The following is a 144,179-nucleotide window of genomic DNA, read 5'->3' on the forward strand; positions in this document are numbered from 1 at the left end:
TGCTGGCCGTCTTCGAGTGGCTCCGGGGCTAATGGAATATCTTGAGATCCAACCGTTAGAATGTCTCCAAACCAAGTGCATTTGAAGCCTGGTTGATTCTTCTATAAGTTGTCCAATTTTGAGGGTGATCAGACGGTGAGAAGGTCTTCGTCTCTCCATGAGAGTTCGGACGGTCTGCATTTATCCAAAAGAGTCTTTTTGTTCCAATTTGTGCCTCTTTATCCCAAATTACCTGAAAAGTATTTTAAAATCCGAAAACATAGAAATCCTTTGAAAACCTTTGGAAATTGAGTAAAAACACCTGTAAAAGATATTAAAGTGATCCATAAAAATAGTCAAAATCTGGTGTTATCACTAACTAGGCATATTCTCGAGGTCCTCCATAGACATCCCATTTGCTTAACACAACATTTTTTTGGTATTCTTCATCAAGCTCAAACCTTGTCTACAATTACTTTACAAAGAACACGTAATTACATACTAAACCTATGTCGATCATATGAACAAGTAAACAAAATATTACCTGAATGGATTTTCAGAGAACTGTTCTGAGATCATATCCAACCTTCATCCAATCGTTGATTAGGACATGAACATGTTCCGGACCAAAGGTCTTAGATAGGATGACAACTTCACTGACTCCGCACCACATGGTTCTCCCATATAAGTGAATTCTATTCGTTCCCGAAAATTTGGATCCTTGGAAATGTTCTTCATCTTTGTTAGTCCTCGATGTCTTTTTTGCCGATGTGGAACTGATCCTGTAGCTCCCGTAGAGGCAACTGTCTGATCTACACTTGGTGTTCCATTATCACCTTCTGGAGTCACTTATGGCTCATCTCGGATGTTAGTTTGTTGCTCTGGTTCTCCTTGGAGATCAGTTTGCTGCTCTGGTATGTCAGTCTGTCCTTTCTACAGCTGACCATCTTCTTCTTCACGCAAATGGTCAGCTTGCTCTTGAGGCCAAGCGGCTTCTTCTGCATTTAAGTTTTCCGGCTATATAGTACCCAAAAAATCAGGCTCATCATCTCTGTTCTTTTTTTTTTCGTGTACCCTTTCTCTTACCAACTCTCTTATCTCACCTGTAAAACTAAACAGAAGTAAGTAAAGTAGAATGATAAACACAGACATTACGAAGAACCATGGTTACTTCTCCAAAAGGAACAAGATAATATTTATAGGAAACAAAAGAAAATGGAGACATGAGTATTCTGCAAATCCTAACAAGAACACCTAATCCAGTACTAGCTCCATATCACACATATATGCCTTCACAATCACTTCACACATATATTATAACTCTTCAATATCTTTGTCAACACTTGCTGGTAATGGGCCCGCATTTGCATGTCCATCTTCCACGTCTTCTTCATTGTATCTTCTAAATTGTATCTTCTAGAAGGACCATGCATAACAATACATACCAATTGGAGGACACTTGATTGGCTTGCGATGCTAATATGTATGGATCCCTTGAAAAAGTTACTTGACTCTGTTTCAGGTTAACACATTTTTTACCTTCACCTCATTACCTCTAACTGTCCATTGACACCGGAATAGAGGAATATAAAAAACTTTGTAATCCAGCAAAATAATGTCCACCAATCTGCCGTAGTAAGATACCAAATCAACAACATGTGAGGTAGCTCATGTACTAGATCTACACATGGTTATCACCTCATAATAGACTCCACTATTTTGACTTAGTCTATCCATTGACTGTGTGTAAAAACGCAAGCAGTTCACTATATATCCAGTATATAACCTTGCACTACTATGTGGACCATACGCTAACCACTTCAGGGTATCTTCATGTTCATCGGAACAAAGAGGTATCTAAGAATGAAGAAGAAGTTAGATGGGTTATATGGTAATAACCGAGGAGATAGAAACAAAAAAAACCCACAAGTATCTTAAGTTCTAACTTGCCTTTTCTTTTAACCAAGTTGCAAAATTCTTTGTATGCATACTCCATAGCACAATCGCATCACGCCTACATCTTGCATTAGAGTCTTTTAGATATTGCATGAAAATGCCTAAACACATAATATATATGAAAATAATGAGACTCTTACCAGGAAAAAAAACTGTAGTGAATAAAAGTAAAAAATTACTCAACGTATGGATCCACCGTGGTTATATTTTTAATGACAGCAAGATGGACTATTCTATTGTCCATTTCAGAGAGATTAAATGTAGTGGCTGCAGATATTGGATGCCCCTCTAGGATGGACTTGTTTCGAACTCAGTATTTCTATCTGCTTTCAGCTAAATTTGTTGACTTCTTCAAAAACTGACAACAAAATTGCATGCATTCTTCTGCGAGATCAGACTCTACTATGCAACCCTCCGATCTTGCTGGGTTCTTACAAAAATCTTTCAAAACTTTCATGTACCTGCATACAGAAAATAAACACTAATCAAACGAAAGAATCCATTCTACTAAGCTGAAATGATTTAAAATACAAAGTTACACCTAGAATGGCTTTCCTTCCTAGGTGTACACACAAATGGACAATGATATCAAAGAAGCTGGGTGGGAAAAATCTCTCAAACATGCATAGAGTTTCCACAACTTCAGCTTCCAGCAGTAAAATCTCATCCATGTTTGTAACTTGCTGGCACAATTGGGTAAAGAATGTGCATAAGCATAATATTGCTATCTTGGGACCTTTAGGTAATAAACCACTAAATGCAAAATGAAAAAATTTATTGCATCAGCACATGATAATCATGTAATTTGAGACCCATTATCTTACATTCTTCTAATGACACTCACCTGGAAATGTTAGCGTAATAGCCATCTGGACCTCTGAAGTCAAACAGCCGCTTACAAAATGTTTTTTTTCTCAGACTTTGACAATTACCAGGGTGCGGGTGGAAGGAAGATTCTTCCCTTGAGACTTATGGTGTAAATCCTTCCTAATACCAAGAAATTGGAGATATTTGTAAGTGTTTTAAACCGTCCTTGGAGTTACCACAATATATAAAAGTAACGATGATGCTGGCAGCCACATTTCTCTCCACATGAATAACGTTTAAGTTATGCCTCTCCGACAAATCCTAAACAACAAATAGATCAATTTTTAATGTAAACATGTTTAGTAGATAAATTGTGAAAAATTAAAACACTTGAAACAATTATAACATACCTCCTAATAAGGCAACTTAAAAAAAAATAGACCTCTTCTTCCATCTTGATAACTCCTCGTCTACTTCTTCTTTTTCCTTAAATGATTCTCCCATTCATCCAAATCTCAATGCGGTAACGCTGGAGTAGCTAACCAGTGTTCGACCCTAGGTTAAATCCGAGCCACGAGAGTATTGTATCTGGGTTGCCTGAACTGGATCTTATGGACGTCACCGTCGTAGGAGACGAAAGCTACCTAGGAAGATACGTAAGCCGAGATGGATTCCAATCTGAAATGCATGATCTTGTTCTGGCATGAGAGCAAGAGTTAATTGCCATGAATGAATGATTAGATGATTAGGGTGACGAGAGTTGGCTAATCTTACAAGTTTCTATCCTAGTTTCAGAATCATAGAAAATCCTTACCTTGATTTCTTGTGTCATAGATCATGAACCCTAATAAACAGCACATTTTTCATCTTTGTTTTGATCTATTTTTATTACTTCGTGACACCAAAACCCCACAAAAAACCCCATTGGTCTTTGACTTCGATTACTAATCCAGTTTGAAGTTTATGTAGAAAAGACAACTCGCCCTGTGGATCGACACCCTAAGTACTACAACGCACGGCTGTGCACTTGCAGACACTAGGGTTTATAAATTTAAAACTTCATCTGTGACCCCTTCAACCCTAGCAGCATCAGACCTGGGACCAAAATATTCATAAAAAGAAATTCCCTTTGCATGCACATATCTGGGGAAAGGTTATAAGGAGTTATGATTACTGGCCATAAAAAATATTGTCTACCAGACATACCGAATGGACTAAAACCGTCAGTGCACCATCTGATGGATGAGTAACTACATGTCATCTCATCGATGCAGTTGTCTTTTCAGATTGATAGAGGTGCTTCAACCTATCAGTTATAGCAAGATACCACATCCGTTGGTACGGTATCTTTTTACGCCCAGAAGTTTACGGCCTGTATCTTGGTTTTTGGCAGAATCGATATTTCTGTAGCTTATCATCATCTTTCCAGAAAATCATACAATTATTAACACATACATCTATAATATCATAAGGTAGACCAAGACTAGAAATCAACTTCTGTATTTCATAGTATGTTGCCGCTGGCAAATTATCCTCCAGGAGATACTCTTTCATAAGATCAGCCCAATCATCCATGCAAACCTCAACTAAGTTATGATCTGTTTTAATTGACATCATCCTAGCTGCCAACGTAATTTAGCATCTACATTGGGTTCCTCAACAACATTACCAGTATGCGTTTCATGAAATGCATCTGTAACCATCTCATGCATCCCATCATGATCTGGACACTGATCAGATTGATACTAATTAGGCTGATAATCATATGATTTATCGAATTGACTTTGGTAATTACTACTACTACCAACATTCCCATGATCATTAATGCCATATCCTTTACCATGTTGATACCAAACATAATATTGCGGCATGAACCCTCTATTTAATAAATGCGTTCACTGTTTGGATTACAGTATATCTTGTATTCTTGCATTTCAGAAAAGGACAAAACATCTTCCTGTTTTCTTTGGTTCTCTCCATATTTTTGGTTTGATACATGAATATTTCCAATCCGTTTTTGAATTCTTTTGTCAACGCCCCTTCTGAGTCTTTTCGCATATACATCCAGCTTCTTAGCTCGTATATAGACATGTTGAATAAAATTCAAAAAAACTCTCTCTCTTTCTATATTTATTTTATTGTTATTGTGTTTGAATGATGTTGTTGTGAACAAAAGAGGAAATGAAGATGTAGTTTTAGCAAAATTTTGCCCTTTACGACACTTTTACGACGATTCTTTACATCTATTTTATATCGCATCGCAATCGACAATTTACGACGATTTTACATCGATTGTCTTTCAACAACTATAGGTAGGTGAACATGTTTTAATTGTTTTTGACCGATATTATATTTCGACGTAAAAACGTTGTAAGATTACATCGATTATCTAATCGACGTAAAAACGACGATTTTGCATCGCCAATAGATGCTCGCTTTAATCGACGTATAATCGCCGTAATACGTCGTAAATATTACGACTAATTTACGACGACTTATTTCTACGACGATTTGTTTTTTATCATAAAACCATCGTAAAATTACGACGATTACTTAACCATCGTGATGGGTCGTTGGAAATCAATTGTTCTCTTGTAGTGCAAGCTAATCCGCAATTCCAGGGATGTGTGAAGTAACTCGATTCTCTTCTCTCTCAAACCAAAATAAACTGCGGATCCAACCCAAGAAGGGATTCTCATATCATAATCATTTGTGATAAGCTTGAAATCCAAGCTCTTTAGAACCTGAGGATTGGTAAACGCCAAAGCGCTAGAAACTCATTCCAATTGACACATCTCAGAGAACATTCATGATCCCCAATCTTGAGTTTTATCACCAACTTCCATAGGGGACGCTGTAAGGTAATGATCTTTCTCATTCTATATAGATGATGAATGGTATACATATATACACGAGAGAGAGCAGTTAAGGGAAAGTATTTACAGAAAGCGAATATATGGACATTTAAAACAGAGGGTTCTGCGTATCCTTTACACTCCCCCTCAAGATGGAGAGGCTGCAGCGACTCCAATCTTGTTGCATAGTTCTGTGAATCGGGCTCGAGGCAATGGTTTGTTCAAGGCGTCGGCGAGTTGGTCTGAGGTGTGGACATGAGTGACGCGTAGGCTGCTTTGTTGTATATGTCCCCTGATGTAGTGGTATTCTAGTGCGACATGTTTCATGCGGAAGTGAAAAACAGGGTTGGCACAAAGGAAAGTGGCTCCTAAGTTATCGTAGTAGATGACTGGTTTCTCCAGTAATTTGATTCCCAGCTCGGTGAGGATGTTGCAGATCCACCTTATCTCAAAAGAAGTCTTAGCGACTGACCTGTATTCTGCCTCTGTTGGGGAAGGGGCCACACTTTTGTGTTTCTTAGATGACCAGGAGACCGGTGTTTTCCAAGATACACAATGTGTGCATTTGTGGAGATGTAGTCATCTTGATCTCTGGTCCAGTCTGCATCTGAGAATGCATGAAGGCGAAGAGGATTGTGTTTGCTGAATTGAATTTTGTGCCTCGTCTTGCCTGCGAGATACCTGAGGACACGATTTGCGGCTTGCCAGTGGGTCTCGATAGGACGATGCATAAACTGAGAAAGCAGATTGACAACAAAGGCAATGTCTGGTCTAGTAAACGATAGATACTGTAGACTTCCAACAAGGCCGCAATATGTGGATGGATCTATTGTTGCAGTGCCTGTCATGAGTGTGAGTTTGGGAGACAAAGCCATTGGTGTGAAGACAGATTTGGCGTCGCTCATGTTGTATTTGTGGAGGAGGTCCACAATATGCTTGCGCTGAGACAGATGAAGACCTGTTAGGGTGGGATGAGCTTCGATTCCGAGGAAGTAGTGAAGATCTTCAGGGTCCTTGTCAGAGAAACGATCCGCGAGGAGCATGAGAATGTTGTTGATGAGAGATGTGTTGCTGCCGGTGAGTAGGATGTCATCAACATAGACCAAGAGATAAATATTATCGTGTCCTTTCTTGAGTACGAACATCGATGTGTCAGCAAGGGAGTTTAGAAATCCGAGGTACAGTAGAAACGTATTTAGTTCCAGGTACCACGCTCATGGAGCCTGTTTAAGTCCGTATATTGCCTTTCAAAGACGACAGACGTGAGTCGGGTGATCTTGGTCCACAAATCTGGGTGGTTGCTCCATGTATACTCTATTGTTTAGAGTGCCCTGTAGAAAGGCGTTGTTGACGTCTAGTTGCTTGATTGGCCAGGTGGAGGAGACAGCAATGTCGAGGATGATGCGAATTGTGGTGGCTTTGATTACCAGACTGAATGTTGCTCTATAGTATCTTCCATATTGCTGGTTGTATCCTTTGGCGACGAGGCGAGCTTTGTACCTGCAAAGAGAGCCATCGAGTAAGTATTTTCATTTGAATAACCATCTGCAGCCAACAATATTGTGATTTAAAGGTCTTGGAACAAGATCAAAGGTGTGATTTTGAGCAAACACTGTCATTTCATCGGAAGCGGTAGATCTCCATCGTTCGTCTTTGAGAGCTTGGTTGATAGTGGTAGGTTCTGGTGGAAGAGTCGTTGAGAGAGCGACAGTGAGGTTGAGTTTGGTCATTGGTTTTCGGATGTTGGCTTTGGATCTGGTTTGCATCGGATGTTGATTTTGATTTGGAGTTGGGGATGAATTTGAGACTGAAATGTTGTTGGACTGAAATGTATTTTGAGTGGAGATTTGAGATGGATGCGGGCCTGGTTGATGTTGGGGTATTTGTTGGGCCTGGGTATCGGCTGGGTTTGTTTCTGAGCTTTGGGTTGTGGAGTTGCTGCAACTGCTGTGTCGGTTGGTGTTGGGTTTGGAGTGGGTTCAGTATCCGGTTGATTCGCCGGAACCGGTGGGTTTTCTTGTGTCGGGATTGGAGAGATAGGTGTAGAGACGGTGGGAACGATTGTGACTGGCGGTTGGAAGGATGACGTGGTGCGAATTTCTGGTGACCCCGGGAAAGAGACTGTGATGCGAAAGGGGAAGACTTGTTCATCAAATTGAATGTCTGGAGATATAGACACGACCGGAGGCAGGCTGGAGGCATATGTATGCACTCTGAGTGAGGGAGTAACCGAGGAAGACACAGAGAGTGCTGCGATTCTCCAGTTTGTGTCGTGTATAGGAACGCAATCAGGGGAAGCACGGGCATCTGAAAGTGCGAAGTTTGCCGTAGTGCGGCGTTTCTCCAAAGAGTTTGTGTAATGGTGAATCCATGGCGATGACAGGAGTGGGAAGATGATTGATGAGGTAAACAGCAGTAGCGAGAGCATATGGCCAATATGAAGCTGGTATTCCTGCGTGTGAGAAGGATAAGGCCTGTTTCAACAATGTGCTGGTGTTTGCGTTCGGAGACTCCATTGTGCTCTGCAGTGTGAGGTGGGGAAGTGAGATGAGTGATCCCTACATTTGCGAGAAGAGATTTGAGAGCAATGAACTCTCCCCCATTGTCTGTGAACAAGGTACCAGTCCTGACTCTGAGCTTGTTCTCAACAAGAGCTTTGAAAGAGATAAACGTCTCTTTGACCTGCGATTTTATTTTTAAAGGATAAAGCCATGAGTATCTAGTATAGTGATCAACAAAAACAAAATAATATTTGTAACCATCTACTGATGTAATAGGGGATGTCCAAACATCAGAGAAGACATATTCAAGAGGTCTAGAAGATGTGATCGAAGAATCAGCAAAAGGTAATTTATGACTCTTATTAGTAACACAATCTGAACAAATAATGTTTGAAGAAACTGAATTTCAATGAAGAAGCGAGAAACTAGAAATAATTGTCTTAAGAGTAGATTGATTTGGATGGCCTAGGCGATAATGCCAGTCATCTAAAGAAACTTTTGGTTTTGACGAGGTAAAAAATGAAAAGATAGTTGACGTAGAGACATGCCACTCATAGAGGTCTCCTTTAGTTCTGCCGTTGAGCAATGGGGCACCCGACTTCAGATCCTTCACCTGGAACTGAGCAGGGAAGAATTCGACAGAGACTTTGTTAGTATTAAAAAGGCATTATACAGATATCAAATTTTTATGAATATAAGGTACACATAGGACATTATTTAAAGAAAAAAATTTAGTGTTAGAGTTTAGAGAAAGGGAACCAGTGATGGGTAGTCCTAAACCATCACCAATGAGCACTGCATCGTTGCCTGGGTAAAGTTGATGAAGTGCTAAGTTGCTTAGGTCACTGGTCATATGGTGTGTTGCACTACTGTCAAGGAGCCAAGCGTTTTTTGGATGGGATGCTCCAAGAGCCAGATTTGCCCGCGGTTGCCAGGGAGAGTAGGTGTTTTGCATCGGATTTGGTGCAGACGAGTTGGTGTAAGTGGACAATTGCGAGCATCGTTTGGCACTGTGTCCATGGATCCCACATAGCTGGCATTGTCCCTGATAACCTTTTTTGTAACCACCTTGGTTGTTGCGAGCATTGCTGTTGTCGCGAGATGAGTTTTGGCCATTGTTTTGGTTTTGGTTCCAGCTCTGAGAGTAGCGTTGTGTTGAACTTGATTGATTGCAACCATGGTATTTTGATATTGCAACATTAGCAGTGACCGGAATAGAGGGTACATCAGAGGCGATGGTAAGTAGCTTCGCTTCTTTGTTGAGCAGTTTTTCATGGACCTCGGCTATTGAAGGTGATTCATCGTGACCTTCCAGTTGATCTGCAACGACTTTGAATTCTTCAGGTAATCCTCCTAGGATGTAGTCGATCTGATCTTCGTGTCCGATTGGTGCACCGAGAAGTGCTAGTTGATCGAATCTGGAGACAAAACCTTGCACATATTCATCGATTGTTTTGGTTCCCTTGGTCCACTGTCGGATCTGGAGTTTGAGTTGTTGTGTGTGGCCTCTGCTGGGTGTGGCGTATGTGTTGGCAAGGGTGCGCCAGATTTCTGCGGTGGTTTTAGCCTTTGAGACAATTGGTTGCACAGGAACAGATTGGGCAAAGTAAACCACTACAGATGAGTTTATCTTGATGTTTCCAGAGAGTGAACACAGGATTTGGGCCAACAGTGTTGTTGATCGTGACAGTGGTGATTGGTGCTTGTTTGGAACCATCAAGGTAGCCGGCGAGTTCATAGCCATCAAAAAGGGCGTTCACTTGAAGACTCCTTATCAGGTAATTTTGCGGAGTGAGTTTAGTCACATTTGTCATATTGACATTGAGGACTGTTTGAGTATTGAGATCGATTGTTTGATTGTTTCAGCGTTTGCAGTTGTCATGGTTGGAGAATGAAAAAGAAGAGAGAAGAAAGAAGGGCAGCGGCGGAGAGAAAGAAGAGAGGAGAAGAGAAAGAAAAAAAGATTAGGGTATCGCCTGTTCTGATACCATGTTCATGTAAGGTAATGATCTTTCTCATTCTATACAGATGATAAATGGTATACATATATACACCAGAGAGAGCAGTTAAGGAAAAGTATTTACAGAAGGAGAATATATAGACATTTAGAATAGAGGATTCTGTGTATCCTTTAAAGACACCACCGTCGAGACAAGATACTTGTTGCCACCACTTCTTGAAAAAAAAAAGTGAGGATAGTATCTATAAGAGCAAATCATTCGGCAACTTGCTGATCATCCCATATTCTGATTTTGGTTACTGTCAAATTCAAGAAATCAAACAAAATGTTCGATCTCCTCTTAAAAGACCTAAAATTTGGTAGAGAGATTGTTTGCTTACATGCATTAAAGGTAAACAGGCGGTTTCATTATCAAACCTTAAACTTCCACTATCTTCTTCAAATCTCTTGAGGCAGCCTAAGATTTCCAATCAACAAACAGAGACGTTCCTGTTTGCTTTTAAATTTTCTTTTGCGAGTATTTATAGGGTTTGGGTTCGGAATGTGATTCTGTAATGTATGAGTTTTCGGACACTAAATATTTCTTTTTCTAATTATTTTCTATTTATTTTTAAGGAATTTAAGTGTGATGACAAGCTGCCAAGACCAAAATTAAGAAAATAAAAACCCTACATATATTCTTCGACCCAAATTCGTCGCATTTTTTTGTTATTCTCAACATCTGTGTGTAAACGCTGTAAGGGACCGACTACATTATACTCATAGCTAGCTACTTTTTGGTACTTTTTTTTTGTCTACGTCTTTTTATAGTTTTATCATATTCTTTTTATATAGTTGAATAATTTCGTTTTTTGTCAATCCTCGCTGATTAGTATGGTTGTATAGGTGTGCTTGCGTAGTTGACTATTTTATTCAGATTACTCCAATTTCTGTTTTCCTTAAGTAGTAGTTTACTTTTGTTTCATAAATTTTCAGACTACCATGCCCATATAACTAGCTATTTCTTACATGTACCTACAGTCCCAGTTCGTATACTCAAAGCAATGTCTTAACTTAATAATGGTTCGACTACATTATACTCATAGCTAGCTTTTTTTTTGTGTTTCTTTTTTTGTCTATGTCATTTTGGTAGATTCATTCTATTATTTTATAAATTAGTTGATTACTTTTTATATTTGTCAAGTCACAAGTAAATTGCAGAGTATATGACTCTAGTTGATTAGTATGGTGATATAGTTGTGTTTGCCTAGTGGACTCTCTTCTTCAAATTATTCCAATCTCCGTTTGCCTTAATTAGTTTATTACTTTTGTTACACAATTTGTGAGACTACCATGCCCATATATAAGGAACTATCTCTTACTCAACTATCTCTTAATCAACCATGTCCATATAGTTGAGTTTGTCTAGAATAATTGATTACTGTTGGTAAATAATTTTTTTAAGTACAATGATCATATAGTCAACTATCTTATTTTCGTATTTACAAACTTTTTTCATTTAGAGTAGTTGATTACATTAGAGTTATAGTTAGGTGAGACTAATTGACTACGCAATTTTCATAGTTACATGACTACCTAAAAATGTGTTTCTGTCTAGGAATGTGGAGAATCTTCATCAATGTAATGTCAAAATGCAGCCAAAGAATGCATTTCACCAATAGGCGATGTACCTGTTGATGTCCTAGTAAGAACCGGAAGAGAATCCGCAAAGATGTACTGATGCACTCGATGATTTCTTTGTGTGCAGACTGTGTTTGTGTGCAGGATAATTACCATCTATTTTTTTTTTTTTTTGAACTGAATAATTACCATCTATTACATAATACATTTTATATTTATGTGTTCTAAAATAGATGACTATTTTTTGTTCTTGTTTACAGATAAATTCTAAATAGCTTGTAACATGACTACAAATTTTTGTGTTTCAAAATAGATAATTGTAATATTATTACCTAAACTAAAATAGTTATATATATTATAGTGTTTTACTTGTCTATGAAACATAATATAGTTGACTATTTCATTTCTGTTAATAAAGATTTTTCCAAATCTAAGAAAATATCTAATTGTATAGTTTGTAACAAATCTATGTATTACAAAATAGATAACTATATTTTGCAAATACTAAGATATGTCTATCAGCACATAGTATCTTATATATAAAAGATGTTGAACACTCTTCATCTTTTTGACACGTCATCATCTATATAATTGCCACGTGTCTTTAAAAATTTTATATTTTAGAATAGAAAGGCAAATTTCCTTTTAAATATTCTTCCACATCATTTTATTCTCTTTTCACATCATTTCTCTTTCTTAATTCACAATCAACTCCACAATAGAAAGGCAAATTAATATCTCTTTCCTCCAACTCATTTTTTTCCCTCCACATCACTAAATCATATAAAACTTATCATATCTATTTATTTTATCTTTGTTATATATTATATAAATACTATTGTTATTAATATATTTATAACCACAAAAATAATTTTTATAATATAAAAATAATTTATTTATAATATTTTTTATTAGAGTTAATTAATATATAATTTAATAATTCAAATAATATATTTATTTTTTAATAAATAAACAACATTTGTTATTATTAATAAAAAACCAAAAAGAGTGATAATGTAATAGAAGAAATGAAAATAGAGTGTTAAGACTTGAGATATTTTTGGTATCCAAATGATATAAAAAAGAGTTCTATATATAAATCTTAAAAAATTAAAAATAATTGTGTAAAAAAAAAAATTTTGATCAATTATTGTGTAGAAATAGCATTTAAGAAAGATGGGGAAAAGGAAAAAAAAAAGAAGAAAAAACGAAAAATAATAATCGAGTCATGAGGAGACACATCAGCAATTTAGTGGGGCCTTGTTAGATTTCTCTTCAAGGGAAAATTTATCTTGCATCGCTGAGCTGGCTATTTGTCTTTTTCATTTTCTTTCCTATTGCATAGAAAAACACTTAATTTGCCTACCTATTGCATTTGGTCTTAGACCATGTACAATAGTTTCTACATTGAACACCCTCCACCTCAACTTTTAACACTCCACATCATTTTCTCTTTCTTCCACCTAATCATTCAACCCCCAATTCAATTTTATCCTCTACAATAGTTTTGTTTAAATAAAATTCAACACTTTACGCCACCATTTTTATTTCATATTTATTATTTTCTTTTATAACTTTATAACTACATATTTTTAATGATTATCAATTAAAGTTAAATTAGTATTATTAAAAATTACATAATATGTTTTAAAATATATATATATATATTAATTTTTATTTTTTATTCTTAACAAATTTTTTCAAATAAAAATTATTGTGAAAACAAAATACATTATGATAAATTTCAAATATGATACAATACAAACACAAAACATAACTAATAAAACATACATAACTTAATTAGTACAATAAACTCAACTTACAAATAAGAAAACTCTTAAATCACACACAAAAACTTAAAACTTAATCACGAAACATTCCGAATTTTGTCCATATGTGTTTGACTAGATCTGCTTGCAATTCATGATGTACATTTGAATCACGTAATTTGGATCTAGCACGTACATGATTTGCAAATGCAGGTAACACCTCTTTTGAGAATGGTTGTGGTGCACTAGAACCACTTGCCTCATGATCATAATTGTTCCAATGTTGCGCATATGTATCTCGTTTATCCTCAACAATCATATTATACGATATGATACATGACCACATGATGATAGCCAAATCGGCTATGTCCCACAAGCGAGCTGGTTCGTGAATGATTTTAAATCGAGATTGTAACACTCCAAAAACACGTTTGATATCCTTCCGACATCCTTCTTGATATTGTGCAAATAACTTGTTTGGTTCACTTTGAGGAAGACGAATTGATTTGATGAAAGTTGGATAAAAAGGATATATACCATCAGCTAGATAGTATGCCATATCATACGGACGTTGGTTCACGAAGAAGTTCACTCTTGGAGTCTTTCCTTGTTCAACATCATCGAACACTGGTGAACGATCTAGAACATTGATATTGTTCAATGTGCCCGGACACCCAAAAAAGGCATGCCAGATCCAGAGATCATGGGATGCAACTGCTTCAAGAATAACAGTAGTGGTTCCCTTATCTCCCCGAGTAAATTGACCTTCCCACGCGAGATGAGTGATCCCTCTGCATGCACTCGATACTTCCAATCATCCCTGGAAACCATCGCAGCTCGCTAACATGAAAAATTCTTTGCAGGTCATCTTCAGTTGGAGCTCTGAGATACACTTGCTTATACAACTGTATGATTTCGTATCCGGAATCGCCGACGAAACATTGCATCATCATATGTAGGTTGATTGGCAAAGTAGTCATCAATGAGTCTTTGATTTGCTGCTACATGATCTCTTTTGAAGTATTTTCTCTTGTTACGGCATGGATAGTCTTCCTTTATTTTTTTCGACGCTCTTGAAACCGCTTGATGATATACCTCTCTTCAATTTCAGATCTTCTTTTGTAAGCTTCGATATCAAAGAAAAATTCTAATGGATCCATATAATTTTTTTGTTTTTGGTAAAGATGAGATTTGTGATATTGGTTCATCAATGGAAGAATGAGTCCCATTTATAAAAGACCGTCTGGTTGAAATCCAAAAGAGAAGGATAAGATAAGATTTTATTAAAATATCATGCGGTTGAAATCCAAGAGATAAAGATAAGATAAAGATTTCCTCCTAAAAGATTTTGTGATTGAAATCCAAAAGATAAGGATTACATTGTCAGAAAATAATGGAACAATGACAATGATACATTATTGAACGAAATGACAAACAACCATTATTGCACGAAATGATAAATTACAGACATACACATGTGACAAACATTAAAGCGACATATGAAAACTAAACATTAAAATAGAGAGTGAAAAAAGTAGACATTCACTTAACAACCATTAATTTCCAAATAGATTGTGGCTCAACTTCTCCAATAATTGTTTACTCCGATCATCGAGATGCTCCTTTTCACTTAGCTTCATAAACATCTTCATCTTCTTAGTTTGAGTCTTTTCTTTCATCAATTGGTTGGTCTTCTTTTGTCTCTTGGCTAATTTTTCCAATTGTTCTAATTCTTGCTCCTTCAATTGCTTGAATTCGTTCCACTCTTCGTTAACGACTTCTAAGACAGCACCTTTACCTTTTTTTTTTAGTTTTTTTTAGCTAGTTCCCTCCCCATTGGACGAACACTATATCCTACAGAGTTAGAGTCACTTGCATCACTATTGTGGGCTCTCTTAAAACCACTGCTTCCAGAGCCTGTATTTTCTCCTACCTGACTACCATAACGTGGTTGATCACGTACAGCGAACCATTCTGAAATTAAATTAAAATGCCCATTCTTATCACTTGAATATAGTTCATGCGCTTTCGCCAATACATCATTCTCCGACCACCCGCTTTGTTGCATACGCCTAGCATTATCGTAAGCGCCAATACATTTGCCTAATTTTTGGTTGACATAGTTGTAATGATTTATGCATGCAATTCAATCTTGCGGAGGATCAAATGAGCAATGCTCATTACTATACTCAGCAATTTTACCCCAACATGCTTCAGTTTTTTGGTTTCTCCCAATGATGCTGTCTGTTCCATATTTAATCCACTGACTCAGTAACACCAAATTTTGCTCAGTAGTCCATTTTGGATTTTTTCGGCGAGTAGAGGTTGAATCTCCTGCATTTGGAGTGGCTTCATCAACACCGCTCCTCCTTCCAAGAGCCATTTGTGTAAAAAATCTGGAAAAATTCAACTGCTCCAACACTCCGAACATTTTCATTACCTATTAGAGTAGAAGAATAAGAGGGTGGTTGAGATGAATATGACATCATTGAGCCATAATATGGATGATAGTTTGGAATAGATGAAGGCATAGAAAAATTTTGTGAAAGACCATAATTTGGAATATTTTGAGGTTGATTTTTAGATGGATTTTGAAACTAATAATTGTTGGGATATGGGTAAGAAAAAGGGTAATTAGCAGAATTTTGGGTGTTAAAAGGATTATTATTCGAATTTATTTTTTCTAAAAAAAGGTTTAGAAACTTAAAAGAGAGTTTAGAGGAGAAAAATTAGAAATTTATAATAAAAATTTCGATTTTTTCCGTGTCCAAATGAAATGAAACAAGTCTCTATTTATAGAGTATAAAAATTATGAATTTCTCTATATAATAATTGGTGTTGAATAGATAGGGTGGGATAAAATATCTCAAAAATCATAACCACCTTCCTCACTAGAGATGATATGTGTCTCATTAAAAAATAACACATGTCTTATCCTAAAATATTAAGGAAAAATGAAAAAAAAAAAAGATAAAGTGGTTTTTCGTGTTACGTGCGCATGGAAACCAACTTCCTCCCTAGAGATGATATGTGTCTCTTGCGAGCCCAAAAAAAAAAGTTTCAACAAGTTGAATATTTTCAACATGAATTACTCCACATAAGTTTTTTTATTTTTTTTTCAACACCCTAATTGTGGAGATTATACAGTTGAATTTAAAATTCAACACCTTCATTGTATGTGGTCTTATTGAAACGAGATGCTCCAATCTGAGTTTCAATATTTCTCTCCATTATTGCTTTCTTGGGCTAAAATTAAAAAAAAAATTACTAGGCTACTATGTGTGTGATCTGTTAGAAAAAAGAGACTTCTCTAAACTATAGTTTTTGGGCTTGTAATATTTTTTATTTCTCTTGCATTCAATATAAAAGCATTTTCTCAAAAAAAAAAAAATTGAAATAGTTGAAAAGAAAAACTCGAACGTTATGTGCGGGTATTCACCTAGTTTTACTAAAAAACACATGTGAATATTTAATATATTCAACTACATTAGATGATGACATTCACACACAAATAAATAGACAACTACTTCATATGAACAAAACCTCTTACTACAAAACAAAACACATATTCTAATACCAATATGTGTCTATCATAACATAGTACTTAACTATAAAAAACATGTTAGCACTCAAAATATATTCAATTACATTCACTATAAACACATACAAAAAATAGATGACTACCATCGCTGATGTGGTCATCAGACAAGAACTGAACCAAAGCTCCATAAAACATGCCACTTAGGGTCCGACAAAGACACATGTGCCTTTCAAGGAGCATACCAAATCAACTAAAAAGATTCAGCACCTAGGATCACTTGGAGAACATTCTTATATCACAAAGTGAAATCAGCGCGATCAGTATTCAAACAATGGAGTTATTTAACTTACAAATCGGGTGATTTTTAACTTACCCGATTTGGACATGCATGTCTTAATTATATGTTTTCCGACCAAACCAGGAGGAATTAGGCTGCAAACGAACTTGTTCTGGAAGCTTGATTTGCCAGAGAATAAGGGAAAATTAAAATCATACCAAGAACGATTTTGGTTGGGAAGATATTCAATTTCTAAACTGAAAGATTCCTAACTTGCCTTATTTGGATCCTTCTGAGTTTGGGAGACTTCAAGCATATCTCTGGCATCCAGGAGTGTTTAAAATACATCTAGAGGCTCCTAGTGATATTACCACGTGCACCAGCAAGCATTGGATCACTCGGATCCAATCTTTCTCAAAATCAGCAACCTTGTACTCTTTAGATGTCTTTGCAATCAAACTAGTCAAACCCGCTTTCTTGAAATATATTACCACATTATTCAGGAAATGGTGAATACAGATTATTTGGCTAGATTGTGGGTACACTCTCTCAAGTGCTTTAATTACATAAGTATTTCTATCTGACACAAAAGCAAAATCCACCTCATCTGCAATGACAACTTTTAGTTGCACCATTAACCACTCCCATGACAGGTCGTTCTCCGATTGACAATGATGACCCTCTGAATAGTTTTGTAAAAATCTTGTACCGATTAACCAAAAGAGGTAAATAGAAACTTGAATCATCCAGCAATGTCAGTTTCATAAAAATTATGAGTCCCTCAATTCACTTCTTTCAGCATGTGAAAATATTTAGAAATTTTTGCATAGCTTTTCCTGGAAATGCCTCTGACAACACTAATCACATACTCACAGGCTTTCCATGCATGGTCGTAAGAGATGTCACATCCATGCTCCGTACAAATAATCTGAATGATTTCTCTTGGTTTAGGACCTTCATTAGCACCCTCATACGTATTCTTAATCAGATTACCAATTGTTTTCCATGAAACTGTCCTCCCGACTATGTCTTTATTAGAAGGAGCACATGTATGTTGACCAACATACTTGTGGATTCTGAAATACAGTAACCCCTCTAGACATTGTGCACGAACACACCAATTGCATGACTTCTATTTGCAGCGTATACACCAAACTCGTTTCGTTGATTCTAGGACGTTGTAATTATAATTATGCTTCATTGCAAAATATTTCCAAAAGAGCCTTCAACTCTGTTTTGCTTCTAAAATCTTGGTCCTTCTTTACAACATCAAGCAAGTTAAGACGAACATTCTGGTCCACGTCAACTTTTTTGTCAGCCATAACGGGTTTATCAAACTCTCCCTCCACGTTTTGGCCATTGCCTCTAATATCATCATCGTCTAACTTCACAACCAGTGCGTCATCATTTTTACTACAGCTTGAATCAGAGGGCTTCTTCATCAATTTCATGTTCATTGGAGTCTCAGGATGCTCAGCGTACAAGATGAATGTCACACACAGATTTACCAAGGTTTTTTTTTCTAGAGTACCCAAGGAAACATTTGAGCTGATGATCATTGGCAATACTGACTGATGAAGAACCTAAGGTATCAATCAAATCACTCGGTAGATAATTGAACTCAGCTTTGTGATCGACTACTACATAGTCTTCTAGAACCACCGTTTCTAACTCTGCAAGAGTGGTATTTGATTTAACAGAAACTAACCTAGCTCGTTTTTCTTCATCAGCCACAAAAATCCACTCCTTATTTCTCCCTGATTTCCATGAACCATAAGTGACATAGATATGTAGCATGTTCGAAACAGAAGATAGGCCAAAAAAAGAAACAAAAAATGTTTTTATAAAAAAACTAAAAAACGTGACAAACAAAAAAAAATTAAAAATTTTCAAAAATATTGAGTTCTGGGTGTTAACCGATTTTTCTAGATTTTCTCAGATTTTGGTAGAATTCATATTTTTCATTTAGTAGAATAAAGAATGAATGTAGAAAAACTATTCTACAATAACGGATAACCTAGTCTAATAAGTAAAATTTATATTTTACGAGAATATAGAATAGAATGTATTAAGTAGAACTTATATTCTACCAACATGTAGAATATAGTGTATTCAGTAGAACTTTTATTTTAACATAATATAGAATAAAGTGTAACATATAGAATATGTTTTTCACCAGTCAGTAAAATATATAAAAATATTATGGAAAACAAATTCTACAGCTGGTAGATTAATGACGGAGAACGAGAAATCAGATTCTACGTAACATAGAACACGCATTTTTCATTACGTAAAATATATTTTAATAATATCTTTAAATATTTTTTTCTTAAATAATTTCTGAAAATATAATATTTTTCTTTTATGGTATTTTCGAAATTTTTTAAAATAGTTTCAAAATTATTTTTAATTAAAAGTGTCATAACTGATTTAAGGGTAATTAGGTTAAAAATTGACCAAAAACTATAAAACATTTAATGAACAAATTTGAATTGAATCATTATATTACATGTGAAGTCTTAATCTGATGTGTCGCGCTCACCGCGACTTTGAAAAAAAATGATGACATATCTTATTATTATTCGTCTAACTTGCTTACGTGTCGTTTTCACTTAAATCCAACCAAAAATTTTCACTTAAATCAAACCAATAATTTTCACTTAATTCAAACCAAGAATCCGATTTTGAATATACTAATATTTTTTCAAATGATTTCGAATGGTTTACTTGACCAAACAAATTTTAATTTTGTTTCGTTAATTATAACTAACCAACTGGTTTTCAATATAAGTTTTAATTATCGGTTTGATTTGAATAAAACGGTTGAATTTGGAATAAGACTTTTTCCTTGATAAAAATCCCATGTCAGTTTCACTTAAATCAAACCGAGAATTCGATTCGAAATATACCAAGATTTTTTTTAAATGATTTCGAATGGTTTACCTGACCAAACGAATTCCGATTTTGTTTCGTTAATTACAACTAATTAACTGGTTTTTAATATAAGTTTTAATTATCGGTTTGATTTGGGTAAAACGGTTAAATTCGGGATAAGACTTTTTCTTTGATAAAAATCTCATGTTGGTTTCACTTAAATAAAACCGTGAATCCGATTTCGAATATACCAAGATTTTTTAAAATGATTTCAAATGGTTTACCTGACCAAACAAATTCTGATTTTGTTTCGTTAATTTCAACTAACCAGCTGGTTTTCAATATAAGTTTAATTATCAGTTTGATTTAAGTAAACGGTCGAATTCTGGGATTAGCCATTTTCTTTGATAAAACCCCAACAAAATCAAAATATTCTGGTATGGTTTTAATGTTTCAACTAACTAATCGAAATTCTGTATTAATTTGATTACTTGAATTTTGGTATAGCATAATTCTTTCGTTATTAGATTCTGATATTTAACCTAATTCGTTATTCGAAGGATAAAATTTGTTTATTGTAAAAAGTTAGTTTAACTAAACTAAAATAAATAAAAAAAGTAAATTTACAAAAAAGTACAATCGATAATGCTATTACGCCAATATTTAGGATATAAAAGGATAATAGACACATATAAAAAATAAATAAATAAATATTTTCTTCCACGAAAGAGAAATTTTATGCATATCAAAATAGTTAGTTTGACAAACTGAATCAAATAAAAATAACATATACTAAAAACCATTCTCTAATACTTCCATCTAAATATCTTAACTGTAAGTTTAACAAAAAAAATAAGCAGATAAATATACTAAAAAGTATATACCCTAATTCTTATTATCTTTATATAAAACCACTTTTCATAACCCCTAACCCTACAATTCACACAGCTCCACATCACCAAACGCTTAAATATGTCGTCCTCCAGCTTTTTCTCCTTTTGTTTTTTTTTCCTCTCGTGGAATCATGTTTAGGAAAAGCTTGATGCATGCATTAGTTCAAGCACATAGTAATTTTCTTAACATTTATCTTCTTTTAAAACGCATTGATTTATTGCCTCATAAATGCAGCAATATACATAACAGAGTTCTAGAAAAGAGGATTACCACATGCGTATATAATTCGTTTTCTTAGTTTCTTAGTTCTTGATGAGGACATCGAACAAGTTTATTGGTGCTGAGAATCCTGATAAAGATGAAGATCCCTTTCTATACGAGATTGTTGGTGAGATCATGTTACATGGACCATGCGTCACAAACAATCAGCGCAGTCTTTGTAGGTTAGGTTGGAAAATGTTCAAAGTTCTTCCCCAAGGCCTTTAATCCAGAAACAACTATTGATGAAGCTGATAACCCGAAATATCGGATGCGGAAATATGGTAGAAAAATTAATAAGAAGGGAGATGAATGTGATAACTCTTATGTTATTACATACAATCGGGATCTATTGATTCAATTTTGAGCTCATATCAATGTCGAATGGTGCAACCAATCATGCTCTATTAAGTTCAAATACATAACCAAAGGTCTTGACTACGTTAGAGTTGGAGTTAGTGAAAGTGACAAAGAAAACGAAATAAAAGAACATTATAGTTGTAGGTTAAAATTTGATTTTCTAAGTATTATTAAGTTGTTTTTAATTACAAAGCGAACTTTAAAAAATTTAGTAAATTTTTGTTAAATGTAGTGAAAAAAAACAATTGTATAGGATATGGTAAATATGGAAACAAATAACCACAATGAAGCTATAATTCATACCTCTATGATGTTAAATTCTTCAGACTCAACAATTAACTTTTTTTGGTTTCTAAAGTCAATATAATATACAGATATGTGTCCACTTGTGAGGCAGTATGGCATATCTTGGCATTCGTTATTCCGTTTTGTACGATAGCAGTTGAGAAGCTTTCGTTTCATCATCTTCATCAACAACTTCTCGTGTATCACGAAAATTACCCGGTTGAAGATGTGTTAAATCATATGTTTATTAGTTAGTCTAAATTCTTACCATGGATGGAATGCAATAATATGTATCTAGAAGCTAAGGAGCTCCCTTATGCTGATTTTCCAACTAAGTTTGCATGGCATGTCAAGGCAAGAATTTGGAAGCCACAAAAACGACGAAAAACTATAGGCAGGATCACATATGTGCCGCCTACATATTAGGCAATGTATACTATCTATGAGTTTTACTTAACCTCGTGAAAGGACCTACGTATTGTGAAGATATTAGAACAGTAAAAAGTGTGCTCTATGTTACTTTTAAGAAGCTTGCTTTGCATTAGGATGATGACAAATAATGTATCGAAGCAATCAAAGAAGCCATTTATTAGGGATGTGGACAGTTTCTACGTAAACTATTTGTTAAAATGTTGCTATCAAATAGTATTGGGTCAATCCTAAATGCATGGATGCTATCGGATGATATTTTACACCAACAAAAGAAGATAAGGAAAACCTCAAGTAAGTTGTTTTTTTCCTGCTAACATGATTTCAAAGTTTTTTATTTGATCAAAATTTATTTAATGATAAAACATGCAGCCATGTTCGTGTTTTATCGTTTTTAAATAAGCTCGAAAGTTCCAGAGTTCATAAGCTATGGAGACGTGTTTTCAAAGTCCCTATCCTCTCATGTTAAATCGTCTTTATAAACTATGAATTTCACAAATTTGTTTGTCGTATAAATCTATAATTGCAGAATTTAGCTACTCTAGGCAAATAAAAAGGTCGCTTCCAGTTAAACTAATAAACACCTATTTTTTTATTACCAATTTGAAATGTGTTTTAGAAGTTGCCAAAATCAAAAACTTGCAAAACTTTGGTCATCAATTTTTTTATCCAGTTTTTAACAAACTCACGAATTTTTCTGTTGGAACCTTACAATTTCTATTGCCATCATCTTAACTTGCAGAACTCTACACAAATAAGTATGTTGTGCTCACTTTAAATTGTTTCCCGCTATTTTTTCCAATTCTATCCGCAGATTTAGTTATGGATGATGAAGAAATTAAAATTTTTACATTATCAGAGATTGAGAAGCTGCGAGTGGTAATTCTCTATCCAATTTTAACAAGATCTCCTGTACGGATGACATTGAGATCGACAAATACAAAAATACTCTAATATGTGACGAGAAGAGTTATAATATAAATGAAATAAGAGAAAAAAAAAATAGGGCTCGTGTCGAATATAACTGATGAACAGCTTGGGATTTATTAGATGCAGTGAACCGCGATGCTGGTGGAGTCTTTATTTTCGTCTACGGTTTTGGTGGTACCGGGAAAACTTTCTTCTGGAGTGCTCTAGGAGCTGCTTTGAGATCAAAAGGTGAAGTACGATTGCATCACTGCTATTGCAAGGTGGTAGAACGGCACATTCTAGATTGTGCATTCCTATAATGTTAATGACCATACCACATGCTCGATGAACTCGGGTTCGTAGTTGGCGGAATTAATCAAACACTACAAGAAATTTGAATTATTGTGACGAAATTTTGATACAGAAATTATTCGTCACAAATTTGTTACATTTTAGATACTATATTGTGACTAATTTCCTTTGTCACAAATAAGTAGCATTTTCGTCATAATCTTGTGACGTTTCTAAACTGTAGCCAGTTTTTGTCACAATTAGTGACAACATTGTGACAAAAATAATAATTGTAACAATGGTGACAATACTATGACTAATTTTGCTGTCACAATTTTGTTATGAATTAGTGATTGGATATATAGTCTCTATTTGTGACAATACAGTGACTAAACGTCCGTTATAATTTGGTTCGAATTAAGGACAAAAAAATCGTAGTTAATTGCAACCAAAATATGTGACAAATTTGTAGCATTTTTTAAACTATTTTATAGACTTTTTCTTAGTCACAATTAGTTATGAAATAGATATAAATACGTTGGAATCATATTTTTTTACATGTTAATCATAAACGAATTTTTACACACACATTATATATTATGTATAAATATACATAAATACTATATATTCTAGAAACAACTTAGGTATTAGGATATATTCCTATTGTAGATAAATATTCTTTTAGTAATTATCCTTTTTTCTTAGGTTTTCCTTTTCGTATTTGGAATATGTGAGATAAGAATTGTATATAAACATTAGCCAATTGGTCTAAGGAATACAAGTTATTCACGATTCATAAACGGTATCAGAGCAAGACAAAATTGCTGCTCGATTCCTTTTTGTTTAAGAATCAAGTTGATTTTTTTTCTCCTTCCCATCTCTTGTCTCGACCTGTTTCCTCTCTGTTTTCATTCACAAAATTAAAACAGAGTCGATATCTTCACTGATTATCCTTAGAAACCTTGTTCTCTTTCACGAAAACTAGGGTTTTCAATACTCTGTTTTTCATTCACCAAAACAGAGCAATCTACAGAAACTCTTCACGACCTGATTTGGGTAATAAATCCCAATAACCTTGTGGCAATTCTTGTTTTTGGATGAATTAAGGGTTTAGGTTTTAATCAAAATAAATAAAAGTGGTACTATGTAAATTACACATAAATATGATTTCTTCGTGGAGATGTATTGATAGCACACAAATTACATAACTATGTTTATAATTATATACCAAGAACTACAGTAGAATATATACTTATAATTAAGCTGTTCAAGAAAGTACTTAGCTTCGGTGTCTCTGATTTTTACAAAGGGAATCTGACTTCCACGATTTACTAATCAAATACCTATTGCAAAACCAAATTCTCGCAGGGTTTGCAGTGTGTGTAAGTAATCTGTAGATTTATAAGTATTTGACTTCCAAATTCTCGCAGGATTCGCAGGATTTACTAATCTGACTTCCACGATTTATAATTATTTCACCAACGTACAGATGAAAACAGAGCAATCTACATCATTAACACAGATGTCAACGCAAAGAGCTAGATCATTAATATTATATGCTGACAAAAAAAAATATTAATTAAGATGTCAACTTCAGGAAAATTAGATGATGTCTAAATAAATGCCATGTTATTTAGCATGCGAGAGATATTGATGTATATATGAAGGTCACTGAAGGTGTCTAAATTAATTGCTTCTTCCTTTTTTTTCCAGATATATTCCCGATTATCTTGATGTCGTCGAGTAACAACATTAAAAATTTAAGACGCTGGATGTATGAAAGAATCGATCATACAACTAATCAAGTTTCAGAAGAATTTTGTCAAGGATTGGAGAATTTTATGCTATTTGCAAAGAATCAACCACTATTTCTTGAGAGTGGAAAACTTTTTTGTCCTTGTTTGAAGTGTGAGAATAGAAAAAGATTACAAGAAGATCACGTGGCTACACATTTATATAATAGGGGTTTTATGTCCAATTATTGGGTTTGGATATCTCATGGAGAAAGATTATGATATTCTAAACAATGATCTTGAGGTTGTTGACGACTTTATGAATAATGGAGAAGATGTTTTTGGGTCTGAGTCGCATACAGAGCCAGTGAATCCATATGTGGAGAAGGTTTCAGATGCATTTGGTAATACAGAGTCAAGTTTCGGTCAAAATATGGAAGAAGAGCCTAATGCAGAAGCAAAAAATTTTATGATATTTTGGATGCTGCAAAACGTCCAGTTTATGATGGTTGTAAAGAAGGTCTTTCACAACTCTCTTTAGCAGCTCGACTGATGAGTTTGAAAACAGATCATAATCTATCTCAAAACTGTATGGACTCTATTGTGCAGCTGATACAAGATTACTTGCCACAAGGTAACAACTCAATGAATTCTTACTATGATTTAAAGAAGCTTATGCGGTCATTGGGTTTACCTTATCATAAAATAGACGTTTGTCAAGATAATTGCATGATATTTTGGAAAGATACTGCAAATGAGGAGAATTGCAAATTTTGCAAAAAAGATAGATTTCAGCCAACTCGAAAGCCTGGGCAGAAAAAAATAGCACATCGCCAAATGTTTTATTTGCCGATAGCTGATAGACTGAAAAGATTATATCAGTCTAGTAAAACTGCAAAAGATATGAGATGGCACGCAGAACACTCAAAAACAGCTGGAGAAATGTGTCATCCCTCAGACGGAGAAGCATGGAAACATTTTAACGAGGTATTCCCTAATTTTGCTACTGAGCCAAGAAACGTTTACCTTGGATTATGTACAGACGGTTTCAATCCATTTGGTATGTCTGGGCATAACTATTCATTATGGCCTGTTATTTTGACTCCGTATAATTTGCCACCAGAGATGTGCATGAAACAAGAATTCATGTTTCTAACAATTCTAGTTCCTGGTCCAAATCATCCTAAGAAAAGTCTTGATATTTTTCTTCAACCATTGATAGAAGAATTAAAGGATTTGTGGATGAACGGTTTTGATGCATATGATATTTCAACCAAGCAGAATTATCAGTTACGAGTTGCACTTATGTGGACAATAAGTGACTTTCCTGCTTATGGTATGCTTTCTGGATGGAAAACTCATGGTCGATTGGCATGTCCTTATTGTATGGATCAAACAGATGCATTTCAGCTAAAACATGGTAGAAAAACAAGTTGGTTTGATTGTCATCGGTGTTTTCTACCGACAGATCATAGCTATCGATGAAACCGGAAAAATTTCAGAAAATGAAGAGTTATTAACGATAGTCCACCTCAAATATTAACAGGCGAGGAACTTTTAAGAGAAGTCAATTTTTTGCCCAAAACAGTTGATTGTGGAGGAAACTACGGACGATTACGACAATACGGTGACACTCACAATTGGCATAAACAGAGCATTTTTTGGGAGCTACCTTATTGTAAAAATCATAAGCTTCGTCATAATCTTGATGTGATGCATATCGAAAAAAACTTTTTCGATAATATCATCAATACTTTACTGAATGTGCAAGAGAAGACGAAAGACAACGTTAGATCACGTCTTGATTTGGCAGAGTATTGTAATCGCAAAGAGCTACATTTAACAACTGATGGAAAGGCACCAGTCCCAATTTTCAGACTACAAACTGATGCAAAAACATCTTTTTTACGATGGCTTGAAAAAGATGTTAAGTTTTCTGATGGATATTCTTCAAGTTTATCTAAGTGTGTCGATCTTTCAGGAGGAAAATTAACAGGAATGAAAAGTCATGACTGTCATGTTATGATTCAGCGTCTACTTCCTATTGCGTTTGCCGAGCTTATGGGAAAATCTGTACACGAAGCACTATCTCTCTACTTATTCCGGTCTAATTAATAATATATTATTTTTTGTAGGTGTTAGCTTGTTTTTCCGGGATCTTTGCGCAAGAACTATACATAAAGATAGTATTGAAATATTGCATCAGAACATCTGTATGGTTCTTTGCAATTTGGAGAAAATATTTCCTCCATCATTTTTGATGTTATGGAGCATTTGCCAGTTCACTTGCCACATGAAGCTAGACTTGGAGGACCGGTGCAATTTAGATGGATGTATCCTTTTGAACGATACATAGGTCATCTTAAAAAAAAGTAAAAAATAAGGCAAAGGTAGAAGGCTCGATTGTTGAACAATACATCAATGAAGAAATTTCTAGTTTCTGTACTTATTACTTTGAGCCACACATCAAGACAAAAAGCCGAACAGAAGAGCGACATTATGATGGAGGTAGTCACGGAGAAACACACCAGTTTGGTGAAATTCCAGACATTTTTTCTCAACCAGGGAGGGGAAGTGGTAAAGAAAAAGAGATATGGCTTCAAGATAAAGACTACCATATCGCACATACATATGTTCTTCGAAACTGTGAACAATTAAGACCATTTGAAAGGTACGTGAAATTAATATGGACATACTTTAATTTTAATACATATAAAACATTGTTGTGATCCTTGTTGTGATTCTTATATTAGGTTATTTGATGAGAAAATGACTACTTCTAATCCTGGGATAAGTGAAAACGATCTAACTGCGCTTAGAGAAAATAAATTTGCAAACTGGTTACAAGAGCATGTAAGATTTTGTTTTCTTTTATTTTTGATAACTTAATTTATTTTATAATAAATGTGTTGTATATTTGTTTTTAAAATTAGGTGGAGAATACTTCCAAAGATAATTCATATCCAAAATGGTTGCAGACGGTCGCTTATGGTCCAATGATAAAAGTTACTAGTTGGCCAATGTATTTTTGTCGTGGATATATATTTCACACATACGACCATGGAAAAGACAAGAAGAATGCCAATTATGGATTTTGTGTTAAAGACTCCACATCTGGTGTTTCAAGTGAACAACCTGATTTTTATGGAGTATTGAGAGAAATTTATGAGCTTCATTATCCTGGACCAGTTCATCTTAAAGTTATACTTTTCAAATGCAATTGGTATGATTCAATCATTGGAAAAGGTGTACGGATAAACAGATCAGGTATTATCGATGTTAATGCTGGAAAACGTCATGGAAAATACGATCCTTTTATTATGGCTTTCCAAGCAGATCAAGTATGCTATATTCCGTATCCACGGGTGACTCAGATAAAAGATCGACAATGGAAAGCAGCAATCGTGATACAACCAAGGGGAAAAGTTGTGTTTAACCAAAGTTTGGATTTCACTGCATTGCAGCATGAAGGAAATGGTCCAATAGTTTCTGCTGATTCGTTGGATGTCGAGACATTAACAAATGGCCAAACTGACGATCTTGATGATATCGAAGGAGAAGAAGGAGATACCAGATCAGATGATGAAGATTGAAATCCTGATATCGAATTAACTGATAATGAATCTGAATAATCATTATAATATGGTTATCTTGTTTTCTTTCTTAAATTATTGCAATTTGGTTTATTTTTTTTTGTCATACGATATGTGCTTTCAGGTTTGAATTTTTCTATTTATTTATATTATATTTACTTAAAGTTATTTAAAGCATTTGCCTTTAGGTTTACCTTTGCAAATAAAACAACTAAAAAGACAACTACACGATAAAGTAGATATTAAAGATGGAAAAACGGCTTATTCATACATCAACTGCATAAAACGGTACCGATTAGTGCCTTACAATTTTACTGTGTTAACACATACCTGAACTATTAATAATTTGAATATCCATATCTGAACTCAATTTTTCTTGTAACCGTTAGTCAACTCCGTCAAATTGTTAACGAAGTTGAGTCACCTACAACGAATTCCCATTGGATTGATATTTATAATACGGTATTATTTTGTAAAAAAAAATAATTATGCTGGTTCGAAGATTTGAACCCTGGACCTCTCACAAATGATGAAGCTACACTACCACTACACCATATACAATTATTAACATTGGGTCTCACTATTAAATATTTGTAAAACTTACACAGCTACTAAAAAAAAGAGTTTCGTGGTTTTGAAACCCAGATTCGACCACAGAAGTATAGAATCTTCAAATTCCCTTATGTAAACTATTCTTAAAATCAAACAAAATTAGATCACAGAACCCACAAACAAAACCAGCCCAAATAGAAAATTCCAGGTTTTTCTGATTGATTCTTTCTCCCAATCTGTTCAAATTCCAGGTTTTTCTCTTGTTGAGTATTGTCGCGAGTCAATGGCGAGAGAGTATGAGAGAGAGTTTACTAGAGATTTGTGGAAGCTGCATTTTGAATGTCAATCTTCTTATCTGATTGATTCTGATTTGGTTTATCTTAAATTAAGTATGAAAAAAGGTAACAGTCTTAACGAAGCTTGTTCTATCTCTGCCATTTGTTTTGGTTAAGCTGAATGAGATTAAGTCTTAGTTGGGTTGTAATCTTCTATCTTGTTCCCCAGATATCTGAAACGTGGTGTGAACGAGAAAGGCAGAGTAGCTAATTGAATCTTAGGTGATGGATTTCGTTGATAATGTTTAGGTTGAATCTTATTGAAGTAACTATCAATCATAGTCTCATCATTTTTCTGATTGATTTCTGGCCTTCTCTCTTACCGTTTTGTTATTGGATTTATCTTCCATTAACTTCACTTGTATTGCTTCCTTATGAATAGACTTTGTTTCTTTTTCGTTTTCTCTCTTGCTCTATCCTTTCATGGTGATCCAATGTCTTGTTTGAAACAATTGACAGAAAAGGTGATCATGCTAGATCTTCTTACTGTTTTTAATGTCTGTATGGCAGATTAGAATATGTTACTGTACATATGTACTTGTGTCTAGGCGTTCATATGCACTTGTTTTGCTGATTTTTGTTGTTTGATGTCTCCAAGCTCTTGTTGCATTGCTGATGAAATTGGTACTTACTGATTTTTGTTGTTTGATGTCTCCAAGCTCTTGTTGTTTTTCAAGCTGATGGAACTGATGACTGATTTGCTTTCCTTCCTGCTTCTCCCTGTGTGGGTCATCTTATCCTTTTTTTTTTCTTTCTTCTAGACTGTTTCATAGTTATTGTTGTTTGCCTGTTATTGAGCTTCATATTTAGTGCATTAATTTGCTATGTGTATCACATAATAGCGTTTTTGTGTTAAAGATCTAAGATTCTGACTACTGTTCTTGTGTTTGTGTTTCTGACGACTATTCTTGTGTTTGCCTGTTAATGAGCTTCATAGATTATTTAGAAATCTGCGACGAATCATAGAATTGTGTTTGTGTTAAAGATCACAGATTTTGACTCCATGGTTATAAAGCTTTGTTGATGCATTTGTTTTGGGTTGTACTCAATGATTATATTGAATTTTGCAGCACACTTATTGAGTTCGAAGATGGTAGAATTAGGAGTCGAAGCTGCTATTGTGCACTGCAATATACAATAAAACAGGTGTCACCAACTTTCCAACGTCTTTTAATTACTAAATATCACGGCATGATTCCTTTCAGAGATATAAGACAGTCATTGTTTTTAATTTTAGAGGGAATGAAAAATTTGTTCCTCAAAGAAAGAGGGAAAACATAAATTAGAAAGATTCAGAAATTGTTAAGTGCGGGAAAATAGCCGGTAAACAGTACTAAATTTTTTTGTAGTCGCCAAATTTAACACTAAATGTCACTAAAACTCTAAAATATCACCTAATATATAAATAAAGTACTCCTAATAAACTTAGCATCTATCACATTTTACTTTTGGAGCCGTCTTTTGCTTAGGTTTTTATTTTTCCACAAAGAGTGATTTCAAGGTATGTTCTATGTGTCTCTAACCATATGTGTCTCTAGTCCTATGTGTCTCTAATCATCGGTTTTGGCTTAAACTTTTTTTTTTGAAATTCTTTAGATTTGTTAGATTGCCTAATTGAGTTTGCAAGTTTTGGAGATCAAACAAACGTATATAACAACTGAGTTTTGGAGGTCAATTGTGTTCTGGTCGTTTTTGAGATTAAACAAACATATCTGTCAACTGAGTTTTGGAGATCAATTGTTTTTTGCTATTTAAAGTTCTCAGATATGTCTTTAGCTTGATTTCTTATGCTTTTTGACTATTTTTTAATAAAAAATTGCTCTTTGTCAATTATAGATGAGGCCTCCAATCATTGTAGGTGGCCGTTTGTATGGGAGAGGATCAGCTTCTCAATCTGGTGGGGTCGAAAGACCACTTCCTCCGGCAGCCAACACTGAACAAATTGAACAGATGGAAGAAATAGCAACTATAGCACATGATGTTCGAGTGCTCCATCCATCTAGAAGGAATGGAGCCAAATGGTATTGTTTAATACAGAATCAAATATAATAAAATATTAGTTTGCTCAGTTTAATTACTTTGGCAACAGGTTCAAAAACAACACTGAAGTATCAACCAGAGTGAGAAAAATCATTGAAGGGTGCTTTAAGGGACCATGGTACAGCTGGAAAAAAGTGCCACGGCATTTTAAAGAAGCATGGTATTCAACGTTTAAGGTTTGTCTAAATTATGTGTCTACTTTATATTTTTAGTATTTTTTAATACTTTTAGTGTCTAATATTATATGTATTCTAGACAATGTATGAGTGGGATGTCTCAATCGAGCATCTAGTGAAAGCCAACTTTGATGCACTTGCTGCTACTCGCTTGAGAGGAATGGTTAGCCTTGCAAAGTCCAATGGAGTAAAGCCAGATTGGATTTTGTCATCAGATTGGTCAGTAATGTTAGCTCACTGGAGGACACCAGAAGTCAAAGAAAAAGCCAAAAAGCTTGTTCTTCTCGGCTGTTTAGTCGTGATGGTTTAGGTCCCCACCGACACAGATCAGGTTCACGTTCATATGCCAAGGTTCAAGATGTTCTGGTAATGGTTTAGATATTTATACTTTTACGAACGTTTCTAACTACGTTTCCAATCTTAGTTGCTTTATATAATTTGTAAACTGTTTTTATTTGTAGGAAGCAAATAATGAAGACTCTTCCTTCATTGCTGTGATGAAAAAAAACACACCAAAAATCTGATGGAACATATGTTGATGAAAGAGCAAGAGTAATTGCAGAACAATATGATGAACATGTGCAAGAACGCTTAGCACAGATGGAGTCTGCCAATGGTGAGGTTTTGACTGATGCCCTTACTCTAGAGGAAAGAAATGAAATTTACATTAAGGTAATTATCTTATCTTTGTTAATTTCTAGCTGCAAGTTTCTAGAAAAAATTCAATGTCGTTGGAAACTAAGTTTGATTACAGCAACAAGATCTTTGACTCGTTCAATTTAGCTTCCGCTTTGACTCGTTCAATTTGTCTTTATGGCTTTGACTCTGTTGTTCAATTTTTCTCTTGTTTAGTTTAAACTTTGATTGTGTTTTTTAATTGAGATGAAGCCTAAACTTTGATTGTGTTTTCTTCGTAGGTTGCTGGAATATCAAAGCAAGGTCGTGTATTTGGACTTGGATCACTTCAAAGTGGAGTTTCTATGTCTTTTAATGGTTCGTCTGTTTTGCCACAAACTATTGAAGAAGTGGGAACCTTAACTCGCCGAATCGAGGAGCTTGAAACTGATCTGCAAAAAAGCCATGATGAGAATGCTCTTTTCCAGAAACACCTCGAAAACTGTGGAGAAACTTGTGGAGACTCTTTTTGGCCAGGATGTCTTAACCACAACAACTCCATCTTCTTCTACTCCAGCATAAACTTCCGCTTCTCAGCTTATTTTGTTGCTACTAAGATTTTGGTTTGTTTTTATGCTTTCTAATATGGTTTTAATGTGTTTGGTCATGTTGTTTAACATGATTTTATTGTTTTTTGCTTAGACATCTACGTTTTTGGTGTTTTTATTTTATTAATAATTTAATTAAAAATTATTTAGCTTCTTGTTTTTTAATGAATGATTCACAATTAGCTGAAAAAATTGTAATGACGTTTTAGGTGAGAAAAAAGCCAAACAGCATGAATAATTATGACAATAATTTAGTAAAGAATAATGATGATTTAAAGACAATAAATCAGTAGCTAATTAAGACGAAATCGTTACAAAGTTTTAGTAAAAAAACGAGACAAAATTTGGTACAATAAAAGTTGTCACAAATTAAGATTGATAGTATATGTTCTTTATGTTATTACTTATGACAGTTTGTGACTAAATTTTTGTCGAACAAAGTGACAAAATAGAGACAGTGTAGTAGTCACAAAATATGATGGTTTTAGGACTATGTTTTTAGTCTGTAAGCGTTACAAATATGCGACGACACTCTCGTTATTATTTGTGACGATTTGTAACTAAAAATACGTCAAAAAGTGACAACTGTGAGACATTATATGCGTAGCAAAACGAGACAATTTCTAGACGTTTTTTATAGTCTCTAATTGACACGGTTTTCTTACGTTTAGTTTTCGTCACCATTAATGACAATATAAATACGAAAGATATTCGTCACATATGATGTGACGGTTTTGCTACAAAAATAAGTTTGTGACGACTTTATTGTGACTGTTGAAAAATATCACAACTCCGTCACAATAATTTTATTGTGACGAAATTATGATTATTGTTACAAAATTTTTTGTAACAATATACCTTTTTTCTTGTAGAAGAGACTCGGTTTATAATATGGGATGAGGCCCCCATGATGAGCAAGTTCTGCTTCGAGACATTGCATAGAAGCATGTGTTATATATTAAAGTATCAGAAACCGTTTGGTGGTAAGGTGATTGTTTTTGGCGGTGATTGCCAGTAATATTAGATGCGACACGGTCTCAAACCTTGATGGCCGCTTTAAATTCATCAGCGCTTTGGCAAAAATGTGAAGTTTTACAACTTACACAAAATATGAGATTGCACGCAGGTCTGACTGATGACGATGCTGAAGATCTTAAAGCATTCTCATAGTGGATATTAGATATTGGTGACGGAAAAATAAACGAGCCTAATACTGGAGAAGTTGAAATTGAGATACAAGAAGATTTGCTAATTCTTGATTGCGACAATCATGTACGATCGATTGTTCGGGAGATTTATGGTGAATTGGTTTGCCACCAATACAGATGCACAGTTCTTTAGAGATAGAGCTATATCGAGTCTTACGAATGTGGATGTGGAGATCATTAACCAACATATGCTATCAAAGTTACCAGGTATTTTTCAAAATTTTAAGACAATTTTAATATCATTAATTCGGCCAATAAATTTAAAATATGGAGACATATTTTAACAATAATATGGACTTAGTCATGAGCGATCTTCACCTTAAACGTTATATACATTCGTATTTCAAATTAAATAGAGAATGATTATTAAAAACGGTACTAAAATTAATATTCTGTTATATGTAACTAATGTTTGAAATTGTTAAATATTCAAGTGAAGAAAAAAGATATCTAAATGCAGATAGTATTGAACCTTCAGACATAAATGATGTTGACGACATCATATATACGCAAGGGTTTTTGAATAGCATTAAGATTTCAGGTATACCTAATCACAAACTATTCTTGAAGGTGGGAGCTCTGATAATGTTACTACGAAACATTGACCCTAAAACTGGATTGTGCAATGGTACAAGATTGATAGTGACTAAATTGGCAACTCATGTTATCGAGGCTAGGGTGATTATGGGAAATTACGATTCGTTGATGAGTGTGTGTTAATACCAAGGATGTTTGTAACACCAGTAGACACACACTTTCCCTTTTGTATGCGTCATAGACAGTTCCCTATAACACTTCTTTTTGCAATGACTATTAACAAGAGTCAATGTCAAACGCTTGAGAGAGTTGGGTTATATTTCCCCAAACATGTATTATCTCACGGTCAGCTTTATGTTGCAGTTTCAAGAGTAACATCTAGAAAAAGTTTGAAAATATTTATTACTGACGAGAAAGGAGTACCGCAAAGGAGAACAATCAATATTGTCTACAAGGAAGTTTATGCTAAAATTTAGTGCTTAATCGCCATGTTTACAAAAACTAGAAGAACATCATTTTTGTTTTCATTCTTTATAGTGATTTTCGCTTAGAGATACTTGTCACTTTTATATCAATTTCTGAATTAAAGTCATTTGTTGCACTCTTTTACATATTACTTTGTTTAACAGATATTAGTTGGCACTTACTAATATATGCTATTTATTTGAAAAATAAATCTAACATACAATCTTTACAAGGAAATTGCGATCAAACAGTAAGGTTAAGACTGAAAAACAACTATACCAATACAAATTTAACTTTTTTCGCAGCTATTGAACACTAGCAGACAAGACTATAACTACTAAAGTATGAAAAAACGTCAAATACATTTAAAATAGAAAACTCCACGAGCTATAGATGTATTTTGAAAGCAAACAGAATTATCAAATTACAACAATAAGAATCATGTCATAGCAGAAACATACTTATAAACTTTATACAAGAAAAGAACAATAAAATACTAATGAAAACACATAAAATAACAATTCGAGCCCGTACAGGGTGCATGCCAAATCACTAGTTAGCATTATAAAAAAAAACAATTCTCCAAAAAAAAACACTTTGCATCCATTTACAATAAGATTCAATTGGACTTACTAATCTTAGTATCTAACTCAGCATTCTTTAGTTGCCAGCTTTGTATCTTTTTATTTCTGCTGTTTGCGATAGTAAGATCTCCAAGGCATATCATGAGCAAAAGAGCATCAAAGGATAACTTTGACAAACATTCATAGGGATACACAAAGCTGTGCTTATAGTGTATTGAAAAAGGCATTTGTCTCAAGCCCCCAAATAATATAATTAATTTTAGGGCCCTTAAATACAAAATATCTTTTATGTTGTAGTGGTTAATGTCTCCTCCTAATTTGATATGCACATGAATTCAGTTATTCAAGCCTCACTTCCGCTTACAATAACTACTTTTTTAATTAACTTTATATTCTAACTAAAATTTGAATGATTTTAATAATTATTTTTAAGAACAGTTTTCTATTTTTGTTTTTCTATGCTATAAGTTTAATTCTTTCTTAAGTTTTTAAGAATTTATTGTTTGTAGAAGAAAAAGATATATAACATTTATCTAAGAGATTTTTCAAAAACTTAGAATTTATTTATAATTTTTAATATAATTTATATCATTATTGATAAAATATTATAATATATATATATTTTTAAAATTTGCAGGTCTTCGCACGGCACTGGGGATACACACGTGTTTTCTGGATCTATGTAAATTGAGCTAATGTAAGGTCTTAGACATCTTTAGTGATATAAATAACTACAACCCTTCTTCTCTCATAAGAGATATCGTAATCTGCACAGCTTTTAATATTACAGTGTCGGGGAAGGAAACTCTACTGTGGAATTTATGTTCACAGATTTTGGGTATAATGGGTAGAGATCAGAACCCGAAACAGAGGATTGAGATGCTCCAATTGTGTCCATATAAAACAGGATCTGAATTAACCTGAGTTATTTCAGTCTCTCCCTCGAGCATGCTCACAGCTTCTGACATTGTTTGCCTCAACGAAGGAGATGAGTTTGTGCAAAGGAGAGCAACATTGATCATCCTTACTGCTTCTGTACTATTAAAATCACCTTCGAGCATCGGATCTACAATCTCCATTATGTCCCCTGTCTGTTGCAGCGTCAGTGCCTGGTATTCCATGCAAAATCGGGTTTCAGTAAACTTATGGAAACGTAAATACACAGATTCAACTATCTAAATTTTGAATCGAATGGGCTAATAGAGGAAAAGCTCCACGGTTACCCAGTTGATAAGGGAGACGTAATAACCATTTCACTTCGGTTTCGTATTACTCTTTCCGCTAACAATTTCGATTGTCACAACGCCAAAGCTGTACACTTCTGCTTTCTCTGTTAGTTGACCCCATAATGCATATTCTGGAGCCAAATATCCGCTGCATTATAAGAAAAACCAAGACTGATCTATATTTCTTTGGCTCGGTGGCGGTTTCAGTTTTATAATCTACTCATACATGGTTCCTGCAATTTTGGTACTAATGTGAGTGTGTTCTTCTTCATGGAGCCTAGCCAATCCAAAGTCAGATATTTTTGCATTTAGGTCAGCGTCTAGAAGCACATTTGTGGTTTTTATGTCACGGTGAACCATCCTGATCATCGATCCTTCGTGAAGAAATTCAAGCCCTCTTGCGATTCCAACACATATTTTTTGTCTCGATGTCCAGTCCAATTTCAGGGAGTTTTTTCCTAGCAATGGATGTAACCCAAAAAGAATAATATCACTTTTACAGGTGAAAAATATATCATATATGTAAATTAAATCACACTAAAAACATAAAGGAAATCTGAGCGACTCTTATTTACCAGACAGCGCAAGAGCAAGTGAGTTATTTTCCATGTACTCATACACAAGCAACAACTGATTCTTCTCGACACAACATCCATAAAGCTTGACAAGGTTTGGATGATTCAGCCCTGAGATCATGCCTATCTCATTGACAAACTCGCGGTTTCCTTGGCATGACTTGGAAGAAAGCTGCTTGACTGCTATTATAGTTCCATCTGACAGCTCTCCCTGCATTTGATTTCTTATATCAATATCATAAACCAAAAAACAGCCATATTTTCTCAGGTATTTACAATTGAGGAGAACGTGGCCTCTGTTTTAGCATACTTTGAAGACGGATCCGAAACCTCCTTCTCCAAGTTTGTTGGCTTGATCAAAATCATTTGTTGCAGCTCGCAGTTGCCTCCAAGTAAAGCAAACTGTTTGCAAACCATGGGCTTTCAGATCTATGTGTGATCAGGTGCCCATCGAAATCATTAATATGCTAAAACAAAGTCATGTACCAGAAATGAATTCATACAGTACCAAATCTGATACCTCGTTCTCTTGTGTTATTGCCTCCTCTGCACCTTCTCCGAGCATATATTCCCAAAGCCAAGAGAATAATTGTAACCAAGGCACCCATTGACCCCAAAATTAGGGGATATTTAATTTGATGTTTTATTTTCTCCGCTGCAAACGATACACTAAAAGTGTAAACATATATACAGTTGCATCATATATAAACCAAGCTATAGAAAGAAATTTGTTAACAGTATTTTTTCTTTGTCTAAGAACCTCCGCATCGTGGCTCCTGACCTAAAATTTTGAAAGATGAATATTATGAAGAAGCACAAAAAGAAACTATTTACAAAAACGTAATAATCTAAAGTTATATGGCCATTTGAGAGTGAAACAACTCGTTGTGAAGAACTCCTTGAAAGTCATACGAGAGTAAGGTTTCTGAAGCAGATAGTTAAATGAAATGGAGTTTCAACGAGCAGAGGAGAAGGGTGCTTACTGTAACACAAGGAGATAGCAGAGATAAGAGGACCATAATATCCTCTTTTGGGAATGAGTGTTGTCCCTTTCCCCGCCCAATACAACCGAATCTCTAATACATGATCAGTCACATTCGCATTAACAGTTTTGATCACAGGCTTCAGAGTCCCATTAGCCTCTTCTTTGATGTTAAAATCTTTCAAAAACAATTTTTCCTTACAAGGGAGAAGAAAAACACAACAGCAGTAACTTCAATCTTTCACGCAACTGATTTCCCAAGTATGATTACAAATTAGCAATTATTCAGTAAATAGTTAAAGTTTACCTGAACATAGACATCAAATATGCGCCTACCAACACGACTGTATAGTTCTTTGTCTGAAAACTGAATCTCTATAAAATGGAGTTGAACATTATAGGTTCCATTTTCCAAGCAGACGCATAATAAGTTAGAGAGAGAGCTGATCGACGTGCAGTCTTATAAAGATCGGTAGAATCTCCAGTTGAAGTAGTGTAGGTATCATCCTCGCTTCCATCATCCTTAAAGTCACCTGTGTTACTGATTCCCCAGAATTCCGAGTGCTGATTTGTTTCGGCGTTGGTTATACCATTATCAGCTTGATAAGTGATTTTGCCCAAAGAGTTTGTAATACTCACGCTCTCTCCACCACAATTTATATGTAGTGATCGCTGATCTACAATCTATAACAATTATCACCATCAATTTTTTTTTTAAAGTAAATGCACTAGATAACCCAAGTGCTGTTCATAATTTGCAAGATGGGAAAAAACACTTTTGGAGTACTGTACAATTTATAATATACCAATATTACCCCTACTTCTCTATAATTTTTAGATGATCATGCATGATATTATGTCAAAGATATTTAATTTAATATTTTATAAAATTTCGAACACTTTCATTGATTCTTCTTATTCTTCTTCCAGCGACTATTATTCATTTTCTTCTTCTTCCACTTTTTATAACTCTGTTTCCTAATCCTGACCCGAATTCAAACCTGGACCCTCCTGTTCTTGGATCTTCCCCATCCGCTCCAACCGATTCATCATCACCAAACCCGTCTGTTCCAATTCTCTCAAATCCGCCGGCGCCGATCGTAAACCCGAACCACCTCTGCCCCGCCTTCTTCTACGCCTAATTCGAATCCTCAGCCGCAATTTTCACCTCCTCTGCCGGATTCGGATACAACCACCGCACCGCTTCCATCTACACCAGAAACAACAATCGCGCCGCCGCCTCCAGCGACAATATCGGCATCTCCGCCATTAAATCCGCCAAGCTAACGTATATATAAAGTGTGTATCTATTTGAATTACTCCTATAATTTTATTGTTAGATTACTAACAATAAATATAGAGTGTTATATGTTTTTGTAGCATACTAACTACAATAATAACACCTATAATAATCTAGATAATTCATTATTGTTATCAATCTAACATATATTTTACCTTGTTAATTATAATGTTAGACGTTAATTTTATATGTATTATGCTAAGTATACCAATAACATCTTTGATCATCTATATAACTCATTATTGTTATCAATCTTACATATTTTGTACCTAGTTAATTATAATGCTAGACGTTAATTTATATGTATAATTGATGTAAGCTAAGTGTTAGCAAGATAACAAAGTATGTAGTATAATAACAAGTTATGTAATTGTATAATTTATATGCTAACGAAAGAAAGATGATGAGAGAGAAACTTCATACAGGGAAGGAAGACTCGTAACAAAGGAAGAAGGGGGTAAAGAGTTATAACAGCTTCAAAGTGTCAGAGCAATGTCCCACCAATTTACTGTTTTTCTCATTTAGCAAATTTTGACCAAATTTTAGATTTTCTAGCAAATTCACTCTTTTTTTTAACTCCAACTATCACCATCAGTTAAAAAGAGTAAAATTGACTTATTTTTAAATGTTAAAAAAAGAATTAAGAAAAATCATAAAAGTCTGAACACTGAAACACTATAATATTCGATATATTAATAAATATGGTAAAACAATTCGAAAATTTTTATAAAAATTCGATACAAATATATGGTCTCATTAACACATCTTTATATTATTATTTAAATAGATATTTTAAAATTAAAATTTATTTTGTAAATTACTGCATGAAATGCCATAACAAATAACAAAGAATACTAAAATAGGAAAGTTTTTATTTTTCATTTAATAGAGTATATTCATTATTTAATTTTTGAATTAAAAAATATGATATTTTTTAATATTTTTTGTGTTTCAAATGATATTATATTATCAATGATATCACATTTATTTTCTCAATTGAACAAACATGAAAAGTCAAAATTAAAGTTATGATATTAAAAAGTGGTGAAGCATTTTTTATTTACCATAATTCGTTATATTTACATAATTATATAAAAATAAAATTTTTAAACTATTTTTATCAAATATTTTACATGAAAAAATTATTTTTTTAATAAGTTCATAGTAGAATGAGAATCATTAAATAGTGTACATTAGAAAAGTGATTTTAAGATTATATTTTAATCCAATCAAATAAATTAAGTAAATGGATTAGCCTGATATAAAGATTTTAATTTTTAAATGTTTATTAAAATATTAACTTTTAAAATAAGTACTACTAGGTGGAGACCCGCGCATCGTGCGGGTTTGCAAAGTTCATGAAGCTGAGTACTTTTTTTTTATGATATCAAAATGCTAATGTATTATAGAAACTTTTTATTTTGAAAGAGCATTCATAGTCATAAAATTGTTTAGTTGGATAATTGTATTTTTTAAAAGATTCATTAGTTCTGCAAACACAATTAATTGTTTTGTATTCTATTTGTTTTATGTTTGATTTTCGACGATGAAGACAATAATTAATAGGAAAATGATAAGTAAACTAAAATGTCATTTAATAAATAATCAAATAAACCATTTAAATAGTATAACTCTAAACCTTTTTAAAAAAATTATCGTTTCCTTACATTCTGAAAGACGGCTTTGTAAACAACGTTTAAAGTCTTGGTTTGTGGCTGACCCATTGTATCTGTTATCAGAATCTTCAAACCAGCTCTTGAAGTAACACGTGATATAGCCACATAAAGTTGTCCATGAGAAAATACTGGTTTTAGTAAATACAGGCTAACCTTTTGCAAAGTCTGTCCTTGACTTTTATTGATAGTCATTGCATAGACGATAGCTACCAAAAATTGTCTACGCCTCATTCTAAAAGGAAATCTTGTCAGGGAATTTCAATCTCAGCTTCATCGTTGTCAGTCGAAATAATTTTGCTGTCTCCTACATCTAAAATCCACTTTGAAAATGCCTATAGCTCATTATCGCGATCACCTCCAGCACCATTTTGAAGCCTCATATTCTTGGTTAGTTCTAAAACTGTACAACTGTCCCATAAAATAAAAGAATTTATGGTAGCCATAAGAGTTTGGGTGCTATTACCTCCTACAATAACAGGCAATATTTGCCTGAAATCTCCTCCGAATACAATGACTTTCCCACCAAAAATGTCATCATTTTTGAGTATATCACGCATACTTCTATCCAGAGTTTCAAAACAATATTTACTCATCATAGGAGCCTCATCCCATATGATAAGCTTTGCTTCTCTTATCAGATCAGCCTGAGTGAATTGCTATTTATTGAGCACATTGTTGTTGAATTAACAGCAATCAGGATGCCAAATCGTGAATGTGCAGTTCGGCCTCCTTGTAACAGCAATGATGCTATCCCGCTAGATGCAACGTTAAGAACTATCATGCCTTCAGATCTAAGAGCAGCACCAAGAATACTCCATAAAAAAGTCTTACCCGTTCCGCCAAAACCATATACGAAAAACATACCACCATTATTGTTGTTCACTGCTCCAATAATTTGATCATATATACTCTTTTGTTCATCGGTGATGGTTTTCAACATTTCTCTATGTGCTGCACGTAACTTTTCACGATCATAATTTTTTTTCTTCGAGAATCAGAGGATTCTTGTCTTTTTCGAATGAAACATCATCTGGTCTAGGCATTGTGTCAAAATTCTTTAAAGTGCTACCATTTCGACGCATGTATTTCTCTATCTTAAACAATGCGTGATTCTTCAACTGCATATCAGACATAATCAAATCTGCAAGGTAAGAAAAGTTTATTTATCTATTTGAATATGAGTAATTATTTATAGAAATATATTAAAAACATGTTTAGGAAATGTACTTTGATTCTTTTGTTTTTTTTCATCTTGTATAAGATATCTTCGGTAAGATATTCCCATGTTGAATTCCAAAGCTCTTGAGGGGCAGTGACAGAATTAGAAACCAGAATAATAGCAAATAATCGGCGCAAGAACTTGCCAGATGCCCATAAACTTGCTTCCTTAATAGCCTCAATATACTCTTTATCATCATCAAGCAATCCTAAAGCATAACATGCATTCTTAAATTTAGGATAAACAACTCCATTCACTTTGCGTAAATCCTCAAAGCTTTTCGGACACGGGACAATGTTAAGCAACACTCTTAGATGGTATGCTTCTATATAAGAAGGTGGCACATACGTAATTCTCCCAATAGCAAAACCTTTTTCCCGTACTTTCCAGGATCTGATTTTTGTTACCCAAACAAACATAGTTAGAAATTCAGCATATGTCAAATTGGCAGCCTCCTCAAATTGATTATTTGCCTCAAACCAAGCTAGAAACTTTGACCGTGCAACTGATGGACGATTAATTACTTCTTCACGGGATCGTCTTCATTATAGACAACAAACTGTTGATTAGGTAAATGAAAAGACAGCTGTACAACTGCTGTGGTACGAAAATGGGTAGGAAAAGCTAAGATCCTCCAACTGCTTTCATATGGCGACAGATACTTTAATATTTAGAAAATTTGTTAAAATAATTGTTAATAACATGGAATAATATAGATATATTGTTGAAATATAACTGACCTGCAATTTAAGAATCTTTGGACCTCATCATCAACTTTAACTTCTTCGCCATTTTTCTCAACTTTAGCTTGTATGTAATCTGGACCCTTATTAATATATTTGAACAAATATTTAATCGATCTAGTCTGATTACACCACTCAATATATGAGTACGAAATCGCAGTGAGAGCTTTTTGTTATAGGGAACCACATATCTGTTGTCAAGTTCAATTCCCTTTTTGGTGATAACCAAACCGTCAGGTCTTCGCTTATATATTGGGAAACCAGCATCGTCAATCTTCGTGATTGAACTAAAAGGTTTTGGATAGAACTTAGTACATGATCCATCCTGCATGCACACATTGTTCCTATTTAACTCACCGCATGGTCCATGTAGCATTGAATCACTTATCACATCGTAAAGATGAGGTTCTAAATCCTTATCAGGAATCTCTGCGGAAATAAACTTGTCAATGTCATCCCCAGTTGGGACTTTAGACTCTGGATCCAAGAAAAGTATAATATGTGATGCGGTAAACCTCTATTCTGAAACTCAATTGTGTACATTGTTGAGCCGAGGAAAAACAAAAAATCAAATAAGTTAAGCTTGTAAAAAAAAACTTAGTATTTTTTTCTAATTAAAAACTTTTTTAAAATTTTAAGATATTGAAAGTACCTGAATTTACTTTTCCCAATACTTCATCTTCGGATAAATAATCCATAAGATTGTCCAGCTTCAATTTGAATACTCTGCAACAGAGATCTGGCCTATCTTCTATGTTTAAATTATGTTTTTGCAAATATCTTGTAATCTTTGGCCACTTAGGATTACACGTTATCTTAATAAAGAAATCTGGATATCTATAGTACTTGCATACAGCCATTGCATACAGCCATTGCATCCAAGTAGTGTTGCATCATATACCTGGGACCACCAGTAAATGAAGATGGAATGAAAATTCTCCTACCTTGCTCCGCAAGATTAGATTCACCTTTTTCAGCAGTTAAGACAATCTTATCATAATGATCTGAACGAAAATTATTCTGGTTCAGCCAAATATATCACAACCTGTTAGATTCGATCATTGTATAAGTGTCCACTAAAAATTGCTGAAAAAGTCTTCCGGACATCATAATAATAGGAGATTCTCCTAAACGCTCGTGGATTCGGAAAGCGATGAACTCACGCATAGTAACATGCTTTTGTTTTTTACCCTCCATGTTAATAAAACCAATATCAATACCTAACCTGAATCCGTCTTCACCATATGGAAACAACAATGGGTATTGCAATGGTAGATAAATGGGATGCAACTCACTGATCCGTTGAAATTCACCTTTATCACTCTCTATTATAATATCACGCTTATCTCTATCACCACTAAAGTCACCAGGTATTAGTGCGGCGACGTCATTTGCGGTTGGAAGATTATGAGTTCTACCATCGGTCGCTCTACCGCTTCTGAGTACCAGGCGCATACCATTCAAGTCAGGTCTCATTGAAAGCCTATCACGAGCTGTTCTAAATGCTTTGACATGAGTATTATGAGTGTCCAACATTTTTTTCAATGCCTCGACTATTTCTTCTCTTAGACCATTGGGCGTCCCATCATTACTGCATAATAGGTAAATGATTTAGACATTTAGTAGATAGAATTTAGAACTTTAAAATTTGGATTGTAGACGTTAAATGAAAAATACCTAAAATGAGCCATACGATTTTTCGTTTCATTGACTGTGTCATGTATATAAAGCTGCAAGAAAGCCGGTTGTTTACCAGTAGCTGGTATCATATCACATATTCTATGATAATTTTCACCACACAGCTAAAACACGTATGGCCCAGGACCTTTGTTGATATTATTATTCACTTTTCCACCAAGAGATGTAAAGGAAAACATCATATTGTATGTCCGAATGTTCTCACGAAAATGTGTTCGAGTATCACCTTTGTTGTAAAGTAAAGAGAGTATTGTATTTGGTGGTTTTTTAAGAAGAGGTAGAGTTACTTTTCCCTTATGACAACACATGGTGAAAATAGGGGTTCCTTTAATGCGCCTTTTATTTATTCTTTCTCCAAACCACATGTATGCATTGCAATGACTACACATATAAGCTTGATCACCTTCATCATAATAACCTATGTAGATTGATTATGAAATATATTAGTAACTCGTTTATTCGAATATATGGTTTTGAAATAGTATAGATTGGACATTGTAAAAAAAGTTACCATTGGTAGCCAATCCAATATCAGCAAAATCAGAACAGTCGGTTCGTAAAAATTGTTGATTAGTTGCAAATTTATCAGCTGTATCTTGTGATTTAGATAATCTTTCTTTGTGATGAGTGTCTTCACTTTCAGTCTCATCATCAGTTGCAACAAAACAGACGAAATCATCTATTCCGTCTGGTTTGGGTAAGAGATCTGCTTAAATATTTCAATATAATATGTCAGACACAGAGGGGAAATTTATACAAAATTATATTTCGAGGTAGATGAAGACTAACCTGCGTTTTGATGATTATGACGTGCTCTTTTTGATCGCAAAATTTTGATCCTTGTTTTCCTGGCCATTTGAGAACGTTTTCTTTTCAAGGTAATATCATCTCCAGTTTGGTTAAATATGGTATCTTCTGGTGCATATTGCGGGCTTTTCGAAAGTAAACCTGCATAACCGAATAATTAATGTTTTAAAAACTTGATATTAAGATATCTTTATTCAATGAGAAAGAGTTAGTAATAATAGTGTTGATGTCACGTCTATTAAAAGTAGGAATCGGTTTTGGTTTTGGTGTTCTCGGTCTATATTTCTTCTTTGGAGGCATCACTATAGAAGAACGAATACCACTTTATCCTGCAAATGATTAAACTGTTAAAAACGACATTGAAAATATGAAATTTATATTTTAAATTTATTGATTGAAAACCACGAATATGGAGGATCCATATATATAGAGAGATGTAACTGCAGTAATCAAAGACATTGTTTTAATTCACTCAATACAAATGCATACTTCAATAAATTATATATATCCATAATCTTTAATTCAAAATTCTAAAACTCATAATATATACATCTATAATCTATATATATGTACTCATATAATTTATACTTTAGTATACTACAATAAAATATATATTTCAATAATCTACATATAGTCGCAATTTATACTTCAAACCGAATGATGATTTGATGGACTAAATTCTGGTACAGAAATTTCTGAATTTAAACCAAATTATAAGATAACCCGAATGAACGTACTAAGCTAAACTCAACATAATAATTTTATTTGGGAAAAAAATACTAATATCTACAATTTTATTTACAAATTAGTTAATTATTTTATTTTTTGTTATGATTTTCTGTAACCGACTCCATATCTGAACTGAACCAAACTCAAATTTGAATCAAAACTATACCAAAACCACGTTACATTTGATTTTTTTAACTTTTTTTCTAAAACCCTAAAAAATAAATAAATCAAACAAAACTATTTAGTTTTACCTATAATTCGGATTCTTAATTATCGTTTGTCTAGACTAACAATGGGAAACCCTAATCTTCACAGCCAATCTTCGTCTAACAATAATTCATTGCTGATGAAATAATTCATTGCCGAGACTAACAATAATTCATTGCTGATGCTCAAATATAGACTTAAATTTATATATTTATATATAAATAATTTTTTCTTTTAAAACTCGTATTTGGCATCTATTCTACTGATCTATTTCGCATGTGTTAAAGACGCCTTAATTTGTGTCTACTCTATCATTTATGTTTGCTATGTTAATCTCTCTTCGTTATATCTTCCTGCCAAAACTTTTTTAATATATGAAAGATTATATAAATATCAAAGTGTTTTCTGAGGTTACAATCACGGAGCCAGAAATTTACCGAATGCTATCTAATGAGCATGTAAGCCTATTCCTTTAAACAACCCAAAATTGGATCCAAAACTATATGATATTTTCTTCTCAAAACTCGATGCATGCATTCTTTCTTCTTCCACATCTTAGAGAGCGGCCCTTACTGCTTTCATTGTTCCTAATTTCACCAAATAAATACAGTAACTAATATAAAGCTCGACCTAAGTTAATATGAACTTTTCAATGAATAATCGGAGTAGATCCGAAAGTGAAACTCATATTAATCTCTAAGACCTATAGTCATATAGATGGAATTTTTGTGCTACTTTAAAGCTTTTAAGCTTTTAAGTTTTTAAAAATTTTAGACTGAATCTCACCTTTTTCTGTATAAGAAAAGGAGAATGGTTTGTGTGTCTTAGTTGATGATTGATAAGAGGTATATATAGCATTGTGAAGATTTAGTTATTAGCAGATCTTACCAATGTGGGATTTTTAATACTTTTAAAACACATCTTTACTGCAGACACTTATTTACATATTTTATCAATTTACATATCTTTTATGGTTAATATATTTTGTTTAAGATACACGCACTTTGATTTTAGTGTAGGATTACGGCTTGGTACTTGGGGAGAAGAAAATTTACTTATTTATATGGGATAGTGATTAACTAAATCTTTTAAGATTCGGATATATATGGAAGATTTATGTTGATCAACAATTTAAAGGAAATACGGGATATTATATTTATAGAGAGAAGAGTGAAGAGAATACCAAATTAGGTTACACTTATGACCCAAGTAATTTAATTATTTTCTGTTTTGTTTGATTATAGGAAAATAGTACAATCTATGGTCTATATTAAATGCTTAATTTCTAAATTTATCAATGATTATTAAAAAATAATTAGAAACTATTTTATCAATCGAAATATTAAAAGAACAACATACTGTTGTAAACTTATTGAAATATGAATATTGTTGTATAACACACTTTGTAAGAAAATTTATAGATAGTCCTAATAAATATTAGCCTCTGAATAATAACTTCGTTCAATGACATCGGGAAGTACTCCTCGTTAGTGGCCGAGATCGTTTTCTTGGTAACCTTAAAAAACAGGTAAAAGTTTAAAGATGGACAATTGTAGACAGCCTATATATTATAAAAGTCGTTAGTAGAATATGACTAACATAGTAACGAAATCATCCACTTTTGTTACAAGAGGATTTATGTGAACACGAGTTGGTCCGGCAGATGAAATAGTAGGCTTTCCTATAATTGCAGATGAACTTGTAATATTGCAGAGGACCACAGGAATAATCTTCAACAATCTCGCCACAATCCACAGTACAGATACCATTGAAAGGGAGCCTGCATGCATAAGTTTTATATCTAATAAATGTAGGATATAATTTATAGTTGTTGGTAATAGAATGGCTTAGGAAGTGATTTGACCTGTTTTTGAAATCATCGATAGCTTGAAAATCTTTGTTCAAATAGGACAAAGTTGCTGGCGTAGCTGACAAGAAAACTACACCATTATAAATATTCCCCAGCACACTTGTTGTGATCATAACAACATTAGTTTTACTAAATAGCCTTAACTTATCTTCAAATTGTTCAGCTTGTTCTCCCCACAGTACCATTGTAGTGTCGATTCCATTAATTGCATTGTTTGATAAGCTTAAATGTTAGTATAAAATTAATCATGAGACGATTTTAACAAACAATCCTAGATATGGTTAAAATTTATAAATCTATTTTTTAAAGTATATCCATACCTTTCTAGTATCAATGTTAGAACAATTCTTCTAACAACAATGCCTCCTTGGATACGGGCATCCTTTTTTTGCACATGCTTGATATAAGTAACTATATCTATGCAGAGAAAAATATTAATATTAAAGACGGACTAACACATTTTTTATTTATTTTGAACTTACCGTATAGATGGTTGAACTTATTGTTTGTTTGGTTGAATAAATGCATCGACATATTCTTGATCGCTATCAGAGTGTTCGTGATGTGGATCTAGAACACAAACCGTCTCGTTTTGATTTGAGTCACCTGTCCAACAGATAAAAACAATAGATAGAATATGCGATTATGTTACTTTTTTTAAAAAAAAAAATTATAATCAGTTTATATTTATAAGAATCACCTGTTAGATCCATTGTTTTAATCAATTGTTTGAATCAATGAGCTGATTTTGCAGGATGATACCTAGATTTAAAAAAAAATAAAGAAGGTATAAACAGAAGCTATAAATAATATAAACAGAAGTGATTTAAACAAGAAAATCAAGTTATGAAAAATCAAGGTAACTTGTTTTACGACGCGTAATGGTAATGTCACCTTGAAGTTTGGAAAATTTGGAGATCTTACACGTAAGAAGTTTGGAAGATCTAACACCACGTAATCGTTTTAAAATTAAAATGCATAAATGGAGTTCGTTATGAAAAAAAATATATGAATACAGAGATAACAGAAGAAAATTTAAACGATGCTGCTGAAAAAAATTAAGAAGAGGAATTAGACTTTTGAGAAGGGTAAATTAGTTGTTGTAGGTGAAAAACAAATGGAGACTAACTATATATATATATAGTGTAGGATAAATGTTTTAGGGTTTTTTTAAAAAAATTTTTGGTGACCCATTTTACAGATTTGGTGAATTAAACAAAATTGATGGCCCATTATTTTTAATAGTACCGATGGCTCATTAAAATCATATTAATCATAATAACACGTAGGATTAATGATAATTCAATTAGAATTTAAAAAAATGACACGTATATATGACACATAAGCAAATTGCTCTGGTGTTGACACGTAAGAATTTAACTTCGTAAATAATAGTATAGATTCTCAAATTACTAAATATTATGATTTATCGTTCAAAACTAACAATAATTTGTTGTATTTTTATTTAAATATATATATATATATATATATCAAACCTAAGTTTGAAAAATATTATACTATTTTTATATATATTTAAACATGATAAAATATTTGTTTATATTCACAGACCATTACAATATTATAATTTATTATGGGTTAGCTTGAATTATATTCTAATCCACTGTTAATAGGTTAAATAAACTACTTATTTTGTTTAAACTACAATATTTATTATCATTAGTTAAAGATATTATAAAATTTATTAGCCAACATTTTATAATAAATTTTTATAATATAATATTTAAAATATTATAATTATGTGTATCGCGCAAATTAATTCCTAGTAGAATAATAAGTTGAATATACTCAATGATTCTGTTTCACCGTAAGTGATGTTTTAGGAAAATTAAAATTTGTATTCTACAAATTGTTTAATCATTAGTTGAATTAATGTTATAATATTTTATACAAAAACATATTTTTATAAAAAAGGAAAGAAAATAAAATGAACTCTATTTAGGTTTCTATAATTTTTATGTTCTATTAATCAGATTAATTTGCTAATGATTGCATTAAAAATATAAAGTAAATTCCCTTTTAAATAAAGAAACATTCAAGAAGAATGTGCTTTAAAAAATTAAATAAACAAATTAGAAGATTGTGGACCTAAATAAACTAATTAATATGGATTTACTGATTTAAAAACTGTTTTTAAGCAATTTTAGTATATTTTTCATAAATTACGAACTTTATAATAAAATTAATAAAATGGCATAATTCTAGCATAATTAATTATAAAGTTTTTGATGTACATCAATATAACTAATGCATTTTTGAGAGAAGTCATAACGGCTCTATATGAGTATATGTATCAATGTATGTACTTACAGTTCCCGTTCCTGCAGCTGATTCCACCAGCGCATGGAAGAAGCGTTCTGTATGACAAGACGATCAGAATATTTAGGCACAAGACATTATTAAGACTATTAAGTTTAATCTCCTTCCAAGATAAAGCATAGAATACTTACAAATTCTTCTTCAAATATGAGCTCCGGTATGTGTTAATGTTACTGATTCAACAGAAAGAGAGAACAGAAACATCAACATAAGTAGGTTATAAACAATTACTAGAAGACTATCCGGCCTACCAAGATATCATGCTCTGATGCTCTTACCGCTTTTCTTGGCAACTAGGCGACCATGAGAAGTTGTTATACGAGAGATCGCTGTGAAGATTCACCGAATAAAGAAAATTGATAAGACGATTAGTAGACAAGGCAGAAATTTTTTCAAGCCACATAAACAAGGGAAGGCCTGGAACGTACACAATAGATTTGCTGCTGAGTAAAGCACCAGATTCAATATATCCAGAAAGCATATTGCCAGTCAAATAGCTGAAAAAGAACATGTCTATTGGTAAATTATACAGAGTGATTCTGTAGTTTTCTTGCGAAAATGTCTCCAAAATTCTCAAAATATTATTATAGTACTTACGTGTACCAATTGAATTTTGGTACGAATTGTACTCCTTGAACTTCACCAGTCAACTTGTTAAATGATAAGTCACTGCAGCAAACAGCTTGTGAAAATAAATGGATTTCTTTTGATAGATATGTAATTGTGTAAATACTGAATAAATTTGCTTATATAAACCTATAGATCCTACGCAAACTCCTCAGGAGATAAATGTGGAAGACATTAAACAAGTTAGTTTTGATATTTTTAAAACTTGCAAATCATACCCAAAAAAATTAAAAAATACAAATGTTTAAACTTGAAAAGTCCTTTTAAAGTAATAAAAAGAAACTTACAGAGTCTTTACGGTTTCAATATTCCAGATATAAGAAGGAATTGGACCAGACATACTCACATTCCTCAAAATCCTGGACCAGGGAATGAGACTTAACTTTATAATCTAGCCTGAAAATCCTAAGAAAATAAAAAAATCTTCAGTGGGAGAAACATACAGGTGTTCGATTTTGCTAGATATATTCTGGGGAAAGGAGTTTATCCCAGTCGTATCACAAATACTCCTGCGTATACATATATAATGCTTTAAAACATGAGCTTCATTTCGATGATCCTTTTGCTAATCCATTAAGTGTAGTTTATTACAGTTCAGTAAGAGTTTCTGTGTGGGCTACTGCGTCAGGAATAGGTCCTTTCAGTCCACTTGCGTCTAGATGTCTGCTGATCATACACAGTTGAGATAGTGTAGAAACAGAAAACAATAAAGAGAAATTACATTTAGTGATGAAGGATTAGCGCGTACAGCTTTTTAAGCCGAGACCAGTTGCCAATGTATTCTGGGATGATTCCAGTAAAGTTATTGTCATCTATCCTACTGCATAATGAAAACAAACAACTAGATTAGAGCTTTGATCAAACATATTTCTTCTGTTTTATAATGTATAACATATTCCTTCTGTTTTATAATATAAGTTATTTTAGAAAAAAATTTTGTTTCAAAATATAAGTTGGTTTCACATATCTATGCAACCAGTTACATTTATTGAATATTGTGTAACCATTTATATTATGCAGTTTTTTTATGATTGGTTGAGATTTTTTAATATATAATCTATATATATATTAAAATAATGCCTTTTGAAGAGCAGTATTTTTTTAATCTCCATTGTTTTTAGCTAAACAACTTATATTATGAAAAAGAGGAAGTATCATCTTGGACCAGTCTAGCTTTCGTTGTTTCATAACATTCAAATCAGTTCACAATCAAGCAATTCATAGTACAGAGAAACAAAGCATCTATAAAGTTCAATGCAAAGGCTCTAAATTAACAGGTTTCAGCTAGATTTAGGTGCCAACAGAACAACATATTTACAGTTAAAAAGGAATCTTTTGAAAACTTTTAACAACTTACACTTTTTCAAGGTTTACCAGCCTAGCAAGAGTAATAGGAAGGCGACCTGTGAATTGATTGGACGCAAGTTCCCTGCAGAAACTCAGATTCATGAAAGATCACAAACTGTATGTTTTCCCCATAAAACCAAAATATTCTTGCAGCTTAAGAAAATGGTTAAGAAAGATGCAAGAGAGGACACTTACAATCCTGTTAGGTTAGTCAAATTGCCTAGCTCATCAGGAATCGGACCAGAGAACTGGTTAGCTTCAACCCCTCTGGAAACACATTAACAAAATGATGCCCTTTTACCACAACTAATCACTATATATACCAAAAAAAACTTATCTAAAATTGATGCCCCTTAAGTTTAATTAAAATATGGTGCTTAAAACAGTTGCTTTACGAGCTTTACCCCAAGGTCAGCCTAGTGATTATAAGACACATCCCTACAGGTAATAGAAAAACAATTACAGACGTACAGGAATGTCAAATTTTTGAAGTTTTGTAAACCAGTTGGTAAAGGACCAGACAAATTATTCGCGCAAAGCGAGCTGCCAGAAAAAACACGGCAACGTTAACTTGCAAATCATTAAGACAGCTGCAAAAAGAAACAAAGATAAACAGAGTGAGAGAGAGAGAGAAAGAACTAACATGTAAGTGAGGTATCACATTGAAGCCCATTCCATCGGGATTGGGCCCGAAAGGTAGTTTCGGCACAAGTCTCTACAAAGAACAGCAAAAAATCACTAAAAACAATTGTTCAATAATTCACTATAAAACTTTCTCATGGCTCTTTCTGTTTCTGGAGATTTTCTTGCAACAAGTTTTGTTGATATCTCCATTCTTGGGTCGGTTTTAACTTTTAACACTATTACATCATTTTGTCATCTCTTTTGTCTTTTAATTTTGTCATAATTTGAAAGGCCTCAAGAGGAGAATCTCAAAACCGCCTGTTGTGATTTAGCATTCCCATTCGAAACCAAAACAAAACAACTAATCTGCAGCTAGGTATGGACATTCGATTATTTGGTTCTGTTTGAATTTTTCAGATCGCATTCAACATCAAATTCTTGTTCGGTTTGGTTCTGATTTTTTTAACTTCAGAATTTTTGATTTAGAAAATTTCCATTCGGGAACAAATTACATTTTGGTTCTGTTTTGGACAAAAAGTTAGAATTAAAAAAAAAACAAAAACGATTTAACTTAATTTATGTAAGATTGTTGCTTTTTGATAAATTCAAATATATTATAGATTTTAAAAAAATATTAGTTCTTTTAGTAAATTTCAGTTAGTTCCTTTTGGTTTAACAAAGTTCGAATTCAATTTGGTTGGAGATCAGGGTAAATCTGGTATTAAAATTTCTATTATTTTCTGGTTATTTTGGCATTCGGTTTAGATTCAGTTTCTTTAATCTTGGTAAGAGCTGAAGTTAAAAGAATATTTTTTGAAATAGCACTTTGCAATATTAAAATATAATTTTTTATAAATTGGTTTATGAACGTATATAAAAATATCTCTATATTTTCAATTGGTTTATGAACGTCCATAAATTTTCTCCATTAATAACTACTTGAACAATTTTATTCACATGTTTTTAACGTCAAAATCTTATATACATATTATAAAATTGTATAAAACCTAATAAACATTTTATAATATTCTATATAAAATTTTCTAAACTTTATCAATATATTTTTAACCTAGTTTATGAATGTTTATAGAAGCAAGTGGACTAGTGGTTGTTACACTTCTGTTCTTATCTCACCCGAGTGGAGGTCGACTCCAACCTTCCCCATATGGGATGTTGACAAAATATGTATTACAAATAAGCACTAGGCTAAAGACGCTCAACAAACTGATGCTTTAAGCACCAAAATATTTTAAACATTGTATAAGTATCAATTTACAGTATTTAATTATAGTTAGTAGTTTAACCCGGTTTACAGTATTACTTTGCATGTTTTATCCTTTTTTTGTTTTTTTTGTTGAAAAAGGTATTTATTAATAACCTAAAAATATAAGATAATTTGCAAGAATAATAGGTTTTGAAGAGCAAATTAGGTAACTATTATTAAAAGCCAGACAATTGAGTAATTAAGAGTAGTCAACTTTAAAATGAGTGATGAAATAACAAAAGAGCCATTGCTTTCTTATTTTGGACATTGCTTTTTTACACGAGTTGGACCCGTTCTTTCTTTAAAAATTGTAGACGCTAACTTCTTCTTTCAATAATAGCAGCGATTACTTTTACTGTTAGTATACAACTTTAACTTCATCAAGATTTGTGTATGCATCTATGTTATTTTGAATATATTTTGAAACATACATATTCAATTAGTCTGTTATAAATATACATATATATTAATCAACTATTCTAAACAAACTGAGCTTATAATTAGAAGAATAAGATAGTTGATTACAAGAATAATAGTCAAAAAAAATATGTATGAATGTAATAGTCAGCTATTTTTGTCTATTAGTTTTTGAGGAGATAAAAGTAGAGATAATGAGAAAGAGGATAAAAGGATTTGATTAAAAAAAAAAAAAAAAGAGGATGATTTTTTTTGTAAAAAAAGGTAAAAATGTAAAATGTATCATATGAGAGAGAGGAAAGAGAATATATAGATGAGAAAGCTGAAAGAGAATGTAATACAGGTTAAAATATGAAATGTGTATAGTATTAGTTAGACGGGGTGTTAGATCTTTAACAATGAATAAAATATCATATATATTAAAAGCGAAGTAATTTTTTAGTTTTAAGATTTTTCATTGAGTTTCAAAGTGGTTAATTATTTTCCTGTCTTTGTATTAATTGGCAGAATTACCCTTAATAAAATTATTATAGTAATGAGCTATTTTAATTTTTGTGAATTTGTTATAGCCTGTATTTTGATATGATACAAAATAAAAAAAAAGCTCATGGATTACCTACAAAAGATTAGCACAAATCGTATTTGCTGACCCATTATATAAAAACCTTAGCCTAAGTTTGTTTGCAATCCCGATTGAGTAGCTGGCCCGGTTCACTCGTCCAAGGGGGAGTGTTATAACACATATCATATATGGACTCTTATACCGGCCTATTAGGCCCATCAGGGCATTGTACTTAACCTAGATTCCCTATGTACTCTATATATACATTCCAGTGATTAATAAAGTTTCTAAGTTTTCACAACAGATTGGATATTTTCAGATATCTGCGAATCTATTATTTGTAGTTAATTAAATTAAAAAAAAATAAAGAAAACCCTACGTTATGTATGGACTATAAATATGAATTTTTCATGCTTTTATTTTCGTCAGCCGTAAAAATTATTTTAGGTTTAGATGTTGTTACTTTTTAGCTTTGTATGTTGCAAACCTTTTTTTTTTATGGAATTGTTTCTTCATAACTGTTTACACTCTTCTCACTTTTTAATTTTTTTTCCTGTTTTTATATATGTCTATAATTCATGTGGAATTTATAACACACGATGTAAAGTCTATATAGTTTTGTTTCTTGAATAACACGTATCTATTCTATGAGTCGTGCTTTTGTACTTTTCGTTTTATCTTTTCTGTTTTCGTTTTGTTAGTACGTTGGCCATTATCTCTAGCTTTTGTTTTTGTGTGTTTTTTTGTTTTAGTAGATTGGCTTCATTGCACTACTGTTTGTTGTGTTCTGCCATGTTCTTTTGTGAATTCTAATGCTTGCCTGCGGTAGAAATTTTCTGCTATTGGTTGTATGTTTTCCAGCGTGTCTTGATTAGGCTAATTTCTTCTTTCCTTGGTGCATTTATTTTTTTGACAAAGCTTCGTGCATTTATTTTGCTAGCTATGATATTTATTTATTTTGTTTTTACTTTTGTAGATGGTTCAGAAATTTCATAAAGTGGTCGTGTTTTTGATTATGGGAGAGTTGATTTTGTGTTTTGACGATGGTAGTGAGGGGTAAACTTGCTTGTTTCTATATTGCTTTCTTTGTTATTATTATTTTATTCAGATTTTAAAATTCGTATCTGAAATGGAGTCTTTTCTTTGCTTATTTTTAGATTTTTTTTTAGCATAACTAATATGGGTTTTATTTGTTTGGATTTTGTTTTTTTAGGGTTCATGTTTACTTAGATGAAGATTGTTTTGGTGTTTACGGTTCTGTTTTTTTTTTATCTACCTGTTAATTGTTTTGTTTTGTTCTTAGTTAGGGTGTTCTGTGATCAATTTGTTATTGAATATGTTATGATGTTTTTCAAATTATTTGCTGTTATTCGTATGTTTTTAATGTTGATGTTGTCTCATACTCTCATTGTTGATGGTTGGAATGGGAGAAAGAAGAACACGCACAAAAACAAGAAAAAAAAAATGGGAAGTTAAAAACACAAGATGAAAAGATTAAATAAGGAAATTGAAACATAAAAAATAGGAACGTCTTGTACATTTGTCATTATATATATTAAATAGGTAAGATTATGTATATTTATATATGTGTATGTATATATATTACATATTTCTTTAGTGGAAGAAGGAAAAGCGATAGGGAGAGCAAAGAATAAGTTTCTTCTGACTTCTCATATTATTGCTGTACAACACATCTATTTATACAAGAGAGTAGAGAATGAGGTTGGTAAAATATATGGACTACACTACAAGTGGTAGGTAGAGTAACTTTGTTACTTAACACATTAACGTGAATAATTAATATTCAACACTCCCTCTTAATTATCCATCATTAATAATCTATTACGTACTGTCTCGTTAAAAATTTTATCATAGAAAAACCCATTGGGATAAAAACCATGACAAGGAAAAAAGAGTACAGCTACGTAATCTCTTTTTCGAAATGATGGATATAAATTTCCTCCATAGGTCTCGTAGTCGGCGCATTCCAATACTATGAACATGTTTTCTGAATGATATAGTGGGAAGCGCCTTTGTAAAGAGATATGCTGCATTGTCACTCGAGCGAACATATTGGATATCCATTTTCTGATTCTTCTCGAGTTCTTGAGTGTAAGAGAAAAACCTTGGAGGAATATGTTTTGTTCGATCGCTCTTGATGAAACCTTCTTTGAGTTGAGCAACACATGCAGCATTATCTTCGAACACTTTTGTTGGTTCCTTATCAATGACTATTCCACTTGCACCTTGAATATGTTGAGTCACAGATCGGAACCATATGCATTCTCTACATGCCTCATGGAGAGCAATGATTTCCGCATAATTTGAAGAAGTGGCGACCAAAGTCTGTTTTTGAGAACGCCACGAGATCGCTGTTCCACCAACTGTGAAAACATATCCAGTTTGCGATCTAGCTTTATGCGGATCTGATTAATATCCTGCATCTGCAAAACCAACTGGACCAACTTCGAGGTTTCTAGGATAAAATAAACTCAGATCAATCGTACCTTGGAGATAACGAAAAATATGTTTAATTCCATTCCAATGTCTGCGCGTAGGAGATGAGCTGTATCTTGCAAGTAGATTAGTAGCAAAGGCTATATCTGGTCGAGTACAATTTGCAAGATACATAAGCCCACCGATAGCGCTCATATAAGGTACTTCAGGACCTAATATGTTTTTGCTATCTTCACAAGGTCGAAATGGATCCTTGTTAATATCAAGTGATCTATTGACCATTGGAGTACTCAAAGGAGTTGCTTTATCCATTTTAAAGCGTTTTAACACCATTTTGGTGTAATTTGATTGATGCACAAATATTCCGTCTTGGAAATGCTCAATCTGGAGCCCTAGACAAAATTTTGTCTTTCCAAGATCTTTCATTTCGAACTCTTCTTTCATGTGAGTTCTTGCATCATCAATCTCCTTTTGAGTTCCGATTATGTTCAGGTCATCGACATATACATCAATGATCACAAATCCTGATGAGGATTTCTTAATAAACACGCAAGGGCATATCTCACTCAACAAGTATTCACTCAAGCGATTATACCACATGCGTCTAGACTATTTTAATCCGTAAAGTGATCGCTGTAATTTGACCGAACATATATCTTTAGATGCTTTAGGCATCTTTGATCCTTCTGGGATCTTTACTCCCTCTGGGATTTTCATATATATGTCACTATCAAGTGATCCATATAAATATGCAGTCACAACATCCATAAGGTACATATCTAGATTTTTAGATGTCGTCAGGCTCATTAAGTACCTGAATGTGATTGCATCCATGACCGGGGAATATGTATCTTCTAATCAATTCCCGGTCTTTGAGAAAAACCGTGTGCCACAAGTCGGGCTTTATATCTTATGATCTCGTTTTTCTCATTTCTTTTTCTCACAAAGACCCATTTGCACCCGACTGGCATTACATCTTCTGGTGTAATGACTATAGGTCCAAAGACATTTCTTTTATTCAGGGAGATTAATTCATTTCTCATGGCCATCTGCCATTTCTCCCAGTCAGACCTTTTCTAGCATTCTGACACGGACCTTGGGTCTGGATCATCATTTTCATTATCAATTTCCTTGGATACTGAAAAGGAGAACATTCCATTTGTATCATTTATCTCACTTCTAGCCCATAATGTCCCACTTTGGGCGAAGTTAATAGAAATCTCATACTTTTCAGTATCATGTTCGTCTTCTGGACGAACTTCTTTAACTGGTTCTTCTAGAACCTCTTCAAGTATGTCTTCAGGACATATATCTTTATATGGTTCTTCTATAACCTTTTCACCAATGTCTTCAAGACATTTTTCTTTATTCGGTGCTTCGGGAACCTTGTCTCCCAATTTATTTTCTTTCGAGAATTTTTATCCTTCCCATCGGCATCCCGCGCTTTAATTGAACCCGCGATTCATTTGCTTTATTCCCATCAATAATTTGTTCCGGAACATTTATTTTTGATGGAGCATTAGCAGCGGGGATATATGATGTTGTCACCTTTCTCGTATATGTGAACGCAACAGGTAACTAGTTTGCCAAACTTTGCAAATGTATAATTTTCTGAACTTCCGCCTCGCGATGATGGGTAGGGGGATCAAGATAAGCCAAGGTTTGTGTACACCATGTGATATCCTTTGGTGATTCTCTTGATCCTCCCCCCCAACACTGAGAATTCATTTTCATCAAAGTGACAATCGGCAAAACATGCCGTAAACATATCTCCAGTTACCGGTTCAAGATATCTAATTATACTTGGTGACGTATAGCCGATATATATTCCCAATCTCCTTTGTGGCCCCATTTTTGTTCTTTGCGGTGGGGCTATTGGGACATAGACCGCACATCCAAAGATACGGAGATGTGATACATTTGGCTCTTTTCCAGATGTTAACTGTATTGGAGAATATTCATTATATGCACTTGGCCTCATCTAGACCAATGCCCCAGCATGCAATATAGTATGTCCCCATACAGTAATTGGGAGTTTTGTTCTCAATATTAACGGTCTTGCAATCAACTGCAACCATTTTATTAAAGACTCAGCCATGCCATTTTATGTATGAACATGTGGAACCGGATGCTCAACAGCGATTCCTAATGGCATACAATAGTCGTTAAAGGCCGCTGAAGTGAATTCACCAGCATTATCAAGCCTGACTTTCTTTATGGCATAATCAGAGAATTGCGCTCTCAACCTGATTATTTGGGCAATGAATCTTGCGAAAGCCATATTTCTTGTGGTCAATAGACACACATGTGATCATCTACTAGATGCGTCAATTAATACCATAAAATATCTAAATGACCCGCACAGTGGGTGAATCGGCCCACATATATCACCATGTATTCTCTCTAAGAATACAGGGGATTCATTCCCAACTTTGGCTGGCGAGGGCCTAGTTATGAGTTTTCCTTGAGAACATGTCTGACACGAAAGCTCTCCCGATTGAAAAATCTTCTGGTTTTTCAATGGGTGGCCACTCGAATTTTGCACAATTCTTCTCATCATGATTGATCCAGGATGGCCAAATTTTTCATGCCATACTCTAAATGTACTAGTAAACCCTGGGTTTATTGTAACATAGGATTCAATCTTATTTATTTTTGTGCAATATAACCCAGAGGACATCATTGGTAATTCTTCCAATACATGTTTCCTCTCAGATGTGATGCAAAGATATTCAATGCCATTCTTATTTGTACTTGGTATATGATATCCATTTCCTCGGATATCTTTAAAACTTAGCAAGTTTCTACTAGATTTGGGGGAATATAATGCATCACTTATTTCAAACTTTGTCCCCCTTGGCATTGAAAAATAAGCTCTTCCAAAGTCTATTATAATGTTTGCATTACCAGATATGGTTCTCACGCTTCCAGCAGAGTTCTTTATTTTGAGACAGGAGAAATATTTTTTATCTTTAAGAATAGTATTTGTCGTAGCACTGTTTGCTAGACATGTATCTCCATCTTGAATCTCAAACGCTGACATATTCTGATCACAATATGCAAGAAAATGCATTAATAGACTAAAAACACGATTTTAGAAATTATTTTATATTAAGAAAAACATTTTCTTGTTAACAAAAATATATTACATTCTTATTTAAAATTACATTGATTTTTCTTGTCTTCTTCAAGAAGACTTTATATTACATCGATCTTAATCGCTTTGTTTCCGTTGATTCTTCAGGATCAACAAGGAAATCAGCCATATCAAGATGAGTATAATCACTTATGCCATCAAAGGAAGGTCCAGCTTCATCAGAGATGAAATTGGTTTTAAAATTCTTTTCTTTATCCTTTTCTTTGGCATCTTGTGATGCTCGGTACAGATCGGCTAAATGTCTTGGCGTGCGACATGTTTTTGCCCAATGAGTTTTCATGCCGCATCTGTAACAAGCAGTTTTTTTTGCTTTCCTGCTTCCCTACCAACATCATTTTGTCTACCTCGTCCCCGACCTCGTCCGCGACCGCGGTTACGGCCTCGACCGCGTCCGCATCCGTGTTCGGTTCTATTATTTTGACTGGATGACGCAACATTCGCTTCTGGGAATGGCGATGATCCAGTTGGGCGAGTTTGATGGTTTAACATCACGAGCTGATTATTTTGTTCAGCTACAAGGAGGACTTGCATCAACTCCGAGTAAGTGGTGTAACCTTTTGCTCGGTATTGTTGTTGCAGGAATACATTTCCAGGATGAAATGTTTGGAGTGTTTTTTCGATCATGTCGAAATCACTTACCTCCTGTCCACATAACATCATCCTGGAAGTAATTCTGAACATAGCGGAATTATATTCACCAACACTTTTGTAATCCTGAAACCGGAGGTTCAACCACTCATGTTTGGTTTTCGGTAAGATCACATATTTCTGGTGATCAAACCTATCTTTGAGAGATTGCCAAAGATCTGCAAGATCTTCTTTCATGATGTATTCCTGTTTTAAACTATTATCGATGTGGTGGAGCAAAAATATCATGGCTTTCGTCTTTTTCTCATCTGATGTCGTTTCCGACTAATCGATGGTATCGAGAAGTCCGTTTCCTCTTAGATGCATTTTTGCACCTACTGCCCATGACATGTAATTTTTACCAGACACATCAAGGGCAGGGATTCCGAGCTTTGCCAAATTTGATATGATAACTTTATGTATATCATAAATTTAGCGGAAATTCAATTTGAAATTTTTTTTTAAAAGAAATATGATAAAAACTTTTGAATATGCATGTATAATAAAAATATATACTTAGGCAATATAGAGGCAGAACCTTCTATTTAATTGAGGAGGCAGAGCCTGCCATAATTTTAAGGAAGAGGTATAACCTTCTACTCTACAAATATAAAATCAAGGAGAAGGCTTAGCCTTCCACTCCATTAATATAATCCGAGGAGACATAGTCTACCATATGATCATATGATCGTGAAAGGATAGCCTATCATAACGATCGGTTCGGGGAAGGCATAATCTATCATCCCGTAAACTTGAAAATAAATTGAACATAAATTTAAATCAATGGTTCGGGGAAGGCAGAGCCTATCATCCCGAAATAATATATAAATTTGAAATAAATTAAACATAGATTTAAATCTTACCTCTTTTGGTATAAAAACGGATCGAAAGACGCTCGTGCTGATAATATCTTGTAAATTTGTCCTTATTTATATTAAATAGGTTAGATTATGTATATTTATATATGTGTATGTATATATATTATATAAACGTCTTGTAAATTTGTCTTTATATTTATTAAATAGGTAAGATTATGTATCTTTATATATATGTATGGATATATATTATATATTTCTTTAGTGGAAGAAGGAAAAGCGATAGGGGGAGCAAAGAATAAGTTTCTTCTCACTTCTCATATGATTGCTGTACAACACATCTATTTATACAAGAGAGTAGAGAATGAGGTTGGTAAAATATATGGACTACACTATAAGTGGTAGGTAGAGTAACTTTGTTACTTAACATATTAACGTGGATAATTAATATCCAACAGAACGGAAGTAAAAAATATGTTTATGCATGACTCATAATATTTATCTAACTGAAGTTAAACCAAATAAGTGATCCAATAACCAATAAATTCTTTTGTCTGGTTTGAATTGTATACTCCGATTTAAACCAAAACACAATCATAACTAAAACACAACTATTTTTTTCCTTTTTAATATGTTTGGAATTATTAAAGCTAATCCAAGAGCAAGAAAAAAACAAAACAAAAGAAACAATTTCTCAGAAGACATAAAATCTAACAACTTTGACAACAAGTCGGGAGTTTTATGATGCTTTCGAGGTGGTAATATTGTGTACTTTCATAGTCACCAGATCTTCGACGACATTAATTTGAAATAATTTATAACTTTTATCAAAATTAAAACTACATATGGTGGGATATGATTTGGAGGATAAGATAAGTAAGCCGAACACACAAAGATGATGAACAAAAAAGGAAAAGAATAGACAGAAGAAAAGAAATCAGATCATTTGTTTTTATATTCTATTGGTATAACAGCTATCATAGATAATGGTTTATATTTGAAATCCATATAAATCTAAGTGGCGGATTATTAAAAAATGATGTAGAAGAGGATGAAGAAGAAAAATAGTAAAAAAAAGTTCATGACGTTTGCTTTTCCTTTCTTTCAGTTTTATGGTTACCTTAAATAATATTTTGGATTTGAATCTATATAAATCTAATTGGCTGATAATCTAATGGAATATATATATATATATATAGTATACTTGATAATTACCAAGTAGACATGTGATGAGCTCCACAAGAATACACGAATTTAGCGACAGCAGAAAACGTCGGAAAATAGTCGTAAATCGGTAATTTACGTCTAATTAGCGACTAAAATAAGTAGTCGCTAATTCTTAGTCGCTAATTACCACAATCGTGAAGTAGTCGTAATTTTGCGACGAATTTACGACTAAATTGCGTGTGATATATACTGACGTAAATTAGTCGTAACTCCGTTGGCAGCTTTAGTGACTATTTTACGACTACATTTGCGACACTCTTACGACTAAAATACAGTCGTACTCTTAATATCAAAGTAGTAGCAATTTAGTCGTTAAATAATAAGTCGTTATTTAGACGTTAAATAAACAACCATTTGACGACTGTTTCGTGACATATTTACCTACTTATTTGCGATTGTTTCACTACTGTTGTCGAAAAATGAAAAGTACTTTGTTGCACTTTTACTACTGAATTGTGACTGATCTGTGACATTTTTCCGACAAATTTAAGACTGTTTAGTGACTATTTTGATCATCGTTTTTGCAATTATGAATTTGCTATTTAGAAACCCCCAATTTTGAAACCTGTTTATAAACATTGCTATAAAAGGCACATTTGAATACTAAAACCATGATCAATATTTAAAAAGCCAAAAACCAATACATTCATCATCATAATACATTCATTTAAACCCAAAAAATCTCAAATGGTTTCTATATACAACCATTATAGAGAAGTTCAAATTGAGAAGAGACATACTCTTCTAAGGTTTCCGAGACATTAAAAAGAGTCCTAAGGTTCCGAGACATTAAAAAAAAGTGAGAAGAGACCTACTAATCTAAGGTGGCACTTGATGTTTGAGTTACATATGTTGTCGGAGCAGCAGGCGGATCAGCAGGTTGTTGAGTGGTAGACTTCGCAGCAGGAATGGTCGATGGAGGAGTTTGACTAGCCAAAAAATCATTGAACCGTGGATCAGTTTGAGTCAAGTACCTTTCAACCATGGTGAGCTTCTCGAGCTTGGCTTCTTGTGCAGCTGAAGCTTTGGCAAACTCTGCTTCACGCCTTGCATTCTCAGCCGCTTGGAGCTCTATTTGGTGTTGAGCTTGTTGAAGCTGTTCCTGCAGAGTGCCGTAGGATGCAGAGCTTCCTGGGTACTTCCTCTTCCCATTGACGTACAAGTGAGAGAGGCTACCAACTCCATAAGGTACACCTCTTTCACTCATAATAGTCGACTTCGAATACAAAAAAAGAGTCAGACATATGATTCATTAAACCAAAACCATGTTAGAATCAAAGGACAAGCAAGAAAAATCCATATAAGAATAGAGAACATTACCTGTAGAAACAAGTCGTTCTGCTCTTCCACACTTAGTTCTCGACGAGGTGTTGTACCCTCAGGATTGTCTGAGCTTTCAGGGTTTAGGGCAGAAAACTTGGCTTCCAAGTTTTTCTGGTAAGTCTCAGCCACTCTCTTTGCCTTTCCATCCACATAACTCCCATCCTTTTTTGTGTGAGTCCTGATGAATACCTCACCAAGACTCACCGGTCTACCTAATTCCTCTTCCTGAAATTATAAACCAAAATATGTCAGCGGGTAAGTTATTAATCATATTTCCTAAAACTAACACTTATTGAATAATAACAGAATAGAAAGTTACCATTTCTTGCTGGATTTGCAGATAGGATTTCTGACCTGAGAAGTGAACGTGAGGTCCAAGACCACCATGTTCAGACAACCGAGCAGCTGAAGTTGTTGAACTCTTATCTTTGGATTTTTCTGTGTCCCAATAGGCAGTCATTTGTTCCCAGAGTGTATCCTCAATGCAGTTAGGTTGCACTCTTGATGTCCTTACGCTACTGACCATATCCTTCATCCGGCTTTTGCAAATGCTCTCAAATTTTTCTTGAACCACAACCAGTGATCAAGGGATCCCAGGTGTGGGTTTCCTGCAACAACAAGAGACAAATAGATGATGTTAGAATAAGACATAGTTACAAAAACAAAAACAAAACCATGTAAATGAAAAAGGATGATCTTACCGCGAATTCTATGAAGTAACGCTCTTGTCTATCACGAGGCACACGACTCCAACTGTAGAAAGGGCCATCAAACTTGTTGGTGAAGACCTTGGTAATCTTCCGGGTAAGAGAGGACTTGTCACAACCGAACCTGGATACAAAGAAAACAAAGCAAGCAGTCATCGAGCCATCATTTGAAGAATGAAACAAATGAAGCTAGAGTAAAAAAGACTTACCACGTTGTACCCGGTTTCTCTATGGGAGACAGTACCGTAGTATAAGCCTCTCTCCCAGGCTTCGTGAGCAAGGCATTTAGAATCCTTAGCTGGTCTTCAGAGAGGTTGACATCACTGTATTCTTCATCTGAAGGTTCTTGAAATTCAGCTTCTTCACCGTCATAATGAGCTTGTTGAGAGTGTGGAGAATTACCTCCTTCTTGAGTTAATGGAGAGGCTCGGTTTTGAGAGAAAGAAGAAGCTCCAGAAGCTCCTTGGTGCTGCGATTGAGGTGATGCAGAATGCTGCCGGGGAGATTGCTCTTGGAACCGGTGTTGAGGAGATGGAGAGAACCGAGTTTGAGATTTTTCTGACCTTCTAGGTTGAGGCGGTGGTTGAGACTCAAGGGCTCCTTGTTGCGAGTTCTGGAAGAGCTCCATCGGCGGTGGATAATCTCATACATGTGTCGGCCCGTTGCTCGGGACTAGCGGTGGTGGAGATGTCGCTGGAACTCATACCGACTGGGTAAGGGAGTCACGGCTGCTCCTCCTCGTGCTCCTCCACGTTTCTTCCTTCCACGGCCACCCATCGGAATCCAGGAGAGGCTTGGGATCGATGCTCGTCGGGAATTTCGGGATGGGTTTTTCGGAGAAGGAAACTGATCGATTCAGGGTTTATCGGGAGGATTAAGGGAATATCGGTCGATTACGGATGGGCTAGTATCGATTATCGGTGCATTTCGGTCGAAATTAGGGAAGATCGATCGATAGTTTCGGGTTTGGGGAAGATCAGAACGAAATTGGGGATTTTCTGGGAAATTAGGGTTTAGGTTATGAGAATCGATTTGGGGATTTTCCGGGATTAAGGTGTAAACGACTAAATATTAATGGGCTTAGTCTAAATAATGGGCCTGATAATGAGATTAGAGGTGGGCTTATTTTGCGGGTTAAATTTTGGGCCATTAGTAGTAATAGAGTCGGAAATCAGTCGTAAAATTTCTAATTTTTTTTTAAAAAAACCAACACAGTTATCTTACAATAGAACAATTTCTTCCAGCAATTTTATTCATAAACAGACACATATTAGTAAGGATCCTCTTCATCTTCATCATCATCATCTGATGATGACAAATTACACCTAAATTCATTTTCTGGTTCTGCATCTCCGACATCGTAATCGAGATTTATTGGGTTTATCCTGTGTACTCGATTTTCAACAACGATATCTTCAATTGTGGTCAGCATAACACCATCATCATTATCTTGTTGCAAGAGAGTTCGTTCTTTGTCTTCATATTGTCCTGAAATATTCCCTCTTGGATTCACTTTTAAGACGTTTAGCCACAGCTGCTTTGGTTTTTTCCGGTATGGATATGGAATATAACAAACTTGATCTTCTTGGGAGGCTGTACAATACAAATCTAATTTAAAAAATAAATACATTAAATGTATTGATTTGTATATTTATATCATTTTTACCTAGAATAAATGGTTCGTATTTGTTGTACTTTCTTGATGAAAGAATGTCAACGAGACCACCATTGCTCCTTCGAGTGCCTCTACCAATAACAGGGTCATACCACTCACATTTGAAAAGTGTAATTTTCAGTTTTGTCATCCTCTCATACTCGAGTTGTATGATATCAGTTAAGATCCCGTAAAAATCAGCTTCATCAGATGCATCGGTGTAGTTTTCTCCTTTAACACACACTCCAAAGTTACATGTCTTCCGTCCCATGTCATGGTGCCGTGTATGAAACAAATATCCTCTCGTAAAGTAAATCGGCCAGGTTTTGGCTTTATTGACCGGTCCGTGAACTAAATCCTGAACCCAAATAGGAAAAGGATTTGTAGTGTTCCAGTAAGTAACCTGCACATGTAAATATGGATTGATTATTAATCCGTCGATGGAAAACGTCCATAGTTAGTTAAAATATAGAAAACATACGTAATCTTTCACCCATGAAGGATATTCATCCGCTCTTTTTGCAGAAATTTCTTTATCAGAGAGTTGTGGATATTTTGTGCAAATGTAATCTTCGAACATCCTGTCCACCACAAACATATATTATACAAGAAATGATTGTAGATTATATATCTGACAAGGATGAAATTCGATATACCTCTCAAATGGTTGAAAGTAATCGCAATTTCGCAAAAATATATGCATGTGCAATTTTGTGATCTTTTTCTGAAAGCCATATTTCATGCATTTGCCCACTTGGCCGACCTACGTGAGTAAATATATCAGGAACTCCGGGGACATCATATACAGGGACTTCACCTTCGTCAAATCTTGTTAACCTGTCCCATTACATCATAATAAATATAAACACATGTTAATATGAAATTATCCTGTTGCCAATATTGACTTATAAATATGAATTACCCATTTGGAGTTTACCTTGATTTTGTTTGTATATGATCGGAAAAGTAGCGCTCCGTAAAATAAGCAGTTTCATCGTTGATATATGATTCAACAATCGATCCTGATGCATATCTTTTGTTCTTCGCTTTTGCTTTCAGTTTTTTGAAAAACCTTTCAAAATGATACATCCACCTATACTGCACAGGACCTCCTAAATCAGCTTCATAAGGAAGATGTATAGGCAAGTGCTCCATTACGTCGAAAAATGATGGTGGAAAAATCTTCTCCAAATTGCATAAGATTAGGACTATGTTTTGTTTTAGGATTTGGACCCTGTTTTTTTGCAAAGTTCTTGAACATAAGTCACGAAAGAATTCTCCAACACCTAAATATATTAAAGTTCAATTATAAATAAATTACTATAATCAGAAATTTTACATGTACTATTAAATAGACTATAAAGTACCTGATAATGCAAGGTGGACGGTACGGTCCAAGAGTTCTGCAAAGATAAATGGAAGTAGCCGTTCCATAAAAACATGGCAGTCATGACTCTTCATGCCAGCAAGCTTTCCTTTTTCAATATCAACACAAGCAGCTAAGTCTGACGCATAACCGTCTGGGAATTGTACTGCTTTCACACATTCCAATAATCTTCTTTTTTCAGCTTCTTCCAATGTGTATACCGGAAAAGGAGCTTGCCCATTTTTATCAAGATGCAAGTGTGCCCAATCACAGAATCTTTCTATATCCAATCTTGACTTTATAGTGTCTTTCTATTTACCCGTCACGCTCATTAGAGTATTCATGATGTTATCAAAGAAATTCTTCTCTATATGCATCACATCAAGATTGAGATTGAGGTTCCTCCAGTAAGGCAACTCCCAAAATATACTTTCTTTGTGCCAGTTATGCCACTTCCCATATCCAGGCATCTTTTTTTCATGATCGCTGCCACCGCAGTCAGACGTTTTTGCAGGATTGACAGTTTCGATGCGCTCACTATAAACTTGTTCACTTGTCAAAGACTCTGGTGGTGACTCATTTATAGCTTGTCTACCCTTCAAAAAGTCTTTTCTATTCTTTCGTAATGGATGACCATGAGGGAGAAACCTTCTATGACAATCAAACCAACACGTCTTTCTTCCATTAGGCAGATAGAATGCCTTTGTATCGTCCAAACAAATTGGACAAGCCAATCTACCATGGGTCGTCCATCCTGACAACATGCCATACGCGGGAAAGTCGCTTATCGTCCACATCAGCACAGGCTTTAATTTGAAATTCTGCTGCAAAGAGACATCGTATGCATTGATCCCAGTTGACCATAATTCTTTTAATTCCTCGACAAGAGGCCGGAGGAAGATATCGAGACTAGCATGCGGATGATTTGGCCCAGAATTCAGTATTGTGAGGAACAAGTACTCAGTCTTCATGCACATACCAGGGGGTAAATTATAAGGAGTCAAGATCACAGGCCATAACGAATGATTACGAGACATGCTAAATGGATTGAATCCATATGTACTGATTCTCACTAGATATACTCCTAGTTTGTGCTGCAATAGAACAGTGATGTAGATGTAATATAAAGGATTCGAAATCCAGAGGACCAGTGTTACTCTATGAATTTGTGAGGATTGAATTAAAGCTAAGACGAAAGATGGTTTGTTTCGAAAACTAAAAAGTAAACAGAATGGCAAACAACGATTTAAATTCAAATTAAAACAAGCACTAGACCAAAGCAATTCGCAGGAATTTCAGAGATAAGAGTCAGATGACTGTTCAGGGCACAAGTGTAACGCAAGTGTCGAACTCAAACAGAAAAGCTTATCGATCCACTGTCGTGATCTCGATAACTTTGTCTAACAACCTAAATCCTAAACTGTCGTTTGAACTTAGAAAATTGCAGACAAGCATTAGCTAGCAGGTTTGATCTGTTCACGATTTGCCTTAACTTCAACTGTCGTTGGCTAAGGACAAATCGCTCACCAATGTTTATTCTAGCAACCTATTACACTTTTGATGAATAGATTAACCTAAAATCGCAGATTGAGTGATCAATTCAACCTAAGCATTAAGTCTAACAATGGTGAAGACAATAGATATCAAGCCCTATTTGCATCTAATCCTTTAACTCATGAAATCCTTTGAACGCTTTAATCTAGCTAAGAGATCTACTCAGACATGGAGAAAAGAAACACAGAAACAGATGGAAAGGAATTCATGAATTAAAATCGCAGAAGAGATAATAGGGTTCAGAATTCTTCTCAAAGTGTAGCAGATTTCTTCTTCCAAAAGCTTACAAGTAAAAACTCTATGGTTCAGGAAATTGTAAAAAGAAAGCGTAGTAGTAAAGATAGGCGGCTTGGACTCCTTTTATTCCTTTCACGCGGCTTGAGATTAGGTAAAGATGTTTTCCTTATTTTTCTCCCGTCTGGAGCAGGTGCTCCACGAAGGGTCCAAACCGGGAGCAGGTGCTCCGGGGATGATTTCTCCAAAAACGTGTGAAATAGCTCCTTATTGCTCAAATTCATCTCTTTTTGCTCCAATGCCTCCTAAACACTCCAATCCTTTGATAAGGCCTCCAAGTCACCTGAAACTTCTTGAAAAGACTCCAAAAACTCCTAAAACAATTAGTAAACACAAGTTAGAATGAGTCAAAATCTCCACTCATCAACTCCCCCGAACTTGAATCCTTGTTTGTCCTCAAACAAACTCAAATTCAACTCCAAAAGAATGACTGGATAAAGCTGGGAACTCGCAAAACTCAAAAGACCGTAAACCTGACCAAGGCATGTGACAATCTGCTGCAAAATCAATCAAAAATCTAACCTCCATGTACTTCTCCGTAGACGCTGCAGCTTTCCAGATTAGTCCCTCAATTTCATAACATCATCCATGTCCCATCATTGCTGAGTCTCATCGATAAAACCAGTGCTAAGGACCTTCTAGACTCGTTCCCATACTTATACCTCAACAAATTGACCATACTACACAAAAGTACCTTTCCTCTCCACCGAACTTATTCACTTTTCAAGCTGTTTCGTTTTTTTTTTTTTTTTTTTTTTTGGCACATATAACAAGGTTCAAAGACGCGAGTATTGATGTGGATTGCCACCGAATCCCCGGTTTGTCCCCTCATCATATATCAAAGGTGTAGGCGAATAATGGGGTCACAGGAAATTTTCCTACCCCTCGCTTCCATCCCTTGTGTGATCATTCCACTTTAGAAGTAAAATAATGGGATCCCTGGAAATTTTCCTAACCCTTTACTTCTAAAAGAAAATCATTTCAATCTTTTCTGCCTTTTGATCATATTTTTTTTTTTTTTTTTTTTTTTTAGAAACAGCCTGAAACAATGCTTAGAACATAAGAGAGGAATACCAAATCTATCACACAGGTCTTTATTTGTCAGGTAAGAATGAGGAGTCAAGCCCTATGAGCACTAACCTGATCGATGCGGAAAATGAAAGGCTCAAAAATTAGCTCAGGTTCATTGGATGTGTCAAGAATTTTGGGCTCCTCTAATCTACTGCTTTGTCTTTGGATTTTCCATTAGTCGATCTAGATGATTCTGCAGCAATAATCACTAGAAGAAGGTGGTCAAGATTCACAAATGGTCTGAAATCATCATAGAATTGGTCCTAATTCCCACGAGCTTTGACTTGACTCATATAACAAACTGACTCAAAGAAACAAACTAAAACCGACTCAAGAAAAACACAAGAAAATGCAAAAGATGACAAGATCCTCCCCCGAACTTATTATACACCGTCCCTGGTGTACAAATAGGAGCAGAGAAAAATCCTGTCGAAACAAATAAAAGAAAAGAAACCAAAGCGGATAGTACAATGGTGGTAGAGAGATGTTACTAGCGGTCAGTGAGTGGTGGTGTCCTCCGGGCTCTCACTACCAGATCCACCAGTGCGACGTCTGCGTCTCGGGTGCCTCTCCGGAGAACTGGCTGCGGTCGCTGTGCTGCTACGATATCCACTGGTAAGCATCTGCAACAACCTCTTCATGAGGCTGTTGTTCTTCTTTGTAGACGCGACCATCCACCTCCGAAACTCTGCATCATCAGGATCATCAGAGATAGGAGCCAAATCGAACTCACCAGCATCAGCTGAAACGTAGTCAGGCAGCTCCTCATCTCTCTGCGGTGAATGTGGATAGCATGAAGAACTGGCGCGAGCAGGTGCTCCGGAACTCGAAACAGGTGCTCCAGAATTCGGAGCGGGTGCTCCGTCGTGTGCTGCATCAGCTAAAAGTGGCACCTCCATCAGGAAACGCAGGTTAGCTGCAGTGTTTAGTGCGGTCATGGCAGGATTTGGGAGAGGCGTGCGCTGTGCAACTCCGTAAGCACCTTTGTAGCTGTAGGTGTTCTCATCGCATAGAAAACCTGAAGTCAGCAGATGGGCTGTATCCATTCTCCTTCGGCTCACATCTTTTGTAGCATACCGAAGAGGAATATGAGCAAAAGTGAAAAGCGCTGTGAGGAGACTCCCAATGTAAATGACCTGCGAACTCCCAAAAGGTTTGGTCCTCACTGCGCATATGGTTTGCGCCAGCTGAACTCCAAAGTTGATACTGTGCTCGACCGGGACGCTGACGCTGTAAGAGTCTGCAACCAAATCACCACAACCAAAGTAAGGCAACATCAAAACATCCAGCGCTACCTTATTCCCAGAATCACGGTTGAACAGCATGTTGTTGAAAATTTTCGCACAGATTCGAACAGCTGGGTGGCGAATGACTGATATGCTTGCCGTGTTCGACTTGTAGTGGCCGGAGGCGATGGTTTGCCAAAATTGGTTGGCAACCTCGAACTTACTCGGGAAACGCAGCTCTTTATCCTCGTCATGAAACCCGTAAGCAGTGCAAAACGTTGCCATGTCGATGCTGTAGCGCTTCCCTTCAGCAAAGAAAGTGAAAGTTGCTTCATCGGCCTTTGGCTTCGTCGGATTTGCGTACCGCAACTTTGCAGATGCGAGGCATTGGCGGACCAGATCAGGGTAGAGATCGTCGTCCTCGAAAGCGAGTTGCGTCAGCTTCGTGTTGCGCAGGATGATGCTCACCTCATCGAAGATTCCCAACCGTTTTAGTGTGTCTGTGCACATCACTAAGGTTGGTTGCAGTTTGATGTTGAGCAGCTTGTTGTAATAGAACGAGTCCGTTTGGTCCCACTGCTCGTCCGATTGTTCGGGTATCAACTCATCAGGTAATTCGATCAGTGTGTTTTCTTCGCGAGGCCATGGATACGTCGATGGGGTAGGTTTACTTCCCTCACCGTTCTTCTTCTTTCCCTTCTTTTTGAACATTGTTCTGGGAGGCATTCCTGGAACAACATTGAAGAAGAAAACAATTAAGCCCATAGAAAATCTCCAACCTAATTTTTCGAGCAGAGTTTTGCATGTGTGTATGTAGAACGGATAATCACATAGATGTAAGCTGATGCTGCTCTAGAACCTCAACAACATGCGCATAAGTCGAAATCAACAGACAGATAGAAGTAAGCACCTTTTTTAAAATTTCGCCGAAATATTAAAAAGGGAATTGCGAGTCATACCTTTGCTGGGTGTCGAAATTGGTTGCAGAAACGGAGAGAGGACGAAAAACCGATGAACTTAGACTCAAAAACGTTGAAATCGGTGAAGTTTTGAAAAATCTGGGATTTGAGCTCAAGTATCAAGTATGGTGAAAAAGAAAGGAGGAAGGAGGAGGTGTTTATGGGTCGCAAAACTCAAGTTAAGAAACCAAGGAAAACTCAGGTAGGGTAAAATTCTGTGTAAAATAAATTTTTTGGTAAAATTTGCACACTAGCCCCTGCGTTCCCATTAAAACTCCAATTTTCCAAAAAACTTACCTGGAAGCGCCAAACACCCTGGCAGAGCAGGTGCTCCAAACTAGAGCAGGGTGCTCGTTCGTCGCATTGTCCGTGGTGAGCACCCCTTGGAGCAGGTGCTCCGGTGGGGGCTGTGGTGCTCTTTCGTCAAATTCTACGTGGTGAGCAACCAACCTAGCAGATGGAGCAGGTGCTCCGGTGGGTTGCTCCCTCCTTCTTCTTCTTTTCACCTCCATCGCTGAAAACCTCTCTACCTGCTTTATCTTGTTTTTTTTTTTTTTTTTTTTTTTTTTTTTTGAAAAGAAAGAACCTAAAAAAAAAACAAAGTTAGTAGCTAAGAATTGAAAGACACAAAGTTAGAGACTCTGACTGGTGGTTTGCCTCCCACCAAGCGCTTGTTTTAAGTCATTAGCTTGACTTGGAAAGCCATTTAGGCTTGAAGAGGATCGCTTAAGGTGACTGATTCACCTTCTGCGATATTTGGACCAGTAAGGTATGGTTTCAACCTCTGTCCATTGACAACAAACTCGCCTCCTTTAGTGTCCAGCAACACTACAGCTCCATATGGTCGAACTTCCTTGATGGTGAATGGTCTAGACCATCTTGATCTCAGCTTCCCTGGAAACAATTTCAATCTAGAGTTAAAGAGCAATACCTGATCGTTTGGTGCAAAGCTTCTGTTGAGGATTCTCCTGTCATGGAAAGCTTTTGTCCTCTCTTTGTAAATCTTCGAGTTTTCATAGGCCAGATGCCTAATTTCCTCCAGCTCATGCAACTGCATTACTCTCCTCTCCTGAGCACTCTTTGCATCGAAATTCAGCAGCTTCACTGCCCAAGCAGCTTTGTACTCAAGTTCCACTAGAAGATGACATGCTTTTCCATACACCAAGTGGAATGGTGTAGTCCCCAAAGGTGTTTTGTAAGCTGTTCTGTATGCCCAAAGAGCATCATCAAGCTTCACTGCCCAATCCTTCCTTGTGGTGCTCACAGTCTTCTGCAGAATGTTCTTGATCTCCCTGTTGGAAACCTCAACTTGCCCACTCGTCTGAGGATGGTATGGGGTCGCCACCTTATGCCTTACACCATTCTTCTTCAACAAGTTTTTTAAAGACTTTGTTAATGAAGTGAGAGCCTCCATCGCTAATCACCACTCGCGGCACACCAAACCTGGGAAAAATGACAGATTTGAACATCTTTAAAACCACCTTTGCGTCATTTGTGGGACTAGCCAGAGCTTCCACCCACTTTGATACATAGTCAACTGCCACCAGAATATACTCATTCCCATAAGATGGTGGAAAAGGTCCCATGAAGTCTATACCCCACACATCGAAAATCTCTACTTCCAAGATGAAATTCTGAGGCATCTCATTCCTCCTGCTGATGTTCCCTTGTCTCTGACATGTGTCACACCTGGAGATAAAACTCGCTGCATCTCGGAACATCGTCATTGGAGAATTTTCGACACAGTCTTGAAAGTGGCGAAGTGACCTGCATAAGAGGATCCATGGCAATGAAACAACACTCCTGGTATCTCCTCGTCAGCTACACATCTTCTGAAGATTCCATCAGAGCAATGCCTGTATAAATAAGGCTCATCCCAAAAGTAGTGCCTTACATCCTTTAGAAACTTCTTCTTTTTGTTTCCCACAAAACCTGCAGGTTCCTGCTCTGCAGCAAGGTAATTTGCAATCTCTCCAAACCATGGGAAACCAGAATGCCGATCTATGTCAACTTGGTTGCAAAAACTCGTCAGAGCAGGTGCTCCGGTGGAGAGCAGGTGCTCGTCGAACCCAGAAACTTCTATGGCGTAAACTTGTTCATCAGGAAGGCTGTCATTTAGTGGAATGTCATCATCTATCTTCAGCCTCGACAAGTGGTCTGCAACACCATTATCAATCCCTTTTTTATCTTTAATCTCCAAATCAAACTCTTGCAGCAAAAGGATCCATCGAAGGAGCCTTGGCTTGGCGTCCTTCTTCGTCAACAGGTATTTCAGAGCTGCATGGTCCGTGTGAACAACAACTTTCGACCCAACAAGGTAAGACCTGAACTTCTCAAAAGCATAAACCACTGCAAGAAGCTCCTTTTCAGTTGTGGCATATCTGCACTGAGCCTCGTCGAGTGTTCGGCTAGCATAATAAATGACGTGGAGCCTCTTTTCTTTCCTCTGTCCCAGCACTGCTCCCACTGCATAATCGCTAGCATCGGTCATGACCTCAAAAGGTAGTTCCCAATCTTGTGGCTGGACAATAGGAGCGCTGACCAAAGCTCCTTTTATCCTGTGAAATGCCTCCAAACATGCATCATCAAACTCGAATTTCACATCCTTGCACAGCAGCTGCGTCAGGGGCCTGGCAATCTTCGAGAATTCTTTGATGAAGCGTCTGTAAAAACCTGCATGGCCCAGAAAACTGCGAACCCCCTTGACTGATGTTGGTGGCTGCAGACTCGTCATCACCTCGATCTTTACCCTGTCCACCTCGATCCCTTTCTCTGAGATTTTGTGTCCCAGCACGATCCCATCTCTTACCATGAAATGGCATTTCTCCCAGTTAAGCACCAGATGCTTCTCCTCACACCGCTGCAAGACCCTGCACAGATTAGACAAACAGACAAAAAAGGAGCTTCCATAGACAGAAAAATCGTCCATGAAAACTTCCATTATGTCTTCAATCAGGTCAGTGAAAATCGACATCATGCAGCGTTGGAATGTTGCTGGAGCATTACACTACCCAAATGGCATTCTGCGATATGCAAAAGTGCCATAAGGACATGTGAATGTCGTCTTCTCCTGGTCATCCGGGTGGATTGGGATCTGAAAGAAACCTGAGTAACCATCTAAGAAACAGTAATAAGGATGGTTAGCCAAGCGTTCAAGCATCTGATCGATAAATGGTAAAGGAAAATGATCTTTGCGAGTTGCAGCATTCAATTTCCTGTAATCTATGCACATTCGATGCCCAGTAACAGTTCTAGTTGGTATCAATTCATTCCTATCATTTTTTATCACAGTGATGCCACCTTTCTTAGGAACTACATGAACCGGACTAACCCAATTACTATCTGAAATTGCATAGATCACACCAGCTTCTAGAAGTTTCATTATCTCTTTCTTTACAACATCTTGTAGATTCGGGTTTAACCGCCTCTGATGTTCTACAGAAGTCATTGATTCATCTTCTAGATGTATTCTATGCATGCAAAGATCAGGAGAAATCCCTGGAATGTCATCTAGTGAATATCCTATAGCTTTCCTATACTTTCTAATTTCACAAAGAAGCAAGGCAATCTCTACATTGTTCAATTCAGAGTTCACTATCACAGGGAATGTCGAATTGGGTCCTAGAAACGCGTACCTGAGCCCCACAGGAAGGGGTTTGAGCTCAAGCTTCGGAGCTCTCAATTCGCTCCAAGGTCCATCAATCAAACCGTCGGGAGCAGGTGCTCCAGGATTCAGAGCAGGTGCTCCGTCGGCTATTTCTGCAGGTGAGCTCTCCTTGCCTTCTAAGCTCATGTACGCCACCTGCCTTTGCATCTTCGTGCTTGCATTCAGCATTTTTGCAAACCCATCAGCTTCTTCACTCAAATACCCATGTTCTCCTTCAGCTTTGGTGAGTGCAACTTCGAGAGGATTGATGGCCAAAACCTCTTCAGCAACCTCTTCAGCAATGCCTGAACCATCATCTATGACAAATGTCTGTCCGTCCAGCATTGGTTTCTTGAAGAGTTTATTCATCTCAAATCGCACCACCATATCTCCCAGCTGGAGATCTATCACTCCTTCTTTCACATCTATGATTGCACCAGCTGTGCATAAGAAGGATCGACCCAATATCAAAGGATCCTTGGGTTCTTCATCAAGCTCCAGAACCACAAAATCTGCTGGAATGAGTGTATCACCTATCTGAACATGCAGATCCTCAAGTATACCAACAGGGAATTTGGTTGATCTATCAGCGAATACCAGCGAGATTTTCGTCAGTTTGAATCTGGTGTAACCCAATCGCTTGGCTACAGAGTAAGGCATCAGATTCACACTTGAACCCAGATCGCAGAGAGACCTTGCAAACAATACATTCCCAATCCTGACTGAGAGAACAAACCTTCCTGGATCACTTCTCTTCTTCAGCACTTTGTTCTGAAGCACAGCACTGCACTCCTTCGAAACCATCATGACACTCTCTTTCTCAACAGCTTTCCCAGACACTAACCCCTTCATGTATCTTTTAAGGGCTGGTATCATCTGAACAGCATCAGCTAGAGGGAGTTTTACAGTCAAATCCTTCAGCATCTCCCTGCACTTTGCATCCTCTAAGTCCTTGCGAGACTTCTTTGGTGGAACTGGGTAAGGTACCTTAGGCGTGTAAACTCTTGCAGGAATGTTTGCTGGAGCAGGTGGCTGGAGCAGGTGCTCCGTCGTTGGCTCAGGGTGCTCCCTCGTCAAATCTACGTCTGGAGCAGGTGCTCCAGATTTTGGAGAGGGTGCTCCGATGGAGGAAGAGTGCTCCTTCGTCTTTTTTGAGACAGAGCTTGTTGGTGCAGCATGTAGAGTCTTCCCACTTTTAAGCTCAATAGCATTCACAAACTCATTCCTGGGGTTTTCACCTTTTCCAGGGAGAGTTCCAGGTGATCTCTTCACAGCTTCTGCAGTCTGAGCTACCTGAACATCCAGCTTCTTCACATGAGTCCACACAGCCTCATACTTGCCATTCAAATCATTGTACATGGTGTCCACTTTGGCATTAATCTCCATGGAAGACTTTTGCTGATTAACCAGCAGTTGTTGCATCAAGTTTTTCAGCTCATCCTGCGAGTTATTTGAGGAACTCGAAGAAGGCTGTAGACTTGTGAAAGGCAACTTCTGCTGATTTCCACCTTGAAATCGATTCTGATTGGTGATGAACTGCTTTCCTTGGAAGTTGCTGGAGAAGTTCTTCTGAAATCCTGACTGATTCTGCACTCCTTGCTGCGGATAGACCTGATCCTGAGGGTTCTCAACATTGTTGCTTCTGTAGGATAAATTCGGGTGGCTTCTGAAGTTGTTGAAACTGCGATTCTGCATATACCCTTGTCCATTCACGAAATTTACCTCCATCTGATCATTATTCTCTGCATCTACAAACTCTTGAGCAAGAGGTGCATCACCAACCTCATCAGCAAAATGCACAGATCTCTGGTTCTCTCTCAACAGCAGATTCACCTTTGCTGTAAGCTCATCCATTTTGCTCAACTCCACACTATGAACTGATTTGCTAGACCTGTCATACTCTTGGGATTTGTTGCTGGAGCTTGCAGCTAAGTTCTCAATCAACTCATAAGCAGCTTCTTTGGACTTAGTCATGAAATCGCCATTGCTAGCTGCATTCAAAGCATTCCTGTAATCCCAGTTGACACCATCATAAAAGGTTGACAGGATCTGCTCATCAGAGAACCCATGGTGAGGGCACTCTCTTCGGTACTCCTTGTACCTCTCCCAAGCTTCGCAGAAAGCTTCACCAGGTTTCTGTTTAAACGACGAGATCTTGTTCTTCAGAGCTGCAGTTTTGGCCTTAGTGTAGAAATGGTCCAAAAATGCTGATCTGCACTCTTCCCATGTAGTCAATGATCCAGGTGGTAATGACTTCAGCCAGCGCAAAGCTTTGTCCGCAAGTGAGAATGGAAAAAGCTTGCACTTCAAGAAATCGGCTGGTATCCCATTTGATCCAGTCGTGCTGCAAATCTCCTCAAAATTCTCGATGTGGTCCATCGGAATCTCAGCAGGAAGCCCATGAAAGAGGTGCTGCTTCACCAATGAGATCAGCTGAGGTTTGATCTCAAAGTCTTGCCTCTGAATGGTTGGAGGAGCAATTGCAGCCCTGTTGTGATAGTAAGCATGCGGACTGTCCTTGTCTCCAATAGCAGGCTGTGGCTGCTCCCTGTCTTGCTGCGCCTTTTGCAGCTGCTCCAATTGTTGTCGAAGCTGTTGAACCTCGACAGCCATGTTGCCATTGTTGCCTTGATCGCCCATGTTGGCTTGAATAGGCCTTTGACGTCTGTTTTCTCGCTCGACTCTTGCTAGATCGGTGTTTGATAAAGAAACAAGATCGGTGCAGTTGCTCCTTGTGGATATGTTTGACATACACCTGAAACACACGCAAACAAGAGAACAAGAGAGAAAAATTAGTAAAGCCTTAGTCTGAATTTCAAACCAAAAATCAAAGGTAACGAATTGGTCCCCGGCAACGGCGCCAAAATTTGATTCTCACTAGATATACTCCTAGTTTGTACTGCAATAGAACAGTGATGTAGTTGTAATATAAAGGATTCGAAATCCAGAGGACCAGTGTTACTCTATGAATTTGTGAGGATTGAATTAAAGCTAAGACGAAAGATGGTTTGTTTCAAAAACTAAAAAGTAAACAGAATGGCAAACAACGATTTAAATTCAAATTAAAACAAGCACTAGACCAAAGCAATTCGCAGGAATTTCAGAGATAAGAATCAGATGACTGTTCAGGGCACAAGTGTAACGCAAGTCTCGAACTCAAACAGAAAAGCTTATCGATCCACTGTCGTGATCTCGATAACTTTGTCTAACAACCTAAATCCTAAACTGTCGTTTGAACTTAGAAAATTGCAGACAAGCATTAGCTAGCAGGTTTGATCTGTTCACGATTTGCCTTAACTTCAACTGTCGTTGGCTAAGGACAAATCGCTCACCAATGTTTATTCTAGCAACCTATTACACTTTTGATGAATAGATTAACCTAAAATCGCAGATTGAGTGATCAATTCAACCTAAGCATTAAGTCTAACAATGGTGAAGACAATAGATATCAAGCCCTATTTGCATCTAATCCTTTAACTCATGAAATCCTTTGAACGCTTTAATCTAGCTAAGAGATCTACTCAGACATGGAGAAAAGAAACACAGAAACAGATGGAAAGGAATTCATGAATTAAAATCGCAGAAGAGATAATAGGATTCAGAATTCTTCTCAAAGTGTAGCAGATTTCTTCTCCCAAAAGCTTACAAGTAAAAACTCTATGGTTCAGGAAATTGTAAAAAGAAAGCGTAGTAGTAAAGATAGGCGGCTTGGACTCCTTTTATTCCTTTCACGCGGCTTGAGATTAGGTAAAGATGTTTTCCTTATTTTTCTCCCGTCTGGAGCAGGTGCTCCACGAAGGGTCCAAACCGGGAGCAGGTGCTCCGGGGATGATTTCTCCAAAAACGTGTGAAATAGCTCCTTATTGCTCAAATTCATCTCTTTTTGCTCCAATGCCTCCTAAACACTCCAATCCTTTGATAAGGCCTCCAAGTCACCTGAAACTTCCTGAAAAGACTCCAAAAACTCCTAAAACAATTAGTAAACACAAGTTAGAATGAGTCAAAATCTCCACTCATCATGTACATAATCCAAGATAAACGTTACGGGGTTCTTCAGCAAACCGGGGATGTAAATCTTGAAAATATTGCCACTCTGCAGCATCAGAGGGATGACACATTTCACCCTCTTTTGCTTGGTGCTCAGCATGCCATCTCATTGCCGCTGCAGTCTTCTGGCTCTGATACATCCTCTTCAAATCTATCACCAATAGGTAGATACCACATACGACTATATGGTATTCTGGTTCGTGAACGTCGTCCTTCGTTAGGCTTATATCTTGGTGAGTGACAGAATTTACACTCCTCCCACATTTAATCTTCTTTCCAGAAGATCATACAATTATTAATACAAATATCAATTTTGTGAAATGGAAGCCCCAAATTTCTCATCAATTTCTCTGTCTCGTAATGTGACCTGGTTGACTGATTTCCTTCTGGTAAATACTCTGTAAACACAGATGCCCACGAATCCACACACTTTACACTCATATTATAATATACTTTATTTTGCATGAACCGAGCAGCTAAAGATAACTGCGAGTGACCTTCATGATAACCATCATATAATGGTTTTTTTCCAGCTTCTAACAAGTCGTATAAAATTGTTGAGGATGGTTAAGCACCGGTTCTTGTACATTCTGATAACTATCTTCTTGATGATATGTATCATCTTGATGATAATTACCATGAAATGCATCATTCACCATATCCACATATCTATCTCCTACTATATTACCCATATCTTCTTCACTCCAATTTAAATGAGTTGTATTATCATAACTAGTTCCATAATCCATAGTAATTTCTTCCCCATGCTTATACCAAATATAGTAATCTGGCATGAACCCTTTACTAAAGAGATGGTTCCAAATTTTTTTTCCCGGAAAAAAATTATTAATTTTGCAAACACTACAAGGACAGTAAAATGTACTGCCATTACTCTGTGTTAGCGTCTGGTTGTTCGCAAAATTCATAAATTGTTCTACTCCGGATACAAATTCCGAATGGAAATTTCTCGTCTCTTCGTCGATCCGTTTATACATCCACTCTCTATTATTATTATTATTACTGAAATTTCCACACATTATATCTAGAAACGCTCTCCAGAACTTCGGAGCTTATAGATTGTGATTGTGAGTGAATGGAAAGAAGATGCGTGGTCTGTATATATAGAAAATTTTACGACTCATTTGCTACTGATTTGCGTCTAAATAGCTACTGCCGTGTTTTAGTCGTAAAAAACCAGTACACCTACCACAAAAGTTAAAACACGTGTTTTTTATTAAGCGACTCGACAAATAAGTCGTACATTGGTCGGTAATTAACGACTAAAGTACGACTGTTTGTATTTAATATTAATTAGCGACTGTTTGACGACTACTATTAATCAGTCACTATTCCGTCATGGAGTAGTCGTGATACAGTCGTAAAACTTAACGACTGTTAAAACAGTCGTAAAATGCAGTCGCCAATTTCATGTTTTCTAGTAGTGGAGACATCTTCGAAGTGAACGTATTAAATATTAAAATCAAAACCAACTTAAAAACTATAACGTACATAAATAAGCATCAATGATAAACCTCACTAAGCTCGTAAGATAAATTTTAGAAGACTAAAACATTACTTAAATCGTCATTCAATAGTTCAAAGATAAAATTTAAATTTTAAAATACCAAGATATTTAGTCGAGAAACTAGGGAGCTCCTTCTGATTGTATGTACATTTATGTAAAAGGATTGTGTAACTAAACTCTGGAAATTAATATTTATTATACAATCTGATGTATATTTATTAGATATGTGAAAGTAAATGAATAAGAAGACGTTGAAAAATAAGATGAAAGTTATAGACGGAAAAAAACAAGAAGAAAAAAATAAAAATAAAAAATGTTGGAGTATTTGAAAACGATGAAGAAGTAGAAGAAAAAAAAGAATAAGGAAAAGAAAGAAGTAGAAAAGAGGAGAAAAAAATGATAAATTGAAAGATGAAAAAAAAAAGACAAAGCTGATGATAAAAAAAATTAAAAAGACGAAGAAAAAGTCAAATAATACTCTTGAGAATAAGGACAAGATGGGTAGCACAAAATCGTGAAGAAGAATGAGGCTTGGAATATGAGGATATTGGAGTTGAAGACAAAAACCGGTAGAAAACAAAAAAAAAATCGAAGGATGAAGAAGGTAAAAACGCAAAAGAGACGAAGAAAACCAAAAGATAAAAAATTTGGATAGGACAAAGAAGACCATGAAGAAGTAAGAAGAAAATGATGAAGAAAAACTTAAAAAGAAAAAGAAAAAGAAGAATTTAGAGAATACAAAAATAATGAAGAAGAAGTCAAAGGCAATGAAAAAAATGGTAGGAAGATATGAGAAAGAAAAAAAACTAAAAAATAATGAAAATGAAGAAAGAAAATTAAGCAAAGACAAAGATGTTGAAAAAAAAAAGATGAATAGTTTGAGGAAGAAAAACCAAACTACCAAAGAATTGATTAATAACAGATAATTCCAGCAAAACATGAAGAGATTATTAGACAGATAATTCATAAACTTAATTTATAATGACTAATTTACCTATATTATGATAACATGATTTTGTGTCCATGCTTGCAAGAAAGATGTTAACCGACAAGAATAAGAGACAATTTCCATAAAACGTGAGAGAGTTCGAGACTATGTTAGATATGAAACCTAATATGGTATTAAAACTACTAAAGAGATTGTTTACCTATATTTTTATGTTGTTGTGTGTAGTACTAACAAGAAAGAAAAGAACCGCAAAAAGAGACATTGTTTCCCTTAAACAGAAAAAAAGTCCTAGCTTTGGTGAACGGTAAATTATATACACTCATAAATTTAATGTATATATAATGACTAATTTAGAGATCAAATTAAACTTGATTTCAAAATTACAAAATTCTTTACCTATGCTCTATAACTATAATTTTTATCCACACTTGTAACACATATACAAATCAACAAGAAAAAACAACATTTTTTGCATAATAAAGAGAAATTCCGGCTAAAAAAAATAATTCAATAATTCATTGACTTAGTGCATACAAATAATGATTATTTTAGCGATAAAAATTAATAACTTCAAAACAATCAAAATAATTTTTTTTTTAATTATTGTAACTATTTGAGGAAGCGTTGTACCCGCTCCCTAAACACCTAGTTAAAGTTTTATTTATTTAATTTTCTCTCAAAAAACTGCTATCCAAAAATATAATTTCCCAAAAATATATCGTTTTTAAACTAAACTTGTTTTGCGATATTTGTGAGACATATTGAAGTTACAAACTTACATCGACTTGAGATATGGAAGCTTTTTTAGCTGAGGCGGAAGTTTCCCAGGAAGACTCATGGTCTTGAGATATCTGTATTTTTTCAAATGCAACAAAAAATTATAATTTGTGTGTGAAAAAAAAACACACACAAATCAAACGAAGAGAAGACAGAAGAATGACACCAACAAGTCTGTAATATGACATGTCAAGTTGTTACAATGATCACAAATAATGGTGTTGTTCGTATCCTTATTTGAAACAAAATCAACAGTTTTTAGAGTTCTCAAACGGCAAGGATCTCCAGATTTTAAGTCCAATCTCTTGATACCAAGTGTATTAGCTATCTTCTCCTTTAGCGCATTCACTGCATTAATTTAGCAGAAAACACAAATTATAAACATCAATATATATATAGTTTCGAAAATGGTCATTCTTCACATACATTCATCTGGATGAAGTGGTGAAGAGGCCGATGTTGCTAGAGTTGCGAGGAAGATTGTGATGGTGATAGTGAAGAATATAAGAAAACTTAAGAAAGCGGTTGACATATCGATAGAAATGATATAATGATTCTCCGTATGTGTATTTTTTTTGTTAATCACAATGCCATCATCAGCAAGTGATTCAGTGGTTATATAATATATAGAAAATTGTTTAATATTTCTTTTTTAGGATTTTATGGGGTCGTCGGCGACTAGAGAATAGAGATATATACTGACACAAATGAAAAATTAATGAGTTGATAATGTTGATGTCGAAGTTGTAGCGGTAAATAGAGAGGCTCATGAATGATTGACGTTTTATGTCTCCTTCTTATGGGTTTGATTGATTAATTAAAAAAAAAACACTTAGGACGAATATTCATGCAGTGAGTGACTTCTTTAATTGGATTTGATGCATTCTTACTATATAGATGATAGATCTTAGAATAATTTCTTAAAAAATGTTCTTCTTTGTTCTTATTTATCAAAGTGCTTTTTGTAAAAATCAAAATTCTACCATTGCAAAAACAGAAAGTCACAACATTCCCGTTTAGAGCCGTTCCAACAACCATGTCATAAGTATTATTGAAAAGGAGTATACAGTGATCTAACTCGAAGATAAATCCTTCAATCACTATCATACTATAATTTATTTCCGGTCAGTTATTTCCAGTATATTAATATTTTAAATTAACTGAAACTTGAGATTGATAAATGTAAAACCAGAGCCCAAAAAAGAGAGTAAAATCGTTGAAACAACACATAATATCGTTTATCTTTCATCCGTTATATTGGCGGGTGTGGTTTTAGATATCAATCCGACCTAACAACCAGAACCAGAATAAATAAATTAAGTGTTATTTTTCCACATTGATTGAATAAGTAGATGTATACAGAAAAGGAGTCAAGGCAAATAATAAAACACAAAATCACATTAGTACATGTTGATAAAGAAAGCTTTTAAAGCCAAGTCTCCAGGACGTGGTAAACTTAATGTAACACCCCGATTCTTGGTTCTGAAGGAAACCAGAATAAATCGAAATATTAACTAATCTAAACTAAATAAATTCCAAATAACCAGTTATTCTTTATTCAAATTCAAACCCAAATCCAAGTCTTACAATAAAAATGAAATAACTTATTAAATCCGAAATAAAATAGAAGCAGTCTTAAAAAGAAATATGAAATAGTTCTTAAAAACAATAAAACTTTCTCCATTTCTGAAGGCACACTACACTAGAACTAGTCGTCTAGTTCTTCCCAGACATCATCACAATCACCACCACAATCACCTGCACATCGGAATTTAGAGAGAGAGGGGTGAGTAATTTGGGAGAATTACTCAGTGAGAACCAAACCAGGCTCCCGCCTTATTCATTTATTTCCACCAACATATTAAGAATAAATCTAATGAAACCAAACAAGCACTCTACAAGTGCACAAGCAACTAACAAGCAGCAATGTCTCCGATCCCACCTCTCAATAGGCCAAATCACCTTGTCACTCGGACACAGGTCGACATCTCACCCTGTCACACAGACAGACGCCCTATCACTCAGACAGAGACCCTGTCACACAGACAGTCCAATCCCGGCATGCCACATGGACAGTCCTGTGGGTCATCACTCCACCGGATGAATGGATTATTGCCACGGTCACACAGACAGCACATAACCCAGCAAACAAGCCTGCATTTGGCACATTGCTATACCAGAAACAGACTATGACCTTTAGGACTTCTACCAATCACTAACCAATCAACAAGGTTATCAATCAATCATGCTGGTTCTTCCTCTAATGAGATCCTAGATCTTATTAGTTATATATATATATATATATATATGGATCTACCTAGATGCACAAGCAGACAGACCTGTCCCACCAGATCTAGACTCAACACACCAGAAGAAGATAAAGGGATAAGAAGAAAGACCTAGATCTAATCCTCACCTTGGCCTAAAAGCAGATCTGAGATTAAGGAGAACTAGAAGAGGCAAAAGAATCAAGCAGCTTCTGAGAAGGTGGAGGCAGGCGAGTACTCCTTCTTCTCTCGGCAAGCGGCAGCGGCGGCGGCAGCTCTCCTCGGCGGCGTGCAGCTTCTCTTTCTCTCTCTCACTTTCTTTTCTTTGGGGGCTAGGGTAATTAGAGGCAAAATAAGGCTCATTAACTCCTAATTCCCTATTTATATTAGGGTTTCTGGAGTGGGCCTGAATTTGCTGGGCCTCCTCTAATTGGGCTGGGTTTGGGATGTTACAACTCTCCCCTACTTCCATAGAATTCGTCCCCGAATTCTCTTCCACTCCTCTGGTTTCTCCCTTGTCCTTAAAGAGTTTCGGGAATTCCTTCCGCATTTCCTGTTCTACTTCCCAGGTTTCCTCGCAGATTCCAGACCTTTCCCAACATACCTTAACCGCTGGCTTCCTCTTACCATTCAACTCCTTTTCCCGAAATTCCAACACTGCCACAGGCTGATATGCTGCTGAGAAGTCTTTCCTTACATATGCTGGCGGCTGGGGCAAAATGAGCTCTGGCTCCCTCACAACTTTCCTCAAAAGAGAGATATGAAACACATCATGGAACTCAGCTAACTCTTTGGGCAACTCCAAGCGGTAAGCCACTTCTCCAATCCTTTCCAGGATAGGGTACGGTCCCATGTATCTAGGCTTAAGTTTCTTCATCTTTCGATGCTTATCATTCCCTATGAAGGTCCTCAACTTCAGATACACCATATCACCAACCTCAAAAGACAATTCCTGCCTTCGCTGATCTGCATAGCTCTTCTGGCGATCATGAGCTTTTTTCAACCTTGTCTTAAGCATTTCCACTTGCTTAGACGCCTCTTCAAGGAGTTCTGGCTCTAACACTCTCATTTCTTCTACTTCTGTCCAGCACAGATGTGTGCGACAAGGCCGACCATATAGAGCCTCATATGGTGCCATTCCAATGTTACCATGATAACTGTTATTATAAGCAAATTCTGCCAAAGGCAAATGCTTCTCCCAACTTCCTTCCCAATCTAGGACACACGCTCTCAACAGATCCCCCAGGGTCCTAATCGTCCTCTCCGATTGGGCATCTGTCTGAGGGTGGTATGCTGTGCTGAGATGAACCTTTGTTCCCAATGCCTTCTGGAAAGCCTGCCAGAAACTAGCTGTAAACTTTGGATCCCGATCCGACACTATGCTCACTGGGACTCCATGCAACCTCACAATAACATCAATATACTTCTGCGCCAACTGCTCTGCTCCATCCGTCTTTTTAATTGGCAAAAAGTGAGCTGACTTAGTAAGGGCATCTCCATCGCAGGTTCATAGCAGGTTTATAAGTGGGCCCGTGTGCTTTTTTGTGTTAAAATTAATTAAAATCGGCCCATTTTCAGTGATACGGTATGACTGCAGTGATACTGATGATCCCGTATCATCCGAGTATCATCGAGTACGTGGCGTGCTATGATTGGTGCGTGGGTTCAGGGATGAACCCCGAATTACAAGTTCAGGGATGGAGCTCACTTTTCGATTCAGGTTCTTCAATGTTCCGAAAAAAAAAAAAATTATTAAACAATTGCTATGATACCCACTTTGGGGATCAGCAATGGAGATGGCCTAAGGCGGTCTACTATTACTCAAATCGCATTCTTCTTACTTAGTGTCCTGGGAAACCCCGTCACAAAATCCATAGTTACCATATCCCATTTCCATTCTGGTAATGGCAAGTTCTGGAGAAGTCCACTTGGTGCCATCTGCTCTGCTTTTACTTGCTGACATGTAGAACACTGAGATATCCAAGCAGAAATATCACGCTTCATACCAGACCAATGGTAGTAGCGTTTCAGATCCCGATACATCTTGGTGTTCCCTGGATGAATAGAAAACTTCGACTGGTGAGCCTGGCTTAACACTTCCTTCCTTAGCTCATCATTCATGGGAACACAGACTCGATTCCTATACATGTAAGTCCCATTGTCTGCTTTGTGGTACCCAACCACTTGCTTTTCAAAAATCTCCTTAAGGGACAAATCATGCGCTTGCTCCTGACAAATCCTCATTAGCAGGTCAGCATTGTCCAATGCTTCCAATCCTGCGGCATCATCCTCTACTTCAGCGACACACAAACTCAAATTCGCCAAAGTCGCTATCAGCTCCTGCGTTTCCTTAGCCTCAGAAACCGCATTTCTCCTCCTACTCAAAGCATCTACCACTTGGTTGGCTTTTCCAGGATGATAAGAAATTTCCAGATCATAATCAGCCAATAATTCTATCCACCTTCTCTGCCTCAGGTTTAAATCATCCTGAGTGAACACATGCTTCAAACTCTGATGATCAGTATATATGTGCACCTTCTCCCCATACAGGTAAGCACGCCAAATCTTAAGAGCATAGACTACCGCTGCTAACTCCAAATCATGAGTCGGATAATTCACTTCATGCTTCCGGAGCTGTCTAGATGCATAGGCTACGACCTTCTTCTCCTGCATCAACACACATCCTAGCCCGGATCCAGAGGCATCGGTGTATACATCATATGGTATTCCTGACCTTGGAAGTACCAATATCGGAGTCTCTGTGAGTTTCTGCTTCAACTCCTCAAAACTCCGAGATCTCTTATCCGTCCACTCAAACTTAACATTCTTCACCATCAAACTGGTGAGGGGTTTGGCAATACTGGAGAAGTTGGGCACAAACTTGCGATAATATCCAGCCAGACCCAAAAAGCTACGGACCTCGGTAACACTTTTAGGTACAGGCCACTCTGTCACTGCAGTGATCTTCTCAGGATCCATGGCTACTCTCTCTTCTGAGACGATATGCCCAAGGAATCCCATCTTCCTCTGCCAGAAGCTACACTTGCTTAGCTTCGCAAAAAACTGCTGATCCCTTAACTTCTGCAGAATCATTCCCAAACGCCATTCATGCTCTCTCTCCGACCTTGAATAGACCAGGATATCATCAATGAAAACAATCACACACTTATCCAAGTGCTCTCGAAAAATATCATTCATCAACTTCATGAAAGCTGCAGGCGCATTAGTCAATCCAAACGGCATTACCACAAACTCATAATGACCATATCGAGTTCGAAACGCTGTCTTATTGATATCCTCCTCTGCTATCCGAATCTGGTGATAGCCTGACGCCAAATCAATCTTAGAGAACCATGAAGCTCCTTCTAACTGGTCCAACAACTCATCAATCCTTGGCAAGGGATACTTATTTTTGATGGTCACCTTATTCAGCTCTCTATAATCAATGCAAAGTTGAAAGCTTCCATCTTTCTTTTTTACAAATAGCATGGGCGCTCCCCATGGCGAGCTACTTGGCCGAATAAATCCTTTATCCGTCAAGTCCTCCAACTGCTTCTTTAGCTCAGCCATCTCTGCTGGTGCCAATCGATATGGAACCTTCGAAACAGGGGCTGTTCCTGGTTCTAATTCGATAGTGAAGTCAACTCCTCTTCTTGGCGGGGGTCCAGTCAATGGTTGGAATACGTCTGCATATTCATTCACCACTGGTATCTCCTCAAGGTACTTAGATGCTCCCTTTCCTACCATAGAGACTGTCGCCAAGAAAGCTTCACATCTTTCCTCTATAAGATTCTCGGCATGAATCATCGAAATGACTGGCACTCTTGTGTTGGTCTTTACTCCTTGAAAGACAATCCAACCTCCTTGATGCGGAACATAGGCCCTCGACTTCCGGCAATTCAGGACAACTTCATAATGCTTCAGCCAGTCCATTCCAAGGATAACATCATAGCGGCCCAACTTCATTTCCACTAGAGTCCAAGGAAAATCTGCTCCTTCCAACAAGATAGGCACCTCTTCATGGGTTCCAATGGTCTCCACCTGCTCACTTCCAGCAGATTCCACTGCTTTCAACCTGGGGGTGAACTTTCCAGAGAAGGTCCAACACTTGGTCAACCTCGGGCTCACAAAACTATGTGTGGCACCGATGTCGAACAAGGTATATGCAATCGCGCCCCCTACTGAGATCGATCCTACATGATTACTTATATCTAGTCATGCATTTCCATTCTACATTCCTATTCACAAGCAAAAATATAGAATCTCACAAAACATTACTAACCAGCGATCGGTGCTGCTCCTTCGGGATCTCGGATAGCGAAAACACGGGGTTCCACAGCTTGCCTCTTAGCTGGTGGTTCTGGCAATGCTCCCACTTCTTGATGAGGATTCGCATTCTCCGGGCAATCCCTCCTCTGATGGCCACTCTTCCCACAACAGTAGCACCGGTTAGTCCCTGCAACCAGGGCCGGCCCAATACGTTTGGACGCCTAAAGCCCATTTAACATATTAATAAAAAACTTCACAAATTGCTGCCCCTCAGACTCGAACTCTGTACTGTAGCCGCCTATTTAGACAAAAAACCACTGCACTACAACACATTTTTAATAATTGATGCCCTTATCCAATGTATATATTTTTGGCGCCCGAATCAAAGGCTTCACCTGCCTTAGTCCAGGGCCGGCCCTGCCTGCAACAGTGCAGTCCCTCTCATGGTGGCCAATACTACCACAGCCAAAATACTTGTGGGCGCCATACCTTCCTGGGTGCTTCTTTCCACACCTCTGACACATTACAGCTGCCCCTGGAGCTGCCATAGTGTCCCAAGTCCTCTTTGGCCCTTCCTGAGCACGGTTTGGACGGGACTGAACCTGCCTGACTCTCCTCAGCTCCTCAAACAAAGTCTCTTGGATGGCAGCTGTCTCCACAAGCTCCACCAAGGTGTCATATCTCCTAAGAGAACACCTGCTCCTCAGCTCCAACTTCAAGCCCTTCATAAACTGACGAACCAGATCTGCCTGCGTGAATTGCTTCCTGGAGAACCTCCTCAACCGATTGAACTCCTCCTTGTACTCCCTCACAGTACGGTTCGCCTGACGCAGGTCCTCAAAGGCACTCTCCATCTAATCCAAGGCTTCAGGTGGAAAATACTCTTTAGCAAAAGCTTCTTGGAAATCCCGGTAGGTCAACTCAGAACGACCTTGAGTAGCTTCGACCACACCATCCCACCATATCAGCGCCTCTTCTTTCAGATACTGAACAGCTAGATCCTTCCGGTAACCCTCCGGACATCTCATGGCTTCAAAATTCCTCTCCAACCTCTTCCTCCAGTTATCCGCAGACACTGGGTCAGACCTCCTGCCAAAGGCTTCCATTCCCATATCCTTTAAATGTTTCATGGCCTGATAATAGGTCAGCCCAAACACATTGACAGGTGCAGGAGGCGGTGGAGGCACATACTGCTGCTGAACAAACACTGGCGGCACTACCACAGGCGGCGGCTCAAACAATGGGGGCTGCACATGCTACTGCTGCTGATGCTGCGGCTGTTGCTGCTCCTGCTGAGCATTCACTCCCACTCCAGGGTTCAAGTGGCCATACATTTCCCGATAACGGCGCAACTCCTCCAGGACTGCAGCATGAGCTGCTTCTGCTGCTGGAGGCACTTGAACAGGCACACCTCCTGCAAGGTTCTCTCCCTGCTGATCCACTGGAGCTGGAGGCACAGTCTGCTGAGTCACTGGGGCAACACTTCCTGATGTGTCCGTGACCTCATCAGCACCACCTGAACGACGAGCTTGGGTCTTGCGCGCATTCTTTGCCCTCGGAGGCATCTGACAAGACATGGAGACAGATAAGTTAGCCCGGTCCCGTAAAGACTAACTTCTTGCAAAAGAAAAGAACAACAAAAACTAGAGAGGCTAGTCTAGGTGGTGGTTTTCTTTCTTTGAAAACATTTGGAAAATCTTTGAACTTGAAAAACTTGAAAACTTTTTAAAAAAAACTTTCTAAACCATTTTCCTTTTGAAATCCGAATCTCATTGCCACTATTCTAGACTTAGCTCTCTTAACACCTAGTTCGAACCATGCTCTGATACCAAATTGTAACACCCCGATTCCTGGTTCCGAAGGAAACCAAAATAAACCGGAATATTAACTAACATAAACTAAATAAATTCCAAATAACTAGTTGTTCTTTATTCAAATTCAAACCCAAATCCAAGTCTTACAATAGAAATGAAATAACTTATTAAATCCGAAATAAAATAGAAACATTGTCTTAAAAAGAAATATGAAATAGTTCTTAAAAACAATAAAACTTCCTCCATTTCTGAAGGCACACCACACTAGAACTACTCGTCTAGTTCTTCCCAGACATCATCACAATCACAATCACAATCACCTGCACATCGGAATTTAGAGAGAGAGGGGTGAGTAATTTAGGAGAATTACTCAGTGAGAATCAAACCAGGCTGCTGCCTTATTCATTTATTTCCACCAACATATTAAGAATAAATCTAATGAAACCAAACAAGCACTCTACAAGTGCACAAGCAACTAACAAGCAGCAATGTCTCCGATCCTGCCTCTCAATAGGCCAAACCACCTTGTCACTCGGACACAGGTCGACATCTCACCCTGTCACACAGACAGACGCCCTGTCACTCAGACAGAGACCCTGTCACACAGACAGTCCAATCCCGGCATGCCACATGGACAGCCTCGTGGGTCATCACTCCCCCGGATGAATGGATTATTGCCACGGTCACACAGACAACACATAATCCAGCAAACAAACCTGCATTCGGCACATTGCTATACCAGAAACAGATTATGACCTTTAGGACTTCTACCAATCACTAACCAATCAACAGGGTTATCAATCAATCATGCTGGTTCTTCCTCTAATGAGATCCTAAATCTTATTAGTAATATATATATATATATATGGATCTGCCTAGATGCACAAGCAGACAGACCTGTCCCACCAGATCTAGACTCAACACACCAGAAGAAGATAAATGGATAAGAAGAAAGACCTAGATCTAATCCTCACCTTGGCCTAAAAGCAGATCTAAGATTAAGGAGAACTAGAGAGGCAAAAGAATCAAGCAGCTTCTGAGAAGGTGGAGGCGGGCGAGTGCTCCTTCTTCTCTCGGCAAGCGGCGGCGGCGGCAAGCTTCTCTGGCGGCGGCGGCGGCTCTCCTCGGCGGCGTGCAGCTTCTCCTTCTCTCTCTCACTTTCTTTTCTTTGGGGGCTAGGGTAATTACAGGTAAAATAAGACTCATTAACTCTTACTTCCCTATTTATATTAGGGTTTCTGGAGTGGATCTGAATTTGCTGAGCCTCCTCTAATTGGGCTGAGTTTGGAATATTACACTTAAAATAAACGCAATGCAATAGTTAAGAAACTAGACATTTTAGAAAAGACCTTTTATATTTTCATTTTAGAAATTATATTTTAATTTCCCTTGTTATTTTTATAACGAATTATGTAAAGAGTTGTTCTTTAAAAGTTTGTAGGATAATATCTGTGAGTTTCCGCTCTCGTCGTGGTGTGTGGCGATTCATTCTCAATGTTTCAAGCTTAGTTCGATCCTGGAAAGATTGCTACATTTTGCTCTTACGTGTATTTGGAGGTATCTGTAGAGACGTGTATCTAGATTATAAACACAAAAATCATCATTTGCAATTGCAACTGTGTGAATTAATGATTAAGTTGATGTGTTCATCAGAATCCAAATGGCATTATTGATAGCTAAACCTTAAAACGCTTTAATGACAAAATTTTATCAAGAAAAAGAAAGTGGTTTAGAGCTTTTCATTCTCACACATTGTTCTTCTGTTTCCAGAAAGTGAAACCCCGTAAAAAAAGTCCATGAAGGTTGGTGTGTTACTGGTCCAATGCTTCACATTCCACAGCAGTGGGAGATGCATCTTCAGAGGGAATTAACACATTCAAATGGTAACTTCCTCTGATATACAGATACAAACAAACAAAAGACCCACAAATTTTTTATTAATCATCTCTCTTCTTTTCTTTTCTTTTCCTCAAGTTTTACTTTCTTGATTACACAATTGAGAGTTAAATTTCATCTATTTTGGTAAAGGACTCGAGACTTCTTTGTTTGTTCAGAAATCTTAGCAGTGAAATCAATTTCGAGACAGTAATCTATAATTCATAAAATGAATATGGGATGTTTCTATTTTATTTTTAGATTTGATATTCCTGGAACATGCTTACTGTTTTTTTTTTTTTTTTTTTTTTGCAAAGAACCTTTAGAGAACATGCTTATTGCAAAGAACCTCTAACAATAATACATCAATAAGCTCGCTCCTAAGCCTCTCTTATTTTGGAGGATACTTCTTCTGTTTTTGTTTATATCACTTTATACAATGTAATGTTATCCCCCTGAGGCTATGATCATTATTGCAGGAAGAAGTTTAATCTTCATGTTCCATCAAACGTAAAACCTATTATTTGTCGATAACTAAACTCATCCGATTTATTTATTTAGTTATAAGGGAAAAACTTGGTCATCTCTTGCTCTCGCGACTTAAGACATGATGAACAAGCTCCTTTGGCAGCTCCTTGTTCGCCTGCAAAAGCGGATTTGGTTCAAGATATGAGTGCCATTAACACAAAACTTTGTTAAGAGATGAAGGTTATTTGCTTTACTTGGAAGTGCCTCATGTGAAGTATTGGCTCACACCCAACATCAGCTATGAGTTTTCCTTGAGGAGTTTGCCTTTTGAATCGCTCGGCTTTGAATCCTCCGATTTTGTTTTCCACATCAGGTAGATTGTGGCAAACTTTCAAGAGAGAGTTGAGTGAATTCATCTGCATTACCACACAAGCTTTGCTTTTGATTGAGCATAGAAATTCACATAGCGATCACTATCAAATGAGTGATAACAATAAAGCAAGAACTAACCTTCATATATGGACATGATGCACATCCGCCATGAATAGAACAACCTTCACCGCCTGCTACTCCCGGTACAACCGGTAATGTCACATCACCGACTCTAAAGGAGTTTGGACCCTCTGAAGAAGTTTTTGTCATCGAGTCTGATGATACCGGAAACACTACTTCAACTTTCAGTTTCGAATTAGCAGAAGAACCTAGCAATTTCCTGATTACTGCGACTATAGATGTTACCATTCCCGACTCTGTTCCTAGAACAAACTGAAGATGGTCATCCACACTACGGTCCACTGCTTCTAGAACCTTCTGCTTGATGAAGTCTAGGATGTTTTGTGTCGATCCGACAACGCCCATATCTCTTTTCTTTGCTTCCATGGCTAATGAAAACATTTCACCTGGAACTTCGAGATGCGCAGTAAGAAAGGCGTCACAGTACATGTACTTTATTCTCTCCACCACCTCGTGACCGAAAAGATGATGTACAATACACGTTCCTTCCTGCAAACACAATCATATAAGCAAACCATCTTTTGACACTTGAGTACTGCCACCAACAAACAAAAAATAAGCAACAGTTACCTGGAAATAGTGAAGACGAGGAAGCAATGATTTAATGGAATCAAGGTTGTGTTTAGGGTGTATATTGGCGATTTCTTCATCAGTCATCAATGTCATTTGTTGGAATAACTTTACAATATTCGCTCCCATGTAAGAATCAGGACCGTACCATACATTTAACTCCGGCAATTGAGCAAACGCCTATTAATAGGAACAAAAAGCGTTTTAGAACATCAATATGAAGCAGAAGACAAAAAAGGTTGAAAGTAAGAAACAAAACCTGCAGGATCGTCTGTACAACATTAGATGAAGTGCAAGTAATGGTAGGTACAAGTTCGTGAGCAAAAGCTTTTGTCTCCAGAGATGTATTGATATAAACAACATGCAAAGAAGGCGAAGAAAGAGAAGCAGCTTCAAGATAGTTCAAGTAAGCAGGAGCAGAAGCAGCATCAGCCAGTGAACAACCAATGGTCTCATCAGACATTCTGTATACACCAACCTACAAACCGAAAAAAAAAATATGTACGAAGCACTATTACAGAACTAAATTAAGAGATACACAAAAACTCTCTAACCTCTCCAAACCCAGCTTGATCTAGTATGGCACGGACATTTTCAGACATAAAATCAACACCAAGAACTGTTATAAACTGACACCCAGCTTTTGCCATCTTGACAGCTGCATCTGCCATGATAAGAGAATCAGATATATAGATATGTGGCCAATGCTTCTGCGCAGCAGTCAAGACCCCTTGCACTTCTGGATCCATATAAAAGTGAGCAGACACTCCAATCTTCTTTTCCTTTAGCACCTTGACAAGTTCTTGAACTCGTGACTCCTCCGGAAACAAATATTTCGCCTTCAAGTCAAAAACAGAAACCCAAACGAAAAAACTTAGCCTTGCTAAAAGAGTTGAACACAAAACGAACGCAGATGAGCAGAACATCTATAACACTAGCTAACTAAATCAAACCGATCTACAAAGTAATGCAAAACCGATTTAGCTAATCCAGAAGAACGAGATTCCCTTCACTTTCTGATCTTCTGAAGAGAAATTACAGTGACAAGGAGCTTATTTGTCCATCTTCATACTCTAAATACTTAAAATACAATCAAAAAGAGATCTTTACTATAACATCAAACCGAAATCAGAAACAGAGAATTAAACAAAGAGGATTCTCACCTGAGCTTCAGCAAAGCTTCCTTTAGCCTCAATACCATCACAAGTTAACACTAACGAAGGAAACGGCTCAAAGGAAGGAGACTTTCCTTCCTTCTCCGCTACGAGCCGTCGTGTCTTCTTCTGCATACTCACAAGAACATTGTGCCACGTGTTCACCCTCGACCTCTCAACACCCAACAATCCAACGTTAAGCTCAACCAAATCCTCAGTCTTCAAATCCATTACTTCTTCAGGAGTAGCAGAATCAAACAGTTGAATCAGACAAGAACACATCCCTTTCGACACATCTGAGTCACTATCTGCCCAAAACCGCATCTTCCCGTCTTGACCGAGCTCAGCGTCTAGCCAGACACGAGCTGTACAGCCCATGACCCGGTTCGATTCGGTTTTGGATGAGTCGGGCATCGGAGGAATGAGACTCGCGTGACGAAGAACCCATTTGAGCCGATCGATTGGCTCAGTCAAGGATTTGAATTCTTTGACTAATCTCTGGAGCTTATGAGGCACGAGCTCTGTGGTTTGTGAGGAAGAGGAAGAGGCGATAGCTGAGATTGAGAATGGAGATGATTGAAGAGATTGGAATGATCTAAGGAGAGGGTTAATGGCGTGAATCCTCCTCGGGGAAGCGAAATTCAGATGGGTGGTTCTGAAATTAGGAGTAGGGTTTCGAGGGAGGGCGCGTGAGGAGGAAGACGAAGAAGAAGATGTTGGTGTAACGGAGAGAGCTAACGCCATTGAAAGAACTAGAACCAAAAGCTCTCTCTGTCTCTGCCTTGAATCTTTGACGATGATGAAGATGTAAAGTAGAAGAACGGATGGTTGTGAATTTTGATGCTGAGTGCAAAATGAAAGCGTTCCACTTTGAAAAAGTTTTATTATATGATGCAAATGAAATTATGAAACATTTTATTACGAGAAGCATTTCAATCAAACAAGAATGTTTTTCAACTTTTGAAAAACAAATTCTGGTAAGTGAAACTAACTTTATCCTCTGATTTATTAAACTTTATCACTAATACGACGACAAAAAAAAAATAAAACTTGATGACTAATACGGGTGTTTTAACATTAACAATTTTGTTTTTACATTTTCGACATTTAGGTCCTGTTCGTTTTTTTATCTAGATGTTGTATTTAGATTTTGTATTTAGATCAGCGTTTAGATACAACATCTAGATATTGTTTGTTTTTAAAACTAGGTTTTACATCAAGATGTTACGTCTAGATATTAAATTGTTCGTTTGTGAATTTAAAAAAATAGTTGGATACAAAATATATAAAATGACTAAAAAGAATTATTATTTTTTAATAAATAATATTTTTACCAAGTTAAGTTTTCAAAATACATGAAATTTTTTTTTTGCATTTTTTGTAGAAAACATGATTTTTTACATCGAAACGAACAAGACCTTAGATGACAAAAGTAACAATCTATCGAATAAAATTAGAGGTTCACACTAAATGAATAACATCTCTATATTATTATTTAAAAAATATTTTTGAAAATTAAAATTATTTTATAGTTTATTACATGAAATACTATAACAAATAATTAAAATAAAAAATTTAACTATTAAAAAATATAGAATTTTTTTCATTAAATAAAAAATTGATATTTAAATTTTAGTTATTGTAATCTTAAAATATTACATATTTAAAAAATAATATATCTATTTTATATATATTCAGATAATTTTTTTAAAAAAATTTGTAATATTTTTTTTCAGTTTATATTTTTATTATAATGTTATATGAGTTAAATAAACATGTTATTGTAGTTTAACAATTCTATTTATAATAATTAGTTATATATATAATAATAAATAAAAAAATATTAATTTTTTTTTTTAAATTACTCTGCATTAAACAACGGATTCAATCCTAGTATTGAAAACAATTGTCAATTTTCCTTTGAAATGGTAGAAGTCCACACAAAAAATACTATATGTATTTTAAAACTGTTGGATACTATAAGTTACTTTATCTACTCATATCTTTTCACTTGTATAAATATGTGTGTAAAACAGCAATCAAAAAAGATGATCACTTCTCCCTCTCTTCTCTATCGCACTTCCCTTCCTCTCTTCTGATATATAATATATAACTACATATATATATACTCATATATAAATACCCATAATTTTACCTATTAAATATATACAAAGGGAAAATTTACAAAACGTATCAGCACGAGCGCCTCTCGATCCGTTCTTATATTAAAAGAGGTAAGATTTAAGTTTATGTTCTATCTATTTTAAGTTTATATATTATTTCGGGATGATAGGTTGCACATTCCCCAAATCATTAAATTAAATTTATATTCAATTTATTTTCAAGTTTACGAGATGATAGGCTATACTTTCCCCAAACCAATCGTTATAATAGTCTATGCCTTCACGATCATATGATCATATGGTAGGCTATGTCTCATCGGATCATATTAATAGAGCGGAAGGGTAAGCCTCCTCATTGATTTTATATTTGTAGAGTAGAAGGTTATACCTCCTCTATAAAATTATGGTAGGCTCTGCCTCCTCAGTTATATTGAAGGTTCTGCTTTTATATTGCCTAAGTATATATTTTTATCATATATGCATATTCAAAAGTTTTTATCATGTTTCTTTAAAAACAAAAAATTAAAATTAAATTCTCACTAAATTTATGATATATATAGTTATCATGTCAAATTTGGCGAAGCTCGAAATCCCTGCCCTTGATGTGTTTGGAAAAAATTACATGTCATGGGCAGTAGGTGCAAAAATGCATCTAAGAGGAAACGGGCTTCTCGATACCATCGATAAGTCAGAAACGACATCATATGACAAAAAGACGAAAGCCATGATATTTTTGCTCCACCACATCGATAATAGTTTAAAAGAAGAATACATCATGGAAGAACATCCTGCAGATCTTTGGAAATCTCTCAAAGATAGGTTTGATCATCAGAAATATGTGATCTTACCGAAAGCCAAACATGAGTGGTTGAACCTCCGGTTCCAGGATTACAAAAGTGTTGGTGAATATAATTCTGCGATGTTCGGAATTACTTCCAGGATGATGTTATGTGGACAGGAGGTAAGTGATTTCGATATGATCGAAAAAACTCTCCAAACATTTCATCCTGAAAATGTAATCCTGCAACAACAATACCGGGCAAAAGATTACACCACTTACTCGGAGTTGATGCAAGTCCTCCTTGTGGCTGAACAAAATAATCAGCTCATGATGTTAAATCATCAAACTCGTCCAACTGGATCATCGCCATTCCCTGAAGCGAATGTTGCGTCATCCAGTGTAAATAATAGAACTGAACGCGGACGCGGACGCGGTCGAGGCCGTAACCGCGGTCGCAGACGAGGTCGAGGACGAGGTAGAAAAAATGATGTTGGTAGGGAAGCACGAAAGCAAAAAAACTGCTTGTTACAGATGCGGCATGAAAACTCATTGGGCAAAAACATGTCGCACGCCAAGACATTTAGCCGATCTGTACCGAGCATCACAAGATGCCAAAGAAAAGGATAAAGAAAAGAATTTTAAAACCAATTTCATCTCTGATGAAGCTGGACCTTCCTTTGATGGCATAAGTGATTATACTCATCTTGATATGGCTGATTTCCTTGTTGATCCTGAAGAATCAACGGAAACAAAGCGATTAAGATCGATGTAATATAAAGTCTTCTTGAAGAAGACAAGAAAAATCAATGTAATTTTAAATAAGAATGAAATATATTTTTGTTAACAAGAAAATGTTTTTCTTAATATAAAATAATTTCTAAAATCGTGTTTTTAGTCTATTAATGCATTTTCTTGCATATTGTGATCAGAATATGTCAGTGTTTGAGATTCAGGATGGAGATACATGTCTAGTAAACAGTGCTACGACAAATACTATACTTAAAGATAAAAAATATTTCTCCTGTCTCAAAATATTTCTCTGCTGGAAGCGTGAGTACCATATCTGGTAATGCAAACATTATAATAGGCTTTGGAAGAGCTTATTTTTCAATGCCAAGGGGGACAAAGTTTGAAATAAGTGATGCATTATATTCCCCCAAATCTAGTAGAAACTTGCTAAGTTTTAAAGATATCCGAGGAAATGGATATCATATACCAAGTACAAATAAGAATGGCATTGAATATCTTTGCATCACATCTGAGAGGAAACATGTATTGGAAGAATTACCAATGATGTCCTCTGGGTTATATTGCACAAACATAAATAAGATTGAATCCTATGTTACAATAAACCCAGGGTTTACTAGTACATTTAGAGTATGGCATGAAAAATTTGGCCATCCTGGATCAATCATGATGAGAAGAATTGTTCAAAATTCGAGTGGCCACCCATTGAAAAACCAGAAGATTTTTCAATCGAGAGAGTTTTCATGTCAGGCATGTTCTCAAGAAAAACTCATAACTAGGCCCTCGCCAGTCAAAGTTGGGATTGAATTTCCTGTATTCTTAGAGAGAATACATGGTGATATATGTGGGCCGATTCACCCACCGTGCGGGCCATTTAGATATTTTATGGTATTAATCGACGCATCTAGTAGATGGTCACATGTGTGTCTATTGACCACAAGAAATATGGCTTTCGCAAGATTCATTGCCCAAATAATCAGGTTGAGAGCGCAATTCCCTGATTATGCCATAAAGAAAGTCAGACTTGATAACGCTGGTGAATTCACTGCAGCGGCCTTTAATGACTATTGTATGTCATTAGGAATCGATGTTGAGCATCGGATTCCACATGTTCATACACAAAATGGCATGGCTGAGTCCTTGATTAAACGGTTGCAATTAATTGCAAGACCGTTAATATTGAGAACAAAACTCCCAGTTATTGTATGGAGACATGCTATATTGCATGCTGGGGCATTGGTCCAGATGAGGCCAAGTGCATATAATGAATATTCTCCAATACAGTTAACATCTAGCAAGGAGCCAAATGTATCCCATCTCCGTATTTTTGGATGTGCGGTCTATGTCTCAATAGCCCCACCGCAAAGAACAAAAATGGGGCCACAAAGGAGATTGGAAATATATATCGGCTATACGTCACCAAGTATAATAAGATATCTTGAACCGGTAACTGGAGATAAGTTTACGGCACGTTTTGCCGATTGTCACTTTGATGAAAATGAATTCCCAGCGTTGGGGGGAGGATCAATAGAATCACCAAAGGATATCACATGGTGTACATAAACCTTGGCTTATCTTGATCCCCCTACCCATCAACGCGAGGCGGAAGTTCAGAAAATTATACATTTGCAAAGTTTGGCAAACCAGTTACCTGATGCGTTCACAGATACGAGAAGAGTGACAAAATCATATATCTCCGCTGCTAATGCTCCATCAAAAATAAATTTTCTGGAACAAGTTAATGATGGGAATAAAGCAAATAAATCGCAGGTTCAATTAAAGCACGGGAGGCTGATGGGCTCGAAGGATAAAAATTCTCGAAAGAAAAAGAAATTGGGAGATAACGTTTCAGAAGAACCGAATAAAGAAAAATGTCTTGAAGACATTGGTGAAAAAGTTATAGAAGAACCATATAAAGATATATGTCCTGAAGACATACATGAAGAGGTTCCAGAAGAACCAGTTAAAGAAGTTTGTCCAGAAGACGAACATGATACTAAAAAGTATGAGATTTCCATTAAATTCGCCCAAAGTGGGACATTATGGGCTAGAAGTGAGATAAATGATACAAATGGAATGTTCTCCTTTTCGGTATCCAAAGAAATTGAAAATAAAAATGATAATCCAGACCCAAAGTCCGTGTCAGAATGCCAGAAAAGGCATGACTAGGAGAAATTGCAGATGGCCATAAGAAATGAATTAATCTCCTTGAATAAAAAAAATGTCTTTGGACCTATAGTCATTTCACCAGAAGATGTAATGTCAGTTGGGTGCAAATGGGTTTTTGTGAGAAAAAAATGAGAAAAACGAGGTCACAAGATATAAGCACGACTTGTAGCACAATGTTTTTCTCAAAGACTGGGAATTGATTATGAAGATACATATTCCCCAGTCATGGATGCAATCACATTCAGGTACTTAATGAGCCTAACGACATCTTAAAATCTAGATATGTACCTTATGGATGTTGTGACTGCATATCTATATGGATCACTTGATAGTGATATATATATATATATATATATATATATATACATAAATCCCAGAGGGAGTAAAGATCCCAGAAGGATCCAAGATGCCTGAAGCATCTAAAGACATATGTTCGGTCAAATTACAGCGATCACTTTATGGATTAAAACAGTCCGGACGCATTTTGTATAATCGCTTGAGTGAAAATTTGTTGAGTAAAGGTTACATCAACAATGCGATATGCCCTTGCGTATTTATTAAGAAATTCTCATCAGGATTTGTGATCATTGCTGTATATGTTGATGACCTGAACATAATCAAAACTCAAAAGGAGATTGATGATGCAAGAACTCACATGAAAGAAGAGTTCGAAATGAAAGATTTTGGAAAGATAAAATTTTGTCTAGGGCTCCAGATTGAGCATTTCCAAGATGGAATATTTGTGCATCAATCAAACTACACCAAAAGGGTGTTAAAACGCTTTATAATGGATAAAGCAACTCCTTTGAGTACTCCAATGGTCAATAGATCACTTGATATTAACAAGGATCCATTTCGACCTTGTGAAGATAGCGAAAACGTATTAGGTCCTAAAGTATACCTTATATGAGCGCTATCGGTGGGCTTATGTATCTTGCAAATTGTACCCGACCAGATATAACCTTTGCTACTAATTTACTTGAAAGATACAGCTCATCTCCTACGCGCAGACATTGGAATTGGATAAAACATATTTTTTGTTGTCTTCAAGGTATGATTGATCTGAGTTTATTTTATCATAGAAACCCCGAAGTTGGTCTAGTTGGTTTTGCAGATGCAGGATATTTATCAGATCCGCATAAAGCTAGATCGCAAACTGGATATGTTTTCACAATTGGTGGAACAACGATCTCGTGGCGTTCTCAAAAGCAGACTTTGGTCGCCACTTCTTCAAATTATGCGGAAATTATTGCTCTCCATGAAGCATGTAGAGAATGCATATGGCTCCGATCTATGACTCAACATATACAAGGTGCAAGTGGAATAATCATCGAAATGGAACTAACAAAAATGTTCGAAGATAATGCTGCATGTGTCGCTCAACTCAAGGAATAATTCACCAAGAGCGATCGAACAAAACATATTCCTCCAAGGTTTTTCTCTTACACTCAAGAACTCGAGAAGAATCAGGAAGTGTATATTTAATATGTTCGCTCGAGTGACAGTGCAGCAAATCTTTTTACAAAGGTGTTTCCCACTACATCATTCAGAAAACATGTCCATAATATTTGAATGTGCCGACTACGAAACCTATGAAGGAAATTTATATCCATCATTTCGAGAAGGAGATTGTATAGCTGTACTCTTTTTTCCTTGTCATGATTTTTATGCCAAATGAATTTTTCCATGATAAGGTTTTTAACGAGACCGTATGTAATAGATTATTAGTGATGGATAATTAAAAAGGAGTGTTAAATATTAATTATTACGTTGGTTAGGTAGTATAAATTATTATCCACTTACTTTACCTATTCATTTCTCTTTACTTGTATAAATATGTGTGTAAAGCAGCAATCAAAAAAGATGATCACTTCTCCCTCTCTTCTCTATCGCCCTTTCCTTTCTCTCTTCTGATATATAATATATAACTATATATATATATATATACTCATTTATAAATACTTATAATCTTACCTATTGAATATATATAAGGGGAAATTTTTTTTAAAAACAGTTTAATGATAGATAAAATTGGTAAAGAAAAAAAAGGAAAATTCTTATTATTTTTCTATTTGACTCAATATTGTCACATCTTGCTAATTTCTAATTTTATTGCCGTGTTTGCTAATTACTCTAAAGACGTTTTTGTGGTCTAAAAAAGATTTTGGCTATTGGGTCTTTCATTGTCCTATATTCCTTTTTCTTCTTTTTCTATTGGTCCTATAGAATATTAGAATCTTCTCTCATTTTTGTGATTAAGATATTAAAATCTTCTCTCATTCCTTTTCTTCTTTTCTTTTTCTTTTTTAAAAATTATGTATGCCTGATCGGGAAAGCATCGTTGACATTGGCACAGATGACAGAACGACTATTTCTACGATTTTCACTTATTCATTGTTTTCCCCTAAATCAAGCTATTTCCGATGTTCCTTTTTTTTATAGGACAATGCTGCAGTTTTGGAATGTGTATGCAAGTTTCAATGTTACCAAACAAAGTACGACATGTTGTGATTTATATATCCAATCGATAGTTGGCTGTAACATAAAATTTCCACAAAAGATGTTGAAAATTATCACCTTTTACTGAGAAACCAATTTAATTTTGGATGGATTTTTGATTTAATAATTTCAAGAACACGTGTTCAACTTGCTCACCGATTAAAGAAAGGACTTTAAAAAAACTCGTCTCCAACTTGTGTACCAATTGGTCTATTTGTATATGAATTTTACTTACGACCAAAAAAATATATGACTTTTACTTAACGGTCCAATAACACAGTTGACAGAGGTAGAAAAATGTTTGTGCTGTAGACAAACTTTTTTTATTTTTTATTTATCTCTTTTGTAGTTTTTTTAATATAATATAATAAAATACAAAAATAAATAGGAAATCCCAGTTTTTTTCCCTTCTCTTTTCGCTCACTTCTATTTTTAGAGAACACTTCTTCTCCAAATTATACATACTCTGATTAATATCAGAGATTTTCTTCCGTAAATCGGATAATAATCTCTGGTTTAAACCGATAATAAGCTTCCGACATGATTGGATTGTTCTGCCTATTCTTCTCTATATTTGGGTTCTCTTGTAGTTTTGAGATGGTGCTTCAGATTCGGTGGTAGGTGCTCTGATTCTTCTTTTTCAATTTTGGCATCATCTTCTCTTCATTGGGAGTAAATCTCCCCATAATCCCTATCAAAGCCTCCGTAGCAAAAGGGATGAGTTTTGAGCAAAAATGATTGGCGGCGAGTTTAATGAAGAAGATAGTTTTCTGACCACAATTATTCATTGGATCTCAAAAGAGAAGTAGTTAAACAATAAAAGAGCAGCGGTTTTCATGGAAGATGTAGCTCCGATTGGAGTTTGTCATGATTCAGACTCTTCAGGTTCTGGTTTTCCGGCGAAGTTTTGAACCTCGCCAATGTTGGCGTCTTCTTCTCACCGTCTACCAACATTCATCCCAGGCTTCCACGTGTTAACACGTGTTTTATTTTATCATCCTTATCTTTAGGATTTGGATTATAATTGGGTTGTAATTTAAAAGCTTGGGCTGCAAACTGTTGTATTTTACTCAGTTTTTGGGCTTTCGTATAAAACGAAAAGTCGACAAAAAAAGGAAATCCCAAAACACACTCTTACCTTTTGGTTGTTCACTCTTGATAGAAATCCGACAATAGACAGATTGATTTCTTGGGTTTTGATGTGGTCATCAGACCAGTAGCTGAGCCAAAACTCCATCAAATGTGCCATTCAAGCCGCTTAAGACACATGTGCATTTCAAGGAGCATTCAAAATAAAAAAACAAAGATTCAGAGCATGAGACAACTTGGAAAATTTTATAAACTCATCAAGGAAACACCACAAACTGGAATCAATCCAATCAAAGTTCAGACGAAGGAGTTATTCAGCTGTCAACTTGTGTGATATGGAGCTTACCCGATTTGAACATATACACAATAATTGGAGGTTTCCAACCGAATCAAGAAGAACTAAGCTACACACCGACTTCTTCTGGAATATTGATCCATTATAGACGCCTAGAAAATTGGATTCACCTCAAAACAGGTTTCAGTCTTGGAAGTTATTGATTAGTAAAACCAATGGACCTGTTCGAGCCCAATTCAAGTCTAGGCCAAATATCGTGCTTCACAGACCAAGTCGGCAATGGTCATGACCCATAATCACTTGGAGAATATTATTGGATCTCTGATGGTTTTAAGAAGCTGTAGATCCAAAGAAATTTCTATCGGAGTCTCAAGTTATATTAAATTTCCCAAAACGGGTTTACTTGGTACCGTTTCTGGCAAGTCCGAGCTTCAATGGGTTTAGTTCTTTATCTACTAGAGTTTGGCGACCTGAAGACATTATTATTCCCCTAGAGACTCTCCAAGACGTTTTTATACTCACCAAAACACACAGGATCAGTTGGAGTTGCATTTGGACCAACCTTTCTTATTTGGACCCGAGTGAATTCAAAGATCACACTCAGCGTCAACTCTCCAACTCTCCAACGTCTATATCTTTTCTACCACGACGTGAATACTTCCTCAATCACCTGGACGTGCCAAGGAGCCACAGATTCTTATTCAAACTCTCAAGACTCAAACAAACCTCAAGTTTTCTTATTTGACTGATTTTGTCTTCAATTATCCCACGACTATTTTTTCATTTATTCCATAACACTCGAAACTGGAGAAGTCCATATATCTGAGTGTATTATTTTAAATGGAGAAGACACGACGGAAGTCAAAGAATAAAAAGGTTAACGGATGTGTTTCCCTAACTGACAAACATGACATAGGGAAAACACATTGTTTTTATGAAATTTTAAAAAACCAGAAGAAACTAAACCCAACCGGTGATGCCAAATCAAAGCAGATTTAAATGTGAGAAAGACTTGATGAGATGTAGATGGTGAAGGTGGAGAAACATCATAAAGAGGCCTGGCACAAAATATGAGAAGTGCTTGGGTATGGAAATCCTTAACAATAAAACCAAAAGGGTCAAATTGCACAGAACAAAGATTATCAATAGTAAGCTGGCATACAAAAATTAGATTTTTAATGATATTTGGACATAAGAGAAAAAAATTAAGTTAGAGAAGAAGAGAACTAGAAGGAGTAGAAGAATGATCAGAAGCAATATAGCAGGTAAAAGAGAACCATTACCAACAGTAATAAGAGGAAGAGATGAACGAGAAGAGATGGACTCAAGTTTGGGATAGTAAGATGATCAGTGGTGCCGGTGTCCATGTACCAAACAGTGTCAGATGCATCACAGAGCGTCATGGTGTTGAACGCATTTGCGAGAGTGGTGGGTATGAATTTCAGAATTTGGAGCTTGCAGAGCTTGCAAAGTTTGCGGAATAGTGGAATTGTGGGTCGTGAGATACGCGGATCCGGCTAGTGATGGTGTGTGACCAAGAATTCCAGTTGTTAACTTGCCAATTAGAGTTGTTCCAACCTTCTTTGTTGTTTCTTCCACAACGACCATTGCAACCACCTCGATTTCTGCAACCACCTTGATTGTATTGAAACTGATTCTGAAATGAGAAAGAGCGATCATCAAATTGGGATGGAGATGAAGCTATGAGAACTTCAGACGATGATGCTTGTTCTGTGTGAGAAAATTGAGTTTGATGTTTTATCTTCAACCAATCTTCTTCATCTTTGAAGATAGAGCGAGATGTGTTGAATGAGCAATGAGGAGATCGATGTTTGATAACAATGATTATGTTATCAAATTTGAGACGTCGACCATTGAGGAGATGTATAACAAGGACACGGTCAGAGATTTGAGAGTTCACACTTGCAAGGAGATCGGTTATTGATTTCAGTTTTTGACAATAGGCACGGACTGAGAGATCTCCAATTTGGAGAGTTCAGATCTCATTCTCAAGTTGGATTGCACGGATTTCGTTGTTGTCTCTGAAGAAATTTTTAATGGTAGTCCAAAGCTCTTGTGCAGTACAATGGCTTGGTTTTGAGGACAAATTTGAGCAGAGATCCAGAGAGAGTGTTGTATATATACATCTTGACGGTACTGTCGATTTGAGACCATTGCTTGTCGATCGGACTGGTGGTCAGAGAAGTGGCGTTGAAATAACCAAGAACAAGAGAAACCATTACAATGAGTTTCGAACAGCTCTCGCCAGATGTCGTAGTTCATTTGGTTCATGTCGAGAATTATGAGGATATGAGCATGAATCTGAGTGAGGCTCAAGGAGCGATCGGCAGGTGGGACAAGATTAGTGGTGTCATTGGTGTCTTCCATTGAAGCAGTTAGAAGGAAGTGAGAGAGAGAGAGATAGAGATCGAGAGGAGACAAAGAATTGCAGAGAAAAGAAGAGAAAGAAGAGAAATTGAAAAGATTCTAAGAAGAACGGCTGAGAGTTTTAGTTTTAGAGCTTTTGCTCTGATACCATGTTTGATTAAATAATTTCAATCGATTGATTGGTGAGTAATATATACACAGAACTAAATATATACACAGAGATAGAAAGATTCAAGAACTAATCAATAGATTCTTAACTTACATTAAGGAATATATACACAGAGATAGAAAGATTCGAGAACTAATCAATAGATTCTTAACTTACATTAAGGAATATATGGTTTCCTTATTTTAATAAATAGTCACCCTCAAACTTGGCGTAAAAGGGAGATCCACACCTAATTTGACCCGTAGCGAAAATAATGGAACCACATATAGTAACTTAGTGAAAATGTCAGCTATCTGCAGGTGATTAGGTATGTGCTTCACTACAAGAGAACCAAGAGCTACTTTCTCACGAACATAATAGTGGTGAATCTCAAAATTCTTAGTATGAGAGTGATACACCAGATTCACTGTCAAGTAAACAGCTGAAAGGTTATCATAGTAGAGTTCTGGTGTAGTATGCAGCGGGATACCTAGTTCTTTGAGCAGATTCCAGATCCAAACTAACTTACCTGCAGTTTCTGATAAGGAGCGATATTTAGCCGCTGTAGAACTTTTGGTGACTGTGTCTTATTTCTTTGAAGACCATGATCATCTTGTTACGGGACAGCCAGTCCAGTCAGAGTTGCTTCAAGCACTTGGTGTGAAGTTCGTGTTCTTGTTGGAAGAACCACCCATTGTAACCGTACCTATTATATACTGCATGATTCTCTTTAGCAGATAAAAGTCAGAGATAGTGGGAGAGTGCATTTTCTGTCAGACAAAGTAACAACAAAATCTATTTCCAGTCGCAAGAGAGTAAGATATTGCAGTTTATTTGCTAAGCTTCTAAGATATGTAGGATTCTCAAAGAGTTCAGTTTGATTTGGTACTTTGTGAGGTTGCATTGGAAGAGTAGTCAGCATTTCAGAGCAAGTAGTCATTCCTACGACGACTAGTAGGTCTTAAGTATACTACTTCTGAAACAAAAGTATGCTTTAGGGAACACATCCAACAAATCATCTGAAGTCATAGCCCTATAAGCCATTTTTTTAAATGGTGTGGGTGTGCTGATGCGGTGTGTGTGGGAACAAGTTTTACCCTAATAGAAATCAATAAAGCCTCAAGTGCATAGCTAAACGATTTTAGTACTTAGAGATCAAATCCACAGGGAAAGAGGATTTTTTTCTGCAAAATGTTTTTGAAAAAAATATGAAGTAAGGAAGTCTAGAGCTGGTCAAATTTTAAAGGAGTTTTGGATTGTTGCTAAAACGTAAATTCTAATCTAAACAGAAAAAAGAAAAGTACTTAAGAAAATCGGCTGGAAAAAACTAAAGAAAACCTAATCTAAAACTCGAATGAAAATCGGCCGGAAATGAAAAATAACATATAATGACTAAAAGCTTGAATCAAAATCGGTGTAAGACAATAAAAGCTCGACGCTGGATTTTCAGAAAAATTATCTCTTGGGATGGACGATTTAAAACATTGCTAAAAAGTAATTTAAAAGATCCTAGCTAAAAATTTTAGAAACGTATGACTACGTCACTCTCGTGATCATAACTAGCTATCTCTCGCAACCCTGACCAGTAGATTTCCAATCTGGCCCTGGGAGGGAAAATATGCAAGCTTGCTTAAGACTCGTCAACATTCACAACTCATCCATACATAGGTTTCCACTCTTATGACAGGATTGCTCTTCTAAAACTAGATCTGGCTCCTAATGAAAACTTTCGCAATAATACGAACTTAAATTAGATTATATTTCATGACGCTACTCTCATGCATTAAAAATAAGTTTTGAAGAAAAAGTTCTAGGATTTAGCTTTAATAACTAATGGAACCCTCATCAAACATATATAGTTATCATAAAAATTCCCTTAAACCCAACAATAAAACTACTCAGACATGATTAAAGAAAGCAAAAAAATTGTATTGAAAAGCTGTATTGAAATCGATATGAAGAAGAAACAAAAAAGGTTCAAGAGATTGATCTCTATCTCCCTAAACAACTAAAAACTTAAAAGGTATTCTAAAACATAAAAGAGAATAAAAGAAGATACGACTTAGGGTTCCTAAAACATGTATTTATAGTGTTCAAGTCATTTCTGGACGTCACTTAGGGTATTTCCAACTGAAAGAATCGATTTGGGCTTGGAAATGGGTTTCTAGGCCGAACAGACCAATCTTCGTGGTCAGAAGAGACGTGACCGGTGTAAACAGGGTGCTGGCCGCGGTCAGGATTGCTTGCCAGCTAGTTGACGAGACATCTTGCTCTTCGCATAATTTTTGATATAAAAGATTCGATTGTCTTGGTGTCTGGTGTGCTCGAAAGCTGTTTGTTCCCTCGTTAAGGTTTCCAAATTTGAGCTGGATCAGACCGTGAGAAAGTCGTTATTTGAGGGTGAAATTCTGATGGTTTGACTCTGAGCTGTGAATCTAGTCTTTTATCCATTTTGCTAAGCTTTTTCCTAAGTTTTATGAAAAGAGTCTTAAAATTACAAATACTAGAAAAACATAATAAAAACTCTTAATAGAAATAAAAATCATTGAAAAGTATTTAAAAACGATCCATAAAAATGGTAAAAATATGATGTTATCATGTGCCTTTGACCATACCATCTCCAACTGTTTTGAGATCATGGAGATCTGAGGATTTATGCATCCTCAGTGTTTTTGATATCATTGATTCACTCAAAGGCCAGATAAAACCAACTCGAGGTATCTGACAAAGTGATTTCAACTCCCTATATATTTTCATCTTGTATTCGGAAGCTCTTATTGCACTTCTCCGTTAAACAGAAGTGAGAGGAAGGATCTAAGAACTCCAGATTGCAAGAACAAATCATTTCACCACCTATTCGCTGATGATAAAGAGATCATAGAAATTATTTGTTTATATGGTATGACATCATGCCAAGAGGTAATTTTTCCAAATCATCTATTATTTTTGGCAATGATGTTTCGAACCATATACAAACTGAGATCAAAAGCTACAGTGGGCACTAGCCAAGAACGAGGAAGGTGTACATATTTGGGCCTCCAAAAAGAAAAATACATGACTCCAAAACTAAAGCTTTCGCCTTTGTTAGATACGTGCTCCATAATATAGTTAATTTATAGTCCTCAAAAATAAATTTCCAAGGGTGGGAAAGTAGTCTTGATCAAGTTCTTCCAATATATGTGATGTCGTGTTATCTTCTTTCAAAAGTAATTTGCTGGAACCTGAGTAGAGAAATAACAAATTTTTGGTGGAGGTCTAAGTCAAATAATTGAGGCATACATTGGATAAGGTGGGATATGCTATATACTCAATTAGTTAATGGCAATCTAGGCTTCAGAACACGGGAAGAACTCAATAGTACCTTTTTTACAAAACAATTATGGAGCTTTTCAGGTTCTTGATTCCTAAATAAGGCTGGTGCTAGATCTTTCAAATATTGCAGCCCTCTAGAATTTCAAGTTTCAAATCGGCTATCGTATGTCTAACAGAATATCATAGCAGTGCCATTGCTGAACTGAGGTATCTGAAAAATAATAGGATCAGACTTCAGAACATGTGTAAAGTCCGAACTATGTGTAAAGTCAGAACTATGGATTCTATATAATCCGGCTCGCCTTTCCGAAGAGACTATATGATAAGAGATCCACTATTATATGTCAACTGCTCTAATCGATTTTGAGACAAAACGATAAAAGTTAGTCTGTCCCCAAGAACTTTTTTTCTTTGGAAGAAATTACCCTAAATAAAAAGATATGTGATAACACCGATTTTTGACAATTTTTATGGATTATTTTAATATTTTTTTCAAGTGTTTTTTTACTCTTTTTTTAAAGGTTTTCAAAAGATTTATATGTTTTTGAATTTTACAAAACTTTTCAGGTAACTTGAAAAAAATAGGTGCACATTGGAACAAAAGAGTATTTTTGAATAAATTCAGACCGTCAGAACTCTTAAGGAGAGACGAAGACCTTCTCACCGTCTGATCATCCCCAAAATTGGATACTTAACAGAAGATTCAATCTGCTTTTGAAATGCAATTGGTTTGGAGACATTTCAACGGTTGGATTTCAAGATATTCTATTTGCCCCGGAGACAATTGAAGACTGCCTTGAAGCCACATGACCGCGGCCAGCCTACCATTCACTGCGGCCAGGCCTTCCTTTCCCACGATCATGCCTCACGCAACCCCGACCAGCCCTCTCTGAATCAAAAAGCCAAATTCTGAAGGCCAAGTCATTTTCCAACCTTAATTCTGAAGCTTTAGACGTCATTGAGTATTGAAGATTATAAATGCTTGTCAATTAGGTAATTTTTATATATCTCTTTCATGCTTTAGACAAAGACAACTTCTTAGCCATTTTTAGTGATTTGTAGAGAAGATTTCTCAACATTGGATTCATCAATAGAGAAGCTTTTCTTTATCTTTTTTTCTTTACTGTTTTTAATTGCTTTCATTAAAACCAATGTTGATGTCGACCTCAGCCATATCTGAGTAGATCCCAAGTTGGGCATAGGGTTTCTGAAAAAAGGCTCTCATAATCGATTAAAACATCTAGGTTTTTAGATTTGGGACTTTATTTATGTTCTTCATTTATTCTTGTTCTTAAGGCATGTATGCTTGATTGATTACCTAGCGCCTGGTCTAGATGTTTAGTGTTGCTAGAGTTTTCATTAAGTGTCTGACCTAGAATGAAATGAGCGATTCTGCCATAGGTTACGATAGCTAGCTATGGTCGGTCGTGAGTACAGACGAGACTTGTGCAAGCTATTGCGTACACTTGTAGCCGGGGCCAGAGTCAAAAGCTACTGGTCAGGGTCGTGAGTGACAGTTGGTTATGATCACAAGAGTGACGTAGTCATACCACCGCACTCTAGCTCTAGAACCCTAGATATTTATATCACCTGAAAAACCCAATCTATAACCTCGGTTGTTTGAAACCGATTATTATCCTCTAGAGAGTTTCCGAAAGTCCATCGTTTTTATCATTGCTTCTAACTTCGATTAGTTTACCTGCTTTCTTAGATCTTCATTATCGCTTGCTTATTTTCATTAGATTTTTACTTGCTTTCTTAGATAGTTTTATTTGCTTTCTTTTGATTAGTTTAGATAGTGACACACCCCAAACCCCTTAAGCCGATTTAGTCTAGACATAAACTTAGAAATCGTGGAAAACACTAGGCACACAAATCCATGTGGATTCGATCCCTAAGTACTCAACCGATCAGCTGTGCAGTTGCAGCCTTGTTAATTTATTTAGGGTAAAACTTGTTAGGAAACACCAACATCTCATATCAATATGTTTGAGTCAGGAGGTCTCGAACGATGGTTATAGTTGGCCCTTGACTAAATCTGAAAACTATATGTAAAATCTTGTTACCATGCCTCAAGGGCCCGATCTCTCTTGACTTGTGATCTCCTTTTTCAGGGACTATGTACTACAATACTTAAGGCACATGTATAGAAATTAAAAACTACATGGAAACAAAACTATATTATGTGGTAGTGTTTCTAGGGATGTTAGGCAACATGTCAACATCTGTACTCACAACATGTTGGGAGAGACAAGAATGTCCTAGATCTGGAGTGGATGAGGAAACTATCAATTTGAGTGCCCACCCGCTAGACAAGTTGGGGCTCTATCATCTATTCTTTCATCTCCAGATATATTTCCTTCATCATCTACATATGGTAACTTAAATTATCTATTTTGGAGAGCAAAGGCATATGAACTGGGAGAAGAAGTCTTACGAGTGTTTCTGTGGATCTTGTATCTAATTGGGAAGACAAAGAATAAAACATTTTTTTGACAATGAAAATGATCTCTTAATCATGTCCTTCTAGAATGAAGTTTGGAGAAGAGCAGATATATGTGAGGAGCAGGAAGATGAACTCATTGCGACCCAAAACTTTAATTAACTCCTACCAACCATCGTGATATGTTATATAAATGGGTCATGGCACGGTTTCGACTCCCTTACTAGGAATGGATGACTAGTATGGAGGGTAAAAGGAAAATCTTTCTGGGCTTAAATGGTTTGAGGAGGAACTTATCACCATTACACATGGAGCTTGACAAACTATTTTTGGCAATGGATTGTATGGTTAATGAATATATATCTTACTTTTGATTGCACATATTTATTGAAATGATAGGAAAACTTTCAAATTGGCCCAATTTTACATCAAACCTTGAACTTTTTAGAGTTTAGATAGTCATTTGTATCTGTTAGTATTAGTTACTTTTCCGTAATGATAATATATGTATGTATTGCTGATAACACCGTATTTTGACCACTTTATGGATCATAATTATATCTTATGCAGGTGTTTTAACTCTGTTTTCAATGGTTTTTAAAGTGTTTTCAATATTTTAGAATTTCAAAAGACTTTACAGGAAACTTGGGCAAAAGATATGCAATTTGGAACAAATGAGCAATTTTGGATAAATGCAGACCGTCAGAAGTATGACAAGCGATGAAGTCCTTCTCACCTTCTGATCACCCCCAAAATTTGAGACAACATAGAGGATCCAACCAGCTTTCTAATGCACTTGGTTTGGAGACAATCCAACGGTTAGACTTCACATACTCCCGATGCAAGAATGACAGAAAATACAGTTCCGGAAGAGAGCCATGTGCCGGGACCGCGGCCAACACTTGTTTTCCCGCGGGAAGAGCCACCGAGACCGCGGAACTTGGTCGTTCACTTTCCAGACGACTTAATTAAAGCCCAGATCAATTCCTTTCATTATTTTTGAAGCCCTAAGTGTCCAGAACCACTCCAAAAGCTATAAATACCCCCTTTAGGTCATTCTAAAGGGGGGAATCGAAGGAGAGACAAACTTAGGGAGAGAGATCAAGATTTTCGTGTGAGAATCAAACCCTAGAGAGGGAGGCCGCCGTTTTTGAAGGAGGAGCGACCGCTGGAGGAAGACATCGCGCCTCCATCTGCTTCTCCGTTCTTCGTTCTTCTTCCCCGTTTTCTTTAATTTCCTGCACTTTCAATACTCTATGATGCTTTGTTACAATATGTTTGAGTAGTTACCCAGATGGGTTTAAAGGGATTGTTCAAAGGGAATTTCATGTGTCTTTGCTTATGAATCGATAGATTAGGATTATTAATGTTCTAGATGTTCTTTGTTTGCCTTTAATCTTACTGCGTGATTCTTTGCTGGCCACTTAGAAGCCGATCTGATATGATATGTTGCGAAAGTTTTCATTGATTGTCTGAACTAGGGTGAAACGAGCAATAATTTTATAGGAGTGGAAACCTACCTGTAGTTGAGTTGTGAATGTTGATGAGTCTTGTTCTGCTATTGCATCTTCTCCCTTCCAGGATCAGAGTGGAAACCTACTGATCAGGGTTGCGAGAGATAATTGTTTGGTGCTGCAAAAGTAGGCTATTCATACTTTCGTGTCTCGAGTTCTAAAACATATGTAGTTGATTACCTTTATCACTTGTTTAAAATCGACATAGCCTAGTCCATGAATCCCTGTGAAACCCCTTGAGCCCCAACGTTTGTTTTTCATTGCTTACAACCTTCAATTCTATTTGCTTTTCAATCGCTATTTACTTGCTTCAATTCGCCTTTGTTAATCGCTTTTTATTTGCTTTACCTGCTTTCTTTTTTAATTGCTTTTACTTGTTTAGCTTTCTAGTTTAGATTTTGTGACAACCAAAACCAAAAACCAAAACCCAAATCTGTTTAGTTCTAGTCTGATTTAAGCTTTGCCGTGAATTCGTACTGAAACAACTAAGTCTCTGTGGATCGATACCCTAAGTACTACAGCGCACATCTGTGCACTTGCAGACATTTAGGGGTTATAAATTTAAAACCTGAAGCTTAGTAAAACGAGAACGAACCAATACCCCGTTTACAAATCGCAATCAAGTTTTTGGCGCCGTTGTCGGGGACTTTGATTTGTTTCGTTGCGAATCCCAGCTTAAATCCATTAGAGCACTTGTTTACTTTTACTTTTTCTTTTGAAATTTTCAGGTTTCTCTACAATGAGAGATCGGGAACATGTTCCCGGGACTATTGGTGATCAACCATATCGTGTGGATGATGATCCAAGCGATGATGACCTGAATGATGATGAGTTTGAAGAACCAATCTATGATGACAATGAGCTGATCGGATCGACAAAACGTAAAGATGATGATGAACTGATTGGAAGTTTCGATTCACTCGAAAAGTTCATGGGAGATCGAAGAGCTATTCAACCAGCCTTACCAGAGGATGGCAAAACCGAAATTAAGGTACCATATATCCATTTAGTTCAACAAAATCAATTCCATGGTTACAATTCTGAACACCCGATTGACCATATCGAGACGTTCAAAGAATTATGTGAAACCATTACAGCAAATGGGAATTACCACAAGTGTAGTCTTTTCCCATTCTCTTTAAGAGACAATGCCAGCAAATGGGTAAAATCTTTGCCACCTGCTTCACTAAAAACGTGGGCAGCGTGTAGAACTGCTTTCCTAAATCGTTTTTATACTAGAAATTGTTCAAATCTCTTAAGAAACAAGATAAGAACTTATAAACAAAAAGAAGATGAAGATCTTTTAGATACTTGGGAAAGATTTAGGGAATACTAAAGAGATTGTCCACACCATGAATATACCGAGGAATACCTGCTGGGTATCTTCTATCGCGGTATAACTCCAGAGTTATGACACTCTTTCGACACAGCAAGTAATGGAGACTTCTCTACTAGATCTGTAGAAGATGCTCACGTTTTCATCAAAAATTTCGCAAACAGCATCCGTAATCAAGTAACCTTTGATAATTCTGCACTTCCTGAGAAGAAAGTAGAAATCTCAGAAGTTATGAAGTGTCTCCATCACATAATGAGTCATCTTGGATTGCAACAACCAAATAAGGTACACAATACGTGTAACTTAGACGGTTGGGACAACCCAATGGATTCTTATGATCAAGATATGATGAACACTGCAGAAGTCTACCAAATTCAAGATTTTCCATTCGTTTCTGATCACCGCGGGTCCATTCATTCGGACCGCGGCAAACCAAGCTTTCACCGCAGTCGTGATGATGCTGACCGCGGCCAAGACCTGTTTCACCGCGGTCACGAGCCTTCTGACCGCGGGAAACCGTCTTCCGAGCTTGTCTGGACATCAACCTCCAAACCAATCTTGGCTATTCAATCTAATCCTGTTCCATATCCTAGTTTTCCCTCTTCTGAAGCTGAAAACCTAAACAAAAGAATTCTAGAGCTTGAAAAATCTAGGTCTCAAGAGATTAGTGATCTTAGATCTGAGCTAAAAGCGATACAAAAGGATTTCAATGAAAAATTTTCCACCCTCCTTAGTCTAATGATCAAAACTAATTCTCAAAACATAGAAAGAAAATTCTTTCGAAAACTCAAGTGATGCAGATCCCTCCGATCATGTGAAAGCTATCACACTTAGGAGTGGATTAGCTTACAAAGAGCCTGAATTTCCTAAAGATCCCGAAGATGAGGAAAAGGGTAAGGAAAAGGAGAAAGAAAGAGAAAGAATCACAGTTGAAGATGTTGAAAAAGAAGTGGTAGGAGAAAAGGATGGAGAAGAAGTAAGAGAAGATTCATCCCGGTAAATCCTTGGAGAAGACCCGATTCAACCTCCACCAACTCGTGTCTATAAACCTAAACCTCCATATCCTAGAGCCTTAAGAGCCCCTAAGAAAGAGAAAGAAAAAGATAAGCTGAAAGAGTTGATCTCAATTAAATGTGAGATTACCTTTCGTAGAAGCTTGTGCTATGATTCCAGCTTTAAGAAAATACATGAAGGGTATTCTAACAAATTCTTTAACTCTTGAAGAAGGCGTTATGATGATAACCCATGAATGTATTTCTATCCTGCAAAGCCGAATCCCTGAAAAGGAAAACGATCCTGGAAGCTTCGTACTTTCATGCACCATCAATGATGTAGCTTTTGAGCGTACTCTCTGTGATTTAGGTTCTAGCATAAACATGATGCCTCTTTCAGTAGCAAAACATTTAGGACATCACACTTTCCAGCCCACTAAAATCTCCTTAGTATTAGCTGATCGTTCTGTTAGACAACCAGTAGGTATCCTAATAGATGTTCCTGTAGAAATCGAAAAATGTTCCATACCCACCGATTTCGTAGTTCTAGAACTAGAAAGAGAACCTAAGGATCCACTTATTCTTGGACGACCATTCCTATCTACAGCTGGAGCCATAATCAATGTTCCTGAAGGAAAAATTGACCTTCATCTAGCCGGTCTAGTTATGCAGTTAGACATGAACAAAAGTTTCGATAAACCAACTTTGGATGGCAAAATTTGTTGGGTTGATGAGTTAGACGGAATTATTGAGGAAGTCGATGAATATCTGCTTCTAGACGACCCTTTAAGTGTCACGCTTTCACCCGCAAAAGATGAACGCAATTTCCTTGAAGAAATTTCGAGTGAGTGCGCACGTATGCTTGATAAATCCGAAACTTATGGGAAACCTCTACACTATCTAGATCTTAAGGACCAAACAAACATTCCTACACCTCCTAAAGACACTGCTGCAGCAATTAATGATCCTTGGAGCGAGCTTAAAGCCCCTAAAGTCGAGCTTAAACTTCTTCCCGTCGGACTTAAGTACGCTTTCCTTGGACCAAATTCTACTTATCCTGTCAAAATAAACTCTGGTTTAACGGAAGAAGAAACCACAATGCTGTTGACTGAGCTGAAAAAGCATAGAAAAGCCTTAGGATATTCACTTGATGACATACCTGGAATCTCCCCAGATCTTTGTATGCACAAGATAAATCTAGAGGATAATGCTAAAAACTCAATCGAAAGTCAAAGGAGACTGAACCCTAATCTCATGGATGTTGTCAAGAAGGAGATTATGAAGCTTTTAGAAGCTGGAATAATCTTTCCTATCTCAGATAGCACTTGGGTTAGCCCAGTTCATGTTGTTCCAAAGAAAGGATGAGTCACTGTCATTAAAAATGATAAAGATGACATGATCGCTACAAGAATAGTAACTGGACATCGTATGTGCATCGATTACTGGAAACTGAATGCAGCAACTAGGAAAGATCATTTCCCACTTCTTTTCATAGATCAAATGCTAGAAAGGTTAGCTAATCACCCCTACTATTGCTTCCTTGATGGATACTCCGGATATTTCCAAATTCCTATTCGCCCAGAGGATCAAGAAAAAACGACATTCAGTTGTCCATATGGCATGTTTGCTTACAAACGTATGCCTTTTGGATTGTGTAATGCACCTGCTACCTTCCAGCGGTGCATGATGTCGATCTTCACAGATTTTATTGAGGATTTCATGGAAGTGTTCATCGACAATTTCTCTGTCTATGGATCTTCTTTTGAAAAATGCCTAGGCAACCTTGGTAAAGTTCTGCAAAGATGTGAAGATAAGCATTTAGTATTAAATTGGGAAAAATGTCACTTCATGGTACGAGACGGAATCGTTCTTGGGCACAAGATTTCGGGAAAAGGAATTGAAGTTGACAAAGCTAAAATTGAAGTCATGACCAGCCTACAACCTCCCACAAACGTAAAAGGCATCCGTAGTTTCTTAAGACACGCAGGATTCTATAGGTGATTCATTAAAGATTTTTCTCAAATAGCTAGACCTCTTACGCGTTTGCTTTGCAAGGAAACGAACTTCGAGTTCGATGATGAGTGTTTAGCCGCGTTTCATAAGATCAAAGAAGCCCTTGTTTCCGCTCCAGTCGTGCAAGCACCTGATTGGGAACTCCCATTCGAAATCATGTGCGATGCAAGTGACTATGCTGTCGGAGCAGTGCTTGGCCAACGAAAAGATAAGAAACTGCACGTAATCTACTACGTAAGCAGGACTGTAGACGAAACTCAATGCAATTATACTACAACAGAGAAAGAACTTCTAGCTGTCGTATTTGCATTTGAGAAATTCCGTTCTTATCTCGTAGGATCTAAGGTTATAGTTCATACTGATCATGCTGCATTCAAGTATTTAATGTCTAAGAAAGATGCTAAAACTCGGTTGATAAGATGGATCCTCCTACTGCAAGAATTCGATATTGAAATTCGAGATCGGAAAGGAGCAGATAAGGGAGTTGCAGACCATCTTTCAAGAATTCGAGTTGAAGAAAGATTGCCTTTAAATGATAGTTTGCCTGAAGAAAACATTTATGCAACAGATACTACCCCCAATGCCAATACCGCACCACCACGTCCACTAATGCGACGAGCAGATGCTTTCAACACCCCATGGTTTAGGCACATAGTGAATTACCTAGCACCTGATGTAGAACCACCACAATTTTTTGGTTATAGGAAGAAAAAGTTTCTGAAAGACGTAAGATATTATTTTTGGGATGAACCCTATCTCTATAAGAGATGTTCTGATGGGTTATTCCGAAGATGCGTGGCTGAAGAAGAGATGGAAGGAATTTTATTCGGATGCCATAGCTCGTCTTACGCAGGACACTTTGCAACTTTCAAAACCGCTTCAAAGATCTTACAAGCTGGTTTTTGGTGGCCTACTTTGTTCAAAGATACTCAAGCTTATATATCGCGATGCGATAAATGCCAAAGGATGGGTAACATAAGCAAAAGGAATGAGATGCCTCAAAATTTTATTCTCGAAGTCGAAATTTTCGATGTCTGGGGAATAGATTTTATGGGACCCTTTCCTACTTCTTTTGGAAACCAATACATCTTAGTAGCAGTAGACTACGTCTCTAAGTGGATTGAAGCAGTCGCTAGTCCCACCAATGATGCGAAAGTTGTCATGAAGCTGTTTAAATCTGTAATATTCCCGCGTTTTGGAGTTCCTAGAATTGTGATAAGCGACGGAGGATCGCACTTCATCAACAGAGTTTTCGAGAATCTTCTTAGAAAGAATGGAGTTACACATAAAGTTGCTTCTCCATACCATCCAAACCAGCGGTCAAGTAGAAATCTCAAACAGAGAAATCAAGTCGATTTTGCAGAAAACTACTGCAGTTCATCGCAAGGATTGGTCTACAAAGCTTGACGATGCATTATGGGCATACCAAACAGCATTCAAGACACCATTAGGAACAACACCATTCCACCTAGTTTACAGAAAAGAATGTCACCTTCCAGTAGAACTTTAGTATAAGGCGCAATGGGCTATCAAGGAGATGAACATGAATCTGAAAACAACTGGAGAAAGAAGACTACTTCAACTTCACGAGTTAGAAGAAATCCGACACAATGCTTACGAAAACTCGAAGATCTACAAGGAGAAGACTAAAGCATATCATGATAAGAAGATTATTCATTGAACTTTTGCTCCTAACGATAAAGTTCTTCTTTTCAATTTTCGTCTTAAGATTTTTCCAGGAAAATTACGCTCAAGATGGTCAGGACCATTCACGATAAAGGAAGCCAAGCCATACGGAGCCATTGTCTTATGGGACAGAACCAGAAACTCATTTACAGTGAATGGACAGCGTGTAAAGCCATATCTGGCTGAAGAAAGAGAAGACGAAAGAGAAGTGATGTTTTTGATTGATCCATCATCGGCCAATGATGAGATCAAGGAGTGTCACGACCCCGGTTAAGTCTAATGGAGCAACAATGTCAAGCTAACGACTTGAAACAAGCGCTTAGTGGGAGGCAACCCACTTGGTATTTTATTTATTTCCCTTTGACCTTTATTTTCTATTTCCATTTGCTTCGTTTCTCTTTCATTTAAATTCAGGTTTTCAATAAGGAAGAACAAACACAAAAGACGAGCAGCACTCTCCATCACGATAAGTTCACTTAAACATTTCAAATTTTCTATTTTCTTTACCATTCTTTCCAAGATTTATCACACCGAGGACAGTGTGAAATAAGTCTGGGGGAGGATGTTCATCCGTTACTAATGAAATTTGATTTGTTATGAGTTTGTTTTGGACACATAAATTTTTTTCAAAAAAAAGTTTTTCAAAAAGTTTCATAAAATTTTTCAAAAATCGTTTTCAGAATGTTTTTCAAAAAGTTTTCAAACCAGGAACACAATAAACATTACTATGATGATTTAGACCAGTGTGCTTCTACGCTATTTCTTTGTTTTTTGCTCTTTTTGTGATTTAGGCCTAGACTAGGCGGTAGCTGAATACTTGCATTGCAAAATCCCACCAGAGGACTTCTATTCATGGAGATTCTTTCTGACAGGATATACTAGCTCATTTTATCTGGACTTAATTTTGACTTAATTTTCTCATTAAAGCGTTAGATCAGGGAAATGAATCATACATTCAGGACTCCTTTACCATTTTACCACTCTTTGTTGATCCTGAATGGCTAGTTCATCTTTAGCTAGTTCCCCACCGAACCCAACCTCTTTCAAACCACATGCACTATTGTTTTTCATTGTCCAATATGCAGATATGTGCCAAAACGTCGGAGAGAAAGAGGATCAACGCGGTTTTCAGTCACTGAAGACGTAGACCTGCGATTTTATTGGAATGATTCAACAAAAGGAGAAAACTCAGCTTGCCTTGTAAAAACTTCAAAATCTTGGCACAATTACATCCCTTAGACTCTCTCTCTATAAAAGGTTATTTCCCATTTCAAAAAAAAAAAAATCCGAAAAAAAGGAAAAGAAAAAAGAAAAAAAAATATGGAGGGAAATGAAATAAAAACCTTAGAGAGTTTATGAGGATTGAATTCTAACATTGAGGCAAGCTTGATCTGATTTTATGGAGCTTTGGAGATTATCTTTATGATTCTCGGAAAAGATCTAAGTCTGGGGGAACAGCTGTTTACAACAAAGGAGGAAAATTATGCAACAACAATTGGCAAAGGAGAAGTGACTGAAAATCTGCAATCACCAACAGGTCATTCTCTCTCTTGCGGTTTTGCATAATATCTAGCATCCTCTAGATCTTCGGGTAACCCTAAACATCTAAGCTCCACCACTTAAATAGCCTTAATGCCAAACGCCGTCTACCCTGAATAATGCCTTTGATGAGAATTCACCAATATACTTAATGAATGTAGAGAGCTAGTTGACTGGAAGTTAAATCTAAGTGTGTAGATTTTCGCATGACGGATTAACGGACTAGTTTGCTTGTATTTTGGTGAAAATTTTCTAGATTAGATCCAAATAGATGTTTCATGATACATTATGGTTTAGGAGGACGGTCACTGAGATATTGTTTAGTTACTGCGATTTTCAAAAATTTCTTTCCTGACTTAAGTTTGTTTGAGGACAAACAAAGAGGTAAGTCTGGGGGAGTTGATAACACCGTATTTTGACCACTTTTATGGATCATAATTGTATCTTATGCAGGTTTTTTAACTCTGTTTTCAATGGTTTTTAAAGTGTTTTCAATGTTTTAGAGTTTCAAAAGACTTTAAAGGAAACTTAGGCAAAAGATATGCAATTTGGAACAAATGAGCAATTTTGGATAAATGCAGACCATCAGAAGTTTGACAAGCGATGAAGACCTTCTCACCGTCTGATCACCCCCAAAATTTGAGACAACATAGAGGATCCAACCAGCTTTCTAATCACTTGGTTTGGAGACAATCCAACGGTTAGATCTTCAGATACTCCCGGTGCAAGAATGACAGAAAATGCAGTTCCGGAAGAGAGCCATGTGCCGGGACCGCGGCCAACACCTGTTTTCCCGCGGATAGAGCCACCGCGACCGCGGAACTTGGTCGTTCACTTTCCAGACGACTTAATTAAAGCACAGATCAATTTTTTTCGTTATTTTTGAAGCCCTAAGTGTCCAGAACCACTCCAGAAGCTATAAATACCCCCTTTAGGTCATTCTAAAGGGGGGAATCGAAGGAGAGACAAACTTAGGGAGAGAGATTGAGATTTTCGTGTGAGACTCAAACCCTAGAGAGGGAGGCCGTCATTTTTGAAGGAGGAGCCGCCGCTGGAGGAAGACATCGTGCCTCCATCTGCTTATCCGTTCTTCGTTCTTCTTCCCCGTTTTCTTTAATTTCCTGCACTTTCAATACTCTATGATGCTTTGTTACAATATGTTTGAGTAGTTACCCAGTTGGGTTTAAAGGGATTGTTCAAAGGGAATTTCATGTGTCTTTGCTTATGAATCGATAGATTAGGATTATTAATGTTCTAGATGTTCTTCGTTTGCCTTTAATCTTACTGCGTGATTCTTTGCTGGCCACTTAGAAGCCGATCTGATATGATATGTTGCGAAAGTTTTCATTGATTGTCTGAACTAAGGTGAAACGAGCAATAATTCTATAGGAGTGGAAACCTACCTGTAGTTGAGTTGTGAATGTTGATGAGTCTTGTTCTGCTATTGCATCTTCTCCCTTCCAAGATCAGAGTGGAAACCTACTGATCAGGGTTGCGAGAGATAATTGTTTGGTGCTGCGAAAGTAGGCTATTCATACTTCCGTGTCTCGAGTTCTAGAAAATATGTAGTTGATTACCTTTATCACTTGTTCAAAATCGACATAGCCTAGTCCATGAATCCCTGTGAAACCCCTTGAGCCCCAACGTTTGTTTTTCATTGCTTACAACCTTCAATTCTATTTGCTTTTCAATCGCTATTTACTTGCTTCAATTCGCCTTTGTTAATCGCTTTTTATTTGCTTTACCTGCTTTCGTTTTTAATTGCTTTTACTTGTTTAGCTTTCTAGTTTAGATTTCGTGACAACCAAAACCCAAACTAACTTACCTGCAGTTTCTGATAAGTAGCGATATTTAGCCTCTGTAAAACTTTTGCTGACTGTTTCTTATTTCTTTGAAGACCATGATCATCTTGTTACGGGACAGCCAGTCCAGTCAGAGTTGCTCCAAGCACTTGGTGTGAAATTCGTGTTCTTGTTGGAAGAACCACCCATTGTAACTGTACCTGTTATATACTGCATGATTCTCTTTAGCAGATAAAAGTCAGAGATAGTGGGAGAGTGCATTTTCTGTCAGACAAAGTAACAACAAAATCTATTTCCAGTCGCAAGAGAGTAAGATATTGCAGTTTATTTGCTAAGCTTCTAAGATATGTAGGATTCTCAAAGAGTTCAGTTTGATTTGGTACTTTGTGAGGTTGCATTGGAAGAGTAGTCAGCATTTCAGAGCAAGTAGTCATTCCTGCTACGACTAGTAGGTCTTAAGTATACTTCTGCTGAAACAAAAGTATGCTTTAGGGAACACATCCAACAAATCATCTGAAGTCACAGCCCTATAAATCATTTTTTTAAATGGTGTGTGTGTGCTGATGCGGTGTGTGTGGGAACAAGTTTTACTCTAATAGAAATCAATAAAACCTCAAGTGCACAGCTAAACGATTGTAGTACTTAGAGATCAAATCCACAGGGAAAGAGGATCTATTTCTGCAAATTTTTTTTGAAAGAAATATGAAGTAAGGAAGTCTAGAACTGGTCAAATTTTAAAGGAGTTTTGGATTGTTGCTAAAACGTAAATTCTAATCTAAACGGAAAAAAGAAAAGTACTTAAGAAAATCAGCTGGAAAAAAACTAAAGAAAACCTAATCTAAAACTCGAATGAAAATCGGCTGGAAATGAAAAATAACCTAATGACTAAAAGCTTGAATCGAAATCGGTGTAAGACAATAAAAGCGAGACGCTGGATTTTCAGGAAAATTATCTCTTGCGATGGACGATTCAAAACATTGCCAAAAAGTAATTTAAAAGATCCTAGCTAAAAATTTTATAAACGTATGACTACATCACTCTTGTGATCATAACTAGCTATCTCTCGCAACACTGACCAGTAGATTTCCAATCTGGCCCTGTGAGGGAAAATATGCAAGCTTGCTTAAGACTCGTCAACATTCACAACTCATCCATACATAGGTTTCCACTCCTATGGCAGGATTGCTCTTCTAAAACTAGATCTGGCTCCTAATGAAAATTTTCGCAACAATACGAATTTAAATTACATTATATTTCATGACGCTACTCTCATGCATTAAAAAAAAGTTTAGAAGAAAAAGTTCTAGGATTCAGCTTTAATAGCTAATGGAACCCTCATCAAACATATATAGTTATCATCAAAAATTCCTTTAAACCCAACAATAAAACTACTCAGACATGATTAAAGAAAGCAAAAAAATTGTATTGAAAAGCTGTATTGAAATCGATATGAAGAAGAAACAAAAAGGTTTCAAGAGATAGATCTCTATCTCCCTAAACAACTAAAAACTTAAAAGGTATTCTAAAACATAAAAGAGAATAAAAGAAGATACGACTTAGGGTTCCTAAAACATGTATTTATAGTGCTTAAGCTATTTCTGGACGTCACTTAGGGTTTTTCCAAATGAAAGAATCGATTTGGGCTTGGAAATGGGTTTCTAGGCCAAACAGACCAATCTTCGTTGTCAGAAGAGACGTGACCGGTGTAAACTGGGTGCTGGCCGCGGTCAGGATTGCTTGCCGGCTGGTTAACGGGACATCTTGCTCTTCGCATAACTTTTGATTAAAAGATTGAATTGTCTTGGTGTCTGGTGTGCTCGAAAGCTGTTTGTTCCCTCTTTAAGGTCTCCAAATTTGAGCTGGATCAGACTGTGAGAAAGTCTTTATTTGAGGGTGAAATTCTGATGGTTTGACTCTAAGCTGTGAATCTAGTCTTTTATCCATTTTGCTAAGCTTTTTCCTAAGTTTTCTGAAAAGAGTCTTGAAATTACAAATACTAGAAAAACACAATAAAAACACTTAGAAGAAATAAAAATCATTGAAAAGTATTTAAAAATGATCCATAAAAATGGTCAAAATATGATGTTATCATGTGCCTTTGACCATACCATCTCCAACTGTTTTGAGATCATGGAGATCTGAGGATTTATGCATCTTCAGTTTTTTTGATATCATTGGTTCACTCAAAGGCCAGATAAAACCAACTCGAGGTATCTGACAAAGTGATTTCATCTCCCTATATATTTTCATCTTGTATTCGGAAGCTCTTATTGCACTTCTCCGTTAAACAGAAGTGAGAGGAAGGATCTAAGAACTCCAGATTGCAAGAACAAATCATTTCACCACCTATTCGCTGATGATAAAGAGATCATAGAAATTATTTGTTTATATGGTATGACATCATGCCAAGAGGTAATTTTTCCAAATCATATATTATTTTTGGCAATGATGTTTCGAACCATATACAAACTGAGATCAAAAGCTACAGTGGGCACTAGCCAAGAACGAGGAAGGTGTACATATTTGGGCCTCCAAAAAGAAAAATACATGACTCCAAAACTAAAGCTTTCGCCTTTGTTAGATACGTGCTCCATAATATAGTTAATTTATAGTCCTCAAAAATAAATTTCCAAGGGTGGGAAAGTAGTCTTGATCAAGTTCTTCCAACATATGTGATGTCTTGTTATCTTCTTTCAAAAGTAATTTGCTCGAACCTGAGTAGAGAAATAACAAATTTTTGGTGGAGGTCTAAGTCAAATAATTGAGGCATACATTGAATAAGGTGGGATATGCTATATACTCAATTAGTTAATGGCAATCTAGGCTTTAGAACACGGGAAGAACTCAATAGTACCTATTTTACAAAACAATTATGGAGCTTTTCAGGTTCTTGATTCCTAAATAAGGCTGGTGCTAGATCTTTCAAATATTGCAGCCCTCTAGAATTTCAAGTTTCAAATCGGCTATCGTATGTCTAACAGAATATCATAGCAGTGCCATTGCTGAACTGAGGTATCTGAAAAATAATAGGATCAGACTTCAGAACATGTGTAAAGTCTGAACTATGTGTAAAGTCAGAACTATGGATTCTATATAATCCGGCTCGCCTTTCCGAAGAGACTATATGATAAGAGATCCAATATTATATGTCAAATGCTCTAATCGATTTTGAGACAAAACGATAAAAGTTAGTCTGTCCCCAAGAACTTTTTCCCTTTGGAAGAAATTACCCTAAATAAAAACATATGTGATAACACCGATTTTTGACAATTTTTATGGATTATTTTAATATCTTTTTCAAGTGTTTTTTTACTCTTTTTTAAAGGTTTTCAAAGATTTATATGTTTTTGAATTTTACAAAACTTTTCAGGTAACTTGAGAGAAATAGGTGCACATTGGAACAAAAGAGTATTTTTGAATAAATTCAGACCGTCAGAACTCTTAAGGAGAGACGAAGACCTTCTCACCATCTGATCATCCCCAAAATTGGATACTTAACAGAAGATTCAACCAACTTTCGAAATGCAATTGGTTTGGAGACATTTCAACGGTTGGATTTCAAGATATTCTATTTTCCCCAGAGACAATTGAAGACTGCCTTGAAGCCACATGACCGCAGCCAGCCTACCATTCACCGCGGCCAGGCCTTCCTTTCCCACGATCATGCCTCACGCAACCCCGGCCAGCCTTCTCTGAATCAAAAAGCCAAATTCTGAAGCCCAAGTCATTTTCCAACCTTAATTCTGAAGCTTTAGACGTCCTAGAGTATTGAAGATTATAAATGCTTGTCAATTAGGTAATTTTTATATATCTCTTTCATGCTTTAGACAAAGACAACTTCTTAGCCATTTTTAGCGATTTGTAGAGAAGATTTCTCAACATTGGATTCATCAATAGAGAAGCTTTTCTTTATCTTTTTTCTTTACTGTTATTAATTGCTTTCATTAAAACCAATGATGATGTCGACCTCAGCCATATCTGAGTAGATCCCAAGTTGGGCATAGGGTTTCTGAAAAAAGGCTCTCATAATCGATTAAAACATCTAGGGTTTTAGATTTGGGACTTTATTTATGTTCTTCGTTTATTCTTGTTCTTAAGGCATGTATGCTTGATTGATTACCTAGCGCCTAGTCTAGATGTTTAGTGTTGCTAGAGTTTTCATTAAGTATCTGACCTAGAATGAAATGAGCGATTCTGCCATAGGTTACGAAAGCTAGCTATGGTCGGTCGTGAGTACAGACGAGACTTGTGCAAGCTATTGCGTACACTTGTAGCCGGGGACAGAGTCAAAAGCTATTGGTCAGGGTCGTGAGTGACAGTTGGTTATGATCACAAGAGTGACGTAGTCATACCACCGCAGTCTAGCTCTAGAACCCTAGATATTTATATCACCTGAAAAACCCAATCTTTTCGTGTGAGACTCAAACCCTAGAGAGGGAGGCCGCCGTTTTTGAAGGAGGAGCGGCCGCTGGAGGAAGACATCGTGCCTCCATCTGCTTCTCCGTTCTTCGTTCTTCTTCCCCGTTTTCTTTAATTTCCTGCACTTTCAATACTCTATGATGCTTTGTTACAATATGTTTGAGTAGTTACCCAGTTGGGTTTAAAGGGATTGTTCAAAGGGAATTTCATGTGTCTTTGCTTATGAATCGATAGATTTAGGATTATTAATCTTCTAGATGTTCTTCGTTTGCCTTTAATCTTACTGCGTGATTCTTTGTTGACCACTTAGATGCCGATCTGATATGATATGTTGCGAAAGTTTTCATTGATTGTCTGAACTAAGGTGAAACGAGCAATAATTCTACAGGAGTGGAAACCTATCTGTAGTTGAGTTGTGAATGTTGATGAGTCTTGTTCTGCTATTGCATCTTCTCCCTTCCAGGATCAGAGTGGAAACCTACTGATCAGAGTTGCGAGAGATAGTTGTTTGGTGCTGCGAAAGTAGGCTATTCATACTTTCGTGCCTCGAGTTCTAGAACATATGTAGTTGATTACCTTTATCACTTGTTTAAAATCGACATAGCCTAGTCCATGAATCCCTGCGAAACCCCTTGAGCCCCAACATTTGTTTTTCATTGCTTACAACCTTCAATTCTATTTGCTTTTCAATCGCTATTTACTTGCTTCAATTCGCCTTTGTTAATCGCTTTTTATTTGCTTTACCTGCTTTCTTTTTTAATTGATTTTACTTGTTTAGCTTTATAGTTTAGATTTCGTGACAACCAAAACCCAGAACCAAAACCCAAATCTGTTTAGTTGTAGTCTGATTTAAGCTTTGCCGTGAATTCGTACTGAAACAACTTAGTCTCTATGGATCGATACCCTAAGTACTACAGCGCACATATGTGCACTTGCAGACATTTAGGGGTTATAAATTTAAAACCTGAAGCTTAGTAAAACGAGAACGAACCAATACCCGTTTACAAATCGCAATCAATTGCTGTGTGAAAAATATAAGAATACACAAATAAGTTTGCTTTTTTTTCATCTAAGTTCGATCGTTCCTGACTACTTTTTACTGAAAAAAGAGTTTATTTCCGTAAACTTAATAAGGTGGCAATTTGGATGTCAGAAAAAAACCATAAATATTTCAAAATAGAAATCTTTTTCGCATGAACAGATGTTAGATAAAAATTCAAATTGAAGTAGTCGTAGGTGAAAATATCTGTGTCCCTTTTGTTGGGCTTATTAGTCTCCTTATCAATTAGAGGGTTCACTTTAGTTGAAGATAAGGCTTAATATCGGGAATAACTTTCCTATTTCTGTGTTTCAAAAGCTCTTTTCCTGCTTTTTCTACCTTTTCGCTCAGATCTATCTTGAAAATTAGTGTTTCTCTTAACTTTGTTCACCACTTTTCTGGATTTTGGATCTTTAGCTTCAAGTTCTTGTTCTCGTGTTTCACTTCTGTTCGGTTCAATGTCGGCCAGTATGGACCATGCGATGATGACTCTGTCGATGGAGGAAGAAGAGATTCCGTTCGATATGCCAGATCTTTTGGATTACTGTTCATCTGAAGATAACGTTCAGAGTATAATAGGTAGGCTGTCAAACCCGGAGTGTCAAAAGATGGTGAGTCGTATCCTTGATATGCCTCGCAAATGGCAGCTTTATGATAGAGTTCGAGGGATAGTCTTATCTAAGGAAAGGTTTCAGTTCATTTTCTAGTATGAGCATGAGATTGAAATGATTCTGAAAAAAGGAGTCCATACGTACAACGAGTGGGCTCTTGCTATTGACTGCTGGATGGCGAAACCCCCTGCTGACTATCTTCAGTTCATCCCAGTCTGGATCCAGCTTCGTCAGATACCGGTTAATTACTATACTAGTAAGGCCATCACAGCGCTGGGAGACCTTGTTGGTAAGGTCATTGAAGTTGCTTTTGATCCGACCAAAAGCCAGAGTCTCGGCTTTGTCAGGGTGAGTGTTCTGTTTGATGTTTCCCGTCCTATCAGACTTTTGAAAGTGGTCAATCTCCCTGGTGGTGGGTCTGCAATGGTTTTATATGATTTTGAAAGAATTCAGAAAAAGTGTTACTGCTCCCAGCGCCTCACTCATCACCAAGAAGTTTGTCTTTTAAAGCTGTTAAAGAAGCAAACGAAAAAGTTCTCCAAAGAAGGGCTTCGCTGCGCTTTCAATCTCTTCGGATATTAAATTCTTAAAAGAAGATAACCCTCTCTTTGGAGTCATTGAAAAAAGGCAAGTAGTTTTGAATCCTGCAAACGAAAGGCCTAGAATTGCTAAAGAGGTTCTATATGGTATGAGGCAATACCTGTTGGTTGCTAATGGAGATGAAAGAGTCACTAGGGAGGCAAGAATCAGGTCTTCTTTGGCTGACATTGAAGGGGATTTGTTTGCTCAAAAGTCGTTGCTGAGTCTTGAGCCGATTCTAGTGGTCTCAAAGAATGTTAATAAAGAGAAAAATTGTGGTTGACTATAGCAAGCAAACAATGTGTCATGAAGAACCTGAGATGCAGGGAAACAATTAGAAGCTGATGATTTCTGCGATAGCTGCTGGAATGCCTCGAAGAAATGATCTTAACTTCAACTTTGATGGAGTGTCTTCTGACTATCTTGGTCTGAGTCAATTTTCTCAGGTTTGTCCGACGGTTTTCAGAACACCCTTCTCGGAGGCTAGCTCATCCGGGATTAACCTGATGAAAACGAAATCAAGGAGAAGACCTTCCAAGTTAGAAAGACAAGGATGCCCACCTCGGTAGCTTCAGCTAAGGGAAAGGAAAAAGACTTGGCTAGGGTCACAAAGAAAAGAAAAGTCACAGATGAGACTGATGCTTCTTTGAAAGTTGCTAAACACATCCAAAATGAGATAGTCCCAAAGGAGGGACTGTCCAATGCACAATGAGTCTTTTGAGATGGAATTGTCAAGGTTTGGGGCGACCTTAAGGTTTGAAAATTCAACGTCTCAAGGAATTGCGTAAAGAACACTTCCCTGAGATTTTGATTCTGATGGAGACTATGCACAGTAGGAATGTTTTAGTTGACCTTCAAGAATGGTTAGGATATGATATGGTTTGTACAGTTAACCCAATCGGTAGATCTGGCGGTTTGGCCCGTGTTCTGGAAGAAAGGAGTCGACGTTGAGGTCTTGTTTGTAAATAAGAACATAGTGGATCTGCGTGTACAGTTTGGCTTGTTGTCTTTCTTTGTGACGTGTGTATATGGTGATCCTAACTCTTCTTTGCATTCTCTGGTATGGGAAAGGCTGTCGCGAATTGAGATCCAAAGAAATAAATGTTGGTGTATGCTTAGGGATTTTAACGAAATCCTGAGTAATGCTGAGAAGGTGGGTGGGTGGTCTTAGTAAAAGTCATGCTTCTTTTGTTCTTTTTTCTAATAGGCTCAGCGCCTGCAATATGTCTGAGTTTCCGAGACATGGAAATGGTCTCACTTGGGGAGGTTCGAGAGGTGATACATATGTCCAATGTAGGCTTCATATGTGCTTCGGAAACCAAGCTTGGCTTCAGTAATTCTCTGTGTCAAACCAAACTTTTTTAGCTTAGAGAGGGTCTGATCACAGGCCTGTTCTGGTAAAGCTGATGTCATCTCAAGAATTTTATAAGGGTTGCTTTAGGTTTGATAGAAGGCTGCTGAACAAGCCTCTGGTCAATGAAGCTGTGGAAAATACCTAGAATAACTCTATGGGAAATCGAAGTGGGAAAGTGGCTGATCGTCTACGAAGATGTAGGAAGGCGCTTAGCAAATGGAAGAAATCTAATCCTTCAAACTCCCAGGATAGGATCCAAGCGTTGCAATCTGATCTGGAAAAGGAGCAATCTTCTAATCCTCCCTCGATTTTTTGTTTGAATCAGCATAAGAGGGAGCTGTGTGAGGATTATAAAGATGAGGAGTTGTTCTGGCGACATAAATCTCGAGATAAATGGTGTGTTGTTGGTGACCCAAATACATCTTTCTTCCATACCTCTGTGAAGAGTTCTAGAGCAAGAAATGTCTTGGATAAGCTCACGGATGAGAATGGTATTGTCCAAAGATCAGAAGCTGCTAAGGGTGATGTGGCTGCTTCTTACTTCAGAAATCTCTTTAGATCTTCTCATCCGAGCAATTTTCAAGAGATCTTCTCTGGTTTTGAGCTGAAAATCACTGAGTCTATGAATGATCAGTTGATTAAAAAGGTCACAAAAGAGGAAGTAAAGCAGGCTGTATTCTCAATCAAGCCTTCGAGTCCTCCTAGAGCAGATGGTATGACAGGTCTCTTTTTTTAGCACTACTGGGACATTATTGGTGATCAGGTTTCTTCAGAAGTTATTAAATTCTTTGATGAAGGTTTCTTTCCTGAAGAATGGAATCACACGCAGCTTTGCCTCATTCCGAAGATTACCAACGCACTCTCGATGCCAGACCTGCGTCTGATCAGTCTCTGCTCGGTATCTTACAAAATTGTGTCAAAGATCATGGTGTCAAGGCTCCAACCGTTCTTGCCTGATATCATATCTCCAACGCAATCGACTTTTGTTGCTGAGAGGCTCATCTCAAATAACATCTTAATTGTTTATGAGGTGGTGTATGGGCTTAGGACATTCCCGAGAATTGCTAAGGAATTCATGGTGGTGAAGACTGATATGTTAAAGGTGTTTGACAGAGATGAATGGGATTATCTTTGTGCCTTGCTATCGAGTCTGGGTTTTCATGAAAATGGATTGATTGGGTTCTGTTCTGTGTAAAGACAGTAACCTACACAGTCCTCATCAATGGGAATGAGCATGGTCTGGTTGTTCCTAAGAGAGGATTAAGGCAGGGAGACCCTTTGTCTCCTTTCCTTTTTGTGCTGTATACCGAGGGTCTGAATCACATGTTAAACATAGCTGAGCAATCGGGTCAGATTGAAGTAATCAGATTCTCTGCTTCTGGTCCGGCAATTCCCCACCTGCTATTCGCAGATGACAGCTTATTTATGTGTAAGGCTGATGAATATCAATGTGAGTGTATCCAAGGGATTCTTCAATTCTATGGTGAAGCAACTGAGAAAATCATCAACTTGAGCAAATCTTCAAACACTTTTGGCAGCTAATTTGATGAGGATTGCCGTATCTTGGTGAAGGAGAAGCTTGGAATATTTGCTGAAGGTGGAGCTAGTACCTACCTTGGTCTTCCAGAATGCTTCAGTGGATCAAAGGTTGAATTGCTTGCTTACATCAAAGATAAGATGAAGGCTAGAATCTCAGGTTGGTTTTCTAGGCAACTTTCCCAAGGTGGTAAAGAATTCCTGCTCAAAGCAGTAGCAATGGCGATGCCGATCTATGCTATGTCTTGCTTCCGCCTGCCTAAAACCTCTCTCGCCAATCTCACTAGTGCCATGTCAGACTTTTGGTGGAGCTCTCTTGAAGATAAGGGGAACATTCACTGGATTAGCTGGGAAAAGCTTTGCCTCCCTAAAAGCCTTGGGGGTCTGGGTTTCCGAGAATATGAAACTTTCAACCAGGCTCTTCTAGCTAAGCAAGCTTGAAGGATTCTTCAGAACCCCACCTGTTTCTTCTCTTTAGTGATGAAAAATAGTTACTTCGATCAAGAAGAGTTTCTTTCCTCCGACTCGGGTTCTCGTCCTTCTTATGGCTGGAGAAGCATTCTACATGGCAGAGAATTGCTTCGTAAGGGTCTCAAACAAATGGTGGGTAATGGCTGTTCTTTGAGAGTTTGGATTGATCCATGGATTCAAGATGAAAGGAAGCAAGCTCCTCTTATGAGAAACATAATCACCGACCTGAATCTTATGGTATGTGATCTCATCGATACCTCGACACAGCGCTGGAACAATGTCAAACTTGATGATTTATTTTATAATGATGATGTCATCTTGATCAAGTCTATCAGGGATGTAAATGGTATCGATATTTTCCATGGAAGAAGAGCTTTCAGTTTTATTGATAGTTTAATTGCTGCCAAATACTATAGTTTTTTGTGGGCATCTGAGAGTATGGCAATTTGAAGGTTTCTAAGGTGGTCTTTGCCTCTGATGGTCCTGATCTGATTGGAGTTGTGTTACGTCCACCTGCTTGGCCTTCTTTCAGGTTCCACTCGACTGCTTTAATTAAGTCTCTAACTAGTTTATCTGATTGGCGAATTGAGATAGAAGCACAAGAATCAAATAGATGTGCTTCCTTAATTGCTCGAAGTGTTACGGCTGAGGACCGTATGTAGCTGCAAGTACTCGGAATTGGCTTTGTGCTCGGTTTGAAGAAGAGAGATCTTTTGTTTTTTTTGTAATCTCTCTATCGGTATTGGCTTTTGATGATTTGCCTCGATCCCTTTTGTATAACTCAGGTTTTAACACCTTGCTTAATAAAATATTCAGACGGCAAAAAAAAAAGAAAAAAAAAAACAGATGTTAGATATTCAAGCATCGAGACAAAGCCTAAGGTTCGTTCCTCTCTTTTTTCATCAACTTATACTTCCATCAAATATGAAATAGTTCAATTATATGGTCAATCTGATAATTAAAACCAATAACTACATAGCAAAAATAAGCTTTGCTAAAATCACAAATGAGAATAACTGAATATATCGTTAATGAGAAAGACATATTGTTACATTAGAGCGAACAACATAAATTGAATTCAGAGAAGATAATGGTTGAAACTCTTATATAAGAATTGAAAGAAGTTGAAAGCCCTTTGGGGGAAAAAAAAAGAATTGAACGAAGTCACAGAAGAAAAAGTAAATCATAAGTAGGTTATATTTCGACCAAAACAAAAAAAATAGTAGGTTATATTACTCATAAAAATTTACAAGAGTTATCCCTTAACTGTTGTTATTTTTAGATCATTCTAGGTAATTTTCTCTATTTGTTAATAATTATGATTGCGAACATGTCTACATTGCTCAATAACGGTCTACATTTAGATTAAAATATAAATCAGAATACATTTGTTATTTGCATCAAATAAAATTTTCTTGATTAATTGTTCTGCATTAATAGAATTACCACAAACTAATAAAAATTTATTGAAAGTATTTTTTTGCAACATTTTAAAAACTTTTATCGAAAATTCTTAACAGTTATAAATCATTTTCTTTAACAGGCGATGTAGAAGGTTTTACAAAGCATGCAGATGTTTCTTTAATGGAGTCAGGATACCATTTGATGCATTTTCCGCCTATAAATTGTGATGCAATGCAAGTCTGATTGCAATTCGAAATCTTTGCGCAAGGACCTATAGGAATTAGATTACTCCTATCTTCAGCTTCTGCAAGATCTGAGTTGAAAATTTCAAAACAAATTAGTGAGTTATTTAAAAACATGGATTGTTTGGTTAGTTACAAACTTACAGTACAATATCCCAACATCAACGAACGTATACACTTAAGCACAAAAATGTAAATAATATGTCTCAGTAAAAGTATGAATGGGTAAATATTAGAATATCAAATAGAAAAGAAAAATCGATTTGACTTTGCATACTTATATTTAAGAGAATCGGCAAACACAAGACCGCAAAGAAAAAGCATTTGCTTGATGAATTCATTTTGATCTTTCTGTTTTGATTTGTTTTGTTTCTGTGTTCTTATGAAACCGAATTGTTCAAAACCATTGAGATATATAATTGAATATGTGGATGCAATTTTAATTTAGATACTATACGGTCGTAGGATATGTTATTTGACTAATTGTTAACAACAACTAATTTATTAAGACCCCAATATGGAAAGCCAAACCGAAAGAATATAATTTTATGAATGTAACATCATCAGCTTTGACTATTTGTTATGGAGTTGTTCTTTTTTTTTTTTTAAGGATTTAAATTTAGTATTTTTAATGTTTTTGGTAATCTTTTAATGAAGAGACAAAACATAATGCATCATTTTGAAAAACATTTTCTCTTAAAAAATAGTGAATTTTGGAATATTTATATCGCAAAATTGGTTATATTGAAACTCAAAAATATTTTTTATCTCATAATTTTGTGTTTATGTTAGTAAAAATGTTTTCAATCATCCATGTTTTACAGAATGTTGAAGATTTTGGTTAAAATATGAGTTATAATTTTTTGAATATTAAAAGGATTTACCGAAACAGTCTCCAGTCAAATTACTTTAAATATCTGAAATTGAATTACAGTGTACATGAATATAGTTTAGTTTTGTAAAAACAAAAGAGTAATCTAAATAATACTATTTAAATTGATTTTCGAAATGGCATGTTATCATTCTCTTAATAACATTTGTAGTCATTTTGTTTTGTCTTTTAATATACTTTTGAAAAAAAAAATTTAACTACAATAGAATTTAACTTTCACTATTCATGTATCAAGAAAAACCATGTAAAATAGTTACGTATTGAATTATTAGTTGTTACGACCAAAAAAAAAAGAATTATTAGTTGTTAAAGTAACATGTGGATAAATCATGCTTCGGCCTTGTCAAGACATTAGGGTCCACTATCTTTTGGACGAAAGACTCGTCTCCCAGCGCTAGAAAGCGGTCTGACTCATCCCATGATCAGTGCCGGCATGAGACCTAATCTCCTTACCATCATTCCTATGACACTCAAGCATAGTCTCAGCATTCGAGTGTTTTGGTACTAACAAAAGAGCTCATCTGCTATGCCATCTACTACTCCACCAAACATAAAAAAATCCTATAGATATATACACTTTAATCACTTTCTCTGACACATCCTCAAGAAATATGACAGGACGGATCAACCATGCCAGCCCGATTAAAGATTTACCAAACATAGTCGATAAAGACCCTTTCATTTCATTAGAAGAAGAAGGGGACAGAAAACAAAAATAGATAAGAGAAAGAAGAAAAAAATACACAGTCACTCGATAAGATAAGATGAACAAGGCCGACAAAAAGATCATACAATACAAAAAGAAGAGGATGATAAAACGTCAACCCACCAGGAATCCAGGATACCTCAAGAAAGTATCTTCCTCTCTAAAATCTGATCATTTTTTATATTGCCTGCTCATCGAAGAGCTCAAACTTCTCTTTGAGGACGAATTTTGTTCGTCAAACCTCTCAAAAATATCAGATTGCGCATTAAATTACTTTCAGATAAGGTTCAGAACAAGAACCCTTACCTTCTCTTGGACCTTGTCTCTCTTTATAGTCCTCAGAAGACAAATCCTTTTTTGTTCTTCCAGAGGCTATCTTGACCATTATTGCAACATTTTCCGAAACCTTTAGTGAAGTGTTTTTTATTAAAAAATAAAAAGAAAGAATCCCTAGACATGGATCTCTTTTGGTTAATTACAATCTACTATCCCAATATGTTTTAACAAAACAAATGTATAAAATATTACCAACTATAGGTCTGAATAGATAAATAATATAATATCAGATAGAGAGTTTGATGATTTTTTTTTTACTTTTTGGACAAAAAAAAGTTAGGTTTGCATATTTAAGGTCAAGACTCAAGAAAATAGTCAGACACGATAAGCAGATGCTTGATGAAACACTTTTCATCTTTCTGTTTTTTTTTTTTTTTTTTTCCTTCTTATAGAATTGAATATTTCATATTACAGTATATATATAGTTTTAAAAAAAATCTAAACACATGTTGTATATAAAATACTTGTTTTTTTAATATTGATACAAATTATAAGAATTACTACAAAGAAAAATTTATAATGGACAATATTACCCATTCCATTAGAAACCATGACAAATAACATCACATTAAATTTTTTTTATAAGTTTTTGTTTATTAGTCTGCAGATATTAATTGTATACTCTGTAAATTAAACCTCATACTTTTTGGTGTAGAATCATTAATAAAATATTTGATCAATTATTAGACCAAGTAAGCTTGCACATATTTAAAATGCTTGTTAGAAGTGATCTTTCATGATACCTAAAATAAACCCACAACCTCGTGAGCAAAACTATGTTTGGTGAGGTTAAGGGCATCTCCACCGCGGGTTCTAGAGGAGTTTATAGGTGGGGTTCGTTGGGTTTTTTTGTATTTTTTTTAAATGGAAAAAGCCCGTTTTGTGGAAGGATCGGTTCGTTAGGAAGGACCCAAAGAACCCATTGAGAAGCAGGTTCAACACGCACGTGTCTCAATTTGATTGACCGACGAAGAGAAAAAATTACCCCGACCCTTTCTCCTTGTTCGTATCGAGCAAACAAAATTTTTCTAGGACATTTTTTTCTTTCACTCCCACCGAATCGTCACGAGCAAATCGGCGAGTTGAACAGCAAAATCGACAAGGCTTCTCCGCTCGGATATTCACGGTATGTATTAGGGATCGTTGTTCGGTTAATTTTTGATTAAATTTGTGTTGATGTTGATAGAAATTAGGGTTTCACGTTTTTTGAGGAAATTGGGGATTTTGGGATTGAATGAAATTAGGGTTAGGGATTGGATTAAAGTGTTTTTGCGATTCAATATGTATGTCTTTGCGATTCCATATCTATGTGTTTGCGAATCCATATAATATTTGCATAAATTTGTGTTGATTTTGATAGAAATTTAGGGTTTCGAAATTTTGGGGAATTTGGGATTTTGGCTTTGAATGAAATAGGGTTTAGGGATTCGATAACATTGTCTTCTGCGATTCCATATGTAGGTCTATCCAATTCCATGTATATGTGTTTGGTGATTTCGGAGTTATGATTTTTGCTGATTTCCAGTTTTGGGATTACTTGAGTTTATCAGTTTGTGAACAAGGTATCCGCTTATTTGATTGAGTGTCTATCTTTTATATGTTTGAACTTCATTGTGATTGCTAGATGATAGTGATTGTGGTTTCTCGGATTTAAACTGGTGATTCGTTTTTGTCATTGTTTACATTGTGTATATGGTTGTAGTTTGGCATTTATGTTTGTGCCAAGTTTGTATTTGATTGGTTTGCGTCTTTGTTTGCAGAAAATGACATTTCAGCTTCAGCGAGCCTTCCTTTGAGGAACCAGAACTCGACTTAGGCTGGGCATATGATAACACCGTATTTTGACCACTTTTATTGATCATTTTGAAATACCTTTTCTATATTTTTAATTGCTTTCAAGTACTTTTATTACGTTTTTATAGTATTTGTAGTTCCAAGACTCTTTTCAGGAAACTTAGAGAAAAACTTAACAAAATGGATAGAAGACCAGATTTTTAGCTAAGAGTCAAACCGTCAGAAGTTCACCCCCGATTGAAGGACTTCTCACCGTCTGATCCAGCTCAAATTTTGAGATCTCGAAGATGGAAGTATCAGCTTTCCAGCACACTTTACAGCTTGGCAATCCAACGGTTCAGTCAAAAGATACGCGAAGAGCAAGATGTCCCGTAAACCAGCCGACAAGCGTTTCCACCCGCGGCCAACAGGCCAATTGCCGCGGTCACAACCAACCCGACCGCAGCCAGCCATCCATTCCCTGCGGTCACGCACATCCCGACCGCAGCTAGGCAACTCCGAGTTTGAAGGGCCATTTCTGAAGCCCGTATCATTTTCCCAGCCACAATTCCGGAACCCTAGACACCAGAGAGTATTGGAGACTATAAATACATATCATTTAGGTCGTTTTTAAGAAGGGAAGAAGGGAGACGAAATACTTTACAGAAATTTTAATTTAAGCTTTGTTTTTAGGTTTTAGGGAGAGAGAGATCTATCTCTTGAACCCTTGTTCTTTCTTTTTCAATTTCGGTTTTTGTTCTACTTTTTAATACTATGTTTTTGATTTCGTTCATCATGTCTGAGTAGTTTTATTGTTGGGTCTAAGGGATTTTCGATGGGGATATATGTGTTCGATGAGGATTCCATGAGCTATTGAGCCGAATCTTAGAGCTTTTTCTTCTGAATTCGTTTTTACTGCATGAGAGTAGCATCATGAACTACAATCTGATCCAGATGCTTGGTGACACGAAAGTGTTCATCCGGTGTCAGATCTAGTTTGGGAGAGCAAAACAAACATAGGAGTGGAAACCTACTTATGGGCGATTTGTGAATGCTGACGAGTCTTAAACATAATGCATATCTTCTTTTCCAGGCCAGAGTGGAAACCTACTGTTCAGGGTTGAGAGAGATAGTTGTCTATGATCACGACAGTGGCGTATTCATACGTCCGTGACTCTAGTTCGAAAAGTTTAAGCTAAGATCTTATCAAATTTACTCTTTAGCAATGTTTTGAATCGTTCATACCCCTGAGAAAACTTCCCTGAACCCCAGCGCCTTCGTTTCTATAGATTTACACCGATTTTTATTCAAACTTTAGTCTAGTATATTTACTCTTTCAATCGATTTTCATTAAAGAAATTAGGTTTAGCCATTTTCCCGTTTTTAGTCGTTTTCGTTAAGTTTAGTTA

The 144,179-nt window shown here is 36.3% G+C and overlaps 6 protein-coding genes, 2 long non-coding RNA genes, 2 other non-coding genes and 1 pseudogene across 10 annotated transcripts; 4 read left to right on the forward strand and 7 right to left on the reverse strand.

The window, feature by feature from the left end:
- Positions 1–15,003: 15,003 nt before the first annotated feature.
- LOC112086848 lies at positions 15,004–15,830 on the reverse strand (annotated as a pseudogene).
- A 15,064-nt stretch (positions 15,831–30,894) lies between these two features.
- On the forward strand, positions 30,895–33,203 carry LOC112086817. The gene is made up of 6 exons (XR_002899659.1): positions 30,895–30,924; positions 31,615–31,799; positions 31,868–31,994; positions 32,074–32,360; positions 32,456–32,666; positions 32,912–33,203. It is a non-coding gene; the product is annotated as an uncharacterized LOC112086817 (long non-coding RNA).
- A 3,592-nt stretch (positions 33,204–36,795) lies between these two features.
- Positions 36,796–86,156, reverse strand: LOC18017496 (probable LRR receptor-like serine/threonine-protein kinase At1g29720). The gene is given in 31 exon segments (XM_024155577.1): positions 36,796–36,886; positions 36,888–37,120; positions 37,235–37,385; positions 37,464–37,695; positions 37,813–38,023; positions 38,123–38,241; positions 38,333–38,467; positions 38,573–38,593; positions 38,796–38,991; positions 39,102–39,214; positions 39,217–39,478; positions 41,762–41,898; positions 42,234–42,426; positions 42,796–42,911; positions 43,135–43,382; positions 44,634–44,736; positions 44,923–45,323; positions 51,659–51,709; positions 51,809–51,877; positions 51,984–52,049; positions 52,295–52,366; positions 52,451–52,516; positions 52,599–52,670; positions 52,756–52,827; positions 53,365–53,436; positions 53,550–53,621; positions 53,826–53,897; positions 53,998–54,069; positions 85,605–85,676; positions 85,773–85,950; positions 86,029–86,156. Coding segments are annotated over 31 exon segments (4,074 nt in total). The 5' UTR covers positions 86,135–86,156.
- Positions 68,128–70,862, reverse strand: LOC112086688. Its single transcript, XR_002899556.1, has 5 exons — positions 69,556–70,862; positions 69,126–69,474; positions 68,845–69,025; positions 68,670–68,769; positions 68,128–68,591 (listed from the first exon to the last, which is right to left on the reverse strand). It is a non-coding gene; the product is annotated as an uncharacterized LOC112086688 (long non-coding RNA).
- On the reverse strand, positions 72,443–75,208 carry LOC112086687. The gene is made up of 2 exons (XM_024155760.1): positions 74,530–75,208; positions 72,443–74,427 (listed from the first exon to the last, which is right to left on the reverse strand). The coding sequence occupies exon 2, from the start codon at positions 74,423–74,425 to the stop codon at positions 72,971–72,973; it is 1,455 nt and encodes a 484-aa protein (XP_024011528.1). The 5' UTR covers positions 74,426–74,427; positions 74,530–75,208; the 3' UTR covers positions 72,443–72,970.
- On the forward strand, positions 80,367–80,473 carry LOC112086890. Its single transcript, XR_002899744.1, has one exon. It is a non-coding gene; the product is annotated as a small nucleolar RNA R71 (small nucleolar RNA).
- Positions 86,157–96,116: 9,960 nt separating the features above from the next.
- LOC18017498 (quinolinate synthase, chloroplastic) lies at positions 96,117–99,276 on the reverse strand. The gene is made up of 7 exons (XM_006402102.2): positions 98,542–99,276; positions 97,933–98,217; positions 97,638–97,856; positions 97,379–97,558; positions 96,806–97,297; positions 96,550–96,711; positions 96,117–96,470 (listed from the first exon to the last, which is right to left on the reverse strand). The coding sequence occupies exons 1-7, from the start codon at positions 99,274–99,276 to the stop codon at positions 96,408–96,410; spliced, it is 2,136 nt and encodes a 711-aa protein (XP_006402165.1). The 3' UTR covers positions 96,117–96,407.
- A 20,016-nt stretch (positions 99,277–119,292) lies between these two features.
- Positions 119,293–119,399, reverse strand: LOC112086964. The gene has a single exon (XR_002899813.1). It is a non-coding gene; the product is annotated as a small nucleolar RNA R71 (small nucleolar RNA).
- A 13,925-nt stretch (positions 119,400–133,324) lies between these two features.
- On the forward strand, positions 133,325–135,393 carry LOC112086605. Its single transcript, XM_024155578.1, has 5 exons — positions 133,325–133,477; positions 133,574–133,903; positions 134,022–134,312; positions 134,503–134,594; positions 135,264–135,393. The coding sequence occupies exons 1-5, from the start codon at positions 133,325–133,327 to the stop codon at positions 135,391–135,393; spliced, it is 996 nt and encodes a 331-aa protein (XP_024011346.1).
- A 171-nt stretch (positions 135,394–135,564) lies between these two features.
- On the forward strand, positions 135,565–137,387 carry LOC112086606. Its single transcript, XM_024155579.1, has 4 exons — positions 135,565–136,132; positions 136,223–136,512; positions 136,608–136,796; positions 136,983–137,387. Exons 1-4 carry the CDS (start codon positions 135,565–135,567, stop codon positions 137,385–137,387), a joined length of 1,452 nt encoding a protein of 483 aa, XP_024011347.1.
- A 1,463-nt stretch (positions 137,388–138,850) lies between these two features.
- On the reverse strand, positions 138,851–139,439 carry LOC18017499 (putative defensin-like protein 31). The gene is made up of 2 exons (XM_006402103.2): positions 139,341–139,439; positions 138,851–139,134 (listed from the first exon to the last, which is right to left on the reverse strand). The coding sequence occupies exons 1-2, from the start codon at positions 139,402–139,404 to the stop codon at positions 138,938–138,940; spliced, it is 261 nt and encodes an 86-aa protein (XP_006402166.1). The 5' UTR covers positions 139,405–139,439; the 3' UTR covers positions 138,851–138,937.
- Positions 139,440–144,179: the final 4,740 nt, after the last annotated feature.

The sequence above is a fragment of the Eutrema salsugineum genome, unplaced genomic scaffold, assembly GCF_000478725.1.
Source record: "Eutrema salsugineum unplaced genomic scaffold, Eutsalg1_0 scaffold_2, whole genome shotgun sequence".
NCBI classification, from domain to species: domain Eukaryota; kingdom Viridiplantae; phylum Streptophyta; class Magnoliopsida; order Brassicales; family Brassicaceae; genus Eutrema; species Eutrema salsugineum.

What these genes read in the sequence shown, in the direction of transcription:
- LOC18017499 (XM_006402103.2), bottom strand. Translation starts at nt 139,404, where the DNA reads ATGAATTCATCAAGCAAATGCTTTTTCTTTGCGGTCTTGTGTTTGCCG. An exon ending in GCCGATTCTCTTAAATATAA is followed by an intron (nt 139,135 to 139,340) that starts GTATGCAAAGTC and finishes TTTTCAACTCAG; the next exon opens with ATCTTGCAGAAGCTGAAGAT.
- LOC18017498 (XM_006402102.2), bottom strand. Translation starts at nt 99,276, where the DNA reads ATGGCGTTAGCTCTCTCCGTTACACCAACATCTTCTTCTTCGTCTTCC. An exon ending in GAAGCTTTGCTGAAGCTCAG is followed by an intron (nt 98,218 to 98,541) that starts GTGAGAATCCTC and finishes TTTGACTTGAAG; the next exon opens with GCGAAATATTTGTTTCCGGA. An exon ending in CATCATGTCCATATATGAAG is followed by an intron (nt 96,712 to 96,805) that starts GTTAGTTCTTGC and finishes GTGGTAATGCAG; the next exon opens with ATGAATTCACTCAACTCTCT.
- LOC112086687 (XM_024155760.1), bottom strand. Translation starts at nt 74,425, where the DNA reads ATGCCTCCCAGAACAATGTTCAAAAAGAAGGGAAAGAAGAAGAACGGT.
- LOC112086606 (XM_024155579.1), top strand. Translation starts at nt 135,565, where the DNA reads ATGGGAAATCGAAGTGGGAAAGTGGCTGATCGTCTACGAAGATGTAGG. An exon ending in TAGAGCAGATGGTATGACAG is followed by an intron (nt 136,133 to 136,222) that starts GTCTCTTTTTTT and finishes TCTTTCCTGAAG; the next exon opens with AATGGAATCACACGCAGCTT. An exon ending in TGAAGACTGATATGTTAAAG is followed by an intron (nt 136,513 to 136,607) that starts GTGTTTGACAGA and finishes TTCTGTGTAAAG; the next exon opens with ACAGTAACCTACACAGTCCT.
- LOC112086605 (XM_024155578.1), top strand. Translation starts at nt 133,325, where the DNA reads ATGTCGGCCAGTATGGACCATGCGATGATGACTCTGTCGATGGAGGAA. An exon ending in ACCCGGAGTGTCAAAAGATG is followed by an intron (nt 133,478 to 133,573) that starts GTGAGTCGTATC and finishes TTCATTTTCTAG; the next exon opens with TATGAGCATGAGATTGAAAT. An exon ending in TTCTAGTGGTCTCAAAGAAT is followed by an intron (nt 134,313 to 134,502) that starts GTTAATAAAGAG and finishes CAATTTTCTCAG; the next exon opens with GTTTGTCCGACGGTTTTCAG.